The sequence below is a fragment of the Lathyrus oleraceus genome, chromosome 1 (genome assembly GCF_024323335.1).
Source record: "Lathyrus oleraceus cultivar Zhongwan6 chromosome 1, CAAS_Psat_ZW6_1.0, whole genome shotgun sequence".
Taxonomy (NCBI): Eukaryota; Viridiplantae; Streptophyta; class Magnoliopsida; order Fabales; family Fabaceae; genus Lathyrus; species Lathyrus oleraceus.
This window is the reverse complement of record NC_066579.1, coordinates 83,126,457-83,270,635: the sequence shown is the minus strand read 5'-3', so window position 1 is coordinate 83,270,635 and position 144,179 is coordinate 83,126,457. Positions and strand designations below refer to the sequence as shown.

Below are 144,179 nucleotides of genomic sequence, written 5' to 3'. Positions count from 1 at the left end.
CCTGAGGGTCATTTTGAAGATTCAGCCTGAGAATCGTTTTCCCGTGATCCAGCATGAGGGTCATTTTTGAAGATTCAGCCTGAGAATCGTTTTCCTAAGAGTCAGCCTGAGGCTCAATTTGAAGATTCCCCAGTGAAGTCGCCTACAAGCTTTATTTCCCCAGCAAGTCTAATTGAGGAGTCGTTACAACATGTTCTAGCCCGAAGAATATGTACGAAGCCCAAAAGTGGAATATGCTCGAAGCTGCATATCTAATATGAAGGTTGGGTTTAGATTTCAAAAGAGGGTCAACCAGCGCATGCCTCAGATGCGGGATCCTAATGATGGGAATTTATCATCAAAACAATCCAGATCTAGCCAGAAGATCGAAATAGATTCAGCCAGAGAATCGAAACAATTCAGATCTAGCCAGAAGATCGAAGTAGATTCAGCCAGAGAATCAAATTAAGTTCAGATTCAGCCAGAGGATCGACACTCCAGATCTAGCCAGAAGATCAAAGTCAGGTCTAGCCCGAAGACCGAAAATGGATTCAGCAAGAGAATCAAAGGAAATAGATTCAGCCAGAGAATCGAAACGAAGGAGATCTAGCCAGAAGATCGAAGAAGATCTAGCCAGAAGATCAAAATCGTATCCAGCCCGAGGATCAAAATTAATATCCAACCAGAGGACTAAATTGAGTATAGGTTCAGCCAGAGGATCGAAACTCCAGATTAAGCTAGACGATCGGAAGAAAGATAAACAGCGCGATGTATTTCCGCGTTTTTGTGGTATTCTCGGAGCACAAATTTTCGGTTTGTCTTTGGTATTCAATCACAGCTCACCCCGTTTGTCTGATAAGCTGTTCGCTTTCATCCTACTCGGGTTAGCTGATGATTGAATAGGGGCAGCTGTAACACCCCAAAATTTGCCCTCCTCATTCATGCATTCATTTAGCATTTCATATTGCATTTCATCATGTCAATCAGAATTAGATCCAAAAAAAAAAAAAACGAAAAAAAAAACGAAAAAAAAAAATTTACAAAAAAAATAAATAATAAAAAAATAAAAAATTTTAATTAATTAATTAAATAAATAATTAAATAAATAAAATATAATAAATTTTTTTGGACTTAGACCTTTCTCAAAAGCCCACTAAGCTACCAATATTAGCCTATAAATAATAGAGTTTCATTGAAACAAAAGGCCACACAGAAGAGGAGAAGAAAGAAGAGAAGCAAAATACTCTGAGGTTTCCTTGGAACAAAACCCTGAGGAAAAAGATAGTGAGAGAAGAGTCAACAGAGTTCAGAGCAACCTCCGGACACTGAAGGGAACTCATTGGCAAAGAACCAGTTCTACCTCATATAAACCCTGAGATTGTTCTGCAAACCCCGGTGCAATCCAATTTCAATCAAGCTCTCCAATCAGGTTTGCCCTATATCCATCATCTCTATGCTTTCAATTTGAATTTTCTGAATGTATGAGGTATTATGGGTGAATTTGATACCCTTTTGATGCATATGTTTAACAAGAGGTTTAGGCCTCCTACCCTTGGTTTTTTTTTTGTGAATTGAAAGGGCATGATTCATGTGGTTACATTTTGATTTGGGGGCAACTCTTGGTTACCCTATCTTGTTTCACTAACCCTTTTGTTGAGTTTTTGTGAAGGCACATGACTTTTGCAGGGATAACTTGCGTGGTTTCCCACTTTATTTGTGGGATAACCCCTGGAGGTTCATTCCGATTACCTGTACTGACTCACTTTTCTTTGATGGCATTAGCTTGGAAGGATCTCAGGGTTTCCCATTCCTCTAATTGTTGTTACTTCGGATCCTTATCCGCGTGGTACTTTTACATTTTTCCCGCATTTTACTGCTTTCCTAGCTGGAAGACCTCGATAGGAGGCAACGTTTGAGCCCCTTGGTGGCATTTTACTTTGAGATACATGTTTTGTGTTTTGTATTCATATCCCTGCAGGTAGCGCGGTTCCTTCGTCAAGGATTGCCTTTTTGCCCTCGAGAATCCCAAACCCTAAAACCCAAAGCAACACGTTAACTCCTTCTACTACAGGCGAGTAAGTCTCCAAAGGTCGAGCATCCGGTAGATTGCGTAGTAACGTCGTTCGCCCAAAACCCAATCCATAACCCCGTAGTTAGCCGAACTACGTTTTGCTCTGATTCTCAGGCCAGATGAGATACGTAGGCATAAGACGCGATGTCTTAGCGAGCACACATCCCCCAACCCATAGGTCAGCCGAGCTACGAAGACTCTGATTCTCATATTCAGATGAGATACATATGCAGTGGAAGCGACATCCGCGCGAGTCATTTTCATTTAACCCTTTTTTTTTGGCAAACTGCACAAGATAAACCCACACCCTTTAGACAAGAACTACAAAAGTGGATCCCGTAGAGTACTACGGATGCGTAGGGGTGCTAATACCTTCCCTTCGCGTAACCGACTCCCGAACCCAAGATTTGGTTGCGAGACCCCGTCCTGTCCTTTCCTTTTTCAGGTTTACTTCGAGCGTTTCCTTTCCCTCCTTTGGGATGAATAACGCACGGTGGCGACTCTTCTGTCTTTTTCTTTCGCCGGTTGTTTTTTTTCGCACTGTATTTTTCAGGTTGCGACACATATGACAAAAATTGTAGGAGATAGGGTCTAGGGAACCCCAGTTTTGACTAGTTGACTTTCTCTGGTCAACCACCATGAACCATCTTGCTAGCTTGACATTATCTTGATTTTTGGGACTCATGGAAGATCATATATGCATAATATGATGTAATATGAAGTATCCATTGAAATATTTGATCAATTGCTGAAGAAACTTATTGAAGAAGTCACACAAGATACCTAGATGAATTAGGGTTTCCAAGGCAAACAAGCTTCAAATGTTTGATGATTTCTTGATCAAAATGACATATGAAGATCATGGGGATCCATATATGATTCTTAGAGCCAATGTGAACCAATTCTTGATTGAACTCCTTGCATTGAGGGTCTTAAACCCTAGATATCAGCATGATAGAGCATAAGTGAGCATAAAGACTACCTACAAAAGCAACAAAAAACAAGAAACAAAAGGGGGGGTTTGAATTGTTTTAGAAAAATAAAAACTTTTTAGAACAAAGACACACGCAGAAACAAAAGAATTCAACACAAAATTTTATATTGGTTCGCTTGAAATTCAAAGCTACTCCGGTCCACCCGGCCAAGGTGATTTCGCCTTCAAAAAGGACTTAATCCACTAATCTTGAAAGATTACAAACAATCATCTAAGAGAATAATAATCCCTTGGCCCTCTCAAGTAATCAGACTACACAAAGTCACTTGAGGAAATATCTTAGCAATAAAAGGATTACATTAATGAATAGTGCTTCTAACAATAAGCATATATTACGCAAGATAAGAGCAAGAAATATTTCCACGTTAGAGAAGCAACTCGTGAGAGAAGGAGTAACAAATGGCGGAAGTGTTGTATTTTCGTATGTTTTTCTGTGTCTCTTTGGATGGTGTTCCGTCCTTTATATAGGAATAGAGAGCAGACCGTTGAGTGATGTTAATGTCAGAATATTGAGAATTGAAGGATGATTAAAGTCATTAATCTCCGTGTTCTTTCGAAAGCAATATTTAGAGCGTCATAATATCCTTCTAAAAATAGTTTCTTTCCATAAACGAGTTTCTTCGTGGTTAAGCTTTCTGGATCAGAGGATCCTAATGTCAGAGTCTTGATTTCCACTTTAGATGATGATTGTTGATGACTGTCCTCAAAGTTTCTTTTTTACTTTGACTATGTCAGAGTGTACGTCTTCATATCTAGAGTCATTCTTCCACTTCAGAGTGTCTGACTTCTTTAGTTTAGCTTGCACTTGCGTTTGATTAGAGTTAGAGCTTCTGATTGCGTATCTTCTGAGTAGCATCTTTAGCGCTTGATTCTATATCTAATGATTGTCTACCTAATTGTTTTGATCAGAGTCCTGCACACTTAGGAAAATTTTGTTAGGGTACTACTTTTTGTTTCATCATTTGTTATCATCAAAATCTTAGAACTACATTGTAGAACTAGATTTGTTCTTACAATCTCCCCCTTTTTGATGATGACAAAACAAGTCAGAGTGATGATGAAACAGTAAGTAATATCTCAGAATTAGATAAAGAGAATGGACTCCCCCTGAGTTAGAGCATCAAATATGACAAAAGTTCTTACCGGACCTTCCTTGTGTGGTAGTTTGTTTTGAACCTTAGCTATTATCCTGCATAACTTTAGTTCTCATAAGTCATTAAGATATTTAATGTTTGCAGTACCTTGAGAGGTTTAGATACGTATTTTCATCAGAGTTATTTTACTTCTCCCCCTTTTTGTCAGAATAAAAAAGAAATGGAAATAAAGGCAGGAAATGGATATGCATATATATAAAAGAAAACAAGTACATATAGGCAGCAATGAAAGCATATAGCAGAAAGCATAAAAAGACATCAGAAGAAAAGCAACAAGCAATGAGCCTAAATGCCTAAGGGTTTGGGGGCGGAGGCATTCTTTGGAGCAGCTGAGTCAGCAAATTCTGAATGTTGGTGTTGATGGAATCCTGGTGATCCAACCTTTCTCGTACCACTTGTTGTTCCTTTTGCAGTTCCTCCAGAGTCTTTAAGACTAGAGGGGCAAAGCCAGAGTAAGATTATTCCCCCTGAGTCAAAGCATCAACGTTGGCCTTGGCAGCTTCCTCTACAGCAATGTGTGCTGCTTCTTCAGCTTCAGCTTTTGCTTTTGCCTCAGCCTCAGCAGCAGCCGCAACCTTTTCTTCAGCTTCTCTGATCCTTTTCTCTTCTTCCAGGAAAGCTTTCTCTTTTGCTTCCTTCCTGGCCTTTTCCTCATCCTCTTTGGCCAAGCGAGCCTGTAGCCTTATTCCAGCATCTATGATGAAGTCGTTGCGGACTTGTTCAGAGAGGCCTTTTAGTTTGAAGGCTTCAGAGGTCATCCATCTGATCACTATGTTCTAGTGGATTCTCACTACAGAGGGATCATCACTGATGCCAGAGTTGACAGACAGAGACTTGATCTTCTCCACTAAAGACTTTGCAAACAAAGTTATTGCTTCTTATAATGTGGGGAAGGCAGTTTCTGGTTCAGATTTAGAGGCATGTGAGGTTGGTGGAGTTGGATTGGTGTCAGCGGGATCGTGAGTAGGAGTGATGATGGCATCAGAGGTTAGTGGCGGGGGAATACCAGAGGGAGGTGGTGTTGTTTGTTCAGATTGTGGATTTGGTTGATTTTTAGATGGTGAGGGTACTGGTTATTCAGGGGGTGTTTGAGGTTGATCAGATGGAGGTGGATTTTGTTGTTCAGGGGGTGGAGAGGTGAGTTCAGGTTCAGGTTGTGATGGCTACTGTGAGGCCAAAGCATGTGTCTGAAGTTGAGCTAGAGTGGGGGATTTGGGGTTAGATGCTTCGTTGTCTGATGAGAGAATATAGTATGATGGGGATGAAGGTGAGGAAGATCATGGTGAGGTGGTTTCGTTCAGCATTTATGCTTCAGAAACGGGTAGGGTAGTGGTTGCAAGGTTGAATTTGAGGGATGGTGGGTTAGAAGTTATGGTGGTTGAGGGAGGTGTTTCTGATGGGGTGTAAATGGGAGTGTTTTGGGGGAGAGAAGAAGCAATAGACTTTAATTTAACAGAGCAAGAAGGAGGCATAGACTTACTTGGAGAATTAGCCAGAGGGACTAGAGGTCTTGACCCGGAGGTTTCTCCCAACTTTGCCTTCTTTGCCTTCTTGGACTTCTCAGAGGGCTCTCGCATCCTCTTCATGAAGTTTGGTGGATGCTCAGGTAGTCAGTCCACTGAGAACTCAGAAATGTCCACCCCTTGGTTTGCAAGATCTTACAGATAATAAGCTACCACTTCTAGAAGGTCAATCTTAGAGAACAGATATAGACCGTTGGGGATCTTCCTTTGGTCCTTCAGTGCTTCCCAAGAATTGTCTAGAGTTGGTTTATCTCTGACCTGCTCAATTATCCCCATACTATTCATATTTCGAGCATTCAAAGGTCTTCCAGTGTCAACATTGACATCTTCCATCAGATTGTGACGGATCAGATGATCCACCAATCCACTATCGATCGGAACATCCGAGATAAGTCTTCCTATATGAATGTAGTTTCTGGTCTTCATGTTATTTCTGTTATCTTTGACAGAATCTCTGAGATACTTGAAGAGTAGCGCTGGCAGATTCAGTTTCAGCCCTTTGTGGATGCAGTAAAGGATGCACTTCTGATCCGTGTTGATGTAGTCAGAAGATTTTGATGCAGGGCGGTGATGGATGGTACCCAGGATGATTTTCAGCCAGACACGGAGATTCTGATGCAGTTCTTTATTTTTAGAGTGTTTACCCTCAGTGTTCCGTTGAAAGATGGTGGGGGTTATTTCCTGAGACAAATACTTTGCCCTAGGATTAATGTTGTAGATTCTTCTTCCTCCTGTCTTTTCCATGTTCAGAAGGGAGGCTATTGATTTCTCAGTGATGACTATTTTGACTCCCAGAACGTGAGAGATGATATAGTGATCATCTGAGTCTACGAAACGCACGAACTCCTTCACCAGATAGGTGTACACCGGACCGTAGAGTATCTTAAAGTAGGTTTCCCATCCTTGCATTCTTATCTCCTCAGTAAGGTCTATGCCATTACGCTTCATATTGTCGAAATCTACCATCGATTCGCACAATACCTCAAGCTTCTCAAATGGTGTTACAAGATGGATGTGAGGTTCACGGTCAAGAATGTGGGGTTCTCTGTAGATAGGGGTTGAGACGACACCAGTAGTTGCAGTTGTTTGTTGAGTAGAAATGGGTGTTTGATCAGTTGATTCCATCTATAGTGAGTAGTTGTAGACCGATTGTTGTTGAGCATCCATGTAGAAATTGTTGAAATGGTTAAAGGATGAAGAACCTGCTTTGAAGATGATGAACTGAGAGAGAGAGAGAGAGGGTTTGTGTAGGGCGTGAGTGTAAAGTGTGAGCTTGTGATGAGTGAAAAGTATTAATACCCAAATAGATGCATGCAGAACGACAGTGTTAGAGGTAGTTTAGAAGTTATGAAATTAATGATGCACGTTATCCAAGTTTACACGCTTAGGGGAGAAATGATTACAACCCATGATGGAGGTCTAATCCCCAAATCAGCATACTTCTCGAGGAGATTTCAAGGGTCAGTCTCTTGATTTCTGCTAGACAGTTGTCTAGAAGATCCAAAGTCAGACGCATGATGCCCCACGTGTTGATATATCCGATCTTCAGGAATGTCAAAGGATTGGGTCTTGAGGATTTTTGATTAAGATAAATCCTAACTGGTAGAAGTATTAGAGTCAGGTCCAGATGCCAAATGTTTAATTCAGAGCTTTATTTTGCTATTTCAGAGAAGCACATTTGGGTTATTATGGGCAAATTAGAATGTTTAAAATTTTCAAAATAAAAGCGAATCTGTCTTCAGCTAGGGGTTTAGTAAAAATGTCAGCCCATTGATGGTCTGTATCAATAAATTTTAATGATATTACCCCTTTCTGAACATAGTCTCTGATAAAATGATGTTTTATTTATATGTGTTTAGCTCTAGAATGCAAGATGGGATTCTTACTAAAACCAATGGCAGCAATATTATCACAAAAGATAGGAACGTTACTCTCAAAGATCAGAAGGTCTTCTAGTTGATTTTTCATTTAGAGCATTTGAGTAGTGTAGAGTGGCACTGATATATATTCTTCTTCTGCAATAGACAGGATGATGATTGGCTGTCTTTTGTTGGCCCACGATATGAGATTATTTCCCAAGAACTGACAGTTCCCAGATATGCTTTTGCATTCCATATCATGGCCGCAGGCTCCTTCGTGAAAATCACAGCGAAGTTCAGGCTTGAACCACCATGGAAGTGGCTCGGGAATTTGAGGTGGATTTCTTGGTTGAAGTAGGTTCTTGAGAACCAAAGATGGGTAGAGTTTGGCGTATGACATAGGAATAGGGTCAAAAGAGACCTTCTTCCTCTCGAAGTTTTGTTGTTGATTATTGTTGTTATTGTTGTTATAGTTGGTTCTTTGTTGCGGTTGTTGTTGACGTTGTTGTTGAATTGGCACTAATTGATTGTTGGAATTGTTTGAAAACACTGGAATTAATGATGAAACTTGATGTTGATGCTGACGCGGTTGCGGGTTTCTTCTGACACGAGGCCTCCTTTGCCTCCCCATAAATACTGAGTTGGTTTCCCCTTCCTTCTTCTTGGCAAAACCACTTCCATATTTCTTACTGGACGAAACCTCTTCCTTAGACAGACGTCCCTCAAGGACTCCTTCCTCTAACCTCGTCCCCATGTTTACCATCTCGGTAAAGTAACTGAGGGCACTGGAAATCATACGTTCGTAATAAAACGAACTCAGGGTCTTCAAGAAAATCTTCGTCATCTCCTTCTCTTCCAATTGAGGATTAATCTGAGCATCAAGTTCCCTCCACCTTTGAGCATACTCTTCGAATGTCTCTTTTTCCTTATGACACATAAACCTCAGCTGGTCTCTATCAGGCACCATGTCCATATTATACTTGTACTGTTTCACAAAAGCTTCTCCCAAATTGTTGAATGCATAAACACTTGCACTGTCTAGCCCCATATACCATCTCAGAGCAGCACCAGTCAAACTGTCTTGAAAGTAGTAAATCAATAAGGGATCATTATCAGTTTGAGTTGACATCTTTCTGGCGTACATAACAAGGTGGCTAAGTGGACAAGTATTTCCCTTATACTTTTCAAACTCAGGGACTTTGAACTTCATCGGGATCTTCACATTTGGTACCAAGCAAAGTTCAGCAGCACTCTTACCAAATAGGTCTCTTCCTCTCAATGTTTTCAACTCCTTGCGCAACTCAAGGAACTGATCCTTCATTTCATCCATTTTCTTATAAACATCTGGGGCCTCAGATGGCTCAGAATGGTAGATGGTGTCCTCAACACGAGGCAAGGTATGAACAACTGGAGGCGGCATAGACATGACCGGGCTAGATGCCGGCATAGAAGCAAATGTAGGCGCAAACCCTTCAGGAATGAAATTTGGTGGCATCCCCCATGGGAATCAGCAGGCATATTTGGACTGGATTGAGTAGCAGTAACATGCATGGTTGAGGTAGCTACCTCGGAGATGACAGTCCTCTAGGGAGGAGTTATGGGAGTTGGTGAAGACTGATTCTGTGCAGCAAGAACAGACTCCATCATGGCAGTCAGCCGAGCAATCTCATCCTTCAGTTCTCTGTTCTCTTGTTCCAAATGCTCCATAATTCTGGGTTGATTGGCGCGAGTGTTGTATCGGTGAGTAAGCTTGGCTGAAGCATAAAAGAGTAACCGATAATACATCTGGTAGAAGAAAACCTGCTATACAAATGATGCATGAGATGCAATGTTTTTGTTTAATTTATTTCAAGGAACATACAAAGTTATATTTGCAAATATTAAATAATAACAATAGTAACAATTTGATTGACCATAAAAATCTCTCTTATTCATATAATTTGGAAGGATTACACTGAGTACAATTTCAGAAACCAAAGTACAAGTACAAGAGAAAAGGAAACTAATCATCCTAAGGATCCCTTAATAACGGTGTCAGATGATCTGGCTGCAGGCGCGTACTTCCTTCGGATGCGTCGGATCTCAGACTCAAAAGATGTCTTCATCTGAGCCTTCTCAAGGACAAGCTGGTCAACAATCTTCTTCCAAGTACCGGAAGGCTGAGGCATACTAGAGGAAGATGGACCCTCTGGATCTCTCTGTCTCTTCACTGCTCAGTCTTCAAGAAGTTCAATAAGTGCGTCTTTTTCCTTTGACTCAAGCTGCAACTCCTCATGCTTTCGGCTCAACGCATGTAACCGCTCTTCCCACATATCTCTCTCTTGCTTCATCTTGGCGAGTGCGTCTTCCAACTCCTCTACATCTTGGTTATGGAGAGTTAATGGCTCAACCACAACCAAAGACATAGGTCTTTCACAAGCGTACGACATCTTCAACTCTAAATCTCTTTTCTTCACCCAAGTAGTGTAAGCTTCCAAAGCTACACAATTGCGGGGACCAAGCTTGGATCTTCCTTTCCTATGCACATTATGCCAAGCATGAATCATCTTCTGCTTTAAATGTTGGGGATCTTTACCCTCTTGATCGAAAAGACCTTCTAACTGAGTGTTATTAGGGTTGTCTCTCAAGGGGAACCCAAGTTGACGACGAGGCAAAGCAGGATTGTAGTTGATTCCTCCTTGTGTACCAATAAGAGGCACATTAGAGAATTCACCACAACAGTCAATAATATCCAAGCTACACAATATAGAATCATACCCAACAATATCATCATTAGTGAGGGACATAAATCTCTGAGACCACCGTAGACATTGCTTGTTCTCCACAAAAGCAGGCGTCTGAGGCAAGTGGAATAAACCACTTGTACAAAAGAGGAACACAACACACAATAGTTCTACCACCTTTATAATTCCTTAAGTGCAAAGAGAAATACATATCACCCAACAGAGTAGGAACAAGATTTCCAATCAAGAAGATTCTAATGGCGTTAACATCAACAAAATTGTCAATGTTAGGGAACAAAGCCAAACCATAGATGAGCAACACAAAGATGGTTTCAAAAGCGTCCACACTACCGGCTTGAGCAAAGACAATGGCTTTTCCAATGAGAAACTCATAAGTCAACCCAAACATTCCTCCTTTCTTAACCCAATGAGCCTTAATCTCAGACTTCTTCAGATGAAGAGCTTCAGCTATAAGATGAGATATGGGAATCTCCTCCAATCCACTAAAAGGAACCTTGTTAGAAAAGGGTATTCCCAAGAGATGGGCATACTCCTCTAACGTAGGCATAAGCTGATAATTGGGAAAAGTGAAGCAACGGTAGAGAGGGTCATAAAACTGAACCAACACACTCAAGAGTCCTTCAACTACATCAGTAGATAACATAAATAAAAGCTTCTCATGATGTTGCTTGACGTCCAAGGGATCTAATATAAAGGATAATAACTTCCTTAGCTCTTTAAAATCAGGACATCTGAAACTGTACTTCTTAGTGTTCCTTCATCCACAATCCATGGTCTGAAAATATTTGCAAATAAAACCTCAGTTCCTTGAAGTTATTTTTCGTGTGATGAATGTTATGATGCGCATGAATGCATGAATGTAACAATCGCAAATAAGGGATCACACACAAGGCAAACAAACAAAGGTCAAGGGATGAATCAAGTCATTGTCAAGATCAATCATCCATTTTGGTGGATTATGGTATTCACCTTATCAACACCTAAGTTCCATTGATATTGACAAGATTTGATTGGATCAACCAAGAATCAAAGGGTTTGTTGTGAGTCACTAGCATGAAGTCAAGTTAAGAACCATCCCAAAGGAGTGTACTAAGGAGAAAAACCTGTAGATCATGTTCTAAAAAGTTCCCAGAGTCTTAATTACATCTATCAGATATTATAGGTTAGGATGACTAACTCATCAACCCATAATATTCTCAAGAGATACTCGTCTGAATGTAGTATAACGTAACAACTGTTATCAAGTCTACACCTGAATAGTCTCCGCACTACGTCCTAAATAGGCCAAGTTGGGTTAAATGTTCTATTGTCCCCAGCTTATCGGACCCCAAATCAGAGAAAGTAATGCCTAACCACAAATGACTTGTGTGACATTAGTAACTCCAAAAGGGTCTCCACTGAGTAGATGGGTCTCAAGCCAACTTGTTACGGACTACTCCACACAAGTAGAACATGACTATTTCATCCTCCTATCTTAATTGCACTCAAGTTCGGGTTAGAACTTATCTCACCACTCAGAGATCACCAAGCACAATAAGCAGATTATATCATACAAAAAAATATACAAACATCAAATATACAATTATATACACATAAAAAAGTAGGCTAAACCCAATGAGGACTACTCCCCAGCAGAGTCGCCAATTAATTTCTGTAGCGGTAAATTCAAGACCATTAAGCTATGGATAAACTTAACATCAATAAAACCAGAGTCGCCACCGCGCTTCTATTGTTTCCAAAGGAAAAAGGAAAAGTATGAACAAAACCCAAAGATAAGAAGTTTTCAAATCAAAACTAATAAAATGCCAGAGATTACAGGTAAAGGGGTTGGTTACGCAGAGGGAAGGTGTTAGCACCCAAAGTGTCTTAGGTACTCCTAGGGAGCCCTTTTTTATGTGTGTGTGTGTATTTTGGTATAAAAGATGTTTGAGAAAAATAAAGTGTGTGGATGAGAAAAGAATTCATTGATTATATTTTTGTGTTTGACAAGACCTTCGGACTTGTGCCTACATACCAACATAAAAATGAGGGATCAAAACCTCGTAGTTCGTGGTATCAATTTTAAAATGATTGGATTGCTTTTAATCAAAATTTAAGTTTAAAAGAGGCACAAATGGCCTAAAAGTTTGAATGGGTGTTAGTTCTTTTTGTCTTTTGAAATTTTAAGTCAATATGATTAGATTTATTTACAAGTTTGATTTAAGAAAAAAGTTTAAAAATGCAATGGCATAAGGCCAAAGTTTCTAATTTGCAATAAAGTCTAAGTTTGAAATCACAAGCAAAGAAAGTTTTTGAAAAGGGGAGAGATTTTGAAATTTAAGAAGTGGGGGGAGATGATGAGACTAATCCTAAGCATAAAATTAAAAGTTAAGAGTTGAAAAGATCTAACCAATGGGATGCAATCCAACAGACAAGAATGTCATATAAAAAACCCATTTTCCCTTTGGACTTTGAATTAAGCAAAAATCAGCAAGCAATTAGCAATATCAAGAAAAGAATCAAATAAAGATGGCCACATCCAAGCAAGCAAATCCCATAGCTAGTAGTCTTCTTTGCCTTCTTATGCACCAGATGAAATACTCCTTGATTTAACTCATAATAAGGCATTAGACATAAGTTCAAAGTAACAGTTGCATTAAGACCATGTAGCAGATGAATTCGAGTGGATCTCAATACTTGCATCCGATGAAAGCTTAAACCACAACAACTTGGCCTCAGAAATGTTGGCATTGACCAAGTCCTTTTTGCATATGGAATGTTGCCTAGTTCTAAGTCCAGAAGCTCAGATAAAATCCAACAGTCCACACAAACATTTTTTTAGGGTTTTTTTATTGTTTATTAAGTATTTTAAGGTCCTAAGACCACAAACATAAAACAAAATACACAAACAAATATATACAATCACAATATATGGCTCAAATGAGCAAAGTGAAAATGACATAAACATAAACAAGTTAAATGATATGTATATGAAAAATGAATGGTAAATGACTTGAAATTAAATTGCATAAAAGTAAACGACTTGAAAGCAAATGTAATATTAATATAAGTTAGTGAAATGCTAGTTGATTAGGTGTTAGTGGAGTTTTGCTTTTCAATTGATTAAGTCATTCTTTGGAGAACGTTCAACCCTCTATTCACAAACATGGATCCTTGAACCAATACATCTTCCATTGGAAGGAAAAAAGGCCAAGTTTCCACACAATACCATGAAAGTTGGAGGACTTACAATCTCACTTACTAGAATGTTATGCCTTTATGGTCAAATTTTAGCTCTATGTTAAGCAATCGTAATTGGACTTATGTAGAAGTCACAACTATCTGAGGCCGAGCAATATAAATTTTGGTGTTAATGCATGTTAGAGATATGGTATAATGAACCAAACTCCTAAAATATACCACACACAAAAAGAAAAAAAGATTAAAGGATAGACCTATCTCATCCATACTTGTATTGGTTCATCTAACACAAGGTTATTGATGAACCAATTAGCCTTAGGATATTGAGATTTCATTGGTCAATGGAAAGGATGGGAGAGAATGGGATTGAAGATGAAGAGGGAGGGGAGATGAGAGAAATGCAAATTGGTCATGGGAGGAATTTTATCAAATTAAAATCATTCATTTATTTTGGGAGATGAAATGTACATTTCATCAATCCCCTAAATCCAATGATTTTAACTTAACAAAAGTCAAGTCAACCTTGACCAAAGCCTAAACACATAGTCAAACATCACAAGTCAATAAAAATGGCTCAACATAATTCATGTACAATTAATCAATTAAAAATCAAATTAAAAAATGCATTTAAATTAAATTTAGTTTAGTCAAAACCTAAAACCTCTTCAAAACACCAAATAAATGGCCAAGAGATTTATCCTAGGTCAAACAAGGTCAAAGGACCTTAGAAAAAAAAACTCATAATTTTTGAAAAGTCAGAAGTATTTTTAAACAATTTAAAATATGCATAAAAAAAATTAATTTATGAAAAATATCAAAATTAACCCAAAAACTAATTTTAATTCAGAAAATGAAAGAGGAAAATATTTGAAGATTTTTGGTGAAAGTCCCATATTTTTTGGATTAAAAATGTAATTAATATGAATTAATCAAATTAAATGGATTAAATGAAAAATCAGAAAATATGGAAAATCAGGGGCCATCAGATCTCCCTCATTAATTGAGGTGATAGATCTTATGGCCAAGCCCGCGCGTTCCACCATACGCCTAGGTCAATGCGTTGTACGCGTGATAATCACAATGAATGCTTGAGATTAAAACATTTGAATTAGATTAGATGACCTGGATTGAACCAGCGCACCACTGGAGCCCTAGCTCCGGTATCTTCTCCAATGATCATCACCGGTCTGGTTCAAGCTCAACTTCTTTAAAAATTAAAATTGAATACACTAATTTGAAGGAAAAATGGTCAGGAGCACGAATCTGGCCTCAATTTTCTCCAATTCCAAGTATATAAAAAGATATAGGGATTTGAATTTTGAGGATCATGGACTGAGTTGCTTCTATTTGACCTCAAAGAAACTCAATCTTCTTGCCTACATTGGTAGGACTTCAGACAACCAAAAATCACAAAGAACAGTGAAGAATTAAGGGAGAATCGAAGAGATGAAAATTCTGAAAAATGACCTTCGAGGGAGCTTCAACCTTGCTTGATCTTGATTCCAATTGTGCTTGACTTTGTTTCAGAAGCTTGTAGGAAGTGATTAGGATCAAGAAATGATCTGGACTCTTGGAGTTTCAATCTCAAAACATAAGGAGATTTAAAGCTCTATTTTCAAATGAAAACCTTCAAGATTATCCTTTAATAGCGAGGGTTTGGATTGCATGTTCAAAGCTTGGGCATGAGGTCCTCAATTCTGAGCAATGAGGGTTGTATTTATAGCCAAAGAGATTCATTTCCACACACTTCCAAAAATTGCCAATTTTAGTAATTCTCTTTGCATGCTTGCATGGGCGTGTGATAGGGCCATCAAGTGATGTATTCAGGTCCACAAATGAGTGAGAATCATGTCATGTGGCCATGCATTTCTGTATGAAATGTGGAAGTGAAAATCATCCAAATGGTACCTCACATTGCACCCATGTGCAAGTCCTTCATTCTTTGGCCAAATGAGGTGATCTTGGACTTTTTGGAAATGTGAGATTATGGGGAACAACTTTCATGTTGAACACTTTTTAATTTGAAGCTTGGATCATGATGAATTGTGAGGTGGAAGTTTGTGAAATCAAACATATTTAAAAAAATTTGAAGTCCCAAGTCAAATGTTCACTTCTTCCACCTTGAATAACGTTTTCTATGGACTTCAAATGAAAAACGTTCCTTCATCAAAGTTGTAGAGCTTTCAAACTTATTCAATATGGTCACAAACTTGACCTCATTTGGATTTGTCGTGAAAGAGTTATGCATTTTAGAAGTTGAGGAAAATCACTTGTTCAATGGTAATGGCCCAAAATGACCTATAATATTTCCTCTTGGGACATGTATTTTCAAATTGAATTTGAACTTACTCCCTATATAAATTTTTAAGTAGACACCTTTAATTTTATCATGGAATTTTAATGGATTTCATATCATAAAAATTGAGCAAGTAATGGTCTTGGGAAGTTGACCTCCTAACTAGGGTTTAGACAAAATGACCTATAATCTTTCACCATAAAAAATGACTTTCCAAGCAAAACTAACTATTGACTTAAACATGAAAGTTGTTTGGAATATCATTTTAAGTAACTTTTCTCTTGGAATCATTTTCATATGACAAAAATTGTAGGAGATAGGGTCTAGGGAACTCCAGTTTTGACTAGGTGACTTTCTCTAGTCAACCACCATGAACCAACTTGCTAGATTGACATTCTCTTGATTTTTGGGACTCATGGAGGATAATATATGCATAATATGATGTGATATGAAGTATCCATTAAAATATTTGATCAATTGCTGAAGAAACTTGTTGAAGAAGTCACACAAGATACCCAAATGAATTAGGGTTTGCAAGGCAAACAAGCTTCAACCTTTTGATGATTTCTTGATAAAAATGACATATGAAGATCATGGGGATCCATATATGATGCTTAGAGCCAATGTGAACCAATTCTTGATTGAACTCCTTGCATTGAGGGTCTCAAACCCTAGATAGGAGCTTGATAGAGCATAGGTGAGCATACACATTACCTACAAAAGCAACAAACTATACATTGACATATTTTTGGTATTTTGGTTAGTAAATAATGAAAAACAAAGTATGATACAATCATAATGTGCTTGGTGATTTCTCCCAATGCAAACCCAATGAAAGAGGGGTAAGGAGGATGCCAAGGTGTGATCCCAATGTCAATGCATATGATGAGATAGCATGACGGATCTTAGGGTCAAAATTGGGGTCTTACAGAGAGCATCATTGAAGTTGTTTATTCTTCTAAATCCCAAGCCTCAATTCTCTTTACTTTGGAAGATGGTACTCTAACTTTTCCAGCATATCCCTTTTTTATTATTCCATTGACCCCAACAATAGCTCTTTATAATTTTTCCAAGCTCTTTGCAAATATTATTAGGTAGTTTAAAAACACTTGTGGCATAAGTAGGCATAGCTTGGGATATGGCTTTAATCAATATAGCTTTGCCTGCATATAATAGATATTTATCCTTCCATCCATTGATTTTCTTACCCAGCCGATCTATGATGAATTGAAAGGCGTTTCTTTTTTATCTTCCCACCATAGTAGGTAAACCAAAGTAGTTCCCAATATTGTCATAAATTCTAATAGGAATCCACTTGTTGACCAGGTTCTTAGTCTCCTCCTTAACTTTGCTACTGAAAATCATCACTATTTTTTGGTAGTTAACCAGCTGGCCTGAGGTTTTTTGGTACTCTTCCAAAATTTTGTGAAGTTCTTGGGCGTTTTTTTTTTTCATTTTCCCTACAAAAAACCAGGCTATCCTCAGGAAAAAGTAGATGTGATATAGATTGTTCCTTTCTAGCTATAGATAAACCATAAGTGTAACGAGTATTTTGACTCCTAGTTAACATGCCAGATAAAACCTCAACACATATTATGAAAAGGTAAGGAGATAAGGTATCTCCTTGTATAATACCTCTTTTTAGTTTAAAATACGTGAAAGGAATTACATTTATAAGAATAGATAAAGAAACAGATGTAACACAATTTATAATTGTGTTGACCATATTACAAGGGAAACTCATAGCATTAAGGGTGTTTTCTATGAAATCCTATTCAAGTCAATCATTGGCCTTGGCCATATCTAACTTCATAATCACATAACCTTTACCAACACTTAAGTTTTTATTGAGAGTTTAAAAGGAATCAAACGAAATAATGATGTTATCAGTTATGAACCTACCTGGAATAATAACAATTTGATAAGGATTAATGATATAGTTAAGCATATGCTTATTTCTATTAGCTACAGTATTAGTAATGACCTTGAGCGTGACATTACAAAGAGATATAGGGTGATATTCAATGTTTACTTATCTTAGGAATTAATCATATAAAATTGTCATTGAGTTTAGAAACATTACCATTAATTAATCATATAAAATTGTCGTTGAGTTTAGAAACATTACCATTCTTATTTACAATTTTAAGGGCTAAATTAGTTATGTCTTTTCCAACTGAATCCCAATAGCATTGATAAAAAATGGCTGGTAAAACATTTGGGTTAGGTGAAGTTATTCCTTTCATATTATGCATAGTCTCCCTTACCTCACTGGTTGTGTAATATCTTTAAAGGACTTCCTTCATATCTAGAGTAATTATATTTCTAACAACATATCAGTGTGTTTTTGGGATTTTTTTTTTTAAATATTCAGATTTTAAAAAAAAAATTCAAAAATATATATTTTTTCAAAAAAATTATAAAAATGGGCATTTTTTGCCCTATTTTGTACTTGGGCGCCACCCTAGTTGGCGCCTACCCTTAAGGGTAGGGCAAGTCGCCACTAGGAGTGACGCCTACACTCAAATTCTTTTTTTTTTCTTTTACTATATTTTTTTTTAATTTATTAATTTATATTTATTATAAATTATATTAATTTATATTAATACATATTAATTTAAGAAATAAGTAATTAATATTATTTATAAATTTTTGGAAAAAAAAATAATTTATATACGTGTAAATAAATATTTATATACATGTAAATTAATATATATATATATATATATATATATATATATATATATATATATATATATATATATATATATATATATATATATATAAAGATATGATAGACAATATCTTTAAAGATAAAGATATAAAGATAATAAACACAAAATATTTTTATTTAAATAATACATAAGACAAATATTATAAAGATAGGATTAAAATGCATTATTAATTTGGGATTTATCACATATGATGTGGTCCCTGGTACGATCGGCACGGGGGAGGTCTAACTACTCGCCTAGACGGTTCACGTGGTGGTGGTGCTTCCGTATTACCACCCCTAGTCCTAACGCGTCCCCTTGCCGTTTGCCGTTGTGGTTGGGTCGAAGTCCCTTCAGTGCTGTAGGAAAGACGGGTCCCCTCTGCGCCCTCAAAGCTTTGTCTCGGTGGGACAAACTGACTACTGTTGGGTGCGCCCTCGAAATGTGGTCTTTGGTAGTTTAGGGTTGAATCGGGTTGGCCAAAGAACAATGTTTGTTGTGGCGTGTAGTAGTCTTGTTGGTAATCCTCTTGCATACCCGTGTCGGGGCTAGGTGGAGGACTGGAAGAGCTCGGGACATTGTCGTGATGGAAGTGTTGGGATTGGTGGATGTGGGGGGATTGATATTATGGTAGGTGTTGGGACTGTTGATGGTGGTGGGAATGTTGAGGTTGGTGTTGGTAATCTTCATGGTATTGGGGTTGAGTTTGTGGTATGTAGTGTTGATTTGGTTGGGGGGTGGACACGTGTTGTGGTGGTTGTTGTTGGTAATACGGTGGTGGTGGTTGTTGTTGGTAATAAGGTGGTGGTGGTGGTTGTTGGTAAAATGGTGGTGGTTGTTGTTGTTGGTAATACTATGGTGGTTGTTGTTGTTGGGAATATTGTGGTGGTTGTTGTTGTTGGAAATATGGTTGTTGCATCCGGGGATCGTCCAAATAGAACGGGTCAGACACAATCATTTCTGGATTTGTATTTGCTCTATACCAATCCACATATTCCCTTGTCGGCTTCATTTCGTTGGGCGCCACCGGAAATTGTAGAACATAGTGGGCACGGTCTTTCCACATTTTACGAAACTCCTTAGCAAATTCCTTCCAATGTTGGGCATACCACTGGTGGCTGACTTTTTTTAGATGCCAAGGTTCCAAAGACATTGGGGGGCCTGAGATTTCTTGATGCATTCCGAATTGCAGCTTGACACGGTCACTTTGGTGCATCTCCACAGTGGTGAACCGCATTATGGCCGTTTTTGCTGTCCAAACAGCTGCATCTTCGGGGTTGGGTTGATGTTCCAATCCCAAATATGGCCTCCAAATAAACTGCAAAGAAAAAAGCAAATATGTTATTTATTGAGAATGCATGATATTAATAAATCAGTTAGAAGATGAGTGATTTAGTGGTAATACATCTTGTGCTCGGAGACGATCCAAGAGTTTACGATAAAATATAATTTTATTTTTGGGGGTAAGACTGTAATCCAGTTCGGTTGTAATGAACCTAAACAAAAAAAGATAAATAATATTATTTACAAATATTTATAGAATAAATATACAAAATGAAATAACATCATAAATTTACCTAGTTGCGTAGGGGAAGGAGTAGACGTTAGGATTTTCTGGGGCTAGCCTCGGCAATCTCCACCACCCTCATGTTTGGAGCAAAAAAGCACATCCAGAAAATGTACAGTGGTCATTTTGTGCATTTTTACACAAAGAGCTATATAGGAATGCCAATACAGCAGAACCCAACTATACGTGCTTATTCTATCAATGTCCTCGAGCAAACTCAAGTACATAAAGTTTATGCTATTTCCCGTGCCTTCGGGAAATAGCAAGTTCCCAAACAATAACATAATGTAAACCCGGGTTTTTATGACTTTTTCTTGTTCGGACGAATCCTCAGTCAAAGTTATGGAGTCGTGGTACAATTGGAGGCTCGATAGTTTAATACCCTGACCCCTAGCTTTTGCAGACCCCTCACCCTCGACCAGATCTACCCTCAACATTTGAACACATATTTCGTTGGGTTGTTGAACATTTCCAGTCACAGGCTTACCATCTATTCTAAGACCCAAAAGCATGTACACGTCCTCTAGTGTGACGGTACATTCACTAGTTGGTAGGTGAAAAGTGTGTGTCTCTGGTCTCCAACGTTCACACAGAGCAAGAATAAATTTGACATCAATTGTGGCATTTACGACATGCATAACATGACCGAAACCCGCACGCTCTATGTAAGGTACGCACCATGGGTCTGGATAAGGCATAGGGTGTGAACGTTGACGAAATTTCTTGGGATCCTTCAAAAACAAACAATATAAACAATCATTCGATTGGACTTTTAAAAAAACAAATTACAAACATACGAAAGAGGCAATGTTCAAGAAAAACTTACGAATGAGGCAATGTTTGCCCTAGTGCCTCTGTGTTCTTGGCCCATGGTAAGAAGAGACATGATTGCAATGTAGAACGAAGCTTGGTGGATGAGAAGTTTCGTCGGAGTTCTCTGAATAAAAGTGTTAGTGGTTGATGAAAACTTGCAAGAATGACCTTCTATTTATACTCGTTTTCAAGTAGATTGAATATGCAAAAATGTGACAAGTGTAAGGCATGCGTGGGAATCTTGTGGCTAGGTGGATAGGTTGGCATGCATTGGTACAAATTAGGTTGCACTTGTCTTGTCTTGGGGAAGACTTGGTGGAACCTGATGATGCAAAGGTGTGACACGTGTAAGGCATGCGTGGGAATCTTGCAGAATAGGTGCAGGCTAGGTGCAGGCTAGGTGGATAGGTTGGCATGCATTGGTACAGATTAGGTTGCACTTGTCTTGTCTTGGGGAAGACTTGGTGGAACCTGATGATGCAAAGGTGTGACACGTGTAAGGCATGCGTGGGAATCTTGCAGAATAGGTGCAGGCTAGGTGGATAGGTTGGCATGCATTGGTACAGATTAGGTTGCACTTGTCTTGTCTTGGGGAAGACTTGGTGGAACCTGATGATGCAAAGGTGTGACACGTGTAAGGCATGCGTGGGAATCTTGCAGACTAGGTGGTGAAGACATTTGATGGATATACATGCGTGGGAATCTTGTTTTGAATATTATTTTAGTACAACAGTTTTAGAAAGTTTAAATTGGTTTGTAATTCAATTTAGTTAATCAGGTTGTTTAAAATAAATAATTAAGCTTAAATAAGATTGAATATTATTTTAAACACATAATTGAAAAAAGAGGTAGTTTAGTATTGGAAGCGTGATATTCAGTATTGGAAGTTCAAGAAGTTTAACTTTTCACTATGGAGTTATTCACTTTCAATTTGCACATGAAGACGAAGCTATTGTTGGTGCAAGCAAAGCTAAAGCTGAGAGAACATATTTGAAAAGGCATGCGTGGGAATCTTGCAGAATAGGTGCAGGCTAGGTGTAGGCTAGGTGGATAGGTTGGCATGCATTGGTACAGATTAGGTGGTGAAGGCATTTGATGGATAGGCATGCGTGGGAATCTTGCAGACTTGGTGGTAGTATAATGCATTATCCGAAAATATGAGTATTACAACTATTGTTGACCTACTGATGCATGCAGTAGACGTGTCAAAATTATTACATGCATGTAGCTCCACCTAGCCTGCAAGATTCTCAGAGAAGACAAGACTGATGCATGCAGTAGACGTGTCTTATGTGAAGACATGCATGCAACTCCACCTAGCCTGCAAGATTCTCAGCCAACTTTGCATGCCTTCCTCCTACCCAAATTTTTGCATGCGTTACACGTGTCCAAGTTTTGCATGCGCTACTCTTGGGGAAGGCTTGGTTGAAGACAAGCATGCAAAGATGTGTGGGCTTGGTTGCAGACTTGGTGGTAGTATAAATATTCACACACATTTTCACAATGGTATTCACAATATCTTCACATATATCTTCAAAATATCTTCACATATATCTTCACAAAATCTTCACAAAACCCTCACATATCATGGCATCTTCATCACAATACAAAATCAAAGCTCACGTCAATGGTGAGACTTATGAATGTGAAATGTCTGGCTTCCTATTTAGAAACACCGATTGCACTCGTTTTTGTCTAAATAGAGGAGCTGACTTCTCTTATCTGAAAAAAAAGATTGAGTCCAAACTTAGACAACCCGTGTCCCAAATTTTTTATCAACAACCTTTTTTTTCTGAAAATAACTCAGTCAAGTTTTATAAGTCATTGATTCAAAATGATATGGAGGCACAATACATGTTTCGTAACCATGAGTATTCTGGTTACGAATATATAGTGTTGTACATTGTGTTGGAATAATTTCAACCAACTCAGAATATTCAGTCACAGGTTATTGATCCTGTGATTGATGACGAACAAGATGTTGAACACCACGTTGAAGACGATGTGGTTGATGATGCAGAAGACGTGGTTGATGACTTGGTGAACCGTGATTCCGAAGACGAAGACCAAGTTCAAATACCTATAGCGCAACGCTACTCACCGCCTGCGCACTTCACAACCCTTAACTTGGGCGAGGATGAGCCCTCATCAGATATATTATACAACCCATATATGAGGTCTGATGAGGAGTTAAAGAAGGGTGACCAATTTCGGACCAAGGAAGAGTGTCTGTTAGCAATAAAGAACTGGCACTTGAAAAACTGTGTTGACTACGATGTTAACAAATCAAATCCAGAAAGATACGTTATTGTATGCAAAAATCCGGAGTGTGGGTATAGGTTGATGGCATCGTACAAGAAGAAACATAATGCGTGGGTGATAGGGTCCATTTCTCAAGCTCACACTTGCGTCAACACAAACATGGCACAGGATCATCGCAAACTTAGCCATGATATGATCTGCCATTCCATATTACCTCTTGTTGAGGTTGACCCGTCACTCAAGGTCAAAACTATTATCTCCCATTGTGTGGCTGTTTTCAAATATACACCGTCATACAGAAAGGCTTGGTTAGCGAAAACCAAGGCAATTGAACTGGTATACGGTAATTGGGAGGAATCATACAAACAACTTCCGCGCTACCTGGCTGCGCTACATTTGTATTCACCTGGGACAGTTTCTATAATGGAGACCTTGCCGACACAATCCCCTGACGGAACTCGTCTAGAAGGTAATGGAATATTCCATAGACTTTTCTAGGCATTCCGTCCCTGCATCATCGGTTTCACATTCTGCAAACCACTTGTTCAAGTCGATGGAACTTGGCTGTATGGGAAATACAAAGGATCGTTACTGATGGCGGTCGCACAAGATGGAAATTCTAATATTTTCCCAATAGCTTTTGCATTGGTTGAAGGAGAAACGGCTGCTGCTTGGAGTTTCTTCCTTGAGAATCTCCGAACGCACGTGACTCCACAAGCTGGCATTTGTGTGATTTCTGACAGGCACGCTTCTATAGACAGTGCATACAATAATCCAGCAAATGGTTGGCATGACCCCCCGTCTACGCATGTCTACTGCATCAGGCATATTGCTCAAAATTTTGTGCGGGAGTTCAAAGATAATTTCTTGAAGCAAAATTTGATAAACGCGGGGTATGCATTAAACCAACCTGGATTCCAATACTACCGCCGAGAAATAGTGTTGGCAAACTCTGATGCAGGGAGGTGGATCGATAATATCGACAGAGCAAAGTGGACTAGATCATACGACGATGGGGTGAGGTAGGGCCACATGACAACAAATCTTGTGGAATCAATGAATGACGTCTTTAAGGGCATACGTAACCTCCAGGTAACCGCTTTGGTGAGTGCGACCTATTTTCGGATGGCAACATTGTTCGTAACAAGAGGGAAGCGCTGACATGAAGTGTTACAGACGAGTCAAGTAATAGTGATGCCTGCATAAAGTTTATGAGGCAGGAATCTGCCAAAGCCATCAGCCATCGGGTTACGGAATTCGACCGCCATGGCCACACTTTTAGTGTCAAGGAAACAATTGCCACAACCAGGGGCTGCCCAGACAAGAGTATAGGGTCCTAATACCAGACAGTTGGTGCGACTGTGGTCAATTTCAGGCCTATCGTATGCCTTGTTGCCATGTCATTGCAACATGTTCACATAGCCACTTCGATGCATTGTCGCTAGTGTCTCCCATCTACAAAGTTGCAACATTGCTAAATGTATACGACAATCCCTTTCCGATGGTAGCATTGGAGGCATATTGGCCAGAGTATGACGGGGAAATTGTTTGGCACAACGAATCGATGCGGCGGAATAAAAGTGGTTGCCCAAATAGCAGGCGCATTAGAACTGAAATGGACGTCGCAGAAAAAATGCAGAGGAAGTGTAGCATATGTAGACAACTAGGGCATAATAAGAACAAATGTCCATATCGTGGATCTAGTTCCACAACTTAGTTTTCATATTCATAAATCTGTGTACCAATGCTATTTATCATTAAAGTTTACTTTTTATTCCAAATAGAAGATGACACTTGAACAACAAACACAAACATCTAACATTACAACACCAATTACTAAAACAAAAACAAATACTGGAACAAAAACAAGTACTAAAACAAGAACAAGTACTACAACAATAACAAATACAACAACAACATGACAGACAACCATTAAAATCTAAGAAATTACAACAGTTAACACTATGTCGTCTGATCCATGCATCATTTGGATGCAATCAATGTCGCTTTTAACTTCAACCCACGAACATACCGTTTCTCCAGTTTCAAATGAGATACTTTTTCTAAGCCTCTGAATCCTTCTGATGACTTCACCAGGTTCATAATCTCCCTCTAACCAAGACATCAAGGACCTTTTTAGTTGGTCCAACGAACGGATGTTCCAAAATTTCATCTCCATTGGGGGTTTCACAGGCGAGAAAATAACATGCCCATCCCTTTTTAAGATTACTGGTTCAGGATCCGGCCGCCTTGATGATGTTCGCTGCCATGACGACGGTCTTGGGGATGCCATGAACTCAACTTGATAGAGAAAGTGATAGGAAATAGTGGTGAACAAAATGCAAGGAAATAACACTTTATTTATAGGAAAAGATCTAGGTTGTACACCAATCTACTTAACCCTAATTAGTGTCGCACTTGATTCATTAGTCTTATGGGGAATTAGGGTTTGAATTAGGTCATAACTACCAAACTCTAATTATAACCAATCAATAAACCCTAATTATAATTGATTAATTAACCTTAACATGATTAACCCTAATTCTCCCAAAAATTTATAAATATTATTAATTACTTATAAATTAAATTACTATATATATAAATTAATATATATATATATATATATATATAAATATATATATATATATATATATATATATATATATATATATATATATATATCTTGTAAATAATTTTATTTATATATATGTATTAATATAAATTAATATAATTTATAATAAATATAAATTAATAAATTAAAAAAAAATTAAAAAAAATTATAAAAAAAAAAAAGAATTTGAGTGTAGGCGCCACTCCTAGTGGCGACTTGCCCTACCCTTAAGGGTAGGCGCCAACTAGGGTGGCGCCCAAGTACAAAAATAGGACAAAAAATGCCCATTTTTGTATTTTTTTTGAAAAAATATGTATTTTTGGAAAAAAATTTAAAAACCTGGATATTTAAAAAAAAAATCTGTTTTTGGTCTTTGATAGTTGTCTAGATGTTGGTAAAGTATTTAGTGAATATTTTGGCTAAATTATCCTCATATTTATAATTATATCCTTACTCTCCCCGGATATTATGAATGTAATTTCTATCTTTCCTTTCACTAGCCTTAAGATGAAAATATTTTGTATTTATATCTCCATCCTTTAACTATGCACTTTTGGCTCTTTGGCTCCACTAAACTTCTTCAAGCTTTATTTTATTGTGTATATCTTTTTTTGCATTCAGAATAACCATAATATTTTCTGAATTAGGTGCCATACTATTAGCTGACTAATTTCGGCTAAGGGAGAATACCAACTTCGACTAGGGGACTTGTCGGAGCCTCCTCGACAGGATGGTGGACGAGCCTGTAGGTTGACACCTGTAAGCCTCGGTCGAAGTCGAAGGTTTTGGACGGTGAAGAAAAATGTGGGCACTCAAAGAGGTCGTGGGTAGTTATTCGCCAAGATGGGGGAAGTGGACCGACGCGTGGCATCATGAGATGGTTTTGTAACCTCCAAACGGTTATTTTTAGCTAGTATTTAAGCCAATGTTAGATGAGATTATAGAGATGGCAATTTGAACATTTGCAGTAGGGGTAAAGTTTTAAGTATCAAAGCGTTTACGAGAAAAGAGGCAATCTCCTCACAAAAATGTATTTTGCCTCCACTTTATATTTACAAGTCATTTAAACTTACAAAGTTTATCTTTTGACTTTCTTGCTTTATAGTTTATACGTTCGCTTTTACCTTATTTTTACTACGTTTCTAACTCATCAAGAGTTGCGTTTACACCTTTTAAACCTTTCAAGAACATTGCTTACCAAAAAATCATACACCCAAACACTAAGTTCAGGACTTTGTAGCCGGTCCTGCAAGTAACCCTCTTATAAGAAGGCTAGAGATTGTTGAGCAAACAACACATATATCTCATCCTCTCCGGTTTATTTTGGAATTTTTTTAATATTAATGGTTATTTCTCAAAAAAATTGTTCCCCCTAATCTGCCAGGCCTTGTAAAGTGAGCTTTTTCTTAATTGCGTAATTTACAGAGGAATTATACTAATGCACATGGACAATTTTTTCTCTCTTCATTTGTTATCCAGATCTTTTCAAATCACTTTTTCTCTTTTGTTGTTACAGTTATATCTCGGTTGATTGTTAGTGCTAAACCACATTGAATATTAGATTAAAATTGATAATTTTCCATCCACTTATTAGAGGCAAGGAATATATCCAATCTAGTTTGGATAAAAGTGTTATTTATTTGATTATTAGGCCATGTGAACATATTACGAGAATAATCAATGTCATTAAAATTGTACCTAACTATAGTAGCATTGAATCTACTAGTAATTTTTCACATTGAAACTATTCTTGCTGGAGTAAAATGATGAAAATTGTTATTACAGATAAAGAGTAACTTAACTTTCGAGAGGAAGAAGATGTCATGTTGATGAATTTTGAGCAGATTTTTCATAACCCTGATTGTCTGAGGGTTCCCTAACCCTCGGCAATTCCAGCTCAATATCTTCATGCCTCTCGGCTCACCCTCCTAGAGATACTTGTTGTTTGATAAAAAGTTATTTGCTTTCTAGTTTTCATTTGCCTTTTTTTATTTTGTTTTCCTTTATTATTATTTGGCTGTGTGATATTATTTGCTTCTCTTTTTGCTCTTTTTCTCCTTTTGTTGGAGGTCTTCTATGAAATTTATCATGCCAAACTTTTTCCACATGCCTTTTAGTATATGACTGAATTCTCCAAATCTAGGAGAGTTCATAGGATTATGATTGTTGTTTTTTCTGCTTAGTCTTTTATTCTCTTCCAGAAATTTGTAGCTCTCAACTATGCTTCATATTAGTTTTGTCCTTGTGATTATGAACCTATCTGGTTTTCCTTAACACAGAATTCTTCCTTACTTCCCACTATGCCACACCCGAAGCAAAACACGTGAAGTCTTTCATATAAGAAGTATATCCAACTAGCACCCTCCTTTCTACTACCTATGTGAATGGCATATTTGATAGGTTTAATTTCCTGCAACAAAACTTTAATCTTGATTAGGGTAATGTTTTGTGGGAAAAAGTATTGGTTGGATTCTAAGACTTAAATACTTTTGAGCCAAACTTTTCTCCATGGAAGGACGGAAAAAGGACGAAAAAGAAGAAACGAATACAAAAGAGACCATGCAAGGGAAGAAAGAAGAGAGGATGATGATAGTGGAAACGAAAACGAAAACAATACCATAAAACTAAGTTGTAAAAGAGGAGAACTGATACGCACACACGTGCGACTCTTTACGCCAGGATAAAAACTAGAAAAACAAGGCTTTAACACACGCTAACAAGCAAGGGACATATAAGGAAATGATTGAAAGCAATCAATCAGAGAGAGTTCATAAACACATGGTTCATATAATAATTTCCTTACAAAAACACATGGTTCATATAATAATTTTCATTATACACAATATTTATTCTTTACTATAATAGAGGATTAAGGATAATTTGAATATGATTACTGTGAAGATGCTTTAGATGCGGTGGTAATAGTTCTCTGATTATTGGAGAAGGTATTTGCAATAGCACTTTGACACAAATTCATTATGAGATTGAGGTGAAACTTTACAAGTATGAGTTGAATTATACATGAGTGTGACTCAGAGTCACACTTATATAGGAGGGGCGTTTGTAACCATCTCCGATTTGTTCGACATGGAGTAAGATTAATTATTGGATGCATATGAACGACCATGATGGAATGAGAGTTGTGCTTCTATGCTACTGTGTGGTGCCCTGTATATGCAGGTCCATTTGTACACTAGTGATTGGTGTGTCATGACTAGATTATGGAAATCTTTATGGTTCGCTGGCTAGTAGGAGATGATGCCCCTAAGTACTTACTATCAACTTTTAAGTAGGGATTGTTAATCTAGAAATAAATGAAGTTGTCCTATGAATTTAAACGGTTGACGGGAACTACTCGTTGAGAACGTGTAGCATGGATAAGGAATTGTGTGGTGTCATTTGTGGGAGTAGTTGGCATGGGGAACATGTGCCTAAAATGCACTTGGTGAATGTGAAGCATTATTGCAACGATGGCTTCCATGTTCCCCCGTGTGTGTATGTGAAGATGATGACGCACCTATGTCCACTTGAGTGCATGCAAGTGCAGTTATAGAATCAATATGCCAATTAAATTACTGGGTTGAATCTTTGAGTTTCCAGTGCATCGTGATTATTAGAATTGGCGTCCATATTGCCTATAATGTGAAAAATTGTAATTCATTTTCACTTTTTGACTTCTTCCTTTTTTCAAGAGTGTAATCATAGAAAATTCACTTGTTTTTTTCCATTATTGTAGGTGCTTACATTTAGATTTCTTTGCTTGATTAACCGGAATTTTCATTTAATTCCATTAAATAACTTGCATTAAGCTAAGGTATTTTCTTTTTCTCCTTTTGCATTTCTGATTTTTCACTCGCGGTCCTATATGGAGAATCTAGGAAACCCAAATGTAGGCAATCCTTTTGTAAACTTAGTGACGTTGATTCAAGCCTTGAACAAGTAGTAGTCAACCTCAACGATATGGAGTGTTATCCCACAATATAGATATGAAACATGCTAGTGTAGAATTTGATTTTGGGGAAGTTAAGATGACTAACGTTATTGTTGTCAAAAATCTCATGGACGACCCTGAGGCACAAAATTTTGCTAGAGGCTTTGAGTATTGATTCAAATGTAAGGTTATTTTTGATGTTGTAACATGATGGTTAGAGGAACAGCTCAAATGTATTACTTATGATTAACTTTTTCGTCTTTGAAAAATAAATAATATATGGTGAAGAAGGTGGCGTTACCGACTCTAATATTTCCTATCAATGTTGAAGATTACTTATAGGTAGATAGCAAGATAATGGGAATTGATCCTACTATACCAGCAAGAACGGATTGGAACTGGCATTTCGGAATATGGAATTATCCTCATATTTATAGGTGACTCTCTTTGAGATAGACATGTGTATATATAGTCTATTTAAAGTATATGGGCTCCTAATGTATGAATGTATGTTTTACCAAATATGGTTCCTCTTCCCTTCAATGATTCAGAGGTTAGAGTTATTAATCATTTGGTAATTTTCTCTCACAATTGCATCCAATAAGTTGGATGTGTGTAAAAAAAATTTAATACTCATATGAGTATTGAAGCTAGCTAAAATATGCTCGCCGAACGCATTGCACGTTCGAAGCTACAACAGATTCGCCACCGAACTTCATTTATCATAAAAGAGGGAAGGAAAAACATCAAGAAAACCCAAGGGAAAAGAAAAAGAGAAACGGGTTAGGGAATCTATTATGCAAGAGTAAGGTATTAGAACCTCTCACATCGATGGTATTCCATGGGAACCATCTTGAATGCTCTTGCTTGAGTGGGTGTTGCTATCTTCTTGTGGATCATGTCATGAAAAAGAGTCATCATAGCGCGTTGATATGTTGCACTTGTATTTTCCAAACCAAAAGGCGTGACTTTATAGTAGTAAGTTCCCCAGGGTATGATGAAAGTTGTTTTCTCCATATCATACAGAGCCATCTTGTTTTGATTATACCTTGAAAAACCGTCCATGAAAGAAAAGACTGAGTGTTGAGTTGTGTTGTCTATCAAAACATCAATATGAGGTAAAGGAAAGTCATCCTTTGGGCTCGCTTTGTTAAGATCACAACAGCCTACACACATTTAAACCTTCCCATCCTTCTTCGAAACCGGAACAATATTGGCAACCCATTGAGGATACTCAACAATATCTAGGAAACCAACATCAAACTGTTTCTTAACCTCTTCTTTGATCTTCAGTGCCAGGTCGGGTCTGGTTCTATGAAGCTTCTACTTAACCAGAGGACATTCGGGCTTGAGTGACAAGCAATGTTCAATGATATTGGTATCTAAACCAGACATATCTTGATAATACCATGCGAAGATATCAACATACCCACGAAGTAATTCTGATCTCTTCGGAGCCTAGATTGATCATTTCCAACTGTTCTTGGTACGACTGAATCTCTTTTTTCTCATGCTTAAGGAGTCTGGCTAGCTCAGGCGGTACTTCACAATCTTTCTCACCGTCGTCTTCAGCTTGGTTAATTGGAAACCTGGATTTACAGCGGACTTCAACAATGTTGCTCTCAGTGAAATCAATTGCTCTGCATGTTATGAGCTTATTTTTAGAATGGATTTTTGAAAAAAAATATTTGAAAAATAATAGAAAAGAATCTTTTGCCATTTATCTTTTAGTGAAAAAGTAAAATAATAGAAATAAAATGGATCATGATTTTGAGTGTAAAAATTGTCTTTCATTGATTGAATAATACTTTTAAAATAAAGGAGGCCCTTACAAGCTATCCACATGTCTCGGGCGAATTCAAGGGACGAGGAAAAAACAAAATGCATTACATTTATTCTGAGAAAACCATAGGAACCATAATAGAAGTCCAATTATAATGATTAAATCCCGGAGGACACTTGCGAATGAGACCGGAGACTGCCTGATGGCTGGAGCTTGCTCCATCTACTACTGTTACGAAATCCAATTGGTAGCCTACACTACTGAATCCAACCAGGTTAAACTTCTTACCCCCCTCGCAGCTGGGTGACGGTAAGTAGGACAATAATCGAGACCAAAACGATCATGCTTCTCAGAGACTCTCACAATATATCCCCAACCTGGGAGAGGACCAGTCTCTAGAGTCTATTTAGCCCTCTTGGTTGATGATAACACCATTGTTGTTGATTGGCTCTGGTTGGCAGAGGTGGAGCTAACTTCTTCAAAATCTAAACCTTGGAAAGGAACCTCAGTTATTCCCTCCTCAATTTCAACATATTTAAAAAGAAGACAGTTCATTGATAATAGAGTCCTCCTCGCCGCAAATAATGATAAGCTTGTCCTCAAACAAGAACTTCAGTTTCTTATGCAGAGTAGAAGTGATGGTGCCAGTTGCATGGATCTATGGCCTCCCTAATAGGAAACTATAAGCATAGTGGATATCCATGACTTAAAAGGTTATGGTAAATTGGCAGGGACCCACACAAATCGGCAAATCAACTTCCTCAATGACCTCCCTCTGAGATCCATCAAAATCACAGACAAATCAAGACTTGCTCTCACCTCCGGTCCTTCAAACTGCAATTGACTTAATGTGATTTTGGGGAAAACATTAAGTGAAGAGCACGTGTCAACTAGGACCCTAGAGATTAAAATGTCTGCACAAGTCACAGAAAATATGCAGAGCTTTGTTGTGATTATGCCCTTCAGTTGTCAACTCTACCTCATTGAAACCCAAGTACCTGCTTGCAAAAATATTGGCTACCACGTCATCAAAGTGATCTATCGTGATATGCTACATCACATGGGCTGTGTTAAGCACCTTCAAAAGGGATTTCTGATGAGCTTCTGAACTAAGCAATAATGACAAGATTGATATCTTTGATGGAGTATGACTCAGTTGGTCAACAATCTCGAAATCCCTTCTTTTGATCAACTTTAAGAACTCCTACCTTTCTTCTGCAAAAATGGTCTTCTCAACCTGCTCTTTATCATTAATCACTTTCTCCCCCTTCGACATTGTTGCTTTTGCTGAATTACCAGAAGTACCTTTTGACAAATCAGGTGCCCCTACTGGAGTAGTAGAAATACAAGCAGATGCCTCTGTCCGAGGAGTAGGAACTGTTGTAGCAACCACCTTGGAAGTATACTTCAGTGTGAACATGCTACCTCTACGGGTCATCCCCCTTGGATTGGATATATTGACAATCTATGCACTAGGAACCTGAACTTCTTCACCATCAACTAAAATAATTGCATTGTACTTTCAAGGCACAACCTTAGAATTCTGATACGGAAAGGGTGAGGGAACATGAAAAATAATGGGCTGAACTTTCTTCATCGGAGCTTCTACTTATTTCTTACGATGAATAATCTCAACCGACTCGATAATGGAAACTTCCCCTAAGGTTCTATCTCTGGAAAACTGCAAGATACCTTGATTCGTCAACTCTTGGACGCATTCCTTGAGTTCTTCACGTCTTTTGGGCTCAGTCTTGCACACCTCACAATTATCATGCATACTTGCCAATGAACTATTCTTCTGCATACTCATAGGAATACATGACCACAGAGTCTTCACGTCTCCTACCAAACAGACCATATATGTTTTATCCTTTTCAATAATTGTATTCACTATCTGATTACTATGATTAGGCAAATGATTCGCCTTCACATTCAGATTTTCTTAGGTGAAAGACAAAATATTCTTATCAATGAGGTCATGTACTATGTTTTTAAACACGAAATAATCCTCGAATATATGCCCAATTGTCATACCCCAATTTTGTCCGGGCATTTTAAAATTTTCATAAATACGATTTTAATTTTAGTTTGCATCATATGTATAGCATGACCTGCATTTCATCATGAATAATACTTAAAATATCAGTCGGAATAAATTCTTGAATATACAGACAAATTGGTTAAATCATTCCTCAAGTACGTGCAAAATCAGCGAGTAAAAAGTTTCGAAATCAAACTTGCAGATGCCAATATTATTAATCTACGGCTCGCGTAGTTTAACCTGGTGTGCTTGTTATATTTTTCGATGACTTTTTTAGTTGCATTTTAATCTGCCCGAGCCTTTTAACCGATCAAAATTTATTTCAAAATTAAAAAAACTCTGTATTTTTTCAATAAGTATATTTCGTGCTGATCATTTTAGTGCATCCGATTTAATTTTTTGAGCAAAGTTTCATCCGACTTTTATTCATTTTTAGTCGTTTTAATTTTGTTCTTTCTCCAAAATATTCAGAAAAAATAAATAGAGTTGTCCATGTCCTTATTTTATTTTTATCATACTTATTTTAGAAGTTGGAATTTTTATTTGACTCAATTGATTTAAATTATTTTAAATCGATTGAATCATCTAAAAAGGGTAATTTTGGCATCTTTAGAATTAATTAGCATTTGTGTTTCTTTGATTTAATCTCGATCGTTATATCGAGATTAATCAAAGGTCTATAATAAGCTATCCATGTGTGTTTGTGTCTACCAATTATAAATAACCAAAATAATAATAATATTAATTAAAAAGTCGGAATAGAGCCAACAATATCTTCCATCACATGTTGACAACTAATACAAAGAAGATTCCTTCTTATCCTCTAAATAGGAACGCATGACAGTGTGTTATTGGTGAAAAAAGAAGGTGGAGACCACTCCCAACGAACCCAACGGATAGAAAAGAAAAGAAAAGAAAAAAAGGATCCTCTTCTTCATGAGAGAGAGATCCTTTTGCTACAGACAACTCTAAAAAATATCTTTTCTGGGTAAGATAAGAAAAGAAGGAATAAAGATAACCCTCTTCTTCATACGTAAGGGAGAGCACAACGACACCTCTTCTTCTTCTTCGGCCGCGAACCTACACACTCACAAAGCATTTCACAAAATCACCATCATCAAGCAACTTGACACTTCTCAACCTTTCCGCCGCCGCGTCAACACCGCCTTTCCCTTTAACCTTCACTCCATTTCCGTCGTCAACACACTTCCGTCATCACTTCCTTCAAACCCCTTCTACCGCGGAAGCCATCACAAACCACCATCCTCGTCGCCACTACAAACACCGAACACCTCATATACGCCTCCTTCTTCCACCGGATCTCACGAACAAACACCACCAATTCACAGCTCTACTACACAACATCTCCGCAACATTGCTCACACTATTACGATAACAATACGATGATGCAGTTGATATTGTGAGATCCGTTCAAAAAGAGTTTCGAAGCAAGGAATACCCATACAGCGACCACCACTCCATGAGAAGCATCGATTTCCTTCGAGCACTCCGTCACCACCAAGGATTGGTTCGTTTTAATTTTCTCTTGTTTGTTGGTCAATCCTTATTAATTCTAGAGTTTTTGTTTTATTTAGTTTCAGCTTGTATTTTGTTTGCTTTATGCCTGAGTTTAGTTTTTGCAGTACTTTCAATTAGTATGAATTTTACTTGAATAAAGGACCAGTTTCTTGACTCAACTAGCATACTAAATAAGCTTGTTGATTCTTGCTTTAAGAAGAATTAAATGAGGTTAACTCTACTGAAATATTTTGGATTTAGTTGATGGCTTGATAACTTTTCTTTCGGTTTGTTTGAACATCAATCAACTAGTCATATGGTGTACTTTGAATGGAGTGACACTAGATTAAATTGGGTATGTTCAAGTGTTTTTAACGGGAAGTTGTTTATTATTTGCTTGGTTATTTTTTACATAGACTTTTTGATCTTTTCTTTAATTCTTGAATGATTTCGGATGGCCAAAAAAGAGAGTGTAAATACTATAGTATTTCAAATGGTTTTAAGATTGTGAATGTTATGAAGAATAAAGCTTCTTTTGTTTTGTGTGAACAGGAGGTAACAAATGAGAGAAATATTTTTTTATGAAGAATTCCTAGTTTATGGAAGGTATATCATCATTTATATGTTTAGCATGATAAGAAATTTGAAACAAGTGGGGTTCAATATGATTAATAGTTTTTCTTTAATTGGATTTGTTTATAGTTCACTTGATTTAACTTGGAGAAAGTAAGGATATTGTTTCAATTTCTAAAAAAGTCAAATGATTTTTATGATTTGTTTTATTCATTTTCTTGTATTTAATTGGTAATTTATGGCAGGTTTTGGTTTGGGCTTGTAGTTTAATTTTTGGTTCAGACCCAATAACCATAAGTTTAATGCACCTTTGGCTTTAGCTACTAATACTATTTAAAGTGTCATTTAGAATGAGTTTGTAAAGGTTACGCTAGTCAATTATCGAATTTCGAGTTCACCTCATCGATTTAAGATTTCAATCAATAAATCAATTGAAAAGATTTAATGATTGTTACTAACTTAAATATTAAATTTCGTCTTTTTTATTGAAATTAGCTTCGTGATAAAATCGAATATGTGGTCGCAAATAATAAAAATCTCTATCCAACATCGAGTATTTTTTTTCTTCAAAAATAATTCAAAATACCTAATCACAATTAATACCATTTCATTTGGAAATGAAAAGAGGGATGGTTTTGAGCCTTTAACCCCTCTCCTCGATTGTTTGAATACGAGTTCTCTTACTCGGTTAGTCAAACAATTGTCATTTCTCTTAAAAATCCTAAAAACCTAATTAAATCGAATCATTTTCGTAATAAAAAATGAAAAGGGGGATGGTTTTGAGCCTTCAACTTCTCTCTTCAATTGTTTGAATACGACTTCCCTTACTCGGTTAGTCAAACAATTGTCATTTCTCTAAAACTTCTATACCCGATTAAATCAAAACATTTTCATAATAAAATAAACGAAAAGGGAGATGGTCTTGAGCCTTGGATTCCTCTCCTCAAATATTTGGATATGAGTTGTCTTACTCAGTCATTCAAGTACTTGTCATTTATCTAAATTACATCAACCATACACAAAGTTATTTTCATAATCAATTAAGGATGATAAAGAAAGTGGTCTAGAGTCTTCTATCCCCTTTCCCGACTAGGGGTTTTCAAAACCAAACCAACCCAATAGAAAACCGCAAACCAAACCAAACCAAACCAAAACCGCATTTGGTTCGGATGCGTTTGGGTCATTCTCTAACAAAACCGCACGGTTTGGTTTGGTTTGCGGTTTGTATTTTTCAAACCGAACTAAACCAAACCAAACTGCATTATGTTACAACTCAAACTTCAATTATCCCACATCCAATCCAAAACTCAAACTTAGTATGCCTTAACCTTACAATTAAAAACGATTTTCTCTAACTCACACTTAGGGTTTCAATTTCTACCTTCTTAAATCTCTCCTAGTAGTATCGCACATTCTTCTCATCTTCTTTACTGTGTATGTTTCGCCTTTTCTACTATAATATTTCCTCTCTTATGTTCTTTCTTTTTTATCTTTTATGTTACTATTTTCTCTTCCAATTACATTTTTATCGCACATTTCTTCTCAATCCCGCATCTCTTATGTTCTTTTTTTCATCTTCTCTAATGTCTCCTCTCATATGTTTTTTATGTTTTATTATAATGTATTTGATATTATTTTATTCTACTATTATATATATGTTTTTTATTCCATTTTTGTCTAATCTAATTTTGTGTATATTGAATGCGAAGTTTTTGTCTAAATATGATAAGTTTTGATGTTATTTAGTAATGTATGAATGACTAAATACAAAGTTATGTTGCTCTCTATAGGTGTATGTATGGCTCAATAAAAATATTGTAAAAAACCGAACCAACAGAACCAATCCAAACTGCATTGGTTTGGTTTGGTTTGGTTTGGTTTTATTTCTAAAAGCCAACCGAACCAAACTGAACCGCATGCTTTTTTCTCTTGCGGTTCGGATGATTTTTATCGTCAAAACCGCCCAAACCACACCGCGAACACCCCTCCCGACTATTAGGATACGAGTTGTCTTACTCGACTACCTGTGTATTCTTCATCCATTTAAAACACCTTAACTATTATCAAATCCTTTTACAATTAAAGATGAAAAGGGAGATGGTTTAGAGCCTTCGATTCCTCTCCTCGACTATTAGGATACGAGTTGTCTTACTCGACTATCCGAGTAATCATCATCCAACAAAATATCTCAACACATCAAATATATCTCCTTCTCTCCCTCGTGCGATCAAAACCAATCAAACAAAATATCAAACATATTAATCCAACTTGTCACCCTCGTGTGACCAAAACTCTTTTCAGAAAGAACATTGTTTAATCCTTTCTAATGCACACAACAAACTAGTGCTTAAGCCTCCGCCGAGAGTAAACAAGCCAACATTTAGCCTTTAGAATGCGATCTAAACAGTTGTTCACTAAAAGACACTAACAAAACGTAGTTCCCCGAACTACGAATGCTCTGATTTCCTTATTGCACTATAAGGATACGTAGGCACGAGATTGCAAGATCTTGGAGAGCACACTAATAAAAAACCTCCATTTTCCCCCTTCTGAGGTTTCCATCCATCTCTATTTTCAATCTTTATTCATTCGAAGAAAACAAAAAATATTAGCTAACATTCAAATTGCAAATTAAACTAAAAGGTTCCCGTTGAGTACAACGGACGTGAGAGGTGTTAATACCTTCCTCTTGCGTAATCGACTCCCGAACCCGAATATGGTTGTGACGACCATTATTCTATATTTTTCAAAGGTTTTATCGATATTTTCCTATTCCTTCATTGGGATAAATAAAGTTCGGTGGTGACTCTGTTCGAACTAAATTTTTCCACGACCATCGCGAAGAATCGTATTTTTCGAGATGCGGCAAATGGCGACTCTGCTGGGGAATAGCTCCAAGCAAGAGATAGTCAAACCTAACTTAGTTCAATTTCCGTTTGAGCGTTAACCTTGTTTGTCTGTTATCTTTATTTTGTTATTATTCTGTTGTAATTATTCTTTTGTGATTTATTGGTTGATTCTTATTGGGGTTCTCTGATCGTTGGCACTTTGTGAGATAGGCTCTCTACCCGAGTTTGAGAAAAACCTTAGGATTAAGATGGTGGTTGTGTAGTGGAGGCCCACAAGGAGCCTTCCTTGTTGGGACGATACGAAGACCCCGTCTAGAGTAGATTCTCTTGAGACATCATTGTCCGACGAGCCTTCATCACGACCATGGTGTTTTCAAGTTGGATCAGTGACTCTAGGGACTTTTAACCCGTTCCATCTCCGGTGGTTGTGTAGTATTAACCTACGAGACTTCGTACTTGTTGGGTTAGTACGAAAGCCCCAATCAGATGAGATCCCTTGGACGTATTACTATCTTACATTAATATTTCCAACCTCGATCTATGACTCTGAGAACCTTGTTAGAACCTTGGACTCGATGTTTGTGTAGTAGAATCCCCAAGGAGTCTTCCTTGTTGGGACAATACGAAGACCTCACCTAGACGAGATCATCTTAAGGATATTATTGTCCGGCGAGTCTTCGTCACGACAAAGACGTTCTCAAGAAATATTTGTGACTCTAGGAACCTACCAACTATAGAGCCTACCTATGGGGTTCTATTAGTCTGAGATACCAGTTATTTACCCGTTGATCTGTTAATTAACCTGCAAACTTACTTATTCCTATGATCCTGAACATTGCATTACATTTCACACATTCGCATGCATGCATATCATTTTCCAATACAAAAAAAAACTCATCCCGTCCTTTTGCCAATTACCAGTAGGCTGATTTTTCGAAACTCGTACTGAACCCTTGAGAGCTACTAAAAGACAAGGGAGAACTGGGAACATAATCAAGTTGAGCTGAAAATGGACATGAACAACATGAAAGGCAAGATAGACCAGATGTTAGAAGCTAGGCTAGCCTAGTCAAAGAACAATTTTCAACATGGTGTCATAGAGAATGTTGGTTCTTCATCAGGCTTTACTGTAATTACCAACCCAATGTATGATCCTCTGCCTGACTATGATCATCCACAAGGGAGCATTCCTACTCAATCCTAGTTGATGCCATTGACCGATCCTGATGTCGAAAGACTTTGTGCCCTTGAGGAGAGAGTTCGAGCAATGGATGTGAATGACAATTTTAGGCTCGATATGTGCTTAGTACCATGCCTAGTGATCCTTCCGAAATTCAAATTACCCAACTTCGAGAAGTACAAAGGGAATAGTTATCCAAGGCACCATTTGGTGATGTTCTGCCGAAAAGTGGCATCACATACTCACGATGACAAGTTGATGATTCACTGTTTTCAAGACAGGTTGATTGGAGCATCATTGAGCTAGTATATAAAGTTGAACAGAAGCCATATTCAGTCATGGGAAGATTTAGCTAATGCCTTTTTAAAGCAGTACAACTACAACTTGGACATGGCTCCAGACCGAAGGCAGCTACAAAGCTTATCCCAAAAGAGCAACGAATCTTTCAAAGGATATGCACAACGATGGAGAGAATTGGAAGCCCAAGTGCAAACACCAATATTGGATAAAGAATTGGTTGACTTGTTTATGGATACCTTGCAGAGTCCTTACTTTGAAAGGGTGGTAGGCAATGTGTTATCAAACTTCGCTCACTTAGTGACAATTGGAGAACGCATCGAGAGTGCCCTAAAAAGCGGAAGAATCCAAGGCGCCTCGAGCAGTCAAGCTAGTGAGATAGAATCCCTCAACAATTCCCAAAAGGAAGAAGAGGATGAAACCAATGCAGTCATAGCAGATGTTGGGTATTCTCACGGTGCACCAGCCAAATCTTATGGTTCTTCATCTTCTCAGCAATCACCATTTCCAACACCATGCTATCCTTATAGGCAACCATCAACGCCTAGAGCACCATTCAAGTAACCATGGACTGCTCCTCATACAAATCAAAGATCTCGTGGTCAAGGATATCAAAATCAGCATAGGCCTCAAAACAATCTGGAAAGAAGGAATGCTCCTCTCGATCCAATCCTCATGTCATACAGTCAACTTCTGCCATGTCTGATTCAAAGCTCGCTGGTAAAGCCCAAGTCTCTCAGGCCATTACCGGAACCATACCCACCTGGGTATGATCCTGATGTACAATGTGGATACCATGCTGGATCGATAGGGCACTCAACTGAAGACTGCAACGCTTTCAAAGCCGAGGTTCAACACTTGCTTGACAAAAAGTACATATCCTTTTCAGAAGGAAGCCTACTGGTGCACGTTAACCTCTCGTCAGAATGAGTTTGAAAACTTTAATAGAGCATATCCTAATGCCAATAGTTCTGACAGGAAGACATCCTCAACACTGGCAACCATTGGACTGATTTGCCTTCATTTTGCATTTATAATTTCCTTGTTGTTAAATGTTACTTGTTTTTAAATTTTGTCATCTTTAATGGTAATATTAATGAAGTAATGACGCATGTTTTAGACCAATTATATCGCATTCGCTCGTTTTTCTTCTCTTATTTAAAAAAACGAAAAATACATCCATGTTCTCTACCTTACCTTCTTTATCAAACTGTTGTTTTAGCAATATTGGAGGGAGGATGATGAAAACAAAATACCCATAATTGTTGAATATATGCTTTCGGATAAAATCTTGTTGATGATGTACATGCATTGTTTCAAATCCCCAAACACTGGAGAGATAAGGAGTTAATCCCTAGTCAACCACTTCGAACCTAGAAGTAACTATTTCTTTCGGATATACAAACCCTTATGTTTAACCCGGGGCAGGGTAATGTTCAGTTAATCTGACTATACATTCGAATTACAAGAGAATACATCCCATATGGAGATCAACCACATGCCATTCTTCACACACATCCTGAAGTGTAGAAGGAACCATACAAAATCCAAAATTTATGTCGGTTGTTCTTCAGTGACCAATGACTGGGCAGTCATAGTTTTTCAAAAAAAAAGGAGAGCCCGATAAGGCGACTTAGGTAAAAAAAATTAGGGCAATCCCGATGGACTAAAGCTTCAAAGAGCGGTCCAGGCAAAAGTTAGGGATTAAAACAAAAATCAAAAGGGGGTCACGAAAACCTGCAACAAAACAAAACAAGATTCAGTGACCACCATACCAAAACCAAAGGGTCACCGACATCCAAAAAACCAAAATAAGGTGATTTCTATTATCATCTTTATCCTTACACCTTCAAAACACTCTTATAAGATGAATGTGTATGTTGAATTAACTGAGCGTAGGACTGAAATTTATCAAGAAGAATGGTGGGTACATAAATAATTTTTGAGCCTCATATCCTTTGTTTCGATAACCGTGAACCAGGCCATGTTACAACCTTTAAAAGACCTAATTGAAGCAGGGTTATTTCTGAAATCATAGTACAACAAGGTTGTGTAAACTGAATCCTAAAGATTTGCTAATCTTCAACATCGATGTCATTATTCTCACTGCGTCTTTCACACTTTAAATTGATAAATCAACATTGCATTTGAACTAATGGTCCACTCGTCACACACTATCACATCATTCCAATAAATGATTCTTTTTTTAAAAACTTGCATGAATATCGCATTAAAATTACCATTTCTGAATAAACAATTTTAACTGCAAGTCAATACTTGACGTCAGGGAAATCTCAACAAAGAGCAACCATAGGAACTTGATCATTCACCAAAATCAAGACTACCTCCTAACCTAGGAATCAGGGGCATGTCACCCAAAAACATCAGTTGATCAGAGGAATATTACTCCAGGAATCAATCAACCTGAGACAGCCTCAAAACATCTGTTAATCAAGGGCAAGTCATTTTGAGAATCAGTTGATCCAAAGTAAATCATCTCCGGACTCTATTAACTATGGGCAGATCATCTAGAGGTTCTATTTGTTGGTGTAAGCCCTAGAGGCCAATACTTTTGGTACTTGTATCGAATTATTTATTAATAATAAAAGGCATTTTGTTTATTATGGTTGATTAATAAAGTCCCTAGAATAGATAGTCCGTTTAATGTATTAAGTGTGACTTAATCATGAGAACACATTAAACATAAGGGCACTATTCTTAAAGTATCCGTAGTTGAGCTTTAATGTGAAGTGGGATAACATTAAAGCATTAAGACTATTATGTTTGTAGACTGATGATCACATCTCATGGATCATGGATAAAGAGTTATCAAGTCTTAAACATAGGTATGAATATTATGAGTAATATTTATACCGGATTGACCCGCTATGAGAATACTATATAGAAAGTTATGCAAAGTGTCATAAGTTATTCTCATGGTGATAATAGTGTATACCACTCTTCGACCTGAAACCACTATGGATCCTAGATGTAGAGTCGAGTGCTTTGTTGCTGATCCAACGTTGTCCGTAACTGGATAACCATAAAGACAGTTGATGGGTACTCCACGAAGCATGCTGAGGGACATGAGTGTCCTAGATGGAATTTGTCAATCCTGCGTAACATGATAAATGTCTATGGGCCCAATATTGAACTGGACAAGGGTGACACGGTCTATACCTTGTGTTCAATATAGACATAGGGCAAAGGGGTAATTATACACATAATTATTATCACAGGAGGTTTTGTCAGATCACATGACATTTTCGTGACTTGGGTAGCAGTGATGTGTTGCTAGATACCGCTCACTGTTTATTATGTTAAATGTGTGATTTAATATAATTGCCAACGCGGCGAAAACCTATAGGGTCACACACAAAGGACGGATTGATGAGAGATAGAATAATTAAGGAACATCGTAAGGTATGGTGTACTTAAGTAGAATACGAAATATGGTAAGGTACCAAATACTTAAGTGATTTTGGCATTTTATGAGATATGGGCCAAAATGCACTTAAGTGGGCTTTTTGGCTTGAAGCCCACACAAGTGGTTCTATAAATAGAACCCCTTGGGTAGAAGCATTGTAACTCACTGAGACAGAAAACACAACTGAAGAGTTGGAATTTCGTATCTCTCTCTCACTCAAAGCCTTCATTCATAACAGCTAGCACTGTGATTGAAGGAATCCGTTCGTGTGGACTGAGTAGAGACGTTGTCATCATTCAACGTTCGTGATCGCCCCGTGGATCTGTATCAAAGGTTTTGATCATTATCAGAGATCTGCACCAAAGGTTTGAATCGCCACAAGAGGTAACGATTCTATCACTGATCATGCCCATTCGTAAGGATCACTAAATGGAGAAATTTTTAAATTCCGCTGCGCCTTGGATGGAAATTCTCCTACAGTGGTATCAGAGCCACTTACGAAACCATGAATCTGATATTTGTTTTTGTTCTGTAATAATATGATTAAAGACAGAATGAATCAAAGGTTAAATTGAGATCGATCAAGTTACATATATGTGATATATGTAATCCTGATGCAAAATACATTATATATGATATAGTGTTCTCGTTTCGTTCATTCAAACCCTTGATGATTGTTTTCCTTTGAGCGATCAATGGTCGTTTGCTTCTTCATCCGACATTAGTATGGTGAAGCAATGACGTGTTGATCAATCATACTGAATTAACAATCAAGATGTGTTTGACGGTCTGAAATTGGTGAATCAGGGTTAGTGACGGCACAAGGGTTGTGTTGTCAGAGAGTTATGCGATTGGGGTTTGACTGCACAAGAGTTGTGCGTTTTAAAAACTTTTCCGAACAGTGTTAACCGGTTAACCCGTATGGTTAACCGATTAACGAGAAACTGAATACAACCTTCTAAACATTTTTGGAACAGTGTTAACCGGTTAACGCATATGGTTAACCGGTTAACGGAATGCGAAATAATTTTTTTTGAGATTTTCAAACAGTGTTAACCGGTTAACGCAAGGCGGAAAACAGTTTTCCAAGACATTTTCAAACAGTGTTAACCGGTTAACGCATATGGTTAACCGGTTAACGCAAGGCAGAAAATAATTTTCTAAAAGTTTTCAAACAGTGTTAACCGGTTAACGCAAGGAAAAATTCACCCGTTCGGCTAGAAAAAGTGCTTTGAAGTATCAAGTGTTGATACGAAAAACGACTAACTCTGCGTAGTGTGATCGGTCGTAGAAATTTAATTTGATTTTAATTAATTAAAGGAATTAATAATAATAATAATAATAAAGTGTTTATTATTGTCTTGTGGTGATCGGTTATGGCCTTAGTTTTCCTTTATTCTGCTTTGGATTTTTAAAATACGACCTGCGTGTCGTGCCTCTCCCTTAATCTCCCAAATGTAACTTCTTTTCTCATCTCACTCCCTCGTATGTAAAACGAGTTTCTTTTATGTAATGTAATGATATGAAGAAAGCAAAGAAGTCAGTGCCAAAGGAAGACAACCTTGAAGATCTTGCTTGGAGAAGCTTAGATCGTTGTAGGTTAGCTTAGGTTCTCTCATTGGCTTGGGAGAACAATTGCGCTAGGGGCCATAACTGTTTCATTATGTATGTATGTATGTTGATGCATGTGAATGTATGTTGATGCATGTGAGAGACGGTTTATATGATAAACAAGCCGGTGAGATCAGAAAAATTGCAATTCCCTCAAAATAAATATTAAGTTTTAAGCTTTCCAAGTTTTAACACTCATCAAGACTAGTATCGAATAATGTAGGTTTCGCCTACGCGAGGTGCATGTTCTATATTAGTAAGGTGCGATGGGATAATTGTAATATCCAACTGTTAAAACAATGGGTCAAACTTAACTAAACAAATTATAATAAGATTATATATATGTTTAGAAGCAAGAGTTGGGAATGATCCATATGATGGATTGGAATAAGGAGTTATTCACCCAACTGAAATTTTCGAGAGTTGTATGAGATACAATTGGAAGGAGTTCCTACCTAAATAACCTAGTTTTGTGTAATCCGCCTACGCGGACTTAAAACGAAGTGAAATATGGATCTCGACCCACTAGAAAATCTTCCAACGGGATTTTCCGAATCAAATGATGAGGGTCATTTGTTTTGAGTAAAATAGTGGGAGCATATTTAATTAAAGGCCTAATTGAATATGTCAATGATACTTATATTTTCATTAATCCTTATGTAGATTACCATGACAGCAAACACCTCTAACAACATCCTGCGATCAATCCTTGATAAGGAAAAATTGCCTGGGACAAATTTCCTGGATTGGCACCGAAACCTGAGGATTGTCCTCAAACATGATAAAAAGCTGTATGTCTTGGAGACACCTGTTCCTGAAGAGGAACCTCCTAGTTCTGCACCTAAGGCAGAAAGAGATGCTTATAAGAAGCATGTCGATGATGCCAATGAAACTGCTTGTCTCATGCTAGCTACCATGAACTCAGAATTGCAAAAGCAACATGAGAACATGTCAGCGTTCGATATGATTGAACACCTGAAGTTGCTCTATCAAGAGCAAGCAAGGCATGAGAGGTTTGAAGTTTCAAAAGCCCTTTTTCAAAGCAAGTTAGCCGAGGGAGCCCCTGTAGGTCCCCATGTACTCAAGATGATTGGGTATGTGGAAAACCTTGAGAGATTGGGTTTTCCCCTCAAAAAGGAACTTGCAACTGATTTGATCTTGCAATCGTTGCCAGATAGTTTCAGTCAATTTGTCCTAAATTTCAATATGATTGATATGGACAAATCTCTTCCTGAACTGCTCGCCATGTTAAGAACTGTCGAGCAGAATCTGAAGTCAAAAGGGAAGTCCATTATGATGATCGGAAATGGAAAGAGACAGAACAAAAGGCCCACTAAGCAGAGTGATAAGGGGAAGGGCAAGGAAGTTTCCAATCCTAGACCCACTGCTGCTTTGAAGCCTAGTGGAGGCATAGCAAAAGAAGGCACCTGCTTCCATTGCGGTAAGACCGGACATTGGAAGAGGAACTGCCCAAAGTACCTGGAAGATAAGAAGAATGGAGTAGAGACTTCAACTTCAGGTATTTTTGTTATTAATTTATCTACTTCTGCATCATGGGTATTAGATACTGGATGCATTTCTCACATTTGTACAAATGTGCAGGAACTAAAAAGGAGTAGAGATTTGGCAAAAGGTAAAGTCGACCTACGAGTTGGCTATGGAGCAAAGGTTGTTGCTTTAGCCGTAGGAACTTTTGTATTGACTTTACCTAGTGGTTTAATAATTCAGTTAGAGAACTGTTATTATGTACCTGCAATTAGCAGGAATATTATTTCCATTGCTTGTTTGGACAAGTTTGGTTTTTCATTTATAATAAAGAACAATTGTTGCTCAATTTATTTGAATGATATATTCTATGCTACTGCACAAATGAACAATGGACTATATGTCCTTGATCTTGAAATGCCTATTAATAACATTAATACAAAAGGGTGAAACCTAACGAGTTAAAACCAACTAGGTAAGAATATTAAAACTCTTCGATCAGATCGAAGTGATGAGTATTTAATTCTAGAGTTTGATGACCATCTGAAAGAGTGTGGGATCCTATCCCAACTTACTCCTTCTGGCACATCCCAATGGAAGGGTGTATCTGAGAGAAGAAATCAAACCTTGTTGGACATGGTCCAATCCATGATGAGTCACACCAATCTTCCAAACTCCTTTTGAGGACATACACCATTGACATCAGCTTACACACTTAACCATGTTCCATCCAAAAGGTTGAAAAGACACCATATGAGATATGGAGTGGTAAGAGACCACATATGTCTTACATGAAGATTTGGGGTTGCGAAGTTTATGTGAAACGACAAATTTCAACTAAGCTTGAGCCCAAATCTGACAAATGCTTATTTGTGGGGTATCCTAAAGAAACAAGAGGATATTATTTCTACAATCCTTCTGAGGACAAAGTGTTTGTCGCTCGAACTTGAGTTTTCCTAGAAAGGGATTTTATTTCCAAAGGAACCAGTATGAGGAAAATAGAGCTTGAAGAAATTCAAGAATCACAAAGCATTGATACACCTATGGAGGAATTAGAGCAGGAAACACAAGTAGTTGTGTAAGAGCTGTAGCACCTCAAATTTGCACCTATCATTGCATATACCATCTCATATTAGGTCATAGCATATCATGATACATTGCATAGCATTTGCATTGTCCCCAGTTGCCTCAAGAGCAAGCAAGTCAAGAATTAGGTCAAACTGATCAGGAGATCAGTCAACCAATCAAGCAAAGGTGTTTCTCAAGGAGCAAAAGCCCTAGGGTTTGTCCAACAAGTTCACATGACTTGGAGGTCCATTTGAAGTGTTCAAGTCAAGGGATGGATGTTCAGAAGCCATCAGTCAGTGCATAGACAGTCAGAAACCCTAGAAAGTCAAAGTTGGTCAACTGTGGTTGATTTTGTGGATTTGATGGATGGAAATGGTTTGAGAGAGCTTATTCATGTCCTAATAGACCTAATATATCATGTCAAACACCATCATGGAAGAATTTGAAGCCAATCAGAAAATTTCCCAAAATAGAAAGTGGACCTGTAATTTTAACTGCCAAAAATGGAAACTTCTTGATCCTCAGCTTGCATCATGATACAAGCTTCAAATGAATTTTTGCCCAACATGAAAGTTGAAGATCTTGTTCTCCCATTTTCAAAAAGTCCAAGAACATCAAAATCCCATGTAGGGTTGTCAAGATATGATCAATTCAAATTCAAAAATTTGTGAACTTCAAAGGGGCATATCTCTCAAACCATAAGGCCAAATTTGGTGGGGTTTTTTCCTACAAACCACATTTTTCCTCCTCTTTCCAAAAATATAAATTTCATGAGCCAAAACCTTACCAATCAAAATGGCATTTTTTGACCTATTTCATTAAAAATCAAAGTTTGACCCAAAGTTGACTTTTTGATTCTTTGACTTTTTCTCACTTTGGCCAATTGGAAATGCTTGGAAACATCATTTGTGATTTGTCTAGAGCTTAAAATCATGTTCATTTCACCATTATGCCATCATTTTGGACCAAAATGCATATGTGACAAATTGTGCAAAATAGCTTCATTAAGCAAAACCAAGTGAGCATTTCATTAAGCCAAATCAAAACAGCAAAAGCTTGGTCTGCTAGCAGCCTGTTAAGGCCCAAAGTCGTGCAAGACTCACACCCTCCAATTCCATATTCTTCCACTTAGCAAAATTGCAAATCATCTCATTAAAACTAAACCAGCTTAGCACATGTTTAACCAACTTTAAACAGATGCATATAAACCTTTTTCTAACATTTTCCAAACCCTAGTAGCAGTCACAGACCACGGAAAACTCATACTCTCTCATTCTTGCATTTTTGCTCTTTGCCATTTTCTGCTCAAAAATCTCAAAAAGCACGAGCCCCTCTTGGTTGTTCCATGTTCTGACCATCATTTGAGGGCTGTTTGAACCATCAATCATCAGCTGGAAGTCCATTTTCGTGCCCTGTTTCCTTCAAGCTTCAGCTATGGCAGATCATGATTTGGTTATTTCTAAGCATCACTGAGCTCAAGGCTTTCAAGCATCAATCTCATAGAAGCATAATACTCATCTGTTCGAGCTCTTGCAAGCAAAAGGGTTGCTGAATCTTCCACTGCTCTTCAATTTGGTATTTCTTCGAATCTTCTATTTCTCAAAACCATGCCATGATTAGTGTAGAGCCTAACATGCTGATTACCATGAACTTTGTCTCATATGAAATGGTTAAGTAGGTTGTTAGAAATCTGAAAATGAAGATTTGTGTGCATATACATTTTTGCTCGATTCTCATTCATTACCATGCTTCCATGAAAACCTTGCTTAGATTCGTCTTTACCATGTTCTAATGCTTCTATTGGTATGCTACTTGGTCGTTTCTGGAGATGTTTGTTCATGAACAATGTTTGATGCTGGATTTTCATTTGCACGATTCATGAACCATGTTGTGTTATTTTGAAAATGGATATGGGATTCGTATTGGCCTTGCTTTGATGAACATTTCTGGGTAGCCACTTTGTATTTCTGGATTTTTTGTGAAAAACTCGAATTGTTGATGATGATGTTCATGATGCTGTTAAAACCCTAACCATATTTTTCCAGAAATTTGAATTTGATTGGCTGTTGTTGCTTAAGTTACTGTTTCATTGGAGCCAGCCAATAGAAACATTTCCCGTGTCCCCCTTAAAACGCCCCGTTTTGATTAATGACACGCCTATTTACAAGTTTGCCATGCTGACTTCCCTTGACCAATTAAACCATGTTTCATTTTGCTATTTTGTTCCAATTCATCACTCGGTTTCTAAAATTCACAACTCACTCAATTTAATTCCAAAAATCATGCCAATTTTTGCATCATGTCCATGAAGATGTCTAATATTTGATCATGATTTTTAATTATTTTTTGGCTGACTGGATTTTAATTGGTAATTGGTTTCCTAACATGTATGCACATTTGATACATATTGCCAATCCTTTTGTGAAATACTCATGTTGCATCCTTTGGTCTTGAAATTTTTTGTGGAGAAACTAGACACATTCACCTTTGTTTTGGTATAAAGTTTGTGCATTTATCATTTGTGGATTGAGAGATATGATTTTCTGAAGTTAAGTGTTACATTTGGTGTTACATGAATGATGTGCATTTTCCCAATTTTTGTTAACATGCTTCCTTGCATTCAAATGACCCCAAATTTTGCATGATCCATCCTTTATATGTCTAGTTCATGTGTGATTTTTCTTGGAATTGATTATGCTGTTTTCCATTTGATTGTGAATTTTCTTCCCTGCCTAGTCCATGGTTGACTTTATGTGATACATGTTGCCAAATCCTTTGGGAAATTCTCATACCATATTGTATGATCATGAAATTTCATATGTGATAACTAGACATCTCAAGCTTTGCATTGGTGTTAATATCATTCATTTCTCATCTGTTTTCAATTTGATATGGTTTTTTGAAGTTGACCCATGTTTGTTGACCTTCATTGTGCATACTTGAAATTATGTTGACTTCATGATTTTCATTGACTGCTTTCCTCTCATCCAAATGCCATGAAACTTGACATGCTTGCCATGCTAGATGTTAGGATTGAATGTGATTTATTTGATGATTTTTGAGATTGTTTGGGTTGACTTTTGATGCAAGTCATTCTGTTGACTTCTTTGTGCTTTCATTTGCCTTACTTTGACTTCAAATGTTCACGAAATGATAATAATGCATGATTTGAATGTGGGCCCAATTGTGATAGCTTCTTAAATGTTTGACCTTGACTTTGGTTGACTTTTCTTTGCTGTTTTGACTTTTTCTTTCATCCTTGACCCTAGGCTAGTCCTAGTGGTCTTTTGAGCTTACAATTGAGTTCCTGTTTCAGGTTAAGCACCAATGCCTCAAAGATCATTCAAACTTGTTTGAACTTAATTGTTTATCATGTGCTAACTTTTGTTTTGTAGGTGTGACTCATTTGACTTGAGTCTTGTGCTATGCACATTGGTCCTTCTGTGGTTAACTGTGGATTCCATACCTTTTGATTTAAACTTTTGAACTGTTTGCTGATTGTTTTGACTTTTTTCAGGTACTTTAGTTGCTTAAGTTCTCTGAACTTGATTTGCTTTGCTTTTTAGCAACTTGCTTGAGGTATAATCTCTTTTACTTCATGTAGTCTGGAGACCCGGCTTGTTACTTGGCCGGGCAAACTGTCTGAAGTCCTCCTTAAGAGGCAATGTTTGTGTATGTTTAATTTGTCCTTGTACAGAGTCAAAGCCCTCCTAAGTGAAGAGGCAATTGGCAGAATCAAGGGATAAGCAACCTATCCCCTGCTATTCAGTGTGTCTTCTGTCTTGCTCACACCACTGTGTTGATGCATTTCAGATAAAAACCCAAGATCTTGTGCAATTGCACAGTTGAGTCAGTTTTAAATGTGTAGAAGGGTTCCCACTTTCTGAACCCACACATTCTTGTCAAGTGCTCTCCCAGGCCAGGGATAGAAGCAATGAGGCACACCCCTCATCTCCTTTCATCTGCTTCACCTTAGCCCCTCAATGGCAAGGTTAAGAGCAACACTCACCCCATTCCAGAGGTTTGTTTGTTGAGGTTGATGTGACCCCTCGACTAAAACCTAGCCCATGTTTGAGCCCCCTTGTTGGTGTGTTTACTTTATGCTGTATATGTTTGTGTGTGCTTTTGTGGTGTGATTCTATCCCCTAGGTTGTTAGACTCCGCGTAGTCTCGTTTGCATGTCAATTAAGGTAGCACGGTTCCTTCGTCTAGGACTTCCTTTCTTGCTTGTTTCTTTAAAACACAAACAAACACCATCCCCTCTTAAGGATGCATTCACTCCTTCTACTACAGTTGAGTAAGTCTCCCAAGGTCGAGCATCAGGTAGATTGTGCAGTGATGTTGTCCACTTAAAAGACACAAACCGACAGTTTCTTTTTTTGGCCGAACTACGGCAACTCTGATTCTCATGTTCAGATGAGATACGTAGGCACGAGACGCGATGTCTTGCCGAGTTTGACTAACCACTAATATCTAACTTCTTTTCTCTCACCCCTGTTGTGACTGAGATATTTCTTTTCTCTCACCCCTGTTGTGATTGAGACCTCCCCTTTCTCTTGCCCTTGTTGCAATCGAGACCCTTGCTTCCTGTGCAAGCCGTGTCTAGGATAGGTTGGCCCTTGTGCCATTTAGCTAGAAACCTTAACTTAGGGTTGACTTTGCATGACAACATCTAGGCTCGAGTCGTAGTCTCCCTAGAGTTGTGTCTCCCTCTGTTATCTGGTTAGGCTAGATCCTTGTCCCTGCGTAGGGGAACTACATCGCCCTGATCTTCATGCCAGATGAAGTATGTAGGCAGGAGATTGAGCTGATCTCTCCGGGCGCCTTTTCTTTTCTTTTGTGTTTGTTTGACAGTTATAGGCTGAGTCCCCGACTCCCTATTAACCTGTTGTGTTGTAGTGTGCTTGGAAGCCGATGTAAGTCCATCGAGTGGCATTTGGGTTCCAGTGTGTGTGTGTTTAGGTTCGGATGCTGATGTAAGTCCAGTGATTGGCATTCGGGCTCCACGTTTGCCTGTGTGTGTCCTGTTTGTTTGTGTGCGTGTCAGCCGAGCTACGAATGCTCTGATTCTTCTCTCGTCCGAGAAGATACGTATGCATGGGATGCAACATCCTAGCGAGCATGTGTCGTCTCCCCAGTCCGAACTACTTCGACTCTGATGTCTATGCCTGATAGACTAAGTAGGCCCAGGATACGATATCCTGCCGAGTCAGTTTCAGTCAGTTTCTTTTGTCTCTTTTCAGCCAGTGTGTGTGTGTGAGCAGTGTTTTAGCAACCATATTCCTTCCTTTTGTGCGTGGATCCCGTAGAGTACTACGGATGCGTAGGGTGCCTAACACCTTCCCTTCGCATAACCGACTCCCGAACCCCCTCTCTTTGGTCGCGAGACCATGTTCTTTCCTAGGTTTACTTCGAGCGTTTCCTTTCCCTCTTTTGGGATAAATAACGCACGGTGGCGGCTCTGTTGTTTCTTTCTTTTCCCGCCGGTTTTTCGCGCGATGCGACAGCTGGCGACTCTGCTGGGGACACACGAGAAGTTGACCTGTGCTGGTCCATCTTCCCTGAGCGAGTCTCTCCTAGCGCTCTCTAGGATTAGGGTTTTGGTTGCTTTATGCTGTGTGTATTTATTGCTTTCATTAATTGTTCATTTCATTTATTGATTGCATTGATTGTGTGCATTGATGTTTGCATTCATATTCTTTATTCATTACTGGCTGGTTGTCTGTTTTCCCTGTGTGGGGGGGGGGGGGTCAGTTGAGGTAAAAGGTCCAATACCCAGACCATGAGTGAAATCTAGGATACCTAGGAATAGAGTGATTCATGGGAAGCGGGTGGTGTACGCCACTTAGCGGAACATTGATATCACGAGCAGTTCAGACTCTGATGGGGTATTATCGGTGCATACATCGGGTGTGCACAGGATGATATTTCTTGAAAGGGTTGTTTATCCTGCGTTTCTCTCAGCTTTACCCTGGCCTAGACTACACCCGTGAGTGGGGAAGGGTTAATCATTACAGGTACCGTTGGTGACTCGGTTCTGTTGGTGACCTGGTTCTGATGTTCAGACAGTGTTCAGTCGACCATAAGTTGGATTTATGTTCTGATTTTGACTGAAGCTTCGTACTGATCAGAGTTTGCACAACCAGCCAGTCCAGTCTGCATCATGTGCATCATAGCATATTTATTTTTCAAAAGAAACGCAAAAAAAAAAATCAAAAAAAAAAGAAAAAGAAAAAAAAAAACTAATCTCTGCATGCATATCATTCCTCAGGTACATTCCCGAGCTTGTCTACTGATAGAGATGGCAACAGTCCCAGAGCCGAAGCGGAAGACCTGTGTCTACGTTTTCCATCGTGAGCCGTTGACTCCACTAGTTGAGTTGGGTAGCCTTGTGACAGATGACCGTCTGAGGAGTTTTGTTGGGCAGTATGGAGATATCCTGACAGTGTTGAAGACGGTAGTAGATCCAGTACCTCTGCAGACCCTTCTTCAGTTCTACGATCCAGAGCTCAGGTGCTTCACATTTCAAGATTATCAGCTTGCACCTACTCTCGAGGAGTATTCTATCCTGTTGAGCATCCCAGTACAGCATCAGACTCCCTTCTTGGACGTCCCAAAGGAGGTCGACTCCAGGTTGATTGCCAGAGCTCTCCGGTTGAGTGTTGAGGAGGTTGGTAAGAATTGGAGACCCTGTGGGGAAGTAGTAGGTCTGCCTTTGAAGTTTCTGTTGAGAATTGCCAGAAGTGAAGCAGATAAGGGGAATTGGGAAGTGTTTCACGCTCAGCTTGCTGCCATGATCTATGGGATCATCCTATTTCCCAGTATGCCGAATTTCATTGACCATGCTGCCATCAGCATCTTTATCAGAGGGAATCCAGTTCCAACTCTCTTAGCAGATACTTACTATGCCATCCACAGTAGGCATGGTAAGGGTGGAGCCATCAGGTGCTGCCTGCCTCTCCTGTTCAGATGGTTCATGTCTCTTCTGCCAGCCAGTGGACCATTTGTAGATGCCCAGAGCACTCAGAAGTGGACTCAGAGGGTCATGTCGCTCACTTCCTACGATATCAGATGGCAGTCGTACCGGATGGACGTGAGAGATGTTATCATGAGATGTGGTGAATTCCCGAACGTGCCACTTGTGGGGACCAGGGGTTGCATCAACTACAACCCAGCTCTCTCCCTTCGCCAGTTAGGGTTTGTTATGAGTAGAAGACCGCTCGAAGCTGAGATAGTTGAGAGTGTATATTTTGAGAAGAAGGATGACCCTGTTAGGCTGGAACAGATAGGGAAAGCTTGGAGGTCTGTGGGAGTGAAGGATGGGTCCATCTTGGGGAAGAAGTTTGCCATAGCCATGCCCGATTACACCGATTGGGTAAAGAAGAGAGTGGAAACTTTGCTGCTACCCTACGATAGGATGGAGTCGTTGCAAGAGCAACCACCCTTGATCCTTGCTGATAGTGTGTCTGCCGAACACTATAAGCAAGCCCTGATGGAGAGTCGTCGTCTGAGGGAGAAGGAGCAAGACACTCAGATGGAGTTGTACAAAGCTCAGGCTGATAAGCTGCACTTGGCCCATCAACTCAGGGAGGTGCGAGGAGAAGATGCTAGCAGAGCAAGGAACAAGAAGAGATCATATGAGGAGATGGAATCCCTGATGGATGCAGAGCATAGGGAGTGTCTGAGATTGCAGAGAGCAGAAGTCAACTACCAAAAGAAGATCAGAGACTTGGAGAAGCAACTCAAAGACAAAAACACTCAGCTGAAGAAAGAGATGGAGTTGAGACAGAAGTCAGAGGATTATCTTGGAGGAGAAGTCTTAGAGCTCAGAAGACAGTTGAAAGAGAAGATCACCCCTCTACCAGATTGTTCAGAATGCTCACTGTTGATAGACCAGTGTCATTACCTGAAGACCCTCATTCCAGAAGGCCGTCTGCCGTAGACTGTATCTCTGTTTGTATTTTGTTGAGAATCACCTCCAGGCTTGTTGGGTGGGATTCATTTGTGTGTAATCCATCTCTTGGATCTTTTTGTTGAGAATCACCTCCAGGCTTGTTGGATGGGATTCTTTTTCTTTGTACTCTGATTATTCGGATTTTGTGCTGACTTGGCTGTATGACCTTCTTACCCTTATGTATGTATAAGGTTGTCAGTATTTCTTTGTTGCTCTTTTTCTCCCTGTATTTGTATCATTCTCTTGTTGCTGCAGGTTGCCATCTTTTGAAGACGAGTCAGGCTCTTTGAATGCCTGAGAAATGAGCATCTCATGTGCATCATGCATATCATTAAAACATCATAATCATATCATTTGCATAACAGGTGTTCTTGTGCCGTCTTCTTACTGTGGGTTCCTGTGTCCAGGCAGGATAGCTGATCAAAGACCACACCGCTACTCAACGAGGCTCAACCATCAACGCAACATGGATCAAGTACAAGCTGAGTTGGCAGAGATGAGGGCTAACATGGCCCAGTTCATGCACATGATGCAAGGGGTTGCACAAGGCCAAGAAGAACTCCGAGCAATGGTTCAGAGACAAGAAGCTGCATTGCCACCGCCCAACCAAGCTTTGCCAGAGGGAAACCCAGTTCCTGATGTTCCTGCCGCTGCTATTCCCGTCAACAACTATGCTGTAGGTGAAGAGTTGAGGGGTATCCGAGTTGACGGTCAACCTATTGTTCCTGATGTTGCCAGTGCCAGAGTCATCCATGCTCCGGCCCGTAACCGAATTCCGATTGTTGACAGACAGGAGGATTTGTTTACTATGCTCAGTGAAGACGACGACATTTTGGGTAGAAATGATGCGAGAGATCGCAAAGTTGAGGCCCTTGCTGAGAAGATTAGGGCAATGGAATGTCAAAACTCCCTCGGTTTTGATGTTACAAATATGGGATTGGTTGAAGGACTGAGAATCCCGCACAAATTCAAGGCGCCGTCATTTGACAAATATAACGGTACCTCCTGCCCTCGCACCCACGTGCAGGCATACTATAGAAAGATATCCGCATACACTGATGATGAAAAGATGTGGATGTATTTCTTCCAAGACAGCCTATCTGGGGCGTCTTTGGACTGGTATATGGAGTTGAAGCGGGATTCCATCAGATGCTGGAGAGACCTGGGTGAGGCGTTCCTCAGGCAGTATAAGCATAATATGGACATGGCTCCGACCAGGACTCAGCTGCAGAGTCTTTGCCAGAAAAACAACGAGAGTTTCAAAGAGTACGCCCAGAGGTGGCGCGAATTGGCTGCAAGAGTTCAACCCCCTATGCTGGAAAGGGAGTTGACTGACATGTTCATCAGTACTCTGCAAGGTGTCTATATGGACCGGATGGGGAGCTGCCCATTCGGAAGTTTTTCTGACGTCGTTATCTGCGGCGAAAGAACAGAGAGTCTAATCAAGGCTGGGAGGATCCATGATGCTGGTTCCTCATCTTCTTCAAAGAAACCCTTCTCTGGGGCACCTCGCCGTAGAGAAGGAGAAACCAATGCTGTACAACACAGAGGGGGTGTGTACAGAGCAAACGCAAACAGAGAACAGTACCGTCCAGTGGCTGCAGTGACTATTCCTGCACCACAACCTCGTCCGCAACAACAACAAAGGGTTCAACAACCACAACAACCACAACAACAACAACAGCAACAACAGCAACGTCCTTTCCAACCAAGACAGAATTGGCAGCCTAATAGAAGATTTGACCCGTTACCCATGACGTATGCTGAGCTTCTGCCTGAGTTGCTCAGGTTGGGTTTCGTGGAATTGCGTACAGTGGCTCCATCAACAGTGCTGCCTCCAGGCTATGACGCAAATGTTAGATGTGACTATCATTCTGGGGCACCAGGCCACCATACTGAAAGATGCCGAGCTTTGCAGCACAAGGTTCAGGACTTGATCGATGCTAAGGCGATCAACTTCTCTCCAGTTCCAAATGTGGTAAACAATCCTATGCCTCAGCATGGCGGGCATAGGGTTAACAACGTAGAAGATGGAGAAGCTGAAGACTTGATTGTAAATGTTGAAGATGTGCGGACTTCTTTGTTGGTAATCAAGGGCCGTCTACTGAAGAGGGGTGTTGACCCGGGTTGTAATGAAGAGTGTTTGGGCTGTTCAGAGGCTACCGATGGTTGTGACCAGTTGAGGGCTGGAATTCAGAAGATGATGGATGAGGGTTGTCTGCAGTTCAGCCGGGCCGTTAAGGATGATGGGGCAGTGTCTACTGTCACCATATTTTACAAGCCGTCTGAAGGACGAGGGCGTGGGGCTATCAGTGCACCCACAACGAGCAATGCTCCGGTTACCATTCCAGCTCCGGTAACCATCCGTGCACCAGCTACTATTGTTGCGCCTGGCAGAAGACAGATTGAAAATAGTAGGGCTGTTCCGTGGAGGTACGACAACGCCTATCGCAATGATAGAAGGGCTGGTAACCAGACAAGACCAGCTGTACAAGCACCAGTTACAATCAGTGCTCCTGTGAGAACTCCTGCTGTTGCAAGTCCGGTGGTGGACAATGTTGGAGGACCAGGAGGTTTCACTAGGAGCGGACGACTGTTTGCTCCTCAGCCTTTGAGGGATGCTAGTGCTGAGGCATCCGCCAGAGCTAAGGGCAAACAAGCAGTGGTTGACGAGGAACCGGCTCAGAAGGAGGCTGAGGGTTCTTTTCAGAAAGATGTTGAGGAGTTCATGAAAATTATCAAGAAGAGTGACTACAAGATTGTAGATCAGCTCAACCAAACTCCGTCAAAGATTTCGATACTCTCTTTGCTGATGTGTTCCGAGGCACATCGGGACGCTTTGTTAAAGATGCTGAACATGGCGTACGTCCCGCAAGAGATATCCGTCAACCAGCTGGAAGGTGTACTAGCCAATGTGAGTACCAGGCACGGTGTAGGTTTCACTGACCTAGACCTAACGCCTGAGGGACGCAATCATAACAAAGCCTTGCACATCACTATGGAGTGTAAAGGTGCTGTTTTATCTCACGTGCTGGTAGACACCGGGTCGTCCCTGAATGTCTTGCCGAAACAAATATTAAAGAAGATCGATGTCGAGGGAGTTGTGCTCACTCCCAGTGACCTGATTGTTCGTGCATTTGATGGATCCAAGCGTTCTGTCTTTGGTGAAGTCACATTGCCGGTGAAGATAGGTCCGGAGATGTTCGACATCGTATTCTATGTGATGGACATTCAGCCTGCTTATAGCTGTTTGTTGGGGCGTCCATGGATTCACGCCGCTGGAGCAGTCTCGTAGACTCTCCACCAAAAACTCAAATATGTCTGGAACGGTCAGATTGTGACCGTCTGCGGCGAAGAAGAGATTCTGGTGAGTCATCTCTCCTCATTCAAGTATGTTGAGGTAGATGGCGAGATCCACGAAACCCTGTGCCAGGCATTTGAGACTGTAGCTTTGGAAGGGGTAGCTTGTGCTGAGCAGAGGAAGCCAGGTGCTTCAATTTCGTCGTACAAGCAGGCCAAGGAAGTTGTAGACTCTGGCAAAGCTGAGGGCTGGGGCAAGATGGTCGACTTGCCAATCAAGGAAGACAAATTCGGCATTGGGTACGAGCCTCTCCAAGCAGAGCAGCATGTACACGCGGGTCCGAGTACTTTTACCAGCGCTGGGCTGATGAACCATGGGGATGTCTTTGCTACTGATGGTGAAGACTGTGACTGTGAGTTGGATGTCTGGGTCCGCCCTTGTGCACCAGGCGAGGTTATCAACAACTGGACAGCTGAAGAAGTGGTCCAAGTTACTCTACTGACAGAGTAATTTTCTTTTGTTTTTCATTTTGCATGAAAACCCTACGTTCTGCCCAAGACGTAGTGGTTCATTGTAGGGCCACATCATGTTCACAATGTTTATAAATAAAGGACGTTTTTTCAATCAAATTTTGAGATCTTTGTCTTTCTATTTTTCTGTTTTCCACTTTTTCAAAACAATAAAACTGGCAATGTTTTTGTTTTTGTGACTTTTTTCAAACTCTTTTTCTAAAACAAAGCATTAAACATGCAGAAGTGATCTTTTGGCATCCACTGTGAACGACTCTGTTATGGCTCAGTATGATTTCAACAATCCCATCTACCAAGCTGAAGAGGAGAGTGAGGAAGACTGTGAACTCCCTGCAGAATTGGTCAGACTACTGAAGCAAGAGGAAAGGGTCATCCAACCTCATCAGGAAGAGTTGGAAACTGTGAATCTGGGTACTGAGGACGCCAGAAAAGAGATCAAGATCGGGGCTGCTTTAGAAGACTCTGTCAAGAGGAGGCTAATCGAGATGCTAAGAGAATATGTGGAAATATTCGCCTGGACATACCAAGATATGCCTGGGTTGGATACCGACATTGTGGTGCATCGGTTACCTCTCCGAGAAGAGTGTCCGTCGGTTAAGCAGAAGCTTCGCAGAACTAGTCCTGATATGGCAGTCAAGATCAAGGAAGAGGTTCAGAAGCAGTGGGATGCAGGATTTCTGGCTGTAACAAGTTACCCACCGTGGGTTGCTAACATTGTTCCCGTGCCAAAGAAGGATGGCAAAGTCAGAATGTGTGTCGATTACCGGGACTTGAATAGGACGAGCCCGAAAGATGATTTCCCATTACCTCACATTGATGTATTGGTGGATAATACGGCTCAGTCCTCGGTATTCTCTTTCATGGACGGTTTCTCAGGCTATAACCAGATCAAGATGGCGCCAGAGGACATGGAAAAGACGACATTCATTACACCTTGGGGCACGTTCTGCTACAAAGTGATGCCATTCGGGTTGAAGAATGCCGGTGCTACCTATCAGAGGGCAATGACGACTCTCTTTCATGACATGATGCACAAGGAAATCGAAGTGTACGTGGATGATATGATTGCGAAGTCGCAGACGGAAGAGGAGCATCTGGCTAACTTGCAGAAGTTGTTTGACAGACTGGTCAAATTCAAACTGAGGCTGAATCCGAACAAGTGTACGTTCGGGGTGAGATCAGGCAAGCTGTTGGGCTTCATTGTCAGTGAAAAAGGGATTGAGGTAGATCCAGCAAAAGTTAAAGCTATTCAAGAGATGCCTGAACCGAAAACGGAAAAGCAAGTCCGTGGGTTTTTAGGGAGGTTGAACTACATTGCAAGGTTCATATCTCATCTAACTGCTACATGTGAACCAATTTTCAAACTACTCAGAAAAAATCAGGCGATCAAATGGAATGATGACTGTCAGAAGGCATTTGACAAAATCAAAGAGTACTTACAGAAACCTCCAATCCTCATTCCTCCAGTTCCAGGGAGACCACTGATCATGTACCTTTCAGTCACCGAGACTTCGATGGGGTGTGTATTGGGGCAGCATGACGAGTCTGGTCGAAAAGAGCATGCCATATACTACCTAAGCAAAAAGTTTACCGACTGTGAAACAAGATATTCACTGCTCGAGAAAACTTGCTGTGCTTTGGCCTGGGCTGCTCGCCGACTAAGGCAGTATATGTTGAACCATACTACTCTGTTGATTTCTAGGATGGATCCAGTAAAATACATCTTTGAGAAGCCAGCTCTCACCGGACGTGTTGCCCGATGGCAAATGATCTTAACAGAGTACGACATTCAGTACACGTCACAGAAGGCCATCAAAGGTAGTATTTTGTCAGACTATCTTGCCGAGCAACCGATCGACGACTATCAGCCTATGATGTTTGAATTCCCTGATGAAGACATCATGTATCTGAAGATGAAAGATTGTGAAGAGCCGCTTGTCGAGGAAGGACCGGATCCTGATGACAAGTGGACACTGATGTTTGATGGGGCTGTGAATATGAACGGTAATGGTGTTGGTGCAGTGTTGATCAATCCCAAAGGTGCTCATATACCTTTCTCTGCCAGATTGACTTTCGACGTCACCAACAATGAAGCTGAGTACGAGGCTTGTATCATGGGGATAGAAGAAGCCATTGATCTGAGGATCAAAACACTTGACATATTTGGAGATTCTGCTCTAGTGATCAATCAGGTCAATGGAGATTGGAATACAAACCAGCCGCATTTGATTCCGTATAGAGATTACACCAGAAGAATACTGACGTTCTTCAAGAAGGTGAAGTTGTATCATGTCCCCCGGGACGAGAATCAAATGGCTGATGCTCTGGCTACTTTATCGTCCATGATAAAGGTTCATTGGTGGAATCATGTGCCACATGTTGCGGTAAATCGACTCGAGAGGCCCGCGTATGTGTTTGCAGCCGAGTCTGTTAATGCTATTGATGATAAGCCGTGGTATTATGACATCAAGAACTTCCTCAAGACTCAAGAGTATCCTGAGGGTGCGTCGAAGAATGATAAGAAGACCCTGAGAAGGCTAGCTGGAAGCTTTTACTTGAATCAGGATGATGTGCTGTACAAGAGAAACTTTGACATGGTCTTGCTCAGATGCGTGGATAGACACGAAGCAGACATGTTAATGCAAGAAGTGCACGAGGGTTCGTTTGGTACCCACGCTGGTGGTCATGCAATGTCGAAGAAATTGCTGAGAGCCGGATATTACTGGATGACTATGGAATCCGATTGCTTCAAATACGCTCGGAAATGCCATAAGTGTCAAATCTATGCTGATAAGGTGCATGTACCACCAAGCCCGTTGAATGTCATGAACTCGCCTTGGCCGTTTGCCATGTGGGGCATCGACATGATTGGGAAGATTGAGCCTACTGCTTCTAATGGACATCGCTTCATTTTGGTTGCGATCGATTACTTCACCAAGTGGGTGGAAGCAGCTTCTTTTGCCAGCGTCACCAAACAAGTGGTTGCCCGGTTCATCAAGAAGGAAATCATCTGTCGTTATGGAGTTCCTGAGAGAATCATCACTGACAATGGTTCAAATCTCAACAACAAAATGATGAAAGAGCTTTGCAGAGATTTCAAGATTGAACATCACAATTCTTCTCCTTACAGACCAAAGATGAATGGTGCTGTAGAGGCAGCTAACAAGAACATCAAGAAGATTGTGCAGAAAATGGTCGTTACGTACAAGGATTGGCATGAGATGCTACCTTTCGCTTTACATGGGTACCGTACCTCAGTACGTACGTCGACCGGGGCAACCCCCTACTCCCTTGTGTATGGTATGGAAGCAGTCCTACCAGTTGAGGTGGAGATCCCTTCTCTGAGGGTATTATTGGATGTCAAGCTGGACGAAGCCGAGTGGATCCGTACAAGGTTTAATGAGTTAAGCCTTATCGAAGAAAGACGGTTAGCAGCTGTTTGCCATGGGCAGTTGTATCAGAGAAGGATGAAGCGAGCCTTTGATCAGAAAGTGCGTCCTCGGACATTTCAAACTGGCGATCTGGTTTTGAAGAGGATCCTTCCTCCCGGTACAGATAACAGGGGCAAGTGGACTCCTAACTACGAAGGTCCATATGTTGTGAAGAAGGTCTTCTCTGGTGGAGCCTTGATGCTTACAACAATGGATGGTGAAGATTTTCCTTCCCCTGTCAACTCAGATGTAGTCAAAAAATACTTCGCATAAAATTGACCCGCTGGACGAAAAGAATAAAAGAGTCCAGGCAAAAATGGGCATCCCGGCGAACCAAAAAAACAGAAAGAAAAGGTTCGGGCAAAAGTTAGGGATAAAAATGAAAAAATTGTACACCCGGTAAGTCGAAAACCCGCAAGGGCGGCTTAGGCAAAAATGGGTATCCCGGTGGATTGAAAACCCGAAAGGGCGATCCAACCAAAAGAGGGATTAAAGCGAAGACTACAGTCTGAGTCATCTGTACCTCTTCATGCTTCGTCAGTTGCCATCTCGACAGATGTGACCGGTCCAGTCATTCTTCTCAGAAAGCAAGGAAATGGGAGGAAACTGATGGTCTATGAGTTATAACAGAGTTGGGAAACAGTGGATGCCGTGTTCACATTGCCATTAGGATAGTTTATTTTCCTTTTGTGCGCAATTACCTCTTTCTAGGAATTGCTTCCCAATGTACTTGCCTCTTCAGGCACACTTTCAATCAATAAAAGTCGTTATTCAGATAAATTGTTCTTCTGTTTTTACTTTTACTGTTTTGTTTGCAAAAACGTCCGAATTTTTGATAAACATTGCATATAAGAACATGAAGGCTAAACAATGACGTGCAGAAAGATTAAAACATTTGAAAATCATTTTGAATGTTGAGGACACTTGAGCGTATCTTGTCCAGGTACTCTCTGGGGCATCTGTTGTCCCGATTTGCAGGTTGTCACCTGTGAATATTTTCCCCAGTAAGGTCGTCACCTGTGAGCATTCCCCAGCAGTGCTTTCCCCAGACGAAATCATTCTCCTAACTATGGATTTGTTCAAGCCTTCCCCAGCGAAGCAATTATCTCTCCAGCAGAGTTCATCCTACCAGTGGATTGGACAGGTGTCCATGGCAGGCGGATACCTACATCCCCAGCTGATTCGTTTCGACTTGTAAACATTGTGGGTCGTCCCCGGCGGAGTAGCGGTTATTCCCCAAAGCACAGTCTACTTTATCTGAGGTGTCTGAACCTTATCCCCAGAGAGTTGCCTGGTTTTACGTCCCCAGCGGAGCATTTATTTCCCCAAGCGGAATTTTTGAGGATTGATTGGGCTATCCCCAGCAGTTTACCTTTGCTATCCCCTAGCAGAGTGGCATTTTTACTCCCCAGCGAGTTGCCTTGTCCTCCTCTAGTGGGTCTGTGTTGTTGGTTCCCCAGCAGTTGATTTGTTTCCCCCAGTGGATTCATCTTGAAGATTCCTCAGCACAGTCGTCCGGTGTATTTCTCCCGCAGAGTTCTTATCATATTGCATTGCATATAGTAATCATTGCATCCTCAAAACTGCGTAGCATTTCCATCCCATATGGAGCATTACGCCATAGAAAAATTCAAACATATGCATTCATGTGTTCGAAGCCACACCAGATTGTATCCCCGGCAGAGGCGGATCATCTTTGTTCAACATCAGCACCAAATCAGCTACAGTTGCTTCGACAGCATTCAGATTTGTTTATCCCCACAGAGGTTTATTTCCTCACCCGATGGTGACAGAGGTTTATTTCCTCACCCGATGGTGACAGAGGTTTATTTCCTCACCCGATGGTGACAGAGGTTTATTTCCTCACCCGATGGTGACAGAGGTTTATTTCCTCACCCGATGGTGACAGAGGTTTATTTCCTCACCCGATGGTGACAGATAGTTTGTTTCCCCAGTGAGACCCCCTAGCAAGTGATCAGTCTTGCTTTGACATATCTCAGTTTCGATCTTGTGATACCAGTTAGTGTCATGTCAGCACCCGTGTGTGTCTTCTTTGATTTGGTGTCGGTAAACGCCATTGTTTCGATGTCGGTAAACATCGAGTCTCACCCCAGTCATCGGTAAATGTCTGGTCATTCTTTTTGATATCGGTAAACATCATCTTTCGATGTCGGTAAACATCGAGTCTCATCCCAGTCATCGGTAAATGTCTGGTCATTCTTTGTTCTCTCGCTAATAAAATCAAAATCCCTAGAAGTCGTCGGTAAACGTCTTGTCTGGTATCACCACAAAGATTTTGTTCTTCCCCAAGCGGAGATGCCATCGGTAAATGGCCCAGCTTTCTTCGATATCGGTAAATATCGAGTTCCCAGTTGCAGCAGCCATCGGTAAATGGTCTTGCTAAGTTTGACATCGGTAAATGTCAAGTTTCTTTGAAGCCACCATCGGTAAATGGTTTTGCTTCCTTTTCAACATCAAATTGTTTTCCCAGCAGCCATCGGTAAATGGTCGTGCTGAAGTTGATATCGGTAAATATCAAGTTTTAACCATCGGTAAATGGTTTTGTTTTTCAGAAGTTTGCTTTCCCAGCAACCATCGGTAAATGGTCTTGCTGAAGTTGATATCGGTAAATATCAAGTTTTAACCATCGGTAAATGGTTCTGTTTTTCTCAAGTGGTTTCCCCAGCCGCCATCGGTAAATGGTCATGCTGAACTTGATATCGGTAAATATCAAGGTCCCAGTTTTAACCATCGGTAAATGGTTTTGATTTTCAGAAGCTTGTTTTCCCAGCCGCCATCGGTAAATGGTCTCGCTGAAGTTGATATCGGTAAATATCAAGTTTCCAGTTCCCCAACCATCGGTAAATGGTTTTGCTGTTCTGAAGTTGTCATGCAGTTTGTCATCGGTAAATGACGTGGTTTTCCTTGTAGCATATCCAGTCGGTGCAAATTTCTACGGTTCTTTGGTATTCAATCCCTGTTTACCCTGAAAGTCTGACAGCCATTGCTATCATCCGTTCGGGTTCCCAGCTGATTGAATAGGGGCAGCTGTAGCACCTCAAATTTGCACCTATCATTGCATATACCATCTCATATTAGGTCATAGCATATCATGATACATTGCATAGCATTTGCATTGTCCCCAGTTGCCTCAAGAGCAAGCAAGTCAAGAATTAGGTCAAACTGATCAGGAGATCAGTCAACCAATCAAGCAAAGGTGTTTCTCAAGGAGCAAAAGCCCTAGGGTTTGTCCAACAAGTTCACATGACTTGGAGGTCCATTTGAAGTGTTCAAGTCAAGGGATGGATGTTCAGAAGCCATCAGTCAGTGCATAGACAGTCAGAAACCCTAGAAAGTCAAAGTTGGTCAACTGTGGTTGATTTTGTGGATTTGATGGATGGAAATGGTTTGAGAGAGCTTATTCATGTCCTAATAGACCTAATATATCATGTCAAACACCATCATGGAAGAATTTGAAGCCAATCAGAAAATTTCCCAAAATAGAAAGTGGACCTGTAATTTTAACTGCCAAAAATGGAAACTTCTTGATCCTCAGCTTGCATCATGATACAAGCTTCAAATGAATTTTTGCCCAACATGAAAGTTGAAGATCTTGTTCTCCCATTTTCAAAAAGTCCAAGAACATCAAAATCCCATGTAGGGTTGTCAAGATATGATCAATTCAAATTCAAAAATTTGTGAACTTCAAAGGGGCATATCTCTCAAACCATAAGGCCAAATTTGGTGGGGTTTTTTCCTACAAACCACATTTTTCCTCCTCTTTCCAAAAATATAAATTTCATGAGCCAAAACCTTACCAATCAAAATGGCATTTTTTGACCTATTTCATTAAAAATCAAAGTTTGACCCAAAGTTGACTTTTTGATTCTTTGACTTTTTCTCACTTTGGCCAATTGGAAATGCTTGGAAACATCATTTGTGATTTGTCTAGAGCTTAAAATCATGTTCATTTCACCATTATGCCATCATTTTGGACCAAAATGCATATGTGACAAATTGTGCAAAATAGCTTCATTAAGCAAAACCAAGTGAGCATTTCATTAAGCCAAATCAAAACAGCAAAAGCTTGGTCTGCTAGCAGCCTGTTAAGGCCCAAAGTCGTGCAAGACTCACACCCTCCAATTCCATATTCTTCCACTTAGCAAAATTGCAAATCATCTCATTAAAACTAAACCAGCTTAGCACATGTTTAACCAACTTTAAACAGATGCATATAAACCTTTTTCTAACATTTTCCAAACCCTAGTAGCAGTCACAGACCACGGAAAACTCATACTCTCTCATTCTTGCATTTTTGCTCTTTGCCATTTTCTGCTCAAAAATCTCAAAAAGCACGAGCCCCTCTTGGTTGTTCCATGTTCTGACCATCATTTGAGGGCTGTTTGAACCATCAATCATCAGCTGGAAGTCCATTTTCGTGCCCTGTTTCCTTCAAGCTTCAGCTATGGCAGATCATGATTTGGTTATTTCTAAGCATCACTGAGCTCAAGGCTTTCAAGCATCAATCTCATAGAAGCATAATACTCATCTGTTCGAGCTCTTGCAAGCAAAAGGGTTGCTGAATCTTCCACTGCTCTTCAATTTGGTATTTCTTCGAATCTTCTATTTCTCAAAACCATGCCATGATTAGTGTAGAGCCTAACATGCTGATTACCATGAACTTTGTCTCATATGAAATGGTTAAGTAGGTTGTTAGAAATCTGAAAATGAAGATTTGTGTGCATATACATTTTTGCTCGATTCTCATTCATTACCATGCTTCCATGAAAACCTTGCTTAGATTCGTCTTTACCATGTTCTAATGCTTCTATTGGTATGCTACTTGGTCGTTTCTGGAGATGTTTGTTCATGAACAATGTTTGATGCTGGATTTTCATTTGCACGATTCATGAACCATGTTGTGTTATTTTGAAAATGGATATGGGATTCGTATTGGCCTTGCTTTGATGAACATTTCTGGGTAGCCACTTTGTATTTCTGGATTTTTTGTGAAAAACTCGAATTGTTGATGATGATGTTCATGATGCTGTTAAAACCCTAACCATATTTTTCCAGAAATTTGAATTTGATTGGCTGTTGTTGCTTAAGTTACTGTTTCATTGGAGCCAGCCAATAGAAACATTTCCCGTGTCCCCCTTAAAACGCCCCGTTTTGATTAATGACACGCCTATTTACAAGTTTGCCATGCTGACTTCCCTTGACCAATTAAACCATGTTTCATTTTGCTATTTTGTTCCAATTCATCACTCGGTTTCTAAAATTCACAACTCACTCAATTTAATTCCAAAAATCATGCCAATTTTTGCATCATGTCCATGAAGATGTCTAATATTTGATCATGATTTTTAATTATTTTTTGGCTGACTGGATTTTAATTGGTAATTGGTTTCCTAACATGTATGCACATTTGATACATATTGCCAATCCTTTTGTGAAATACTCATGTTGCATCCTTTGGTCTTGAAATTTTTTGTGGAGAAACTAGACACATTCACCTTTGTTTTGGTATAAAGTTTGTGCATTTATCATTTGTGGATTGAGAGATATGATTTTCTGAAGTTAAGTGTTACATTTGGTGTTACATGAATGATGTGCATTTTCCCAATTTTTGTTAACATGCTTCCTTGCATTCAAATGACCCCAAATTTTGCATGATCCATCCTTTATATGTCTAGTTCATGTGTGATTTTTCTTGGAATTGATTATGCTGTTTTCCATTTGATTGTGAATTTTCTTCCCTGCCTAGTCCATGGTTGACTTTATGTGATACATGTTGCCAAATCCTTTGGGAAATTCTCATACCATATTGTATGATCATGAAATTTCATATGTGATAACTAGACATCTCAAGCTTTGCATTGGTGTTAATATCATTCATTTCTCATCTGTTTTCAATTTGATATGGTTTTTTGAAGTTGACCCATGTTTGTTGACCTTCATTGTGCATACTTGAAATTATGTTGACTTCATGATTTTCATTGACTGCTTTCCTCTCATCCAAATGCCATGAAACTTGACATGCTTGCCATGCTAGATGTTAGGATTGAATGTGATTTATTTGATGATTTTTGAGATTGTTTGGGTTGACTTTTGATGCAAGTCATTCTGTTGACTTCTTTGTGCTTTCATTTGCCTTACTTTGACTTCAAATGTTCACGAAATGATAATAATGCATGATTTGAATGTGGGCCCAATTGTGATAGCTTCTTAAATGTTTGACCTTGACTTTGGTTGACTTTTCTTTGCTGTTTTGACTTTTTCTTTCATCCTTGACCCTAGGCTAGTCCTAGTGGTCTTTTGAGCTTACAATTGAGTTCCTGTTTCAGGTTAAGCACCAATGCCTCAAAGATCATTCAAACTTGTTTGAACTTAATTGTTTATCATGTGCTAACTTTTGTTTTGTAGGTGTGACTCATTTGACTTGAGTCTTGTGCTATGCACATTGGTCCTTCTGTGGTTAACTGTGGATTCCATACCTTTTGATTTAAACTTTTGAACTGTTTGCTGATTGTTTTGACTTTTTTTCAGGTACTTTAGTTGCTTAAGTTCTCTGAACTTGATTTGCTTTGCTTTTTAGCAACTTGCTTGAGGTATAATCTCTTTTACTTCATGTAGTCTGGAGACCCGGCTTGTTACTTGGCCGGGCAAACTGTCTGAAGTCCTCCTTAAGAGGCAATGTTTGTGTATGTTTAATTTGTCCTTGTACAGAGTCAAAGCCCTCCTAAGTGAAGAGGCAATTGGCAGAATCAAGGGATAAGCAACCTATCCCCTGCTATTCAGTGTGTCTTCTGTCTTGCTCACACCACTGTGTTGATGCATTTCAGATAAAAACCCAAGATCTTGTGCAATTGCACAGTTGAGTCAGTTTTAAATGTGTAGAAGGGTTCCCACTTTCTGAACCCACACATTCTTGTCAAGTGCTCTCCCAGGCCAGGGATAGAAGCAATGAGGCACACCCCTCATCTCCTTTCATCTGCTTCACCTTAGCCCCTCAATGGCAAGGTTAAGAGCAACACTCACCCCATTCCAGAGGTTTGTTTGTTGAGGTTGATGTGACCCCTCGACTAAAACCTAGCCCATGTTTGAGCCCCCTTGTTGGTGTGTTTACTTTATGCTGTATATGTTTGTGTGTGCTTTTGTGGTGTGATTCTATCCCCTAGGTTGTTAGACTCCGCGTAGTCTCGTTTGCATGTCAATTAAGGTAGCACGGTTCCTTCGTCTAGGACTTCCTTTCTTGCTTGTTTCTTTAAAACACAAACAAACACCATCCCCTCTTAAGGATGCATTCACTCCTTCTACTACAGTTGAGTAAGTCTCCCAAGGTCGAGCATCAGGTAGATTGTGCAGTGATGTTGTCCACTTAAAAGACACAAACCGACAGTTTCTTTTTTTGGCCGAACTACGGCAACTCTGATTCTCATGTTCAGATGAGATACGTAGGCACGAGACGCGATGTCTTGCCGAGTTTGACTAACCACTAATATCTAACTTCTTTTCTCTCACCCCTGTTGTGACTGAGATATTTCTTTTCTCTCACCCCTGTTGTGATTGAGACCTCCCCTTTCTCTTGCCCTTGTTGCAATCGAGACCCTTGCTTCCTGTGCAAGCCGTGTCTAGGATAGGTTGGCCCTTGTGCCATTTAGCTAGAAACCTTAACTTAGGGTTGACTTTGCATGACAACATCTAGGCTCGAGTCGTAGTCTCCCTAGAGTTGTGTCTCCCTCTGTTATCTGGTTAGGCTAGATCCTTGTCCCTGCGTAGGGGAACTACATCGCCCTGATCTTCATGCCAGATGAAGTATGTAGGCAGGAGATTGAGCTGATCTCTCCGGGCGCCTTTTCTTTTCTTTTGTGTTTGTTTGACAGTTATAGGCTGAGTCCCCGACTCCCTATTAACCTGTTGTGTTGTAGTGTGCTTGGAAGCCGATGTAAGTCCATCGAGTGGCATTTGGGTTCCAGTGTGTGTGTGTTTAGGTTCGGATGCTGATGTAAGTCCAGTGATTGGCATTCGGGCTCCACGTTTGCCTGTGTGTGTCCTGTTTGTTTGTGTGCGTGTCAGCCGAGCTACAAATGCTCTGATTCTTCTCTCGTCCGAGAAGATACGTATGCATGGGATGCAACATCCTAGCGAGCATGTGTCGTCTCCCCAGTCCGAACTACTTCGACTCTGATGTCTATGCCTGATAGACTAAGTAGGCCCAGGATACGATATCCTGCCGAGTCAGTTTCAGTCAGTTTCTTTTGTCTCTTTTCAGCCAGTGTGTGTGTGTGAGCAGTGTTTTAGCAACCATATTCCTTCCTTTTGTGCGTGGATCCCGTAGAGTACTACGGATGCGTAGGGTGCCTAACACCTTCCCTTCGCATAACCGACTCCCGAACCCCCTCTCTTTGGTCGCGAGACCATGTTCTTTCCTAGGTTTACTTCGAGCGTTTCCTTTCCCTCTTTTGGGATAAATAACGCACGGTGGCGGCTCTGTTGTTTCTTTCTTTTCCCGCCGGTTTTTCGCGCGATGCGACAAGAGCAACCTGCTCAAGTAGAACAAGACCAGCGTAGGTCAGGCAGGATACGTCACCTACTTGAGATATATGGATATCTGATCAAGGTGATGTATTACTCATGGATCAAGATGAGCCTGTGACCTACTCATGGAATCTTCGCCTTGATGAAACAGTAAAACTGTATGGATTCATCAAGAACGAAGATGAGCCTTGTATCTACAAGAAGGTTAGTGGGAACATGATCATATTCCTGGTATTATATGTAGATGACATATTGGAATCGATATCCCTACCCTGCGACAAGTAAAGTCTTGGTTGGGGAAATGCTTTTCTATGAAGGACCTGGGTGAAGCAGCCTATCAGAATCTATAGAGATAGATCATGAAATGCTTGGCCTAAGTCAGAGTACATACATAGACAAAGTGCTGAGACGCTTTAATATGAATGATTCCAATCTGGTTATGTGTTTTGCTTAAATGGTGGCACTGTGAGCTTGAAAAGTTCAACGCAAGATGCAGTTGCTGATTCTACAACCGAGGCCGAGCATATTGCTGCCTTAAGTGCAGCAAAGGAAGCTGTTTGGATCAATAAACTTGGCATAGTCCCTAGCGTTGTGGATTCCATTGGTCTCTATTATGATAACAATAGTGTTATCGCACAAGCTAAGGAGCCTATATCTCACCAACGATCCAAACACATACTTAGGCGTTGTGCGAAAATATGTAAAGTACCTACACTTGACAATATAGTTGACCCACTGACAAAGCCTCTTGCGCAGCAGAAGCATGATGGCCATACTAGATCAATGGGCATACGGGGTATGCCTGATTGGCTCTAGTGCTAGTGGGAGATTGTTGGTGTAAGCCCTAGAGGCCAATACTTTTGGTACTTGTATCGAATTATTTATTAATAATAAAAGGCATTTTCTTTATTATGGTTGATTAATAAAGTCCCTAGAATAGATAGTCCGTTTAATGTATTAAGTGTGACTTAATCATGAGAACACATTAAACATAAGGGCACTGTTCTTAAAGTATCCGTAGTCGAGCTTTAATGTGAAGTGGGATAACATTAAAGCATTAAGACTATTATGTTTGTAGACTGATGATCACATCTCATGGATCATGGATAAAGAGTTATCAAGTCTTAAACATAGGTATGAATATTATGAGTAATATTTATACCGGATTGACCCGCTATGAGAATACTATATAGAAAGTTATGCAAAGTGTCATAAGTTATTCTCATGGTGATAATAGTGTATACCACTCTTCGACCTGAAACCACTATGGATCCTAGATGTAGAGTCGAGTGCTTTGTTGCTGATCCAACATTGTCCGTAACTGGATAACCATAAAGACAGTTGGTGGGTACTCCACGAAGCATGCTGAGGGACATGAGTGTCCTAGATGGAATTTGCCAATCCTGCGTAACAGGATAAATGTCTATGGGCCCAATATTGAACTGGACAAGGGTGACACGGTCTATACCTTGTGTTCAATATAGACATAAGGGCAAAGGGGTAATTATACACATAATTATTATCACAGGAGGTTTTGTCAGATCACATGACATTTTCGTGACTTGGGTAGCAGTGATGTGTTGCTAGATACCGCTCACTGTTTATTATGTTAAATGCGTGATTTAATATAATTGCCAACGCCGCGAAAACCTATAGGGTCACACACAAAGGACGAATTGATGAGAGATAGAATAATTAAGGAACATCGTAAGGTACGGTGTACTTAAGTAGAACACGAAATATGATAAGGTACCAAATACTTAAGTGATTTTGGCATTTTATGAGATATGGGACAAAATGCACTTAAGTGGGCTTTTTGGCTTGAAGCCCACACAAGTGGTTCTATAAATAGAACCCCTTGGGTAGAAGCATTGTAACTCACTGAGACAGAAAACACAACTGAAGAGTTGGAATTTCGTATCTCTCTCTCACTCAAAGCCTTCATTCATAACAGCTAGCACTGCGATTGAAGGAATCCGTTCGTGTGAACTGAGTAGAGACGTTGTCATCGTTCAACATTCGTGATCGCCCCGTGGATCTGTATCAAAGGTTTTGATCATTATCAGAGATCTGCACCAAAGGTTTGAATCGCCACAAGAGGTAACGATTCTATCACTGATCATGCCCATTCGTAAGGATCACTAAATGGAGAAAATTTTAAATTCCGATGCGCCTTGGATGGAAATTCTCCTACACTATTAACCCAGGGCGAATCCCTTTCCATGTTCAGTCAGTGTGAGTTAAGTCGCTTCAACACTCATATCGAGGCAAACTACCTCAAGGATGTAGAAAGTCAATCACTCAGAGAGTCAGTTAATCAAGGATAAATCCTTTCATGACTTAAAATCACGGGGCAATCTGTCTCCAAACTATGGTATAATTTCTTCCAAATTCCTTTCGAGGTAAACATTATGTATAGACCCAACAAACTGGGGCAAGATGAACCACATAGAAGCAAGTCCTTTCCAGGTTTTCAAGTTGTTCAAGCAAAAGCTTTTTCACACGTCATCAACTGTAGAGTTCAAGATGAGTATCGGGGAACCATGCTATCACCCCATAAAATAATCTTTTGACAGAAAGAAGCCTTTCTGCAAAGAACCTTCTCTTCCAATACCCACGTACGGGCATTTTTGGAAACCTTTAAATCATTACATAAATCATCATCATGCATTAGTCATGTCACTTTGCTCTAGCATAAAGCCATGCATATCATGCCATTTATCGGGCCTAACCCCCCATAACATTGAACCTGACATCAAAAAGCCTTGAAACACAAAATCTGACACCAAAGCCCAACATCGTTTGGCAATTCAAAGTCCAATTCTCGTTTGGCAATTTATTTCAAAGCTTAGTTCCCGTCTGACAAACCTTTTCAAAGTCCAGTTCTCGTTTGGCAATTTATTTTAAAGCCCAGTTCCCGTCTGGCAAACCTTTTCAAAGTCAAGTTCTCGTCTGGTAATTTATTTCAAAACCCAGTTCCCGTCTGGCAAACCTTTTCAAAGTTTAGTTCCCATCTGGAAATTTATTTCAAAGTCCAGTTCCCATCTGGAAATTTATTTCAAAGTCCAATTCTCGTCTGGCAATTTATTTCAAAGTCTAGTTCTCGTCTGACAATTTATTTCAAAGTCCAATTCTCGTTTGGCATTTTATTTCAAAGTCCAGTTCTCGTCTGGAAATTTATTTCAAAGTCCAATTCTCGTTTGGCATTTTATTTCAAAGTCCAATACTCGTGTGGCCATTTATTTCAAATCCCAGTTCCCGTCTGGCAATTGATTTCAAAGTCCAGTTTTCGTCTGACAACTTATTTCAAAGTCCAGTTCCCGTCTGACGAACTATTTCAAAAATCAGTACGACAAATCATTTACCAAATACCAGTTTTCATTTGGTAAAATATCTCTTAATACCAGTTCTCGTCTGGTAGGTCACCTGTTTCGATACCAGTTCCCGTCTGGTAGTCTATTTTTCATAACCAGTTATCGTCTGGTAGCCTACTTTAAAAGTCAGTTCCCGTCTGACAAACAAAAACAAAGTCAGTCTCGTCTGACATTTCAATTATTTTCACCAGTTCTAGTCTGGTAACATATCCTTCAAGTTCTGTTCTCATCTGGCAGTTTAATCTTTTTCACTAGTTTTCATCTGGCAGTTCACCTTCAAAATCCAATTCCATTGGCAATCAAAAATAAAACCCTACAAAAAATATCCAATTATCCATTTGCATTCCCACACGCATCACATGAATCATTCATAAATGGTTTTCCTACCAAACAGGAAAATTCAAAAAAAACACAGTCACATCAATCATCAGCATACATATGCGTAACCTCATACAAAATAAATTAAATAATTCGCATTCCTACATGCACGTCCTAAATATCCCCAGCAATTGCATACTTGCATATATTCCATGCATCATTTCATGCGTGGTACTTCCATCCAAAGTGGAGCATCATACAAAAAACATAACATAATCCATGATTCACGGTCAATCATATGTATCCCAGACTTTCCTTATTTAAAGTCAATAGTGTTATTACCCTGCATGTGTTCGTGGAATCATTTCCTAGCAAGTCATTCTTCAACATTATGATTGATAATGATATTCCCCAGCATTTTCATTATTGCTTCCCAAGCAGAGGTTACCCTAAAAAGCCTTTTATGAGCTTTTCCCCTGCAGAGCATTTCTAGTAAATCTCCTTCAAATTGAGTATTTTTTTCTGAAATATTTCCCCCAACAGATAAACGTTTGAGATACTGCTTCATTTATCTGAAGAGTCTCATTTGTTTTTTGAGATACTGCTCTAAGTATCCTCGAAGAGTCTTAGATTCAATTAACGTATCTTTCCCCTTGTTGGAATATCTTAATTATATCATATAAGATGTTGCTTCGTTGATATAGAGAATCTCATTTATCTATTTGAGATACTATTTCATTTATCTGAAGAATCTCATTTATCTGTTTGTGATACTGCTTCATTTACCTGAAGAATCTTATTTTGCTGTTTGAGATACTGCTTCATTAATTTGAAGAATCTCATTTATCTGTTTGAGATACTGTTTCATTTATCTAAAGAATCTCATTTTTCTCTGTTTGAGATATTGCTTCATTTATTTGAAGAATCTCATTTATTTGTTTGAGATACTGCTTCATTTATCTGATGAATCTCATTTATCTGTTTGAGATACTGCTTCATTCATCTGAAGAATCTCATTTATCTGTTTTAGATACTGCTTCATTTATCTGAAGAATCTCATTTATTTGTTTGAGATATTGCTTCATTTATAGGAAGAATCTCATTCCTCTGTTTGAGATACTGCTTCATTAATATGAAGAATCTCATTTGTTTTTAGGTACGACTCTAGTATTCTCGGAGAATCTTAGATATGATTGAGGTATCATTCCCTTGATGGAATATCTCGATTATATCATGTAAGATACCGCTTTGTTGATCCTCAGGGAATCTTGTGCGTCCAAATCAAGACATTGTTCTGCTAATTTTCAGAAAGTCTTAGATACAGTTGAGGTATCATTTCGTTGTTGGAATATCTCCATTGTGACATCCAAGATACTGTTCTGACGATTCCCAGAGAGTCTTGATGTTTCATTTACCTTATGATAACTTTCCTTACCGTATCTTTCACTGCATTTTCTTTCTGCATTTCTTCCTTGCATTTCAAAGGACAAAATTCAGGTCTTTTCGTATTTAATTATCTTCCACCATGAATGTACGAAGACTGCTGTCATTCTTACCTTCTAGTTCAAGGTAATTAAATAGGGGCAGCTGTCATACCCCAATTTTGTCCGGGCATTTTAAAATTTTCATAAAAACGATTTTAATTTTACTTTGTATCATATGTATAGCATGACTTGCATTTTATCATGAATAATACCTAAAATATCAGTCGGAATAAATTCTTGAATATACAGACAAATTGGTTAAATCATTCCTCAAGTACGTGCAAAATCAGCAGGTAAAAAGTTTCAAAATTAAACTTGCAGACGCCAATATTATTAATCTACGGCTCGTGTAGTTTGACCTGGTGGGCTTGTTATATTTTTCGATGACTTTTTTAGTTGCATTTTAATCCGCCTGAGCCTTTTAACCGATCGAAATTTATTTCAAAATTAAAAAAAAAACGTTGTATTTTTTCAATAAGTATATTTCGTGCTGATCATTTTAGTGCATCCGATTTAATTTTTCGAGCAAAGTTTCATCCGACTTTTATTCATTTTTAGTCGTTTTAATTTTGTTCTTTCGCCAAAATAGTCAGAAAAAATAAATAGAATTTTCCATGTCCTTATTTTATTTTTATCATACTTATTTTAGAAGTTGGAATTTTTATTTGATTCAATTGATTTAAATTGTTTTAAATCGATTGAATCATCTAAAAAGGGTAATTTTGGCATCTTTAGAATTAATTAGCATTTGTGTTTCTTTGATTTAATCTCGATCGTTAAATCGAGATTAATCAAAGGTCTATAATAAGCTATTCATGTGTGTTTGTGTCTACCAATTATAAATAATCAAAATAATAATAATATTAATTAAAAAGTCAGAATAGAGCCAACAATATCTTCCATCATATGTTGACAGCTAATACAAAGAAGATTCCTTCTTATCCTCTAAATAGGAACACGTGGCAGTGTGTTATTGGTGAGAAAAGAAGGTGGAGACCACTCCCAACGGACCCAACGGATAGAAAAGAAAAGAAAAGAAAAAAGGGATCCTCTATTCATGAGAGAGAGAGATCCTTTGGCTACAGACAAGTCTAAAAAATATCTTTTTTGTGTAAGATAAGAAAAGAAGGAATAAAGATAATCCTCTTCTTCATACGTAAGGGAGAGCACAACGACACCTCTTCTTCTTCTTCGGCCACGCACCTACACACTCACAAAGCATTTCAAAAAATCATCATCATCAAACAACTCGTCACTTCTCAACCTTTCCGCCGTCGCGTCAACACCGCCTTTCCCTTTAACCTTCACTCCATTTCCGCCATCAACACACTTCCGTCATCACTTCCTTCAAACCCTTTCTTCCGCGGAAGCCATCACAAACCACCATCCTCGTCGCCACTACAAAGACCGAACACCTCATATACGCCCCCTTCCTCCACCGGATCTCACGAACAAACACCACCAATTCACAGCTCTATTACACAACATCTCCGCAACATCGCTCACACTATTACGGTAACAATACGGCGATGCAGTTGATATTGTGAGATCCGTTCAAAAAGAGTTTTGAAGCAAGGAATATCCATACAGCGACCACCACTCCACGAGAAGCATCGATTTCCTTCGAGCACTCCGTCACCACCAAGGATTGGTTCGTTTTAATTTTCTCTTGTTTGTTGGTCTATCCTTATTGATTCTGGAGTTTTTGTTTTATTTAGTTTCAGCTTGTGTTTTGTTAGCTTTATGCCTGAGTTTAGTTTTTGCAGTACTTTCAATTAGTATGAATATTACTTGAATAAAGGACCAATTTCTTGACTCAACTAGCATACTAAATAAGCTTGTTGATTCTTGCTTTAAGAAGAATTAAATGAGGTTAACACTACTGAAATATTTTGGATTTAGTTGATGGCTTGATAACTTTTTTTTCGGTTTGTTTGAACATCAAGAAGCTAGTCATATGGTGTACTTTGAATGGAGTGACACTAGATTAAATTGGGTATGTTCAAGTGTTTTTAACGGGAAGTTGTTTATTATTTGCTTGGTTATTTTTTACATAGACTTTTTGATCTTTTCTTTAATTCTTGAATGATTTCGGATGGCCAAAAAAGGGAGTGTAAATACTATAGTATTTCAAATGGTTTTAAGATTGTGAATGTTATGAAGAAGAAAGCTTCTTTTGTTTTGTGTGAACAGGAGGTAACAAATGAGAGAAATATTTTTTTTTATGAAGAATTCCTAGTTTATGGAAGGTAGCTCATCATTTATACGTTTAGCATGACAAGATTTAATTTACTCCACTAAATTCATACGGACAGTAGCAGAGAAATTTGAAACAAGTGGGGTTTAATATGATTAATAGTTTTCTTTAATTGGATTTGTTTATAGTTCACTTGATTTAACTTAGAGAAAGTAAGGATATTGTTTCAATTTCTAAAAAAGTCAAATGATTTTCATGATTTGTTTTATTCATTTTTTTGTATTTAATTGGTAATTTATGGCAGGTTTTGGTTTGGGCTTGTAGTTTAATTTTTGGTTAAGACCCAATAACCATAAGTTTCATGCACCCTTGGCTTTAGCTACTAATACTATTTAAAGTGTCATTTAGAATGAGTTTGTATAGGTTACGCTAGTCAATTATCGAATTTTAAGTTCACCTCATCGATTTAAGATTTCAATCAATAAATCAATTGAAAAGATTTAATGATTGTTACTAACTTAAATATTAAATTTCATTTTGTTATTGAAATTAGCTTCGTGATAAAATCAAATATGTGGTCGCAAATAATAAAAACCTCGATCCAACATCGAGTATTTTTTTTATTTCAAAAATAATTCAAAATACCTAATCACAATTAATACCATTTCATTTGGAAATGAAAAGGGGGATGGTTTTGAGCCTTCAACTCCTCTCCTCGATTGTTTGAATACGAGTTCTCTTACTCGGTTAGTCAAACAATTGTCATTTCTCTTAAAAATCCTAAAAACCTAATTAAGTCGAATCACTTTCGTAATAAAAAATGAAAAGGGGGATGGTTTTGAACCTTCAACTTCTCTCCTCAATTGTTTGAATACAACTTCCCTTACTCGGTTAGTCAAACAATTGTCATTTCTCTAAAACTTCTAAACCCGATTAAGTCAAAACATTTTCATAATAAAATAAACGAAAAGGGAGATGGTCTCGAGCCTTCGATTCCTCTCCTCAAATATTTGGATATGAGTTGTCTTACTCAGTCATTCAAGTACTTGTCGTTTATCTAAATTACATCAACCATACACAAAGTTATTTTCATAATCATTTAAGGATAAAAAAGAAAGTGGTCTAGAGTCTTCTATCCTCTTTCCCGACTATAAGGATACGAGTTGTCTTACTCGACTATCCGAGTATTCTTCATCCATTTAAAACACCTTAACTATTATCAAATCCTTTTACAATTAAAGATGAAAAGGGAGATGGCTTAGAGCCTTCGATTCCTCTCCTCGACTATTAGGATACGCGTTGTCTTACTCGACTATCCGAGTAATCGTCATCCAAAAAAATATCTCAACACATCAAATATATCTCCTTCTCGCCCTCGTGCGATCAAAACCAATAAAACAAAACATCAAACATATTAATCCAACTTGTCACCCTCATGTGACCAAAACTCTTTTCAGAAAGAACATTGTTTAATCCTTTCTAATGCACACAACAAACTAGTGCTTAAGTCTCCGTCGAGAGTAAACAAGCCAATGTTTAGCCTTTACAATACAATCTAAATAGTTGTTCACTAAAAGACACTAACAAACCGTAGTTCCCCGAATTACAAATGCTCTGATTTCCTTATTGCATTATAAGGATACGAAGGCACGAGATTGCGAGATCTTGGCGAGCACACTAATAATAAACCTCCATTTTGCCCCTTCCGAGGTTTCCATCCATCTCTATTTTCAATCTTTGTTCATTCAAATAAAACAAACAACATTAGCTAACATTCAAATTGCAAATTAAACTAAAAGGTTCCCGTTGAGTACAACGGACGTGAGAGGTGCTAATACCTTCCTCTTGCGTAATCGACTCCCGAACCCGAATATGGTTGGGACGACCATTATTCTATATTTTTTAAAGGTTTTGCCGATATTTTCCTATTCCTTCATTGGGATAAGTAAAGTTCGGTGGCGACTCAGTTCGAACTAATTTTTTCCGCGACCATCGCGAAGAATTGTATTTTTCGAGATGCGACACCAATATAACATGCATGGAAGGTGCAAGATACATTGGGGTTGTGGTGTGGGTCAAACGGATAAACTTCTGGTGGAATCTTCTTAAGAGCAACTACTTCTACATGCACAAGATAAGGAAAAACCTCAGAGTATGATATTAGGATCTTGGTATATTGAAGACACCTTTGGTTTCAATTTTGACTCTGGTTCTGATTTTGCCCATGATTCCCACAATGATTTTGATTAGGGCCTCTATTGTTTGTGTTCTACCGTTGAAGAGCTTTCCCTTGAGGCTGTTGTTGTTGCGGTTGTTGAGCTTGTGGAGGGTGTTGATACTATGGTTGATACTTGAATGGTTGTTGGAACTGGGTTGCTGCCACATATGGATATAGATAGTATGGTGGAGGAACCATGAGAATTTGATATTGCGAAACACTTGTTTTTACGTGTCATACCCCAAAATTTGCCCTTCCATTTTCACTTTTCATCTGAACCATGACTTAAGATTCATCTGCATTAATATGCATCATGCATTCAGGTTAATACAATCTCATAAATTCAAAGCTTAAGGTTAATTCAAACTAGGGTTTGGTCTGAAAACCCAAAATTCATGTTCTCTTGGAGCCTAATTCATGGAGTCCACCTAATGACACTCATTTATAATTCAAACCCTAATCCATTGGGAAGAGGCCATTGACCCCTTATGGTTGTCTCATCATCTGTTGTTACTTGATCCTAAACCCTAACTCAAGAGGTTAAACTACTTAATCATTTGTGGATTGCATTATGACTCATTGATTCTATTTGATTTAAGGCCTTGGGTCATTCATGATAGGTTCATTGACTCATTACGTTTGATGTTTTCATAAAATATTTGTTCTAGTTCATGGCTTTCATTTAGGCACATAGATCATTCATGGTCCATAGTTTTCAGTTGCAATATTAATCAATAACATACTCGATTGCATTATATTCAATGACATTTTTGTCTAGGTTGACTCTTGGTCAACTGTTGACTTTTTGGTCAACTAGTTGACCAAAGTCAACAGACCAAACGTTGATGTTCCTAAGTTTAGTCTATAGCATATCATGCCAATTCATGTCATTTGCTATTTCATTCACGGTCTATGGTTATCCATGTCATTTGCTATTTCAATTACGGTTTATGGTTATCCATTCGGCATTCATGTTTGTTGGAAACTATGTACGTTTCATATAACATTCATTCATTGGCACATATATTTATGCAATTTGGAATTGACAAGACCAAATCAAATTTGGCTAGAATAATGCGAAGTTTTCATTACATTTGAACATTTATACAAAAATTTCATTACATGAGCCCTACCACATCACTACATAATGCATATCCATGCTTTAAGATTGAAAGAATGCCTTATCTTTAGCCTACTATACTCGTTCCAATTGCTCCTTCAGAGGCTTTCATGCATACACCTACATTACCAGGTACTAAACCAATCATTAGCTTCATTCCCAAAACCATTACTTTTCAAATAGACAACCATTTGCCAGAAGTACAAGCATTTAAGCAATGGCATTTCAATTAATTATTTCAAGAAGCATTTAAGCAATGGCATTTCAATTAATTATTTGAAGATGACAAGTAATAACAATATATCATTCTTATTGATTCCAACATAGCATTAATATAACTAACAAAATTCATTAACACCAAAACAATCTCCAAATACATGCATTACAGAAGTTTCAATTACTTGAATGCATAAAACTTCCATAACCTTAAACTATATTAGAAAATTCAAAATCTCTCTTCTCTCTCTAGCTTTCTCTCTTTTGCAGCTGATTAAACGTGAAGATGTGGAAGGCGAATCAAAGATCTATCAGAGGCGGAGGTTGATTAACTAACATTTAACATCTTTCACCATATACCGTTGGCATGCTTATATTCATTTCAAACATACCGTGCTCAACATGTTTTATAGCAACTGTAAACTAACAAAATTCTGCTCGGTTTCACATAGCAGGAAAACTGCAATATAATTAACCGTTATTTACCAACAATTGCATCCCATTTAAGCTAACATCTAATAGTCAAGTAACTTCAAATTATATTTAATATCTAGCAGCATTGCAGTGTTATAACAGCACCACCATTCAACTAACCTTTAACAGTTTTTTAAGCAGCATGAATATATTAACTCATCCACAAGTCAAAAGCAAATGAAATAACCAATTTTAAGCAAATTAATTCAATACACCTTCTAATGCTAACAGAAGCTCTAATAATCAACTAACTATTCCTAACTCACTAATAATCAGTGACACAAAACTAATTTCCAAGATTCATTTTTACTTATTGGAGAACATGATAACTAACTCAAATTTATTCCAACAGAATTGGTGGCATTTTCACAACGAACTTCTAATTTCACATGAATTTGAGTTTCATTTATAACTGAATCGAAAGTTCTATAAATAGATATACCTTCATTGTGATTGGAGAGCTTCTTTATTTTTTTATTTCTTCAATTCAGTTTCGCGGAGCTTCTTCATTTTTTTCATTTCTTCAATTCAGTTTCGTAGAGCTTCTTCTTTTTTCATTTCTTCAATTCAGTTTCTCAGAGAAAACTTTGGCGTTGAATCTTCAATCTCTCTCAATCTCAGCTTCATCATCTTCTTCAACATGGATTTTTTCCACGTTTCTGCAACCATCATGCAGCATTCGTTCTTCAATCTTGCATTAGAGTTTTTGCAAGGAGCATCTCCATTCTGCAACCGGAAATACAAGATCAGGACTTCAAGTCAACATTAATCAAACATAACTAGTAAAGTAGACTACATTCTCCAGCATAGCAAAGGTGTCAACACTTGACAAGTGTGATTCAAGTTGCAAGCTACGAGCCTTAAGTAATAAGGAATGATGAGACGGAGTTTCTCCTATCCTTGTCTAGAGTGACTTTGCGTACGGGGCGTAGGCCCTAGCTATGCAAAGCATCCGCCCTCATTCATAGGCTTTAGCACAATTCACATCAAACAATTGTCAAGCATTCGCAATGCAATAAAATAACATGGCATCACCAAGATCAATAATCAACACTTGTCGATTATAATTCGAAGTGTCTGGCATGAGCCTTAAGCAATAGAGAAGGGATGAGATTGGAGAATTTCTACCCATTCTGAATCTCCTTGGTGTGGGACGTTTGGCCCGTTGCTCATCGTATTCACCTTTATTCATAGACTTTAGCACAATTTGATTTACATGATTGTCAAGTCTTCTTCTATGAAGGTTTAGAAGGTTTCTCCAGTTGGAATGATACCTATTTAATGGATAGGTCAGGAGTGTTGTTGTACCTATATTGGTTGTTTCTTTGAGGGTTGTAGATGTTTGTTGCGTATGCTTGAGGCAAATCGGAAATTACACCCTATTGCAAGGTAGACCAAATATATGTTGGATGTTCAGGAGAGGTGCAAATGTCACATTTCATATTGAGCTTTTCCTACTGCTAATTTTCTCACCAATGAAGTAAGCTCATCAATTATGGTTTCTAAAGCCTTGTTGGAAGGAGAGGCTTGAATTCCGTGCACTCCTTTTGTTATAACTATAGAGTTGCTTCGGGTTGTGAATTATTGTGAGTCGAGTGACATGTTTTCGATTAAGGTCTTAGCTGCAACTAGGGTCTTATCAACAAGGGCTCCTCCACTAGCAACATCCAAGATATTTATATCCATAGGTAACAACCCTTCATAAAAGTACTGAATTAGCAACTATTTAGAAATCTGGTGTTGAGGACAAGTCGACACTAACTATTTGAGTCTCCCCCAACATTCGACCAATGACTCCATATCAACCTATCTAATACCACATATATCTTTTCTTGGAACACTCTTTTTAGATCATTCCAGCTTGTGACAGAATTCGACTCAAGATAATATAACCAATCTTTGGCAGCTCCTTGAAGTGAGAACGGGAATGCTTTAAGCTTGATATAATCCCCTGTGATTCCTTCAGGTCTCAAAGGTGTAGAACACACAACCTGGAATTTCTTTAAATACTTATGCAGATCCTCACCTATAAGACCATTAAACCCTTGCAACAAGTATATTAAACCAGATTTCAATTTGAAAGGTACAACAATAACATGATATTCAATACATAAAGTATTATAATTAACATCAGGGGCAACAAGCTCTCTTAGAATTCTTTGATCATTCATGTTAAACTCAATAGAAAAAAAATCAACAAAGAATGAGAAAACACATAACTAGTTCAGCAATGCAGCAACAAATAGGAAAATACCGACAATATCCCTATTAAGCAAAAATAATTGAAATATTGAAAAACGATTAAAATAAAAGAAAACAAATACAAAAACCCAAAAATTAATCTAATTATGTCAATTAAGAATTGAGAATTTTTTCGGAATTTTTTAAAACTATGAAAATAGGAAAAAAAATCATAAAAAATAGAAAAATGATGTATTTGGAGTTCGATTCCGGGATGATTATTCTGAAACTGGGTTTTCGGATTGGGTTTGACGGATACGTGCGAATTGGCCAAAAATGCAAGGACATACATCTAAGACTCTAATAATGGTAAAATTCGACAAGAATCCCTAGCAACGACGTCAATTTGATCCGCTGTCATGCAGAGGTCAAAAATGAGTAATTAAAACTGTAGTTTAGAAAAGCGACACTCGAATGTTGTATCACAAGGACTATTGTATTGAATTTTACCAACTAAAAACGATGGGGTTTTAAGGTTTAGGTTCGAATAAAATAACAGTAAAAAGGATTTTTCTTACGAATGCTAAAATGACTAATCCTATTGATTTGGATTCTGGCTTATCACTGGCTATTATAATTCATATCCCCTAAGCGGATTATCTATTCCTATTCGATTACAAAACTCTCTGACTAGAACAATTGGGTTTGTATGATGTAAATTCCTATTATCTGAATTAAGCAAACAAATTAAGATATCGTGAATTAAGCAAATGCGACTTAATCAAACACGATAACGAAAAAGTTACGCTAACGTGATTACAACTAAGGATCATACAACAATCGAATTAAACCAATATACTCTGTGAAAATCGAATTAAGCATGCAAGATTCATAGAATAAAATTTAAAGGAATAGAAATTAGATTGAAATTAGTTTAACCTCAAAGCGGTGGAACCCATAATCAGCAGAATTCGTGTTAGGGATTAGTTCTCCATGAAAATTACAAAGCAAACCTAAAATTGTGGATAGTGAATAAGGCAATGAACAATTGTGCGACTGGTTTTAGTTAAAGGAAACAAGAAATTAGGGTTCTAATCCCAACCAAGTCGAAAAACATAAAAATCGGCAAAAAAACAGGCACAAAAGTAATTATTTTCCAAAGCCTGAAACTAAAATGATTTATTCGAGTCTTCTACACTCATAATCTACTTCTGACTTCAACATGAAACTTTTATCTTTTTCTCTCAACTTTCTAACTCCTATTAGAACACATTAATCTGATTCTCGTAACCCAAGTTATGACATGTGAAGCGAGATAATGTAAATAGTTGTTTATTCAGAAAATACCATACGAAATTAAAATAAATGTAACAATAAACTAAGCTAAGGAAACACACTAAAATAGTAGAAATAACAAAAGACAGTCTAGAATTGTTGCAACATAATAGTGAAAGAATGTGCATGAAAATGCACTGATCACTAACTCTTAAGATATTGTGCGTTGACTTACCAACGAGCAATAAGTGCTATCAACGTTCCATATCATCTTAGAAAAACACTCGAGTATTTCAAGTTTTAAAGATTCTTATGACATAACCTACGAAAATACGTCTGTAGCATGGGCGCATTAAAAGCGTGAATTCCCAAGGACAGTAACGTCACCTCTTGACTTTTCATTCAAGTCGGGATGTGTCTAGCATGAAAGGGAGAATACTACACAAACGGTTGCACTGCCGAGTAGAGACAAGAGTTTTAGGGGCCACTATTTTGGTTTGGCCATAGGGTCCAATGACCGAGGCCCAAAGAAAGCAACAATTCATCCAAGCGCTTGTAGTGTATGTGTATTACTTTTCGGAAGAGCATATTTGATTCATGTCCAAGATACATCTATCGGTTTCCTGCACCCTACACTTGAAAAATAACGGGTGATTACAACTGCTCCACTATTAAATAAAAGCGCGCAATTCTCCAGGTACACAATTTCAAATTCAAAATTCATTCATTCATCTCACTCAGATACTAACTTGAGCGTTGAAGTGTTTAACCTTGCAGATCCGCCACTCCCTTACCGCATCAAAAGTTCAAATATACCATTGCATCTCAGAATCTTTATTCTCCAATCAATTCTAATTTCATATCGGAACAATATCTAAATTAAAAATAAATCAAAAAATTGTAGTTAAATAAGAGAATAATTAAAGCAATCATGTACATTAGTTGTTTAAACCATTTATTCTTTTTCAATTTCCATATACAAAAATAAAATTATTAAATTAAACCCTATAATCTAATCAATTCAATTAGTTTCTGATTCTATTCGTTTCCCACATTCATCACTCTGTACACTGATTTTCCTTTTCCATGGCTTCTTCAATTCGTCCCTCGCTTTCTTCATTCAACAAGTTACCTTCTTTCTCTTCACGCAACCTTTCTCAGAGACTCTCTCTTTTTCATCTTCGCAATGGTAACTTACTTAATCCTTTTTTTTATTAACCCTTTTGCAAATACTTCTCAAAGTTTCTGTCTTTTTCATTCACCATTTAATCATAATGAATTTTATGTACAATTTTAAAATGGGGTTTTGTCTTTACAATTTTTTGTTTGCATGATAAAATTATGCTACTTTGTAATTAGGTTGCATTTGGTGTTATATTGATGATTTAATATACTGTCATATGTTTTTTTACTGTGATTTGCATTATTTCTTTTGCATGTTGAGGGTTTGTGTCTATGTAGCACTTACATTTCTAATTGAGGATGTTTGTTGTGTTTAACACATGTTGGTGTCCATGAAGCACCTACAAGCTCTCTAACACCAACCCCTCTGAAAAAAAGTGTGTCCGGAGTCTAAAAGTGACTCCACACTTGTGATTACGTTTAATTTATTCATTTTTTCATATTATTATCGGTGTCAATGGATTAGGGTCGGTACGGTATTTTCGGTGTCTAAACTTCATAGCCAACATGACTGATATGGTGACACCAATATAATTTGAAAAAAATAGAATAATTGAATGTAACCCACCTGTGTTTGGTGTCTGACACTAACAAGTTTACACACCTTTAATGTGAATTCAATGTGAAGTGTTTGGTGCTACATATGCCAAGCATTGTCACATGACACGACACCGACAGACCAATACATTCGAGCATTTTTATTTTCTTAAATTACTATCGTTGTCTACTTGTCAATTCCGTGTCCATTGTCCGTGTTTACGTCAATTCTTCATAAGTATGTACTATAATTTAACAAACTTCTACTGTGCTTGGGTTGTAATTCAGGTGTTAGACAACTGCCTCATAACTTTGGTCTTAAAGCATCTAGGTTGTTGAGACATGAGAGTAGATGTATGAGATTGATGTCATCCGGGAGTATGTTTCCATCAGCTACGCAGGAAAATGCATTAGATTGGGTGAAGCAGGACAAGAGAAGAATGCTTCATGTCGTATATCGTGTTGGGGACTTGGACAAGAGCATAAAGTATGTTATACCGATATGTGAGACGAACTAGTTGCAAAAAATTTATTGATTTGTATGGTAATCATTCACATGGTAAAATGAAAAAACTTGTTTGTGATTTCAGATTTTATACAGAGTGTCTAGGAATGAAGGTGCTCAGAAAACGTGACATGACGGAGGAGAGATATACTAATGCCTTTCTTGGATATGGGCCTGAGGATGCACACTTTGCTATTGAACTATCATACAGTGAGAGTCTGACTAGCTTGTTGACATTCTTTATGATTACAGAAATTTGCATTTTGTGAGGTTAGTTTACATTCTTGAGCAATGGAAATTCTTATGTTAAAACTGTTTTTTTCATAACTTTTTTTCAGATTATGGGATTGAAACGTATGACATTGGAACTGGATTTGGCCATTTTGGCGTTGCTTTGGATGATGTGAGTTTCTCAAACTTTCGTGCCCGCTACTTCTATCACTTTATAAATATAAACAACTTTCCATTCTCAAATTGTGTTCTTTACTATTGACACGTGTTTTTGTGTATGAACTAGGTCCTGTTTAGATAAACAACTCAATTAAATGCTTATATAGCTAAGTGCTTATTCTATAAGCTCTTATGTATAAATCATTTTTCTATAACAAGATAAAGTAAAACCAAACTGTTTTCATATAAGTTACAAGTTGTTTTCTTAAGCTATTATGGAGAGCTTATGGAAATAGACTGAAAATAGCATATGCATATGTCAAAAGTTGTTTTCATAAGTTCTCTCAAATATACTCACTTATGTCACTAGATAAGCAACCCCTCTCCCAAACACAATTGTAGTTTTGAATTTTTTTATCATTTCTTTGGATTTCCTCTATTGATCTTTTAATCAATGTAATTACTCAAGCGCCGGAGCGCCTCATACTCGAATTTTGACAGTTTCTTGAACCGATAACAATGTTATTTTTTCAATTTTCTATTGATCTCTTATGTTCTTGAACATCGTTCTTGAACCGGTAACAATGTTATTTTTTTGTCATAATAACCGTTTACTAGATTCCAAGAGTTGTGGACATTGTCAGAGCTAAGGGTGGCATAATAACTAGAGAGCCAGGTCCTATCAAGGGAGGCAACTCAACTGTTGCAGTGATTGAAGACCCTGATGGGTATAAACTTGAACTATTGGAAAGGGCTCCCTCTCCCGAACCCTTGTGCAAAGTAATGCTTCGGGTGGGTGATCTTGATCGATCCATAAAATTTTATGAGAAGGTGAGGATCAACGCACTTTACAATGATGGCTTATAGTCTTCTTATTTCCTTCACAAAACATTACATTTGTTTATGTGAATGCTTTTCGTGTAGGCTGTTGGTATGGAGCTGCTTCGAACACAAGATGATCCGGAATCCAGGGTACCTCGACATCTTTTTTGTTATATCTGGTTCTCAATTCTTAATTTCAGCCTTGCTCGCTTTGTTGGCTGAAAATTGATTTTGGCATTTGATCACCATGACTCTCTCAGCGAGTCTTAATGACTTCCCTTCTCTTTTTGGCAGCGTACCGTTGCAATAATGGGTTATGGTCCAGAAGAAAAAAACACTGTTCTGGAATTGACTTACAATTATGGTATCACAAAATATGATAAAGGGGATGCATATGCTCAGGTAGACAGTAGTTCTCCTTTTTAATTATTCCAGTATTGTTAATTAGAGGCTAGCGTAGCGGAATATGGACAGACTGCTCTTATTTGCACGGTTTGTAATACACTATTTGGTACAAAGTGTTGTTGAATTGCTGCTATAGCGCGGTAGCGTAACAGAATGTAGAAAACTGCTATTAATGTTTCTTCTGCTTTTTACAGATTGCAATAGGCACAGATGATGTGTACAAAACTGCAGAAGCGATTAAACTCGCTGGAGGAAAGATAACCCGTGAAGCTGGACCGGTACCTGGTTACAGTACAAAAATTACATCATGTGTGGATCCCGATGGTTGGAAAACGGTATGGCTCAATAGTCTAAATAACCGAACAGTTGTAAAGGCAGGCTGGTTCAAGGTTCAACCGCCTGAACTGTTCTGGTCTCGATATTTAAAACACGGATACGATGCATATTATCTCACATTTTAGCGCCTGCTATATTTTCTGATTATGAAGAATTTGTTACTAACCTGTTTCCACCTCTGTAATGTGTACAGGTTTTTGTAGATAATCAAGATTTTCATAAGGAGGTCGAGTAGTTAAATTCGGTTCTTCGCGACAACTTGGTGAAGAAATAGTGTTTCTTTGTAGAAGCTGTTTGAAGCAGGGGGAATGTTCATACTCAATCCAATTTTTTGTAGGTGATAGAATAATAATGGCTGCACAAATTGTGACCCTTGTAGCAAATTTATTGAACTTTATACAATTGCATTAACACTAGTTTACCATTGCATGTTTCTGAGTTGTGTATCATTGAACAAGATTTGACTTCTCTAAATTTAATTAAAAAAAGTAAAGTATTCTCTCTTAAAAAAATTATGAAAATTTTCAAAAGATTGTTTATCAGAGTTTTGAATTGTTATGTTCAATTTGATACCTATACATTTTGTTATCTAAGACCGAATTATGTGATCAAATCATCTAATTTTTTCCGAATTAGTCCCGCGGTTCAAGTGACTCTTGAGTTCGACCAGCGACCATTTGATCCGTGACATTAGGGGTGTTTGCGGTGCGGTTTTGGCGATAAAAATCATCCGAACCACAAGAGAAAAAAGCATGCGGTTTGGTTTGGTTCGGTTGACTTTTAGAAATAAAACCAAACCAAACCAAACCAATGCGGTTTGGGTTGGTTCGGTTGATTCGGTTTTTTATAATATTTTTATTGTTCCATACATACACCTATAGAGAACAACATAATTTTGTATTTAGTCATTCATACATGACTAAATAACATCAAAACTCATCATATTTAGACAAAAATGTTTCATTCAATATACAAAAAATTACATTAGACAAAAGTGGAATAAAAAACATATATAAATAGTAGCATAAAATAATATCAAAGACATTATAATAAAACATAAAAAATTATATGAGATGAGAGATTAGAGAAGATGAAAAAAAGAACATAAGAGATGCGAGATTGAGAAGAAAGGTGCGATAAAAATATAATCAAAAGAGAAAATAGTAACATAAAAGATGAAAAAGAAAGAACATAAGAGATGACTTATTAGAGAAGAATAGGCGAAACCTACATGGAAAAGAAGACGAGAAGAATGTGTGATACTACTATGAGAGATTTAAGAAGGTTGAAATTGAAACTCTAAGCGTGAGTAAGAGAAAATCGTTTGTAATTGTAAGGTTAAGGCATACTAGGTTTGATGTTTTGGTTGGATGTGGGATAAGTAAAATTTGGGTTGTAATATAATGCGGTTTGGTTTGGTTTAGTTCGGTTTGTAAAATACAAACCGCAAACCAAACCAAACCGTGCGGTTTTATTAAAAAATGACCCAAACGAATCCGAACCAAATGCGGTTTTTTACGGTTTCGGTTTGGTTTGGTTTGGTTTGCGGTTTTTTATTGGGTTGGTTTGGTTTTGAACACCCCTACGTGACATTATATGGTTGATGGTTGAATTGGCTTTAAAATATTGATTTAAATTATCATTTTTTTAAAATAACCACTAATTTCAATTTCAATTCCTAAATAATCTATTTTTAAAAATAAAAAAATCAAAATAACCATTTTTCTTAACTGATGCGCTAACTGAACTGACGCATCCAATTAAGCTAGAGAGGAGGCGCCATTAGCCTTAGCGCATACATGCAAAATCAATGCATGTAGGCGCCACATGCATTGGCGCATGCATGTGTGTATGTGCCACATGTATTGGTGCATATGCATGTATGCGCCACATGCATTGGCGCATGTGTGTGTAGAGCTTAGTGCTTTGGAGCATGCATGGTTTGTTTCTTCTATAAATACCATTCTCGCATCTCCATATTATTTCACACAACTTCTTACCCTCTTCCATTTTCCTTCAATTTCTTCAATCACCTTCAATTTTGTTTTCTTTAATCATATCTGAATACATTCACAAGAGAAATGTTGATTTAATCTTTTCAGCAGTCGCACATCCGATAAAGATTCGACTTTGGAATATAGATTCATTTGAACGTCTTAATCGGACGTTGAACCGTTGGTTAGATGGTGAAAGGATTAGAAGAATTCAATGGCTTGAGTCCACGTGCAACAAATTCCAGAACCTCTGGTGCGTTTGGGAGATTAACATCAACAAAGAGTCGATGTCCAATGGAATTATTCCGACTGGAGGAACTTCGCAAAAGAGATGTGTCGTCATTAGAGGAATCGAAGACAACACATCTTAAACGAATCAGTCATACAGGGTGCTAGACCAACTCAACAGTATATGACGTGGTTTAGGTCGGTTACAACGCCACAATTTGTGTGTGAGCCAATGTATTTGATTGATCCACGCCAACTAGCTTCGTCATCATACGCCTAACAATAAGTCCCCGTCCAAGAACAATGTCAAACCACCCAAACCCAACGACCAACCTCACACCATCACCCTACCATATACACCTAACAACCAAACAACCAATCTCGCAACTCATTCATGCCACACGCCTAACTTCAAAACCAAGAATCAAACTCTATCCACCAACAACCATACACAGCCACCACAACAGTCTATAGCCTAGATGATTCATACAATTCATGTCATCGTAGTCCCCCACCAATGACCATCCAAACATCTCATTGCCACAACACTCAACCATTGTTTGACTATAGTACACCTCATGAATCATTGATTCGTTTTCAAATCGATTCAATGTCCCAATTTGGGCAATCATAACGTTTGCAATTCACCCAACCACAACGACCCAACTACGAGAGCATGGACACCGAACTCAATTACGGAAGCGCAATTGGAGAGAATATCCCCAACTATTGGGAACAAATGATGACACATCTATCAAATACCGTTGGACCTTCCACCGGACCTTCACACCAGCCACCATTGGATCATGTCAGCACTCAAAGATCCCAAATACCTCAGAAAAATCGTGGGAGACCTCGAAGACAGACTAACGCATCTGAATGTGGAACAGCAGGGCGTTTCAATCGGACGGGTCACTGAATTTCTTGTTAGTTTCGTGTAATTTTTATTATACTATATATATAATTTTTATTTTCAGTATTTTTTCCTTTTTTTTAATTAACATTTAAAATTTTTTAAAAAATTATAGGTGCATGTGTCACATGCAATGACGCATACACTATGTAGTGTATGCATGCGTCAATGCATATGGCACCAAGACATGCATGCGCCAAGAGGCATGGCACCTAAATTGTACATCATTGGGAGTATGCGTCAAGAGGCATGATGCCTCCTCTCTAGCTTAATTGGATGCGCCAAATTCCAGATCCTGTTTTTAGGATCGGAATGAAAACAGAATCTTACTAGAAATATATTTCTAATATAGATTCATGATTCAAATTTTTTTGAAGTTAATTAAGAAACTTGTATTTGGTGAATTCAATTCCCGCTCTTTTTTGTTTGTCCATTCCTTCATTACGTATCTATTTCGACATAAACAATAAGGAATCGGACTCTAAGAAAAGACAATTGGTGCATCAATTAAGAAAGATGATTATTTTGATTTTTCTTTTAAATAGATTATTTAGAGATTTAAATTGAAATTAGTGATAATTTAAAAAAAAACATAAATTGTCACTTAGACTTTGAAAAACACTGCAATTACTTTTAAATTAGTGATTATTAGTTCGCTGATGATTATTTTTGAGGATATATTTGAAATTTTCATAGAATATGAGGATTATTTTATAAAAAAAATTTAAAAATAATTTAAAAATAATTTAACATTCGGTAAATAAACAATTTCAAATTTTTTATTTTTTAAATTTAACTCTAACTTTATATATTTGAAATTCCTTAAATTTCATATTATATATTTGAAATTCCTTAAATTTAATTTTAATAAAATATTTTATAAATTTATATTATTTTAACAATTTTTTATATTTTTATTTAAATAATAAATTTTGTTCAAATTATTTTAAATTTTTTCAAAAAAAATATTTTCTTTCATTAAAATATTTCATCCGAACACTTTCTGAAAGCATAGGAATGAATTATATTGAGTGATATCTAATCCAAAATGATGTTTTAGTGTAGTAGCTTATTACTAGTTGGTATGTAAACATGATTTAGAGGGTAGACAGAAAAGAAAAGGACATATTAGATTCCCATTCATGGCTATGCTTTAAAAGCAATTATTAATATTCCTTTCTGTCTTCTATAATTAATATGCTCATCTCGTCCTTACTTACTGCCTTTATTAACTCAATTCAATTCAACTACTACTTTCATTTTCTCAATACTTACAAATGTGATTTTGTAAAGAAATAAGAAAAATCAGTTACCTAACATTAACCTTTGTCTTTGAACATATATGCATTAGTTGTAGAATCTAAGGTTCACCATCAATCATGTATGTAGTACTTAATTGTGCATGCATGTGATGTGAATGTGTGTGCATTGCACTCTCACCTTAAATTGGCACGTGTGTCAGTGTGTGAAGAAGAGAGAGAGTGGGGCAGCTAATGGGACCTCATTAATGGTCATATGGTACATGGAGTAACAAAAGCAAACATTTATATTATAAGTAAAAGTTAGGTTTTTTAATTTTTAAATTTGTTGTTGAAAAATTAATGTAAATTCCAATTCAACTAGCATGTTTTATATCTAAAATATTATAATTCTTTTAATAAACAATATCAAATGGAATCGAATGCGTACAATTGAAAAATACAACTTCATATACATTTTTATATTTATATATAATAATTTCTTAATTATTAACTTTTAATATAAATTTAAATAATATTTATTTTTATAATTAAATATTTAAAAAATTATTATATGGCCAAAATTTAAGGTTAGTTGCTCATTTTTTTATCAGAGATTTATTTTTATTATTAGTCTTTGGCCTCTAAAATGTTAGGACTGGCCCTGGCCCTGGCCCATTGCTAGGTTCTCTCATTCTCTGGATAACTCGTCTGATTTGCCGGAGTGTGATAAGTGGCGTGTCGTAATCCACAACGATGCGAAAAAAGAGTCAAAAGAGGAAGTACACGTTCTCTCTATAATGACGAATTAGTTGCCTCATTTCCATATTTTAGAGTCTGAAATTCAGGCCTAGTGACTTCTATAAATACCTCAACCTTAAGGCTGAGAGATGATCCAATTCACGAAACAAAAATAACACATACTAAACTTCTCACTTCCTTGCGTGAGCTAACTCTAACCCTACAACAACCCCTAAAAATCTCTTACATCCCTTAACCACTAGAGGTTGTCACATATTATACTTTTATCAAGCATAACTGGTGTCCACCACTTGGTCCGGTAAACTGACATGGTCCATGCTCATTGTTACCCATTATTTATTTTTGCATCTTCCCCTGAGGATGTTTAAATAAATCTCTAGGATCGTTGTCAACACCATCATCGGGACTTTGCCATTAAAGGAGAATTCAGTTTCTCCCAAAGAAAGTATGTTAGGAAGGTTTTGGTGACAAACACCATACCCGCTAACATCACCAAAACCCTGGGGAGAAAACAAGAATCTAAAATCACCTTCTCCAATAAAGACGACATTGGTGCTCTCCCCCACAACAATTATCCCACGGTCATCACATTGCAATATGATGATTCAGTAAAGTGGACGTTAATTGACCCTAGAAGCTCAATAGACGTCTTATTCTAAAGTGCTTTCTAAGGGCTCCAACTTGACTCAGAAAACATCAGAGTGTTTCAAGGTTATCTAGTTGGTCTATCAGGCAAACATTTATAAGTAAAAGGCCATATAACGCTCAAAATGATGTTTGGCTCAAAGGCGAGCACAAAGATGATTAAAGTGAAGTATCTCATAGTGGACGCCTTGTCTCCCTACAACGCCAATTTGGGTAGACCCGCCTTTAACTTTTTGGGTGTGGTCATGTCCACCCTTCATTTGAGCCTAGATTACCTGTTACCTGATGGGAGGTTGGATTAGTCCTACCAGGAAGACACACATGAGTGCTATCAGAATAGTTTAGAAATGAGAAACTAGCATATCGCCTCAAGCGTCACCCCCATCCAGAAGCACGAGACACAGATGTAGCAAGTTGGGACCATGGACTAGAGACCAAAAATGAAAGGCTCACTCCCATAGAAAACCTAAAAGAAGTGCAGATTAGGCTCTTAGACCACTAAGTCACCAAGTTACGCACTTTTTATTTGAGCCTGAAGAGGAAGAGTTAGTCTCCCTACTCAGGAAGAACATCGACTTGTTCGCTTGGGCACCCTATAATATGCCAAACATAGATACAAGAGTGGTATGCTACTAGCTCGCCATTGATCCCACCGTGAAATTGTTATCTCTGAAGAGCACAAGGTAGGCAAGGAGAAGAGAGTATTCATTAATGAAGAAGTTCAGAAGCTAACAAGTGACAATTTTATAAATGAGGTAAAATACCCATCTAGGTTGGCTAACGTAGCTCTGATAAGGAAGACATTGAACAAATTATGCATGTGCACCAACTTCATTGACCTTAATGTCGCATGCCCCAAATATCCATATCCCTTACCCAACATAAATTGTATGATTGATGGATCTTCGGGATACAAAACGATGAGTTTAATGGACGCTTATTTTGGCTACAATTAGATCAAGATGGATCTTATGGATGCACCCAAGACAACTTTCATGTCTAATCATGGCAACTATTACTATAACGTCATGCCCTTTGGGATAAAGAACACATACGTCGCCTATCAAAGACTCATAGAAGGGGTATTCTCAAAACATATAGAGTGTAACTTGAAAGTCTATATTGATGACATGATAGTAAAAACCTCATAAGGGAATATCCACACGGTGGACCTGAAAGATATCCTAGAATCAGTCAGGAACTACAACATGCGCCTAAGTCCCGCTAAGTACTCTTTTGGTGTACAAGCGGACAAATTTTTGGGTTTTATGCTAACCAAGAGAGGTATTGAACTGAACTCATATAAGTGTCAGACTTTCATCAAAATGAGAAGCGTATCAAATATTAAAGAGGTTCAAGAACTAAGAGAGAGTTTAGTTTCCCTGTCTAATTTCCTTTCTTGTGCATGTGACAAGGCTTTTCATTTCTTTGCCACTTTGAAGAAAAAGAGAAGTTTGAATGGAAAAACGAGTGCGATGATGCATTCTCAAACTTAAAGACCTTTCTGGAATTGGCGCCCATCTTAACACTCTCAATAGCAGGTTCTCTCTTATACTTTGAAAAGCTTTATTAACAACAAGTTATTACGTTCCTCAGTCGATTCAAATGTTGGACTTCCATGAGAAGATTCTTGTCGTCTTCATAAGGCAATCTAAATGTTAGACTTCCATGAGAATATCTTTGTCGCCTTCATAAGGCAATATAAATGCTAGACTTCCATGAGAAAATATATGTCGCCTTTATAAGGCAATCTAAATGTTGTACTTCTATGAGAAGATATGTGTCAGCCTCATAAGTAAATCTATATGTTGGACTTCCAAGAGATGATCCTAGTTGTCCCCAAAAGCAATATAAATACTAAACTTCCATGGGAGTATCCCCCGCGGAGTGAAAATCGACAACTAAGAGTCTCGCATGAGGGACTCGACTACGAGACTTTCCCGAGGGATTCAACTAAGAGTCTCGCCTAAGGGACTCAACTAAGAGTCTCTCTTGGGGGATTCAACTAAGAGTTTCTCCTAAAGGAATCAACTAAGAGTCTCTCCTGAGGGACTCAACTAAGAGTCTCGTTTGAGTGGATCCGCTTAAATCTCTCTTGAGCATGTTCAAGTGAGGAAAACAAACAAATCACTTCGTCCTTTACAAGCCTTCGTGCTTTAGGAACTGTGTATTGGTATATTTGTGAAAGAGCCAAATAAGACAGGGCAGAAGACCCAATACAGGGAGGAGATATAACATGATGTCATCACCAGTCTCCTAGTCGCCCATTTAGGGTGGGTGCCCATTGTTGTTTTCTTTCAGCCATTGCCTGGATAAATCTCCTGATTTTCAGAAATGTGGGAAGTGACGTGTTTCAGTCCACAACGGTGCAAAGAAAAAGTCAAATGGGGAGTACACATTTTTTTGATTAATGGAGAATTAACTACCACATTCCCACGCTCTTAGAGGCAATTTCTATTTTCTAGAAGCCTAAAATCTAATATCAATCCTAAGCCTGAGATGAGATCTAATTCATGACACAAAAATAACATATACCGAGTTTCTCACTTCCCTACATGAGGTAGCTCTAACCTTACAACAAATTCTAAAAATATTTGACATACTCTAACCATTAGGGATTGTCACGTATTGTACTTTAATATATATATATATATATATATATATATATATATATATATATATATATATATCACGAGTTAAGTATGATCAAAATGACAAAACAACTTGAAGGATCACGAGAGGAACATTTATATTTGGTCAAAAGCAATCACACAAATGAGAGAGACTTGACTTCACATTTTTTTTCATAAAATCATAAGACATTAGATTTATGGATCATTTTACTTATATATTGCTCAATTTTTATTTTTTCATACAATGTGAGACTTTTAACTCATATTTGTATCACAACAATCTTTTTAAAAAAATCAGCAAATTTTTGTGTCAATCTATAATTTTGCAATGACAAAATTACAATCCCTCTCATATAATTATAGTTTTTATAAGAACAAAATTGAAAATTCTCTTAATTATAAATTTTTACACGAAAAAATTACAAACTTTCTCGTTAGACAAATTTTCTACTTTCTCAATGCAACTCTCCCCCAAATTTTAACCGAGTTATATCTTCAAGATTAAATTTGAATATAAAAGATACTGTTGAGCTTAAAAATACATAAACCATTTAATCCAAACACTATATAAAAGCAAACAATAAATATATTTATAAAATGTACAGAAGTCAAATATAGAAAAAACAGCAGTGTGCAAAGATGGGCCATAATTACTCAAAAAGGGTTAGACCTCACCAAAATTTCAAAATTCAGGGCCCAATTGAATTATGGCTATAATTACCTTGTATCTTTCTTTGGTACATAATTACCATATTACTTTAGAGCATATAACTCATTTACACTATTACTTTTATTCTCTAGACTTTATTCATTATTATTTGCTTATATATATCAACACTTTTGTTGTTTCTAAATGTTCTTAAGCATCAAAGCAATGGATGGCAAAGAAAACTCAAAGGTACATTATCAACAAAAGCTACAACATTTTGAAGAAAAAGAAAAATACACTTCATCATGTTTTTCCTACCCTTCTTTCAACAATCAATGTCACGTGTTTTCTACCATGGAATGCAATGAGCTAAACAATGCAAAGGTTGAGGCTGAAAGAGAAAGTTCATTTTCCCTCACACCAATAGAAGAAGAATCCATTGAATCAAGTAGTAGTAGTAATGCAATGGACGAAGAAGAAGAAGAAGTGAGTTTGGATGAGTTGTTTCTTGATGGAGAAACAAAGAAGAAAATTGAACTTTTGGCTGCAATGGTTGGAGTTGACACTAATGAACCAACTATTGTGTTGAGAGAAGTAGTTAGGGTTCTTAAGGTTTTAAAGACCATCGGTCACTATTGATTAAGTTTATGTCCTTAAGTTTTAATGTTTGGATCAATCGAGTTCGATCGAAAGATAAATAAAATTTAATTTAGTATTTATCAAATTTTATTTTTATTTTTAAGTATTAGAGATGAGGTTTTATAGCTAATTGAATTCTAGTATTTTAGTGATGTAGTATTTGACTGAGAGATAAATAAAATCTAATTTAGGATTAATTAAGTTTATTGAGTGTGATTTGAGAATTTGTAGTTTTTTTCCTATAATTAGTGTAATTTCTCTACTTTTTTTAATGTATTTTAAGCTAACATATATCAAATACCTTGAAAATGTTTCATACATGCAATGACCAATGAAGGAAATGAGTTAGTTCTCAGCAACTCATGAATGAGTGGATGAAGTTCTTTGAAACATTAAAATAATAATAGAAAAAGATAGCATGAAAATATTAAAAGAACTTCAATGAGGATTTTTACCATTATTTAAATGTAACACAAGTTTTATATTAATGGTGGTCTCTAAACATGATATTAACGTAAAATTTTCGGAAGATTTTATTATCTAGCCGTCGCAAAACTACATACTACTTTAATTTAATTTAAAATTTTCTTATTAATTTTCATGTAAAATTAGTTGTTTATATGTAAGAATAACAATTTTAATAATATTATCAAACTATTTTTAAATTGCAGTTGGTGCGCTAATTCTTTATGAACATACTAATGAAAGCAAAAGCAAGTGACAATTGAGAAAAAATAAATTAAAACTTGTCATTTTGATTCACATATTTTGATTTAAGGATATGCAAAGAATGTGTGACACATAAACTTGTTGTCTCATTTAATGTATTTATTCAATTATTTTGGTTCAAACAATGAAAAGAGTGTGACACTTTAACTTGGTTGTGTCATTTTAATGTTTTTATTCAATTATGTTAATTATAAAATTCGCTGTGGAATAAATTGCATCAAGTATTTAATTTTTCTAGCTCATTAAAAAAAAATTTAAAGCACTCCATTTTTATTTTTTTTCAATTGCTTTTTTAAATTTCCTTTGTTTCAATTATATCCTAACTCAAATACAGCTTCAAATTGGTGACTCTTACTCAATTTTATTACAGCTCACAAGTTTCATTAATTTACGAATTTTAAATTAATTAGCATCCACGTTTCATTTATGTATGTTAGTAAAAATTGTTGTTGACTTTTATTTTTATATAAGATTGTAACTTTGATTTTCTTAATGATATCTAATGATAATCCTAAGTGGTAAAGATTCTTTACAATATAACATTAAATAATCATATTCACAAATTTATAACAGGAGTGAAGTAAGAAAATTGATTTAATGTTCTAATTGGTTGAATTGATGGCATCCAAAGAAATATCTTTTACTTTATTTCATTCTTTAGTCCATAAAGATTTTATAAATTTAAAAAAAAAATCCTGAAACAAGAAAAATGTTCGTAGCATCCATATCTAATTGGCTTCATATTTCATCCTTCAGCCAATAGAGAATAAAAAAAGAGACCCTGCAAAAAAAATGTAAACTAATAATGGTATCACTCATTTGGAATTAATTTTTCTAAAGAATATCATCAAATGTATTGCAGTTTGTCCACACCTTGATAATATTGAAACAAAACCAGATGGAACCTGGCTGACTTTCAAATTCAAAACCTACAAATCAAGAAATGTTTGAGGATCATGGTCAAACTACATGTAATTCAATAAAATTTGAAATTGGTAGGACATTGAAAATGTTTCTTGAATAACAAAGATTTAAACCTAAAGTTAAAATATGAAGATTGAAAATATTTCTTCATGTTGGAACTTTTGGAAGGGTTGGAAAAATACCACCAAAACTACCTTTGATGTCGAGAAGAAACCATTATTTTGGGAGTCATTCGCCAAAACTTTAGCCTCTGATTCGGACAAGCTGCTTACCATTTCATTGATGGATGCTTCAAAACATGATATATAGACAACATAACTACAAGTGCACTATTTCTTATGTTGGCAGTCAAAATACAACAAGATAAAATTAAATAAGCAACAAAAATGCTAATCTGAGATCAAATGTATCTTAACACACCTGCAATTTGTAATATTATCAAACAATTTAAAACAAACTATGTTACCACTTATTATACGGAACAAATCACAAGTGGCAAAAGGGGCAAATGCTGCCACATCACACATTAATTTTACATAAAAACATAGATACACAAGATTATTGTGTGCCATATTTGAAATTTATCTACAGCGAAGAAGCCAAGCCTGTGCAGTCTGAATTTTATACCAAACAATCATTTGCAGTCACCTTAGGGAGGAATGAGCAACATAAACTGGCCTCAAAAGATGAGCTAAGAAAATTTATCAACCTTGTAGCACATTTGTAGTCTCCATGGGCAGCAACACCCCATAAATATGCAGGCTCCATGTTTGTATGCAGGGCATCTTGATCACATTCACACCTAGAAACATAGCACAATATAAACAGTGGTCAATGATATGAGTGGATAATATATACAAAATAGTACTCAATGCCGCATAACACAATACAAACAAGAAAATTACCATATTGGGCATTCACTTAGCAGAATTTATGTGCAGAACATTCATCCGACTACTTGAAGGACCAATTTTACTGCTCCCTTGCCCATGTCTATGGTTTGCAGCTTCAGCGGACGGGGAAGGCTTCAAGGAGTTTCTTCTTGATGCCTCAAAAGAGTATGAAGTAGAAGGGATGGGTGCTTCACCAAAAATCTAAAAAAATAATAAACAGATTAAACATTGCTCATTAAACACTAGTCTATTCACAAGTTTGAAACATAAAAGTATGCAACTAAAGAGTTATGACTAAGTGTTTCACGGAGTCAGTAGCAAAGAATGAGAACTTAAAACAACTTACATTTTTGCCAAGAGGATTTTCAGAAGCTATATTTTTACCACCGGATGATTTAAATTGAAACTTAACACCAGAAGTAGTAGCATTGTCTGATTTAATTTGCTCGGCTGAGACATCCCCTGAATAAGCATTAATCGTTGCCAATTAGTAATAGTGAACAAGACATTTTATTATGCCGAACAAAAACTGTTTTTCAAAAAGCACCAACCTTGGTGGTTATCAACATCCATGGGCATTGCCCGGTTGTTACTCACTACAGGAACCGGCTGCAATATGACAAAATATGAATATTTTCAGATGCATGGGAAGACCCAAACCCCAATATTCACACACAGATATAGCAAATATACTTACGGATATGTGAGGCTGGACTCTACTCTTTTGAGACTGCTGGTACTTTAAAATTGTCCAATCAAACACATAATCAAATTTGTAACCTGTCATACACAAAAAAGGAAGAAATGTGTGGGGAAGTTACATTTAAGCATAGATAGGAATTCGAGGACAAATATAGCTAACTTTACCACAACGAAATATAAATTTTGCCTAATGGAGGACCATGTATATTATTAATAAACAAAACGCGCATATAACATCAGTTTTTTGTTATGGTTTGGCCTTGTTTTATAAAATAAAATTTAGGTGAGTTGAGTCCTAGAAGCTCATTAGGGTCATGCTTACATCAGAAGTGGGATTTGAATCCCCATCTTTGTGAAATATGAATTGAACCCTTACCAACTGGGCCAAACTTCGTTTGCTTATGATACGGGCATTGAACATGGCTAGTATAGAATATAAAGATAAATTAATGAACATCTATGATCACCTTCACGAGCAAATAATTCTCGAAATAGGCGCCTCAAGAATCCATAATCAGGTCGCTGATCAAAAGTCAAAGAATGGCAATAATGAAAGTATGAAGCAAACTCTACAGGATGAGATTTGCATAAAACCTACATAAAACAGCAGACAAATATGATTGTGATAAAAAATAAAAATAAAAACCTTCAGAATAGATATATGGACAAATTCTTACCTCAATAGGAGTTGATACTTTCTTTTCACATATTTTATCATACTTTTGCTTCTTCGTCGCAGCCTTAAGGTTTTGCCAAGGAAGGCTAAACACAAATATTCAGTAGACAAAAGTCAGAACATATAATTATGTTGCTCTCAATAGGTACATGCAAAAACTGCTTCTGGAGGCAAAATAGCTAGATAAGAATACCATACCTTCCTCTGAGGAAGTACAAAAGCACATACCCCAGTGACTCCAAATCATCCCGCCGGCTTTGCTCTACAAATAAATAGGCAGTAAACATAAAGAAAATGATTGCATTTAGTTTGTTGCAAAAAGTTAAAATAATTTCTTCCGACTTACCAATCCCAAGATGAGTATTGCAGCTTGCATACCGTGCAGTACCTGTTAAGTTTTTGTTCTCCCTGTGTGGTACAGTTAAGCATTAATTTTGGGTATTTTTAGGGGAAGAGAAGAAAAGAGATAAAAGAGAGATATCCCCACACAAAATATAATGCATTAATTTAAATTGATTACAAAACTGGTTGGAATATGATAATAACTCAGAATCAGAAGAAATAAATTTTCAACATATATCAAACCCAGTAAAATAAATGGAAACAAAGAGAATGAATTAACAATGGTAGAGTTAAAAACCTGTAGGGGATGTGGCGATTGGTTGCAGAGTCCCGATATCGTTTTGCAAGCCCAAAATCAATTACATAAACCTGACATGTACAGCATAATCACTTCAATCTGATGCAACAAATAGTTTGGGGAATGACAGGGTCAGTCAACTCTAAATGTAGGGAAACCATTAAAAACAGGATATTCACCAGGTTTGCCTTCCGACCAAGTCCCATGAGAAAGTTATCCGGTTTAATATCCCTGTGTAGGAATCCTTTAGAATGCACGTACTCTATTCTGGTCATCTACACCCAAATAAAAATTATGTTACCTTTATAAATGCACACTTCCGTCACTTGGCATCATAACCACACAAGACATAAAACAGTGGCATCATGACATATCTTTGTGAGACGGACAAAACTAAAAAACATTGTAAGGATACAACATCCGGAACTAAAAGTGACGAGGGTTACCATTTGATCAGCCAACATCAAGACAGTTTTGAGAGAGAACTTCCTCCCACAGTAAACAAAAAGATCCTCTAGACTAGGCCCCAACAAATCCATAACAAGCACATTGTCTTCTCCGTCTACACCACTCCATCTAATGCTTGGGATACCACCTGCATTAAACAAAAATCCAACATTTTCAATTCAAATTTCACCTACAGCATAACAATAACAATACCAACTCACTCCCGTAAAAAAAAAAAACACCAACTCACTCACTCACAACAATAAGAGCAAGAATAAACACATTTCTTAAAGTAAAGTTATTATTAGAATAAATCAATGTTGTCAATAGCAGATTGCGAAAAATTGTGTTTTGTTCAAATTCCACTACCCTACAGTGCTATCGCACCGGCATTTAACAATACTTCATACCCAATAGACCATTGCAAAACAAGAGCAATTTGTTCAAATTCCACTCCGTTAGAGCAATACAGCGCTGTCATTTGACACCATTGGAGTAAAAACTCAAACAAGTCTCCTTAAAAACAGAGACCTATTTGATGCTGCTACAATATCTCATATACAGGTCAAATTAGTACTTGACACAAACTAAATACCCCCAAAAGACTAAATTACCCGATAATCAAGATATTGTAGCATCAATATAACACTTTTCATTTCTCAAAAACCAAATATAACTGTGTTATATCTCAATGACAAGTTCAAACCTATACTCTTATATATACTTCTGGAGAGAAAAAAAAGGTGTGTCCGAGCGTCATTGTCTGAAAGCAACACCAATATTTGTAATTACCTTTAATTTCTTTTATTTTCAAATTATTACTGGTGTCGACCTGTGTATTTGTGGTGTTTGTGCTCCATAGATAACAATACACAAAAAATGAAGAAAAAAAAACACAAGAACCATACTTCCTCCTTGAAGAATATTATAGAGCTTGGCTTCATAAAGCAATTGTGGATGCTTCGTTTTACCAGTCTCCTGCAACAAACACAAAACCAGCAAACAACAAAATCAATACACAAATCCAAAACCATAAACACCTCAATTTATCCATCAAATTAAAAAAAAAACTATAAAAAAAAGTCGAACGAAACGTACGATCTTGACGGCAACGATCTCGAACGTATCAATATGAGTAGCTACAGAATGAAATAGAATCAAAATCAGAACAGGTAATAAAAATAAAAACCGTTTGAGAATCGATTTGATCGAAGAAAAAGACATACCGAGATAGATTTCACCGAAGGATCCGCTTCCGATCTTTCGACCTAGCTTGAACTTCTCGCCGATGATTCGATCCATTATCGGTATTCTGAATGAATCTGATGATAGTATATCTCTTACAAGCAGAATAAAACCCTAAACTATAGTTACATAGATAGATACAGGATAATAATAATACAACAAGGGGAAGAAGAAGAAGAAGAAAGAAGGTAACGCTAATACGAGTAGCCGGTAGCCACCGCAAATGGAAGTATGAATTCAACACGCGGACTACTTTTGTCTCTTTATCAATCTCTTATTACATCTTCTTCTCTCTTTTTTACTTTATTTTGTTTTATTTTATTAAAAGCAGAATTAAATATTTATTTTGATTATTGAAAATTATAACTTTTTTTACTATACATTTTGATTATAAAAATTGGATGTTAGTAATAATCTATTTATATTACTAATATAAATTAAATTAACAGTATAAGCCTTTATAATAATTAATCTCTTTAAAGTTATAGTTTATAATTTATAAATTTATATTATAATGAGTTTAATGGTAGTGCACAGTGTAAAAAAAATATTACACATGCATCTAATCAAAATACTTTAAAGTGTCAATTCATATAAATAATTTAAAATTTGATAGTTGATTTGACTGGATACATGATTGTCATTGGTTGACAGTATAAAAATAATTTACATTGTGCACCATCCATTTTCTCTATTATAATTTATAAGTTTTATTATTAATTAAAAAATATCATTTTATGATTGATGTTTATTTGAAAATTTGATAAATAAAACAAGTTTCTATTGATACCATAGATTAAACTAGAAAATATCATGAAACATATTTGTGTGTATTTAAACATTTGATCAACATTTTACTATTGAAATGATGGGTAATATTTGAAGAATATGATGGGTAATATTTGAAGAATAACGATGTGACTTTGAACAAGATTTTAGAATAAGAGTTTGAAAATGAAAGTGATTGAAATCAAAACGCGGGACGAAGTAAAATGACAAAAGTTGTAATGCGAATTCAAAATATAACTTAATGCAGGAAAAAATGGTTGAATGTAAAAGTGTTTTAAATTTATAAATGTGGAACACATACGTATATTTTCTTCACTCGTTTCTCAAATGCACGGATACTTTGAGTTTACAGAAATGTGAGTACAATTGTGGACCCCCTACAACATGAACATGAGCCACTTTATATACTAATCTAAAATAACTATCTACGAACTGTCGACTAACCCTATCATGACACGTCGCAATCTCATGTAGTTGTTTTCTTCGACGAGTCTCCGCGTGTCTTCGAGTAACTGTTCATCTCAAATTAATTCTCGTTCTTTCAACATCATTCAAATATCTCAACTACTTTGACTGGTCATCGGGAATTGACTCAATTATGTCAAAATTACCAGGATTTATGATGATGAGACAACACACTTTATAGTACTTCCAAGTCAACATTGTTTCCATTATAATGATGAACTCCAACCTTAGCCAACATAGCATAGTATTCAATCAGGCGACAACTGATCAGCATACTCAAAATTTCGCTATGTCCTCAAACTTTAACAATGTTCTTCGACTTCCAGCTATTTCGACATTATACCAACTCAACCTCCAGTTGGCTACATTCAATTCCAACCCTCCACATGGTATACTTATTATTTTCACTTTCCATTTATAGTTAGGTCGAAAAATCCAAGGTAATAGATTGCCCCCCAAAAGGCCATGTTTCAATTCGGATCAAGCAAGAGAGACGTGGCATTTTTATCGTATTTTTCGACAACGCTTTCACTCCTGCTGACGCCATTGTCACCATTACCCCTTTCATGGTGCATTGTCATTTTCAACGAGATTTGTTTAGAATCTCAGCATCACTCATATTTCCTAGGAGGTCATGTGTGTGCACGCCTGCAGTAACTACTCCCACTCATATCAATGCTTCGCTTCGTAACCCACAAAAACACTTTAGAAACTCCATGCGACTGCCATATGTCTGATTTCTAACATGCAACGAAAAAGGTTACAAATACCCAATTCCAACTCCTTGCTCTTCTTTTTCACTTAAGCTTTTCTATAGCTTTCTTACGCAGAGCAAACCCTTTCATTTTTTCTTCAAAAATCTTCAGTTTCATCAATGGAAACCACTAAAATGATGCCTTCCAAGTCTGATACAGAAAAGAATCTGATAGCCTTCACAATTCCTCCAGATGCGGATGAAGAAGGCAGAGATTACATCCAAGAACCTCCACTATCAAAAGAAAAAATTGTCATCTGGGAAAAACATGTATTCATCCTTTTTTCCATGTCTAATAAGCTTTTTGCTTTCTTGGGGCCATATTTGAATGTGAGGTCGAACATTGGGAAAGTTACATGTTTCTTCCCAGGTTACTCAGTCACCATGCCTTCAGCATTTGAACAATGCACCCTCGACTTATCCTTTATGGACAAACATGCACGTGTATTTCGATCTGGCTGATCGGTCACCAATTCTACTAGTTTTCTGATATTTATTCGGCATGAATCCGCGAAATCGGTAACACTTTGTGTTTACCTTCTTATTATTTTGTCAAGTAAGTTTTATGTTCACATTTTCATTCGTGTTTGGTTATTATTTTTAGTTTATGTTAATTTATTAAATTTTATGCTTTCTTTTAGTAGTTCTGTTGGTTTTTAGGTTCAAGCAAGAATTTCCAAAGACTCGTCAAAGAAATCGGGCGTTCTGGAATCGCGGAGAAGGATTTTTGGAAGATACAGTGACCCTGACACGGCCATCCGTGTCGCCTGACATGACCCTTATCGCCTCACACGGCCCATGTCAAGAGAAGGATAAAATAAGATGTTTGAGCAGAAAAACTGTGGGATGACACGGGTGCCCGTGTCAGCTGACACAGCCCGTGCCAACAAGCTTGGCATGTGCATTGTTGAAGTAGAGAAACAGTGAGCCAACACGGTCGGCCGTGTTGCCTGACATGGCATGTGTTGGCTTGGATGCCTCATCTTCTGATTTTCTTTGATTTTTAGATTTTCTGACTCCTAAGGGCATTTTGGGTATTTTATACATCTATTAATCGATTAGTGACTATTTAGAGGACTTTTTTAGGAAAAGAAAAAGGACTTTGGCACGGCGAAAGGAATTTGACGATTAAGATTGGTACTATCAAGGGTTTCGGAGAACGGAGGTCCTTCAAGAGCCATCGCGATTGAAGATCAACGGAATCCCCATATCTTGTAATGTCTAATTTGAATATTGTATTTTCTTTGAATACTATGAGTGGATAAACCCCCCAATGCCAGGGGGTGTCCCTGATTTGATCATGTAATGACTTTGAATTCCTAATTCCCTCAATTTTATGTTTGTTATTCAATTTAGTTGTGCAATGTTTTTAATGCTTTCGTTATCAGACAAATAAGGATTGTTATACGATTAACAATTTGTGAGATCGTAATTGTTAAGGTTTTTGCACGATTAAACTTTAGTAGATATCACATAGAGATAGGGATACCCTATAATTACTGGATATATCTTGTTAATTCAAAAGCTTGGTTTCATCATAATTCCCTAAGGACTTAGATATCTTGTGGAATTAATATGCTTTTGGTGATTGTAAATAAGCTTTTAATGTGTAAATATAAATTGGTTATTACTTTTTAATTCCATTTGCATTTTTCAACGAATTTGGCATGAGCTTCAGATTGATATGTGTACGACACATTTTATGTTGCCATAGAGTATTCTTGGATCTATGTATGCTTAAGGGATTCCTTATATAGCCTACATTATACAACTCCATGTATCATAGGTATTGGTGTTGCTATTTTGTTGGTCATGTTTGTTATCTTCATGGATTCTGCGGTTCTTGGCTCATAGTTAATAATAGTATAAGGATAGCTTTTGGGTCCTCGCGTAGAAACCATGTTTTAATGGCAAGAGCACTTGTTGGCATTAGGGAGAATGAGCTTATTTGGATCATGGCTTATAATATGGGGATTGGTCAAAGAAGGAATTTTCGATCCTTCATATGAGTAATTTAATGCTTCAACAAACATCAACTTATTTGCAGATTAACAAACTGGCGTCGGTAACAATTTCAATATTGAACATCTATGCGTTGTGTTATCCAGATTACATTGCATTTTCCGCATTTAGTTTTCAATTCCGGACTGTGTTATATTTGTGTTACTTTTGATTGATGCTTTGTAAGTAATTTTATAAGTGATATTTGGTTTGTTGCTTGTTCATTTTCTTTACATTTAAATCGTATTTTAATCCGCGGATTCGATAATGTTACATCGTTATGCCGCTTAAAATTCAATACATCAATAGAATATTTTCACCGTGTTATGATTTTGCGTATGACATTTATCATGTTGTCATTACGTACAAACCGGTTTTTTAGCACATTGCGATTTACTTACTTCAATCATTTTTAATTTAATTAATTAATTAATCGAGATTTGTTTAAATTAGTTAATTTAAATAATTAAATTTTATTATCTTTAATATTTGGTTTAAATCAAATAAACTTGATAATTATTTTTGACTATATTAAATAAGTGATTTAATCGAATTTTAATTATTTAGTTTTATTAATTATAAATCGATCGATTTCTTTCACCTTTGTCTCAATAATCATTTTAAAACCAAAACTGTTCCATTTATCATTAGATCATAATCACTTTCAATTATATTCCACTTCGTTTCATTTTCAATTCAAAACCTTGATAAACCATTAAAGTCACAATTCTCGATTCAATATCTAGCCCCATTCGCATATCCTTGTAAGTCGATCGCTTTTAAGCATCACCATCAACCTCACATAGCTTACTCTCGGGCTTTCTTACAATGAGACCTATTCGATTTTAATTAATCGAGTAGATGAGTGATTCACTAAATATAATCTAATTTATCCATAAACACAAATTCAAAACCTCGATCCAGCATCGAGTATTCTTATTCAAATCAAATTAAAATACCTAATCACGACTAAAAGTCACTTCATTTAGAAATGAAATGAGGGATGGTTTTGAGCCTTCAACTCCTCTCCTCGATTGTTTGAATACGAGTTATCTTACTCAGTTAGTCAAACCATTGTCATTTCTCTTGAAAATCCTAAAAAACTTAATTAAATCAAATCATCTTCGTAATATAAAAGTGATGAAAAGGGGGATGGTCTTGAGCCTTCGATTCCTCTCCTCAAATACTTGGATATGAGTTGTCTTACCCAGTTACTCAAGTATTTGTCGTTCATTTAAAATACATCAACCATACACAAACTTATTTTCATAATCAATTAAGGATGAAAAGGGAAACGGTCTAGAGCTTTCGATTCCTCTCCTCGATTATTAGGATATGAGTTGCTTTACTCGACTATCAGAGTATTCATCATACATTCAAAACACCTTAATTATTATCAAATCCTTTTACAATTAAGGATGAAAAGGGAGATGGTTTAGAGCCTCCAATTCCTCTCCCCGACTATTAGGATACGAGTAGCCTTACTCGACTATCCGAGTATTCGTCATCCGTTCAAAATACCTTAACTATTATCAAATCCTTTTACAATTAAGGATGAAAAGGGAGATGGTCTAGAGCCTTCAATTCCTCTCCTCGACTATTAGTATACGAGTTGCCTTACTCGACTATCTGAGTAATCGTCATCCAACAAAAATATCTCAACACATCAAATCTATCTTTTTCTTGCCCACGTGTGATCGAAACCAATCAAACAAAAAATTCAACATATTAACTCAACTTGTCACCCCCGTGTGATCAAAACTCTTTTCAGAAAGAACACTGTTTAATCCCTTATAATACGCATAACAAACTAGTGCTTAAGCCTCCGCCGAGAGTAAATAAGCCAACATTTAGCCTTTAGAACGTGATCTAAACAGTTGTTCACTAAAAGACACCAACAAGTTGTAGTTCCCCGAACTACGAATGCTCTGATTTCCTTATTGTACCATAAGGATACATAGACACGAGATTGCGAGATCTTGGTGTTAGCTGGAGATTTCGACCATTAGGTTGAAGTTCTTTGAAAATATTATGCTTTGGAGAATAATATAAAAATGGCTTTGTGAAGCTATTTATTAAATCCTTTTCTTGGGAGAAAGGACCTTTTTGTCGAAGCTTAAGACTTAGAAGATTTTAGGATCTCCACAAGTTCTCTTCGACATCGGCGTTTGGCAGATTCGAAGCTTCGAGCGGGAAAGAATTGAAATTCAAACGAAGTAGTTTCGTCAGGCGAACACGTGGAAGCATCTGAGACACGCAGCGCTTGAAAATGTCGAACATGGCAATCATCTGTGTAGATACCGTTAGGGTCGAATTGTTATAAATAGGAGTCTTAGTTTTTAGATTTTGTATGTTCAAACTGATATACAAAATTCACTAAAAATACTTAAAGTACCGGAGCGAGAGAAACGAGTCTTTGCTGAAAATGTATGTATGAAGAACACCATGATTACATTTCATGTTATCTTTTTAATGCAAGTTACTTTTAATACTGTCTTTATTTCTATTTAAGCCTTCTGTCGAATTGCTTTTATCTTCAAAATCTCTCATCATTGCTTTTACCTTTACATTTACATTTTGTCAAACTTTTATTTCCAGCACCTTTTCAAACTTAAAACCTTTTACTTCAAGTTATTTATCTTTACTTTTGCCAATTACCTTTGTTATCTTTAAAAAAGCTTTTTTTACAGAATTACTGCCATTTATCCTTTATCTTTAAAGTCATAAGCCTTTAGATTTCGTTTAGAGTTTATTGTCGAAACACCTTTTACTTTGTACCATTAACGCTAGATAAAGAACCCTAATTACCATTCATAAACCAGAAACAAACTTAATCATGAATCAAATCACCATAACACTAGTTCTTGAGACACATGTTCTAGGATCAATCTAGTCGATCCTGTAAGTTACTAAGATTAATAATATTGGAGGACTAGTGGTTGTTTGTCAGAAATTACTGGTAAAAAAATTGGCACGCCCAGTGGGACCGTGTCAAAAGAACTGTTAATTATAATAGTTTGCTTTACTTTTATAATACAAAATTGTTGTTATTCTTTTGAGTTAAAAATCATAGTGTCGCATGAACCTTAAAAGTGGTAAGATAGCCAACAGTTCGCAACCTATAACCAAAAGAAAATACACAAAAAAGATGGTTAATACAACCAGTCAAGGGGAACAATTTCCTCCCCAGGGAACAGGCACAGTCGGAACAAGTCGATTGATGCATCCACTGAGATCCCTAGTACACAGGCCATACCAACATCTGGATCCTTGGCCTTAAATAATTCGACAACAATACCTATTATGTCAAGCATAACAGACATTTCTGCAAGTTCAATCCCTGGCCCGTTTTCGACAATTGTCGGAACCCAACCAACACCTATTACCCCTAGGCCACCGGGATTTGAGAATTTTAGGCCTTGGAGAGAATACCCATATGGAATGCCATCTACTTCCATGGCAGGACTTTAAAATAATACTTCCATATATACTCAACCCCGTAATACGGTTATTTCGCCAATTCAAAATTCTGGTCCTGGCATGAACCATGTAGGTCGAAATACCCAATCATAAGGATTATCCACCCTATTACCTACCCTTACAACAAATAACCAAGCAGCCTTTAGACAACAAATGGATGCTAGTAACCATGATATGGTAGGAGTTCTTGCCAGAGAAATGAATACCATTTTTTCTCCCCTAATAAAGAATGTAAATAGGACTAACAATGATAATGCCCAATCATACCAACAACTGTCAGCGCAGATGGGACGCATAGCAGATTTCCTAGGCGCCCCCCAGTCCTTTGTTCGACGCAGACCAAACCAAGTTATAATCCAGGAAGAAGAACCAACTATAAATCAGGTTCGACCACCTAGACAAGCGCCTGACGAAAGGGTCATGGGGTCAAGATTAGAACAACAGCCAGTTCGACAAGAAGTCCCTGAAGTACAACCTAAGAGAGTAACGATGGTTAATATAGACCAGGATGTAGACGAAGTAATTCATAGGGTTAGGCAAGAAAACATGATGGAAAATAACTTAACTACTATGATAGAGAGAATCATGGCCCATAATGGTTTGAATACAGGACTTCAACGGCCAAATTATACCTCTCCTTTATCAGAATACGCCCTACAAACTGAATTACCAAGGGGTTGTAAAATCCCTAAGTTCACCAAATTCTCAAGGGACACTAGTGAATCCACTATAGAACACATAGCCAGATACATGACTGAGGCAGAGGATTTGGCGAACAGTGAGAACCTAAGAATGAAATATTTCCCCAGTTCATTAATGAAGAATGCCTTCACGTGGTTTACAACTTTGCCACCAAATTCCATAGATACTTGGCCTCATTTGGAGAGATTATTTCATGAAAAATTCTACATGGGCCAAACTAAGATAAGTCTTAAGGAATTAGCCAGTATTAAAAGAAAACTCACTGAACTTATAAATGATTATCTGAATAGGTTCCGTTTGTTGAAATCTAGATGCTTTACAGTAGTGCCTGAACATGAATTGGTCGAAATGGCCGCTGGAGGGTTAGACTATTCCATTAGGAAAAAGTTAGATACCTAGTACCTAAGAGATATGGCCCAATTAGAAGACAGGGTTCAACAGGTCGAATGTTTAAAAGCTGAAAAGGCCAGAGCGAATAAGAATTATAAGAAAGAAAGGGTTGCTTATGTCGAAGTCGAAGATGAGGAGTCTGAAATCTCTAATGACCCTTATGGTCTCGAGGAATTCGAAGTAGATTTGGCTTAATTAAAAGAAGCACCACCTTATGCTTGTAAATTACTTACACCTTCGAATGGTAGGAACCTTGTCGAAACTGAAAAGAATGATAGATATCCTAAAAAGACTTACACATTTGATGTTACCAAATATGATGAAATCTTCGATTTATTAGTAAAAGATGGCCAAATGATAGTGCCTCCTAATACCAAAATTCCTCCGTTAGAACAACGAAAGAAAAGAGGCTTTTATAAATATCACAATTTTTTAGGCCATAAAACCTCACAATGCTTTCTTTTCAGGGATCTTATTCAGAATGCAATTAAGGATGGCCGCCTCAAGTTCGCTGACAGGGGGAGAAACCAGATGAAGGTTGACACTGACCCCCTTAACATTGCTGACACAAATTATGCCGAACCTGTCGAAATCAACATGATTGACATGGTGGAAGTGGAAGCTGTGAAGGAAACAGGAACTGAAGGCTATGTGCTAGTTGGAAACAGGCTACTGATGGCCTAAATAATGATGTTCCCTTTGGAATTTCTGTCGAAGGTGAATAGGTTGCTGATGTCGAACCAAAGACCATTGAAGGTCTTAATGGGAAGGCAACTGAGGCTACTGAGGGCCTAAGGAAGAAATTTAAGGAAATTTCAATCGCTGATGGCGCCAATCTAGGTGTCAACATGGTGGATCTTAACCACCCCCCCCCACCCCCAAGAGATGGAGGAAGTGTAGAGGTGTCTAAAGATAGAGCAAGAGGGAATTCAGTTTGGCTATCCCAAAGCCAATGAGAGCCTACGTGAATACCTTTGGAGGTGTCACAAAATAAATTCTGACATGTTGATGTGCCCAAGGTGTAGCATCATGATGTGTCGAACGGTGGCTAAGGACTATGAAAGATGGCAACGAACTAAGACTGGGAGAAATTAGAGAAAGGAAAGCCAACTACTGAAGGTGTATCCCAAGCCTGGAGAAAGCCTTCTTGGTTTTATTATGCATTGCTACAAGTACGAAACATAATGCTTGATGTGTCCCATATGTGGGGCAGTTTACAACAGGGAATTGGCTGAAGCGTTCGAGAGAATTCCATCTAACCAAGGTTGGGATGGACACGGAGGTAACCCGAATATGTACATATTCGACAAGAGGGGAGTTCCTATGAGGCAAGACAACCCTCACCCAAGGGCGAAAAGAGTTACGTTTAAGCTTCCGGCAGAAGTCCCTAAGGACAAATGGACTTAGGTGGGGTCAAAGAAGGGAAAGTGGAAAAGTTTTGAGGATGGAGGAAGAACCTCTTAGGATTATAGAAAATAGTTCCAAGCATCTAAGAGAGAGGCTATCAGACTAGAAAACTACAAAGGAAAGAATCCCATGTCAAGGTCCCAGTGGAGAAGACATCAGAGGTTGAGGAAGGCTGAAAGAGAGATGACTTCGAGGGAGATTGGAGAATCCAGCAATAGCAAGGTCCCCTCAAATGTTACAAATTCGACCAAACCCCCTGTAGGAAGGAAGTTGTTTTCATCGGAAAACAAAAACACAAATCAGAAAGTTCAGGAGGAACAAATAAGGGAGGGAGAAATGCTCACTGACGACTTTGAGTCCAACGGAGTGTCATTTGTTAATATAAATTGCAATATGGTATCAGTTCTGCCATACGAATATAATCAGGAGACAAAGATTGAAGACAATGAGGAAGCAGATGTTGTGGAGATGGCGAAGCATAAACCTGTGTGTTACTATGTTCTCAACAACGGCGTTGTCGAAGAGCAAAATGCTCTTTTTGAAAGGCCTCACCAATGGATGCAGAACCATCTCAAGCCCTTATTCATTAGAGCTAAAGTTGAACATGTGAGGGTGAACAAAGTCCTAGTGGACGGAGGAGCAACAGTCAATCTGATGCCTCAATTCATGTTAAAAAAGATAAGTATGTTCGATACTGATGTTAAACCTCACAATATGTTATTGTCGAACTATGAGGGTAAGATAGGGTAGACTCTGGGTGTCATACAAGTAGATCTGACTGTTGGATCAATCACAAGACCAACAATGTTCATGGTGATACCTGCGAAGGTGAATTACAACTTGATGCTAGGAAGGGAATGAATCCACAGAATAGGGGCAGTTCCTTTGACCATGCATTAGAGGGTATCTATCTGGAGAGAAGATGGTGTAGTAGAAAATGTTGAAGCTGACCAAAGTTACTTCGTGGCGGAAGTGAACCATGTAGATAAGAAGAACATTCGACAGGAACTTGGCTCATATAGGACCATGCCACCCAGCTAAAGACATCTACTCCCCAAATAAAAATGCTTTGTATTTCTTGACTTTACATCCCAATGGCTTTCAGTGGGATAGGGAAATTATGGGGGACCCAGAAGAAGGGGAGTCATCTGAAGTACGACCAACAGGCTAAAATGAAGACTTGGATTATGCCCGAGTCTTCTTTTTTCGAAAAGATTTTGGCCTACACGGCTGAGAACAAAAGTAAAGCGGCTCTCGAAGCCGAGATAACTAACATGGCTGACGAAGCCACATATGGTGAAATTTATAATGTAGGACCTGGGGAGTACTTTAAACCAAACCCCCATAACGAACAGGTGCCTATGGAATTAACAGACCAGAGGTTAGATGCCATCTATGACGGAGAGCCTCTGGGATTCGAAAAAGATCCAGTGACGTCGAGTGCGAAGATGTTAGCGCAAGATCCCCTTGAAGAAATTGATCTTGGAGATGGGAGCACAAAAAGAATCACCTACATCAGCACTAAACTGGACCCCAAGTTGAAAGTAAGAGTAATTAAACTGCTAAGAGAAAACAAAGACTGCTTTGCTTGGGACTACGACGAGATGCCTGGTTTGAAGAGGGAACTGGTCGAATTGAAGCTGCCTATCAAGGATGGCAAAAAGCCCATCAAGCAGACTCCAAGGAGATTCGCCCCAGAGATCCTCTCAAAGATAAAAAAAGAGGTCGAAAAACTTCTTCGATGCAATTTCATCAGGACCACAAGGTATGTCAAATGGATTGCAAACATAGTTCATGTAATTAAAGAAATGGCTCTTTAAGAGTATGTATAGATTTTCATGATCTAAATGCAACAACTCCTAAAGATGAGTATCCAATGTATGTGGCAGAGATGCTGGTTGACTCAGCTGCAGGCTATGAATATCTTAGCATGCTTGATGGATATTCTGGCTATAACTAGATTTTCATTGCTGAAGAGGATGTTTCCAAAACAACCTTTCGATGTTCAGGGGCCATAAGCACTTATGAGTGGATAGTTATGCCCTTTGGTTTAAGAAATGTTGGGGCAACATACCAGCTAACAATGAATTCTATATTCCATGATTATATAGAGATATTTATGCAGGTTTATATAGATGATATTATGATAAAATCTATATCAGATGAAAATTATCTAACCCATCTCAGCCAATCATTCGAAAGAATGAGAAAACATGGCTTAAAGATGAATCCTCTTAAATGTGCATTCTTTGTGCAGGCTGGAGATTTTCTGGGCTTTGTGGTCCATAAAAAGGGGATAGAAATCAATCAGAATAAGACGAAGGCTATTATGGAGACCAAAGCACCATCAACTAAGAAAGAATTGCAATCATTATTAGGAAAGGTAAACTTCCTGAGAAGATTCATCTCAAACTTAAGTGGTCGAACTCAAGCCTTCTCTCCCCTCCTACGTCTGAAACAAGGGAAGTTCGAATGGAATCATGAACATCAAAAGGCATTCGACAAGATCAAGCATTATCTGACGAATCCTCCTATCTTGTCACCACCATGTGGAAAAAAGCCTATGCGATTGTATATATCAGCTTCCGACACTACTATAGGTAGCATGTTAGCATAAGAGAATGAAGATGGCATCGAAAGAGCCATTTATTATCTTAGTAGGGTTTTAAATGATGCAGAAACTATATACACTTCAATAGAAAAGTTGTGTCTTTGTTTGCATTTCTCTTATACTAAACTCAAGTATTATATAAAACCTATTGATTTATACGTCTCTTCACACTTCGATGTCATTAAGTATATGTTATCGAAACTAATAATGCACAGTCGAATTGGCAAATGGGCATTAGCCCTTACTGAATACTCTTTAGCCTTTATGCCTTTAAGGGCAATGAAGGGACAAATAGTATCAGACTTTATTGTAGACCATGCAGTGGTCGAAAGTCCTCAACTTCAAGTTGAGTTAAAACCTTGGAGATTATTATTCGACGGTTCCACTCATAAGGATGGAAGTGGAGTTCGGATCATGATAATTTCTCCTGATGGAATTCCAACAAAACTCAAATATAGAATCGAAGGTCCCCTTTGTTCTAACAACGAAGCAGAATATGAAGCCCTTATTGCAGGACTTGAGGCTTTGTTGGAATTGGGGGCAACTAGGGTCGAAATTAAAGGAGACTCATAATTAGTAATTAAGCAACTAACGAAAGAGTACAAATGTATAAAAGAAAATTTGATTATGTACTTCGTCATTGCAAATAGGTTGCTCAATTTTTTTGAATATATAGACATAAAACATGTTCCTAGAATAAAAAACTAAGAAGCTAATGACTTAGCACAAATAGCTTCAGGGTATAGAATTTCAAAAGAGAAGCTAGAGGAACTTGTCGAAGTAAGAGGAAAAGCAATGGCTGCCAGATTGTCTCCAACAGATTTGGAAAGCACTCAGTTAGGATATGCTAACAAAGAAGAGTTTGAAGTACTGGCCTTTGATACCTTAATGGATACATATTGGAGGAATCCAATTATTAATTATCCCAAGGACCCTTTGATAGATACAGAAAGAAAAACCAAGTACAGGACTTTATCTTATGTTTTGATGGGGAATGGATTATTCAAGAAAACCCCTGAAGGGATCCTGTTGAAATGTTTAGGAAAAACAAGGCGTACTTAGCATTATCTAGTGTACATAGTGGAGCATGTGGAGCACACCAGGCATGCCATAAGATGAAATGGTTGCTTTTCAGATATGGAATGTATTGGCCCACCATGTTAAAAGATTGTATAGAGTTTGCTAAGGGTTTCCAAGAATGTCAAGTACATGCAGGAATTCAACATGCTCCTGCAAGTGAGCTTCATGCAATTATCAAGTCTTGGCCTTTCAGAGGTTGGGCATTAGATCTAATTGGGGAAATTCGACCTACTTCATCCAAAGGTCAAAAGTACATCCTTGTAGGAATTGACTATTTCACTAAATGGGTTGAAGCAGTACCTTTAGTAAACGTGGATCAAGAAACTGTCATTGGATTCATTCAAAGGCAAATATTATATAGATTTGGGATCCTAGAAAGTATAACAACAGATCAAGGATCAGTTTTTACTGGTCAAAAGATGCAAGAATTTGCAAAGAAAATGGGTTTCAAATTATTAGCATCCACACCTTATTATGCTCAAGCCAATGGGCAAGTCGAAGCAGCCAATAAAGTAATAATTGGTTTAAAGTACATTATCATCGGCGTAATCTGAATGAACTGGTTGATTTGGACGAAGAAAGGTTGCATGCATTAGAAGTATTAAGAAGACAGAAGGAGAGGGTAGCAAGAGCATACAATAAGAGGGTCAAAGGTAAAACTTTCATTATCAATGATTTAGTTTGGAAAGTTATATTCCCTATGGATCGAAAGAATAAAACATTAGGAAAATGGTCTCCACATTGGGAAGGACCTTTTCGAATTTTAAAAGCATTTTCAGATAATGCATACGAAATAGAAGTAGTAGCAGAGGATCGAAGAATCCTAAAAGTAAATGGGAAATACTTAAAGAAGTATAAACCATTTATACATGAAGTTAAAATCATAACAACGTAGTAAGCAAAGAACTATCATAGTCAAGATGGTGAATATATTTAAAACTTCAAATTTTGCCAAGAAGACTTTGTCTTAATCAAATTACAAACAAACAAAAGTTGAATAGAGCGAATACAAGTGAAAATCAGAAAGGGATAGTGGCCTTCATCCGATCATACTTTATTTTCGCCAAGCTTATCTTGTACTGAACAGCAGCTTGAACCCCTTTGAGGCGTGCAATATCTTCATTCATAGCAGTAGCCTTTTCGACGTGATCTATGCTCTGCTTCACTAGATTATCAGCTTCAGTACTATCCAAGCCTTGGATAGCAACCTACTTCGCCTTAGCATCAGAAATCTTCTTCTGCAATTCTGCAATGTGAGATTCCCAAAGTTGTATTGAAGCAGTATAGGTGTCAAATTCTGCTTGGGCTGATTTTCTGGAAGCGGCTAACTCCTCAGAGGCTTTTGAAGTTTGAAGGGCGTTATCAAACTCAGTAGCTTGAGCTTGTTCAGTTGATTGAAGCTTTGCTTTGGCATCCACCTCCCTATGGTATTCAACACAAACTTGGTCAATGAGGTTCTGAATGTCGATAAGGGCTTCACCTATATCAGTGGGGCAAGCAGTGATGTTGATCTTGCTTATCAGCTTCTTTATGCCAAAGCTTTCTCCCACATCCTTATTCAATTCTTCAAAGAGATCTACATCAAAAACAGCCTTCTTCACCTGCTTAAGGAGTTCGTCATATGATGCTTCGTTTGCACTAGCACAAGAATGGGTCGAAGCTCCATAAATGCTTTTTTATGAAGAAGATTCTCTTTGAGCCATCATCAACCTTACGTACTTGAGGGGATCATTTTGTTTCAAAGCATTTTTCTCCTCCTCAGTAAGTGATATAGGCGAAGTCTGGATTGTGGATGATCGAACATTAGTTGGATCTGGGACTGTTTCGACAGTAGCATCATCAGTTCCAGTCTGATTTCCTTCAGGATCGGCTTCTCCCTCACTCATGTCTTCATCTTGGTGAAAGTACCCCTCAATCTCATCAGAATCCTGATCATCTTCGTCAGCGTAATCTGAAGGGAACGTAACTCTTGGAGGAGAGTTACTGGGAGTATCCTCAGAATCTTCTTTCTCTTCTGAATCCTTCTCTTCAGCTTGCTTCAAATCTTTTTTACCATCTTTGTCAGGAGAAGAGGTTTCTTGTTTGTTCTGGACATTATCTGCTTCGAGATTTTGTACTCCAGTCGAAGATCCTTTGTTTTGAACAACATCGTTGATTGTCGGAGGAGGAGATGGATTCATATCGCTCGAAGGATCACTCTGGTTGGCAGTAGAGATGAAAGGAGTAATAGGTTTTTCCTAAAAACAAAGTGTTAGAATAAAAAAAAAGTTTATCGAAAGATAAAAGATTCAAGATAAAATTTCACCTGTTGAGCCTCAGGGTCGGAATCATTACTCCCAATGTGCTCCAGCACTACGCCACCAGAGGGCTGAGATTGAGTTTCCTTTGAAGGAGGAGGGAGAATCTTGATTTCGACACCTTGTTGATTGGTTGTTTGGTAAAAGGCAACTGTTGCCTTATTTTTTTTCTGATTCTTCTCAAGTGGAGTTGGAGGAGTTTCTTCTTCATCTTCTTCGACAAGGGTTGCACTTTCAGTTGGGACTTTTCTTTTCTTTGGCGTTAAAGGAGGCTTGCCAATACCCTGAAAGAGAAAATTATAAACAGTTAAAAAAATACGAAAGAGACAAAGAAGTTATTTGATGTAATACCTTTGAACTCTTCTTTGTTTTTTCTGGAGCAGCATCCTTGGTAGAAGGTGCTCCCTGGCTCGAAGAGGTAGTTGGCTTAGAAGCAGTATTCGAACTAGTTTTCGCCACAGGCTTCTCTTTCTTCACCATCTTCCTTTCAACAACTAAAAAAGAATGTGAGTTAGTCGAAACATGCAATGTTTAAAAGATTAGTAAAATACGAAAAGGAGTCGTAAAACCAAGAAATCCAAACATTCCACACCTTCACATGTCAGAGAGGTAATTCTCACTGCATCCAAGTCAAAGTGAAGAAAGCCTTTGAAACTGTCTAAGGTATGTTTGGTTGCAACTACTCTTTTAGCAGGTCTTTGTTGGTCATTTTTCAGTTCATTAAAAATGTTCCCACATGTGAACCAATCTGGGTAAGGGGGAAAAATGACAAAGAAAACTCTGCACTGGGTAAATTTGGAAATTTGGGTGGTTCGAACTCAAAGGCCAAATCATATTTAAATTCAGGTTTTACACCTTTGGAAAATTTCTTTTTGGCAACTCATTTTTCAAATTTCTCTTTTAAAACTGGAGTTGCGGAACAGGCGGTTCGAACAAGTTCCATTGGGTTATAGACAGTTTCAAAGTACTTTTGGAATGCTTGGATTTCTTCAGAACGTGTAAGCTTACCCTTGTAGACATTTTCCTGCAAAGATGAAAAGGTCTTCGTTAGACGTTCCTTGATTTCAGCAGTAGTAAACATGTTCTTGGAATAGAAATTTGTCCACCAAGTGGCGAACCCATTGGTAGAGTGGAATGATGGTTGGTATTCTATTAATTTAATTCAGTAAAGTTTGCATGGAATTCCTTGTATGTTGTAATGTCTCGAGCGCTCCAATCAGTCCCTGCACATCATATCTCGCGCTTTTGATTGAATAGAGAGATAGGAATGAGTTGACATAACCCAAATTGTCGAGAGACAAAATTAGGTTGGTAAGCCAACAAGCAAACATGGCTCTTTACTAGCAAGATCCTTGAAACAAGCGGCCTTGGGAAAAGAAATGCACGCCATATATCTTCGATCTCTGTGTTGGCGTCCTTAACAACATCTTTAAGCGAAGCAGTGAACCAGGAAGGACCATGGGTTCGACTAGAAAATGGAGCCATCGAAGGAGAGAAATTGTGACGCTTCGAGAACATCAGGGTATATTTGGTGAGGGAAGTTTGCAGATTGTCAACATCATCAACTGGAGTCAACTGAAGGAGTCTGGTGCCTTCAATGCTTCGATTTACTATCTCTGGGGAATTTTCATCAACATTTCCATGTGTTGGCAAAGAGGGTTCGAAGGTGGCATTGAGCCACAATTGAAGAAGCCAATAAGGCCCAGATAGTAATAAGTTTATACCAGCTTTATACTCCTTTAACTTGGCACTAGCAGACCCTAGACTCTCATACAAACTAGCCAATAGAAGTTCACTTAAACACACCTTTCGATCAACGTGCAATTGATTAGCAAGTGTTAGAAATCTCTTTGCAACTTGCAGAGATTTACAGCAGAAGAAAAACTTGGATAACCACATACTCAAGAACGCTATATGTTCTACGTCGGAAACTTCTTCCCCATCAGCATGATATAAACTAATATAAGTGTTGAATGAAGCATTCTTGACGTTAAAGTCAATTAAGTTTTCGCAATCTTGATAGGGGTCGAAAGTTTCTCCTGTCGGAGGGAGTCCAGAAATAACAGCTACGTCGAAGAGCGTAGGAGTTATCATTCCACATGGGAGATGGAAAGTATTATACGTACTATCCCAGAAATGCAGACTAGATAGTAACAAAGGTTGGTAGTAGTTAAACCCTAGTTTCAACATCTGAATCAGGTCGAAAATGCTCAATTCTTCTCCAAAATTGAGCTTTCTTTTTCTCAACTTTCGTCAACCAAGCTAAATAAGATTTGTCTAAAGTTGGACAAGAACGAAAGGGTCTGAAACTATCAGTAATATAATCTAGTTGAAAAGTCTCTCTTTCTACACTAGGAGCTGAAGAGGTATCATCAGAGGTTTTTTCCTTAGCAGACTTAGTGGATTTTTAGACTGAATCTTCAGCATTTCTCGAGGAAATAGTTTTGTTTGCTATGGGTTTTGTAGTGTGATAACAAGGAAAAAACTCTACGCAATTCTCTAAATGTCCTTCAGGAACTAATGGGCCTAAAAATCCTAAAGTATTTCCAGAAAGTAAATAGGGAATCATTACCTGGGAAACATATATTGCTTTATGTTCTTTGATGAGTTTTGGAGGAGTAATGTACTCCCAATTCCCAACAGTTATGATTCTGCTTGTTGGAATGTTTTGAGAAGCAGAACTCTTTGAAGATCCAGCGCCTTTAATGTTCTTTGATTTCTTCTGTTGTTTATTAGAAGACATTGTTATGGGTTTTTGAGGTTTTGAAAGATTAGGGTTTTGAAGAAGAAGAAACGTTTCAGAGAAGTTTGGAGATGAACTCAGGTTGAAGATGAAGATTTTCGTAAAAAAAAAGGAAAAAGGAAGTGACAATGGGCTTTTATAGTGTTAACCTACGAGCTGGTTGGTTACACCTTGCAAAGGTAGTGGGCCACGTGGTGGCTTTTTTGTGAAGAAGGTGCAGGGATTACTGTTCATTCTTCTTGGAAGTTGAAATTCATGATGTTAATAACTGCACGCACGTCTTGATGAGACGTTTTGAAAAAGTAAGTCATGATTGATTGACAGTTATGGACTTTTAGGTCTATGAAAGGTCTCTAGTCGAAATCTGGTGATTACAAGAAATGCCCATTTCTGCATTAATTCGAAATAGACATTTATTGGGGGCAATTTGTTAGCTGGAGATTTCGACCATTAGGTTGAAGTTCTTTGAAAATATTATGTTTTGGAGAATAATATAAAAATGGCTTTGTGAAGCTATTTATTAAATCCTTTTCTTGGGAGAAAGGACCTTTTTGTCGAAGCTTAAGACTTAGAAGATTTTAGGATCTCCACAAGTTCTATTCGACATCGGTGTTTGGCAGATTCGAAGCTTCGAGCGGGAAACATTTGAAATTCAAACGAAGTAGTTTCGTCAGGCGAACGCGTGGAAGCATCTGAGACACGCAGCGCTTGAAAACGTTGAACGTGGCAATCAGCTGTGTAGAGACCGTTAGGGTCGAATTGTCATAAATAAGAGTCTTAATTTTTAGATTTCGTGTGTTCAAACTGATATACAAAATTCACTAAAAATACTCAAAGTACCGGAGCGAGAGAAACGAGTTTTTGCTGAAAATATATGTATGAAGAACACCATGATTACATTTCATGTTATCTTTTTAATGCAAGTTACTTTTAATACTGTCTTTATTTCTATTTAAGCCTTCTGTCGAATTGCTTTTATCTTCAAAATCTCTCATCATTGCTTTTACCTTTACATTTACATTTTGTCAAACTTTTATTTCCAGCACCTTTTCAAACTTAAAACCTTTTACTTCAAGTTATTTATCTTTACTTTTGCCAATTACCTTTGTTATCTTTAAAAAAGCCTTTTTTTTACAGAATTACTGCCATTTATCTTTTATCTTTAAAGTCATAAGCCTTTAGATTTCGTTTAGAGTTTATTGTCGAAACACCTTTTACTTTGTACCATTAACGCTAGATAAAGAACCCTAATTACCATTCATAAACCAGAAACAAACTTAATCATGAATCAAATCACCATAACACTAGTTCTTGGGACACATGTCCTAGGATCAATCTAGTCGATCCTGTAAGTTACCAAGATTAATAATATTGGAGGACTAACAGTTGTTTGTCAGAAATTACTGGTAAACACTTGGCGAGCACACTAATAAAAAAAACCTCCCTTTTCCCCCTTCTGAGGTTTCCATCCATATTTTCAATCTTTTTATCACTCGAAGAAAGAAAATAACATTCAACTAACATTCAAATCACAAATTGAACTAAAAGGTTCCCGTTGAGTACAACGGACGCGAGGGGTGCTAATACATTTGTCCCACCTCAAAAAATGATGATAATGCGATCCCTCGCGATAGGACGCGGAAAAAATGTTCGAAACAGAGTCGCCACCGAACTTTATTCATTCCGATGAAGAAATAGGAAAATATCGAGAAAACCTCTAAAAAATAGAATAATGGTCGTCGCAACCATATTCGGATTCGGGAGTCGATTACGCAAGGGGAAGGTATTAGCACCCCTCACGTCCGTTGTACTCAACGGGAACCTCTTAGTCTGATTTTGCTATTTGACTGTTAATTGATTGTTTATCTGTTTGCTTCGAGTGATTAGAATTGATGATAGATATGGATGAAGACCTCAAGAGGGGGAAATGGGAGGTTTTTTATTAGTGTGCTCGCGAAGATACAGTAATCTCCTGCCTACGTATCCTTATGGTGCAATAAGGAAATCAGAGCATTCGTAGTTCGGGCAACTACGGTTAATTGGTGTGTTTTGTTTTGATGAACGACTGTGTAGGTCGGCGTTCTAACGGCTAAACGCTGGCATGTCTACTCTCGGGGGAGGCTCTAGCACTGGTTTGTTGTGCGCATTAGAAAGGATTGACAGTGTTCTTTTGAAGGGTTTTGGTCACGCGGGGGTGACAAGTTGATTGATGTGTTTGGGTGTGATTGGTTTCGATCGCTCGGGGGCGAGAAGTTAGGTTTGATTTGTTGAGATGTTTTTGGAGAACGACGAAAGGTTGAGCAATGTGGTGTTCACCAATCGTCCAATTCTTTCGAGGAATAATAAGGCGTCCGCCTTTTAGTCCCTTTTCATTCGAATTATTTTGAAAGTTTGTTTGTGGATGTTGAATATGCACGGTAGTGAGGCGTACGCCCCCTACTTGCTTATCCAAAGAATAATGAGGCGTACGCCACTTATTCCCTTATCCAAGTTTATTTAGCGTGTTTTAATCGGAAGTCGATAATTTGTGCAATATGGCGTTCGCCAATTATCCAAATAATCGAAAGATGGCGAGGCGTACGCCTCTCATCTTTTATCATCCGAAGTTTAAATTGTAAAAAGATATGTTTGTATGTTGGATTGGTAGGTTTGGATTTATTCGATTGTGGTTTTGATTTGATGACGAAGATTCGAGCAATATGGCGTACGCCAATTATTCGAATAATCGAGAGATAATGAAGCGGATGCTCACTATTCTCCTTTTCATCGAATATGGAATTAAACCGATTTGGAATTTGTAGAAATGATTCGAAATATTATGATTTGATAATTTGAATTTGGAAATTATATTTGATTTTGAAAAGTGATTTGAAATTGTGTGGTTTAAGATTTAATCGGATGACAAGAACTCGCGCAATATGGCGTACGCCAATTATTCAAGTGCTTGAGAAATAGTGAAGCGTACGCTTACTATATCCTTTTCATCCCAAGTTTATGTTTTAAAAGAGAAAGTTCTTTTGAAATTGAATTGGTTTGGAAAAATGATTTGAATTTGTGTTTATGAATGAAATGAAATTATTTGTGTATTATTTCATCTACTCGATTAATCAATAACCAAATAGGTTTCATTGTAAGGAAGCCCAAGAGTAAGCTATGTGAGGTTGATGGCGATGCGAAGAGCAATCGACTTACAAGGGTGTTTTTGAAAATGGGCTCGATGTTAAATCGAGAATTGTATGATTTGTGCTTTTGAAATTGGTTTGTGTTATTGATGAATTGAAATTAAAATTGGAAATGGTTTATGAAAAAATGGTTTGGAATTGGATCAAACTAATTAAGTTAATTAATTTTAATCAATCGGATTTAACTAATAAATCAAAATTCAACTTAATTTAATTAAAAGTGATAGGAAATATTTTAGCAATGTTAGTTTAATGGATTGAATGAAATTGGTCACAATGTGCTCCAAAAACCGGTTTAGACGAAATGACAATAAAATTGATGTCATTCGTGAATTCATAACGCGGTGAAATCATACAATTGATTTATTAAGAACTTGGTGGTATTGCAACATGAAATTGTCGAATCCACAAATGAATCCAATTTATTATAGCGAATTTAAATACTAGCGAACTAATATTACTATAATATTTACAAAAATTACACACATATTGGATATGCAAATATAAAGGTTAATGGGTCTAACTTTGATTAAGAGGCCCATGATCTGAATTTCTTAACTTTTATCTTAGCAACACAAAAACAATCAATTTATTAGGTATAAACAAATATCCTTAAAATAAGATTGACTTTTTCCACTTCCAAAGGAAATATAGCAGGCACGCACAATATTCTTGATATCTCACCATCTACTTACAAAACTAAATAATATTCTATAACCTGTAAATACTGGACATCAAATAATCGACCTGTAATGGTGCTCACATCCAAAAGAATTCAACAGGTACACTTAGCTGAAAATAAATGTCCAGTAATCCACTCAAAATTTTCAATGTGATAATCCCAATCTTTAAACACAAAATAATATAATCGAATTGAAAGAACGATCAGTATAACATCAACATAAACCCAAATCAAATTGTTACCTAAATTGTGGGATTGACATAAAAAATATAAAACAACAACAACATAGCAGCCTGCAGGAATTTCATGTTATTCACTGTGACCTAAAGCAAACTGATAAACTCACACTCACAATACTAACAGTAAACAATATAACCACACCATTCCTAACACAAAAATGGACGGCAAACGGTAAAACAAAACGAAATAATTTGTTACCCTCTGTAAAACCGGTTTTGACGTCGGGTTGAACCTGCTACTATTGAGTCGTGCGCAACAAATATGGGGAAATACTGGAGTAGATCCGTGTGAAAAACGAAGGAGTTGTTGAGCACCGATAACAAACTGAGATGTGTTGTTGTACTCCACAAGATCCAATATAGTTTCTGTCGTCGGCGAATGACTTGGAAGAGTATCACCGACGATTTGTGGGTCAAGTGTGGTTTTTACGGTGGTGATGAGGTGTGGTGAGGGATATGACGCTGAGGAGGGTTTTGTGAAGGCGATTCACGGTGGTAGCGGCGGCGGTGGATGAAGAGGTTAAGGGTTCTCGATTTGTGAGCGGCGAGGGTTGAGTTGTGAAGGTGGGGTTTCGTTTTGGATGGTGGCGAGCTCGCGGTCGGAGGTCGTGAGGTGGATTTCGCCGGTGTGGGTTTGACGGCGGGTTATTGTGAGGTGGTTTTGGGTTGTTCGCGGTGGTAGCGTTGAAAGAGGTTTTGAAGGGTTTGTCGGCGAAGGAAAGGTGGAGGGAGAGTGAAGGTCGCGTTTGGTGGTGGAGACGGAAGTGGTTGCACGGCGGCGTGAGGTTGATGGAGCTGGTTTTGTTGGATGAAGGGAAGGAAGCGAGAGCGTTTTTTTCTGTGAATGTGAGGTTTGTGTGCTGAGAGAGAGTGAGAGGTATTTTTTTTTGCTGAATGTTGTATTGAGAGTGGGGAGTGAACAGTGCGTGAGGAGGGTTTTATGGATTAGATAGAGAGTGAGTGTACGTGGGAGGATAAGAAGAAAGCTGGCAGACCGTTGGGAGTGGATTGGAGAGGATCCTAGGAGATTTTTTTTGATTTCTTTTTTTAGTATTTTTTTTATATATAATGCAAATATACATATTTATTTTAATACATTTATTATTTACTTAAGGAAATAGCATCATACAAAAATAAATTCTAACTAACATTTGATTTAAATAAAATTTATCTACTTTCATTAAATAATAAAAAAACATTGGTTGTTTAGAAATAGAAACCGAGTACAAATTTAATCAAAAAAATGAATCGGTCATACTAAAATTGTCAGGACAACACATACTCATTAAAAATACAGTCTTTCCTCAAATTTTGACGATTCAACCGATTTATCTGTATTCTCAAATGAATTCATTCTGACTGACATTTTAGGTATTATTCGTGATGCAAATGTATGTCATGCTATGCATATGATGCTAAGTTTAAAAATGAAATTAATTCTACGACAATTTAAATATGCCCGGACAAAATTGGGGTATGACAGCTGCCCCTATTTAATTATCTTGAACCAGAAGGTAAGAATGACAACGGTTTTCATACATTCGTGGTGGAAGGTAATTAAATACGAAAAGACTCAAATTTTGTCCTTTGAAATGCAGTGAGATATGCAGAAAGAAAATGCAATGTATTCTAACAGCATCAAGGTAATAGGGGTAGAATGTCAAGTCAATGCCAACCCTCGAGTCGACATTCAAATCTTGCACAGGTTGTTTTTAATGTAAGAGCGGAAACTAAACATGTTTTCCGGCACCAAAAGGATGACAGTGGAGTTAGTTGCTATCACCAAAAGGATGACAGAAATTCACTATGATTTCCAAGATTGTCATCACCAAAAGGATGATGGATTAGCTGAGCTTCAAAGGTAGTCATCACCAAAAGGATGATGGTTATAGTGGATACAACATAGATCGCCATCACTAAGAAGATGATGGTAAGATAAAGAACAAGTCTCGCTATCACCAAAAGGATGAAAGTCAGACACAATCCCAAGATTTTCATCACCAATAGGGTGATGTCCGTCACCAAAAGGATGATGGTTATTCTGACAAAGTTTCTCATTACCGAGAGTATAATATCAAGGCTATCACCAAAAGGATGATATTTGACTCATCAACTTCAAAGATCACCATCACCAAAAGGATGAAAGTAAAGTCACACAACAAACTTGTTATCACCAAAAGGATGATAATAAGTCGAAATTCAATGATCACCATCACCAAAAGGATGAAGGTAAGATACAAGATAAAACTTGTTATCACCAAAAGGATGATAATAAGTCACACAACTCAAAGGATCCCATCACCAAAAGGATGATAGTAAGATCGAAACAAAACCTTATTATCACCAAAAGGATGATAATAAGTCAACAATCACCATCACCAAAAGGATGAAGGTATTGTCATACGACAAAACTTAGTACCACCAAAAGGATGATAATAAGTACACACGCAATTGATCACCATCACCAAAAGGATGAAGGTAAGATCAAGACAAAAACTTGTTATCACCAAAAGGATGATAATGAGTCAACAATCACCATCACCAAAAGGATGAAGGTATTGTCATACGACAAAACTTAGTACCACCAAAAGGATGATAATAAGTACACACGCAATTGATCACCATCACCAAAAGGATGAAGGTAGGATCAAGACAAAAACTTGTTATCACCAAAAGGATGATAATAAGTCAACAATCACCATCACCAAAAGGATGAAGGTATTGTCAAACGACAAAACTTGTTACCACCAAAAGGATGATAATAAGCACACACGCAATTGATCACCATCACCAAAAGGATGAAGGTAGGATCAAGACACAAACTTGTTATTACCAAAAGGATGATAATAAGTCAACAATCACCATCACCAAAAGGATGAAGGTATTGTCAAACGACAAAACTTGTTACCACCAAAAGGATGATAATAAGCACACACGCAATTGATCACCATCACCAAAAGGATGAAGGTAGGATCAAGACACAAACTCGTTATCACCAAAAGGATGATAATAAGTCAACAATTACCATCACCAAAAGGATGAGGGTATTGTCAAATGACAAAGCTTGTTACCACCAAAAGGATGATAATAAGCACATAACGCAATTGATCACCATCACCAAAAGGATGAAGGTAAGATCAAGACAAAAACTTGTTATCACCAAAAGGATGATAATAAGCACACAACGCAATTGATCACCATCACCAAAAGGATGAAGGTAAGATCAAGACACAAACTTGTTATCACCAAAAGGATGATAATAAGTCAACAATCACCATCACCAAAAGGATGAAGGTAAAGTCAAACGACAAAACTTGTTATCACCAAAAGGATGATAATAAGCCGACACAAACTTAAATATCACTGACACCAAAAGGATGACAGTAAGATCACACAAACCGAACTTGTTATCACCAAAAGGATGATAATAAGGACAGAACTTCAAAACTTGTTATCACCAAAAGGATGATAATAAGCTGAAACAGACTCAATGATCGCCATCACCAAAAGGATGAGGGTAAGATCAAAACAAAACTCGTTATCACCAAAAGGATGATAATGAGCCCATAACTCAAATGGTCACCGTCACCAAAAGGATGAAGGTAGGACCAATCAACAAAACTTGTTATCACTAAAAGGATGATAATAAGTCAATAGTCACCATCACCAAAAGGATGAAGGTACTACAAACAACAAGACTCGTTATCACCAAAAGGATGATAATAAGTCAACAATCACCATCACCAAAAGGATGAAGGTGAGATCATAACTTCGAAACTTGTTATCACCAAAAGGATGATAATAAGTTATAATAACTTCAAATATTGCTGACACCAAAAGGATGACAGTGGGATTGGACTTTTCAAATGTCACCATCACCAAAAGGATGATAGCTTAAACTGAACTCCATAGTCTCTATCACCAAAAGGATGATTTTAGATTAGACTGGACGTCATCACCAAAAGGATGATGATTGAACCAGAATGATAAGGATCACTTATCACCATAAGGATCGCCGACACCAAAAGGATGACGGTAGGCTGTAATAATTGTAGAGGTCACCATTCACCAAAAGGATGAAGGTTGGACCAAAACTTCAAGGATCTTCGACACCAAAAGGATGACAGTAAGATCACAAATGTCAAGGATTTACCATTACCAAAAGGATAACGGTGATCGTAAACAGGGTGATGATTAACATTATTCCTCAATGGACTTTCACCAAAAGGATGATAGTGAGAAAAATATTGGAAAAATAAGGCTACTGTCAAAGTTCAGTGAACCTGATTTGCTGAGTAATGTTGGAACATTGTTGGGTAAGATTTGCTTGGGGGTATCAACAACAAAAGGTTGGAGAACCAATATTCTCTGGGGAAGTGTAGTTTCTGTTAACAAAAGGTTACAGGAAACGACTCATTGAGGGACGCTCAATACGAAACAAGGTAGGTGTTTGGAGAAACATTGCTTGACTTAGCTGAGGATAACATCTTGTCAACAAAAGGTTGAAGGATGCAACTTAATGGGGAACGCCCAATGGTAGGGTAGGAACTCACTCAGAGAAAAACAATGACTCGACTGAGGGTTGACCTGGATGCCTACAACTAAAACCTTGGATTTTGATTTGTGTTATGTACATGAATGATATGTATGCGTTATGTACGAGGTGATGCATGTGATGCATGCGATGCATGTTTGTATGCAAAGAATGATTGGTTTGTTTGGGGTTGGCCCCCCTTTCAAAGGCAATGTGTTTTCTGGAAACCAATGTTGGTTGTATTTGTCTTTTGTGTGGGTGCCAGCAAGGTGGGCTTTGGGTTTTTTTGTAGTTGTCATTGTGAATTGGGCTATTGATTGGTTTATGGAGGGATCTGACTTCCCGACACTCGGTAGTTGATGATATGATGAACACGCAGTAGATGCGGATACTCTTGGTGCCCCAAGTTTGATCTCTTGCTGATATATTGTGTATTTGTCTTTGAGAAGATCTCGATTTGTTCTGAAGTGTTTGGCCAGCCTGTAACTGAGCATAGCGACGTGATCAACGCATAATGGTTATGCTTTTGACATGCCCTAAGGATTATTGTCAAGGTATGATGTCGTACTGGTATGAACTTTTGACGTTTTTGTTGTGAATTTAAGCAGTTACTAGTGTCTGATGCAATCTGCTTGACTGACTTGAAGATATGAAGGGAATTTGCCCCTTGCAACTTGTATTGCCCCTGTCTGTAGGGTGTTCAAAGGAATTCTCCTTGAAAGGAAACATTAGGAGTGATTATCCCATGACATGGTCTGAGTCTGATTCCTTCAATGTCTGATTCTGGCAATGGTTTGCCCCTTGATTAGCCTTTGAGGGACTTGCCCCATACTGACTGAGTATTGAAGTGTTTTTCCTCCCTGATCAACCGATGCTTGGAGATTTGTCTTATATTGACTACTTCTTTGGTCAATATGATCAAACGGATGCCATGCCCCTGATTTATGAGATGGTCTTGATTCGTGTCAGCACCAAAGATCAAGTGCCTCTTGAATTGCCCCTTGTTGGAATTTTCTCGATGTCAAGTACTGACTGACAATTAAGAATTGTTATTCAGGAAATGGTGATTTTAATGCAATAGTTATGCAAGTTTTGAAAAACAATCATTCATTTGGAGTGTTGTGGTAGTGTGTAACGAGTGGACCATGTGTCCAAACGCGGTGTTTGATTTTGATAGTATGTGAATGATATAGTGAGAATAGAATATTAGCAAATCTTTGGGAGTCAGTTTACTCAACCCTGCTATAGTATGCTTTCAGAATAAACCTTACTTCAATTAGGTCTTTTGAAGGTTGTAACGTGGCTTGGTTCATGGTTATTGAAACAAAAGGACATAAGGCTCAAAGTTTATTTTAACCCACCCCTTCTTCATGATGATCTCCAATCCTACGTTCAGTTGATTCACACACATTCGTCTTTTGCAGGTGTAAGGATAAAGATGGTGATTCAAGGTCTCTTGGAATGGCAGCCACCTTATTTCGTTTTTCGGATGTCGGTGACCCTTTTGATTTTGGTATGGTGGTCACTGAATCTTGTTTTGTTTTGTTAGAGACTTTCATTGTCTCTTTCGATTCTTGTTTTGATCCCTAACTTTTGCATGGACCACTTGTTGAAGCTTTAATCCATCGGGATTGCCCCTGTTTTTGCCTAAGTCTCCTTTCAGGGTATTGGACTTAGCGGGCTGTTTCTTTGATTTTTTTTTTGAAATTGTGACTGCCAAGTCATTGGTCATTGAAGAACAACTGACATAAAATTTGGATTTGTATGGTTCCTTCGACACTTCAGAATGTGTGCGAAGAATGTCAATGGTTGATCCTTGTATGGGATATTTCATCTTGTAATTCGAAAGTGTAGTTAGATCAACTGAACACTACCCTGCCCCAGGTTAAGCGTAAGGGTTCGTGGATCTGAAAGAAACTCCTACTTCTAGGCTCGAAGTGGTTGACTAGGGATTAACTCCTTATCTCTCCAGTGTTTGGGAATTTGAAACAATGCCTGTACATCATCAGCAAGGTTTTATCCGAAAGCATTCAATCAGCAATTATGAGTATTTTGTTTTCGTCATCCTCCTTCCAAGATTTACTAACAATAGTGTGATAAAGGAGGTGAAAAAAGAAAAGTATGTGTTTGTGATTTTCAAATGTGATAAATGAGTGAATATGAAAGATTGGTTCAAAGCATGCATAATCATCCCATTAACAAGACCAAATACAGATAACAATGTTTAAAGCATATAGTACTTAAACAAACAAGATCAAATTACAAGAATGCAAAAATGGTAAAATTGGCATAATGATTGCCTTCATTCAAAGCAACAGACTTCATCTCTTGATTCTTCGTCAGAATTTGCTCTGCTTGTTCAGGTTGGTGAGAAGCTTTATCTTCGAGCTTCACTTGTCTCTGCATGCGCTGGCATGGGATTTGTTGCGACGTTTGGCCTCACTGGCGTGAATGTAAGTGCTTTACTATCAACCAAATCTTGAACCTTGTGCTTGAAAGCCTTACAGTTCTCTATTGTGTGCCCTGGAGCACCCATGTGATACTCACAGTGAGCATTGGCATCGTAGCCTGGAGGATATGGTGGAGTTACAGGTGTTATCTCCTTCAGAACAACCGATCCATCCTTTAGCAGGTAGGGGAGAATCTTGCTATATGATACTGGCAAAGGATCGAAATGTCTTTCTGGCCTTCTTGCCCTTTGCTGGTTAGGCTGACATGGTTGTGGAGCACGTTGTTGTTGATTTTGATGTGGCTGCTGGTAAGCCGGCTGTTGATATGGTTGTTGATACGGTTGCTGATAGGGTTGCTGGTATGGAGGTTGATATGGTGTCGGGATGACAGCAGCAACCTGAGGGTAATGCGTAGGAACATGCGAAGGTGCCCTATATCCTCCTCCTCTCATTATGGCGTTAGTCTGACCTTCTGGCTTCTTCGGGAGATTAGGATAAGGCTTCTTCATCCCACTTGAAGCATTAGCAGCACAAGGTAGCTTTCCCTTCTTAATCTGACTTTCAATCCGTTCTCCTACAGAGATAACCTCAACAAAAGTTGGGAAACTGGATCCTACCATTTTCTCCATGTATTGGGTATGTAGAGTTCCCATAAACATGTCAATAAGCTCCTTATCAAGGAGAGGAGGTTGGACACGAGCTGCTAGCTCTCTCCACCGCTGTGCGTATTCCTTGAACGACTCATTGTTGCGTTGAGTCATGTCTTGCAGCTGTGTGCGATTGGGTGCTAGATCAGTATTGTACTGATAATTCCTGAGGAAAGCTTCAGCAAGGTCTCTCCATGACTGGACCTGGCCTCTCTCCAATTGCATGTACCACTCCAAAGATGCCCCACTAAGACTATCTTGGAAGTAATGAATTAGGAGTTGATCATTACTGATGTGGGCGGCCATCTTACGACAGTAAGCTCTGAGGTGAGTTTTCGGGCAGCTGATCCCTTTGTACTTGTCAAAGTCCGGGACTTTGAACTTTTGTGGAATTACGAGGCCTGGCACCAGGCACATATCAACGGCGTCCAAACCGGGAGTAGTGTGAACCTCCAAGGACTTAAACTTTTCTTCTAGAGCCTGAAGTCTCTCAACAGCTGGGTCTGGGAGACCTCCAACAGCAGGTTTGACGGGTTGTGGCATGAAGAAAGCGTCATAGGGATCTTCATCACCCATCGTGGATCCATGGCGAGCAGATGTAGCAGAATGCTCATGGGGGTTCATGTTGTCCATGGGAACAGGAATGGGGATCGGTCCTCCTCTAGGCTGGTTAGGGTTACCATCAAGGTTAGTTACTCCAGGGATGCTAAGTGATGGCGATCCAAACTCGGCAGCAACTTTCCTGGCTTCAGCGTTAGTTTCAGCATCCTTCTCCTTTTGGGCCAAGAGTAACATGGTTTCCAGCAAGCGATCCATCTTTGCCTGCATGGAGTCAATGTCGGTCCTCATTGAAACTTGATTGGCTTCAAGTTGTTCAAGTGTCATCTTGTAGTTGCGGCGTGTCTCGTACCGGTGTCGAGTAGTCAGCGTTTACTGGACAAAGGGTAGAATATGGTGTAAGTTTTTTGTTTCTGGGAGATGATATGCAATGCATGTTTATGATATGCAAATGCATGAAATTTTGCCAGGTTTTTTGCAAAGGAATACAGACTCAAGATTATTCACACGTCAGGTACGTCAGGATAAGAGGAAGAAGTACGGGTTTCTCTGATTAGAAATTCCCCAAAGGTAGGTTCTAAAGTTATGTTTTCAAGGAAGGAACTTAGACTCACGGATCAAGTTCAAAACTTCCTCGCAATGGTGGGCTAGCCACATCGTGATGGGAATCTTGAAATGATCTAATCTAAGTGGGATTCTCGTATTGTACGAATAGGGTGTAGACCCTTCGGTTCAATACTACATAATCACCGATCATGAAAACAAAACTTGGTTTTAAGGCGAGGTCCCTAGAGTCACGGATCGTGTTTAGAACCTCCCCGCAATAATGGGCTAGCCATATTGTGATGGAAACTCCAAACAGATCTACTCTAGGTGGAGTCTTTGTATTGTCCCAATGAGGTGTACACCCCCCGGTTCAATACTACACAACTCCGGGTTCTAAGTTCTTCTCGAAACTCGGGTATGGAGCTTATCTCACAGCATACACCAAGTCCCATATCAAAGTATCAAAATACATTATATACAATACAAGTAATGAGAATAAAATACAGAGAAATAAACATGGAAGAAAAGAATATCTTCCAACAGTCATAGCAAAATCAGACTAAGTTAGGCTAGACTCTCTCTTGCTTGGAGCAGGGTCCCCAGCAGAGTCGCCAGTCTGTCGCACCTCAAAAAATGATGATAATGCGATCCCTCGCGATAGGACGCGGAAAAAATGTTCGAAACAGAGTCGCCACCGAACTTTATTCATTCCGATGAAGGAATAGGAAAATATCGAGAAAACCTCTAAAAAATAGAATAATGGTCGTCGCAACCATATTCGGGTTCGGGAGTCGATTACGCAAGGGGAAGGTATTAGCACCCCTCACGTCCGTTGTACTCAACGGGAACCTCTTAGTCTGATTTTGCTATTTGACTGTTAATTGACTGTTTATCTGTTTGCTTCGAGTGATTAGAATTGATGATAGATATGGATGAAGACCTCAAGAGGGGGAAATGGGAGGTTTTTTATTAGTGTGCTCGCGAAGATACAGTAATCTCCTGCCTACGTATCCTTATGGTGCAATAAGGAAATCAGAGCATTCGTAGTTCGGGCAACTACGGTTAATTGGTGTGTTTTGTTTTGATGAACGACTGTGTAGGTCGGCGTTCTAACGGCTAAACGCTGGCATGTCTACTCTCGGGGGAGGCTCTAGCACTGGTTTGTTGTGCGCATTAGAAAGGATTGACAGTGTTCTTTTGAAGGGTTTTGGTCACGCGGGGGTGACAAGTTGATTTGATGTGTTTGGGTGTGATTGGTTTCGATCGCTCGGGGGCGAGAAGTTAGGTTTGATTTGTTGAGATGTTTTTGGAGAACGACGAAAGGTTGAGCAATGTGGTGTTCACCAATCGTCCAATTCTTTCGAGGAATAATAAGGCGTCCGCCTTTTAGTCCCTTTTCATTCGAATTATTTTGAAAGTTTGTTTGTGGATGTTGAATATGCACGGTAGTGAGGCGTACGCCCCCTACTTGCTTATCCAAAGAATAATGAGGCGTACGCCACTTATTCCCTTATCCAAGTTTATTTAGCGTGTTTTAATCGGAAGTCGATAATTTGTGCAATATGGCGTTCGCCAATTATCCAAATAATCGAAAGATGGCGAGGCGTACGCCTCTCATCTTTTATCATCCGAAGTTTAAATTGTAAAAAGATATGTTTGTATGTTGGATTGGTAGGTTTGGATTTATTCGATTGTGGTTTTGATTTGATGACGAAGATTCGAGCAATATGGCGTACGCCAATTATTCGAATAATCGAGAGATAATGAAGCGGATGCTCACTATTCTCCTTTTCATCGAATATGGAATTAAACCGATTTGGAATTTGTAGAAATGATTCGAAATATTATGATTTGATAATTTGAATTTGGAAATTATATTTGATTTTGAAAAGTGATTTGAAATTGTGTGGTTTAAGATTTAATCGGATGACAAGAACTCGCGCAATATGGCGTACGCCAATTATTCAAGTGCTTGAGAAATAGTGAAGCGTACGCTTACTATATCCTTTTCATCCCAAGTTTATGTTTTAAAAGAGAAAGTTCTTTTGAAATTGAATTGGTTTGGAAAAATGATTTGAATTTGTGTTTATGAATGAAATGAAATTTATTTGTGTATTATTTCATCTACTCGATTAATCAATAACCAAATAGGTTTCATTGTAAGGAAGCCCAAGAGTAAGCTATGTGAGGTTGATGGCGATGCGAAGAGCAATCGACTTACAAGGGTGTTTTTGAAAATGGGCTCGATGTTAAATCGAGAATTGTATGATTTGTGCTTTTGAAATTGGTTTGTGTTATTGATGAATTGAAATTAAAATTGGAAATGGTTTATGAAAAAATGGTTTGGAATTGGATCAAACTAATTAAGTTAATTAATTTTAATCAATCGGATTTAACTAATAAATCAAAATTCAACTTAATTTAATTAAAAGTGATAGGAAATATTTTAGCAATGTTAGTTTAATGGATTGAATGAAATTGGTCACAATGTGCTCCAAAAACCGGTTTAGACGAAATGACAATAAAATTGATGTCATTCGTGAATTCATAACGCGGTGAAATCATACAATTGATTTATTAAGAACTTGGTGGTATTGCAACATGAAATTGTCGAATCCACAAAATGAATCCAATTTATTATAGCGAATTTAAATACTAGCGAACTAATATTACTATAATATTTACAAAAATTACACACATATTGGATATGCAAATATAAAGGTTAATGGGTCTAACTTTGATTAAGAGGCCCATGATCTGAATTTCTTAACTTTTATCTTAGCAACACAAAAACAATCAATTTATTAGGTATAAACAAATATCCTTAAAATAAGATTGACTTTTTCCACTTCCAAAGGAAATATAGCAGGCACGCACAATATTCTTGATATCTCACCATCTACTTACAAAACTAAATAATATTCTATAACCTGTAAATACTGGACATCAAATAATCGACCTGTAATGGTGCTCACATCCAAAAGAATTCAACAGGTACACTTAGCTGAAAATAAATGTCCAGTAATCCACTCAAAATTTTCAATGTGATAATCCCAATCTTTAAACACAAAATAATATAATCGAATTGAAAGAACGATCAGTATAACATCAACATAAACCCAAATCAAATTGTTACCTAAATTGTGGGATTGACATAAAAAATATAAAACAACAACAACATAGCAGCCTGCAGGAATTTCATGTTATTCACTGTGACCTAAAGCAAACTGATAAACTCACACTCACAATACTAACAGTAAACAATATAACCACACCATTCCTAACACAAAAATGGACGGCAAACGGTAAAACAAAACGAAATAATTTGTTACCCTCTGTAAAACCGGTTTTGACGTCGGGTTGAACCTGCTACTATTGAGTCGTGCGCAACAAATATGGGGAAATACTGGAGTAGATCCGTGTGAAAAACGAAGGAGTTGTTGAGCGCCGATAACAAACTGAGATGTGTTGTTGTACTCCACAAGATCCAATATAGTTTCTGTCGTCGGCGAATGACTTGGAAGAGTATCACCGACGATTTGTGGGTCAAGTGTGGTTTTTACGGTGGTGATGAGGTGTGGTGAGGGATATGACGCTGAGGAGGGTTTTGTGAAGGCGATTCACGGTGGTAGCGGCGGCGGTGGATGAAGAGGGTTAAGGGTTCTCGATTTGTGAGCGGCGAGGGTTGAGTTGTGAAGGTGGGGTTTCGTTTTGGATGGTGGCGAGCTCGCGGTCGGAGGTCGTGAGGTGGATTTCGCCGGTGTGGGTTTGACGGCGGGTTATTGTGAGGTGGTTTTGGGTTGTTCGCGGTGGTAGCGTTGAAAGAGGTTTTGAAGGGTTTGTCGGCGAAGGAAAGGTGGAGGGAGAGTGAAGGTCGCGTTTGGTGGTGGAGATGGAAGTGGTTGCACGGCGGCGTGAGGTTGATGGAGCTGGTTTTGTTGGATGAAGGGAAGGAAGCGAGAGCGTTTTTTTCTGTGAATGTGAGGTTTGTGTGCTGAGAGAGAGTGAGAGGTATTTTTTTTTTGCTGAATGTTGTATTGAGAGTGGGGAGTGAACAGTGCGTGAGGAGGGTTTTATGGATTAGATAGAGAGTGAGTGTACGTGGGAGGATAAGAAGAAAGCTGGCAGACCGTTGGGAGTGGATTGGAGAGGATCCTAGGAGATTTTTTTTGATTTCTTTTTTTAGTATTTTTTTTATATATAATGCAAATATACATATTTATTTTAATACATTTATTATTTACTTAAGGAAATAGCATCATACAAAAATAAATTCTAACTAACATTTGATTTAAATAAAATTTATCTACTTTCATTAAATAATAAAAAAACATTGGTTGTTTAGAAATAGAAACCGAGTACAAATTTAATCAAAAAAATGAATCGGTCATACTAAAATTGTCAGGACAACACATACTCATTAAAAATACAGTCTTTCCTCAAATTTTGACGATTCAACCGATTTATCTGTATTCTCAAATGAATTCATTCTGACTGACATTTTAGGTATTATTCGTGATGCAAATGTATGTCATGCTATGCATATGATGCTAAGTTTAAAAATGAAATTAATTCTACGACAATTTAAATATGCCCGGACAAAATTGGGGTATGACAACATTCCCCTTACGTAATCGACTCCCGAACCCGAATATGGTTGTGACGACCATTATTCAATTTTTCAAAGGTTTTATCGATATTTTCCTATTTCTTCATTGGGATAAATAAAGTTCGGTGGCGACTCTGTTCGAACTAAATTTTCCCGCGACCATCATGAGGAATCGTGTTTTTCGAGATGCGACAAGATGAATTGGAAGAATTTAGGGGTGACCTTCCTCCTGTCCCGAGCATTACTTGAGGACAAGCAATGAGATAAGTTTGGGGTTGTGATCGATCACCAATTCTACTGGTTTTCTGACACTTATTCGGCATGAATCTGCGAAATCGATAACACTTTGTTTTACCTTTTTATTATTTTGTCAAGTAAGTTTTATGTTCGCATTTCCATTCGTGTTTGGTTATTATTTTTAGTTTATGTCAATTTATCATGTTTTATGCTTTCTTTTGGTAGTTCTATTGGTTTTCAGGTTCAAGCAAGAATTCCCAAAGACTCGTCAAAGAAATCGGGCATTCCAGACTCACGGAGAAGGATTTTTGGAAGATACAGTGACCTTGACACGACCACTTGTGTCGCCTGACACGACCCATGTCAGGAGAAGGATAAAATCAGATGTTGGAGCAGAAAAACAATGGGCTGACATGGGTGCCCGTGTCAGCAAGCCTGGCATGTGCATTATTGAAGTTGAGAAACAGTGAGCCATCACGGTCGACCGTGTTGCCTGACACGGCCCGTGTTGGCTTGGACGCCTCATCTTCTGATTTTCTTTGATTTTCAGAGTTTTTGACTCTAGAGGGCATTTTGGGTATTTGTTACATCTGCTAATTAATTAGTGACTATTTAGAGGACATTTTGAGGAAAAGAAAAGGGACTTTGGCACGACGAAAGGAATTTGACGATTAAGATTGGTATTGTCAAGGGTTTCGGAGAATGGAGGTCCTTCAAGAACGACCGCGATTGAAGATCAATGAAATTCCCATATCTTGTAATGTCTAATTTAAATATTGTATTTTCTTTGAATACTATGAGCGGCTAAATCCCCCAATGTCAGGGGGTGTACCTGATTTGATCATGTAATGACTTTGAATTCCTAATACCCTCAATTTTATGTTTGTTATTCAATTTAATTGTGCAATGTTTTTAATGCTTTCGTTATCAGATAAATAAGGATTGTTATACGGTTAACAATTTGTGGGATCGCAATTGTTAAGGTTTTTGCATGATTAAACTTTAGGAGATATCACCTAGGGCTAGGGATACCCTATAGTTACTGGATATATCTTGTTAATTCAAAAGCTTGGTTTCATCATAATTCCCTAAGGACTTAGATATTAGGATGAATGACCAAAGGTTTCCTTCTAAGGTTTTAGGAGGAAACAATATTAAGATCTGGTAATTGAATATTTGAACAAGTTGAGGAGATTTACATTCAAGATTATTGCAGGGAAAAATCACACACCGTACCTTGGCAAAATTCTCATATTTATGTAAAAGCCATATTTTACATTCTGGTTAAATTAATTATAGTGCAAATTTATTCCAAACCAAAAACTCTTGTTTTTATCCAATTGAATCACAATTTAAACTAATATTACTACGCAGTCCTCGAGATCGATATTTGGGCATTTCCCTATTATTACTACATCGGAAAAATAGTACACTTGCTATTTTCCCGATCACTTGCCCACCCACTCAGAGCTAAAAGTCCATAGTTTGGCTTGACAAA

At 37.9% G+C, this 144,179-nt stretch overlaps 3 protein-coding genes across 3 annotated transcripts; 2 read left to right on the top strand and 1 right to left on the bottom strand.

The window, feature by feature from the left end:
- The first annotated feature begins 87,138 nt into the window (after nucleotides 1-87,138).
- On the top strand, nucleotides 87,139-90,750 carry LOC127117449 (probable lactoylglutathione lyase, chloroplastic). Its single transcript, XM_051047471.1, has 9 exons — nucleotides 87,139-87,333; nucleotides 88,152-88,350; nucleotides 88,454-88,578; nucleotides 88,707-88,771; nucleotides 89,377-89,589; nucleotides 89,683-89,730; nucleotides 89,875-89,982; nucleotides 90,180-90,320; nucleotides 90,515-90,750. The coding sequence occupies exons 1-9, from the start codon at nucleotides 87,231-87,233 to the stop codon at nucleotides 90,554-90,556; spliced, it is 1,044 nt and encodes a 347-aa protein (XP_050903428.1). The 5' UTR covers nucleotides 87,139-87,230; the 3' UTR covers nucleotides 90,557-90,750.
- An 11,320-nt stretch (nucleotides 90,751-102,070) lies between these two features.
- LOC127117440 (casein kinase 1-like protein 3) lies at nucleotides 102,071-106,570 on the bottom strand. Its single transcript, XM_051047459.1, has 15 exons — nucleotides 106,260-106,570; nucleotides 106,132-106,172; nucleotides 105,942-106,011; nucleotides 105,033-105,181; nucleotides 104,766-104,861; nucleotides 104,587-104,657; nucleotides 104,293-104,354; nucleotides 104,145-104,208; nucleotides 103,948-104,032; nucleotides 103,738-103,864; nucleotides 103,266-103,348; nucleotides 103,120-103,177; nucleotides 102,915-103,030; nucleotides 102,581-102,769; nucleotides 102,071-102,477 (listed from the first exon to the last, which is right to left on the bottom strand). The coding sequence occupies exons 1-14, from the start codon at nucleotides 106,333-106,335 to the stop codon at nucleotides 102,593-102,595; spliced, it is 1,275 nt and encodes a 424-aa protein (XP_050903416.1). The 5' UTR covers nucleotides 106,336-106,570; the 3' UTR covers nucleotides 102,071-102,477; nucleotides 102,581-102,592.
- Nucleotides 106,571-113,920: 7,350 nt separating this feature from the next.
- LOC127092745 (uncharacterized) lies at nucleotides 113,921-115,815 on the top strand. Its single transcript, XM_051031635.1, has 4 exons — nucleotides 113,921-114,831; nucleotides 115,108-115,245; nucleotides 115,327-115,516; nucleotides 115,585-115,815. Exons 1-4 carry the CDS (start codon nucleotides 113,921-113,923, stop codon nucleotides 115,813-115,815), a joined length of 1,470 nt encoding a protein of 489 aa, XP_050887592.1.
- The last annotated feature ends 28,364 nt before the right edge of the window (nucleotides 115,816-144,179 follow it).

What these genes read in the sequence shown, in the direction of transcription:
- LOC127117449 (XM_051047471.1), top strand. Translation starts at nt 87,231, where the DNA reads ATGGCTTCTTCAATTCGTCCCTCGCTTTCTTCATTCAACAAGTTACCT. An exon ending in AAGATGATCCGGAATCCAGG is followed by an intron (nt 89,731 to 89,874) that starts GTACCTCGACAT and finishes TCTTTTTGGCAG; the next exon opens with CGTACCGTTGCAATAATGGG. An exon ending in ATCCCGATGGTTGGAAAACG is followed by an intron (nt 90,321 to 90,514) that starts GTATGGCTCAAT and finishes TAATGTGTACAG; the next exon opens with GTTTTTGTAGATAATCAAGA.
- LOC127117440 (XM_051047459.1), bottom strand. Translation starts at nt 106,335, where the DNA reads ATGGATCGAATCATCGGCGAGAAGTTCAAGCTAGGTCGAAAGATCGGA. An exon ending in TGATGTTGGCTGATCAAATG is followed by an intron (nt 104,862 to 105,032) that starts GTAACCCTCGTC and finishes ATTTGGGTGTAG; the next exon opens with ATGACCAGAATAGAGTACGT. An exon ending in AAAATCCTCTTGGCAAAAAT is followed by an intron (nt 102,770 to 102,914) that starts GTAAGTTGTTTT and finishes TTATTTTTTTAG; the next exon opens with ATTTTTGGTGAAGCACCCAT.
- LOC127092745 (XM_051031635.1), top strand. Translation starts at nt 113,921, where the DNA reads ATGGATGCTAGTAACCATGATATGGTAGGAGTTCTTGCCAGAGAAATG. An exon ending in GTCGAAATGGCCGCTGGAGG is followed by an intron (nt 114,832 to 115,107) that starts GTTAGACTATTC and finishes TTCGAATGGTAG; the next exon opens with GAACCTTGTCGAAACTGAAA. An exon ending in CCTAATACCAAAATTCCTCC is followed by an intron (nt 115,246 to 115,326) that starts GTTAGAACAACG and finishes CTTTCTTTTCAG; the next exon opens with GGATCTTATTCAGAATGCAA.